At 38.3% G+C, this 144,179-nt stretch overlaps 1 protein-coding gene and 1 pseudogene across 1 annotated transcript; both read left to right on the top strand.

Annotated features, from left to right (window-relative positions):
- Positions 1-43,514: 43,514 nt before the first annotated feature.
- On the top strand, positions 43,515-97,302 carry FZD3 (frizzled class receptor 3). The gene is made up of 6 exons (XM_036752167.1): positions 43,515-44,044; positions 76,302-76,498; positions 77,791-78,808; positions 90,134-90,282; positions 91,675-91,908; positions 96,488-97,302. Exons 1-6 carry the CDS (start codon positions 43,856-43,858, stop codon positions 96,699-96,701), a joined length of 2,001 nt encoding a protein of 666 aa, XP_036608062.1. The 5' UTR covers positions 43,515-43,855; the 3' UTR covers positions 96,702-97,302.
- On the top strand, positions 52,539-53,050 carry LOC118844305 (annotated as a pseudogene).
- Positions 97,303-144,179: the final 46,877 nt, after the last annotated feature.

Genomic DNA, 144,179 nt, shown 5'->3' on the forward strand with positions numbered 1-144,179 from the left:
AAATGTGTGCATATGTATATGCATATATATGCAAATTAATTGTCCTTGACTTTTTCTCTTATGGGGTCATTGTTATTGTGTATTCTATTCTTTTGGTTTTGCTTTTTTTTTTCCTTCCCATTACTTCATAAAACTCTTTCCAGATTTCTTTGTATTCCTCATACTTTTGGGTCTTAATAACATTGTAAGATCCTAGTATCTCAATGTGTCATAATTTGTATATCATAAGGATGAGTTTTTGATAACTCTTTCGGGTACACTTTCACCAGTGGAATGATAGGGACAAATGTAACTTTTATTGTGCCATGCTTGGGCAGCTATGAGGTGCAATGGATAGAGTGCAGGGCCTGGAGTCAAGACTCATCTTCCTGAGTTCAGATCTGGTCTCAGATATTTACTAGCTGTGTGACCTTGGGCAAGTCACTTAACCCTGTTTGCCTCAGTTCCTCATCTGTAAAATGAGCTGGAAAGGAAATGGCCAACCACTCCAGGATCTTTGCCAAGAAAACCCCAAATGGGGTCATAAAGAGTCTGAAACGACGGAACAACAAAATTGTGCCCTCACAGATTACTCTCCAAAAAAGATTCTAAAAATACACAATTCTACCTTTTGCTCTCAAACACCTATCCTGTCAGCCTCAAGTTTAAATGTTTTAATTTTTGCCAGTTTGATGGGTATGAGGCAGTACCTTAAAGTTGTCTTAATTTGTATCTCTTTGATTGTTAGTAAGGTTGAGCATTTTCCCCCAGGTCAAACAATTTTGATTTTTCCTTTTGAACATTACCTATTTAAATATCCTTTCAAGATTCACCCATTGTGAGATAGAATTAATACTATAATTTTTAAAACAGAAAGCTTAATGATGTTTTAAAAGAGAAATTTAAAGCAGCTTTATCATGTGACATCCCATCCTTCCTTCTACCTGCTCTAACCCTCAAGTCCCTCCCCTCCTCCCAACTTGTTTTTAAGTGATCTCCAACAGTCTGGGCATAGAAAGTAGTGACAATTGCTGCTCCCCAGTGACTACTGCAAACGGACAAGGCCTTAGCATGGTTGCTTCAATGTGGTTGGGAGGGTGCCAAGAGTTTGAGACAAGGCCAAGTTATACCAAAGCGATGTCTCCAAGGAAAAGAAGAGGAGTAAGTACGGGAAAACATTACCAGGAAACTGGAGCTGGGGTCAGGTGCAGAGAGATTAACTATACCGGAACTATGTATAATAGTGAACCTGGGGTGGTAGGCTAAATTGACATGCTTTGTTTTCTATGGCTTACAAGAAGACTCTAGCCTTTCCTCACATATTTCCCCTGCTCCCTCCTGTCATCTCCTAATCTTCTCTAGATATGTGCTGGCGATGGGGCTTAAACAAAGGTGACCAAGGTAAGAGCCTGTATCTACCTGCCAAAGACTGGGCTCAGTGAAAGAGCGCCTAGCCCCCATGCTCTGTGAATGAATAAAAATGCATTTATTAAGTGTTTGCTGTGTGCTAGGGATACAAGTAGAAAAGTATGATAATCCCTGCTCCCAAGGAGCTCATATTCTAAAGGGAGAGGTAACACAGGTGTCCACGAAAATAGAAGTAGGACTTAAATTTTTTGTTTCCTTTAAAAAAGTCTAATCTTATATATTTACCAATGAAATACCAGATCTCGAATACAGAGTGGGGTTTTCAAATAGCTTAAAGCCTAGATAAAAATCAAAGAATCCTAGAGTTGGAGGAAATCTTTGTGGCTGTCTGTAACAGCTCTTCCCTGAAGCATAAGTTCATAGTTTGGAAACTGTAAGGAGCCTTAGGGCTAATCTAGCCTCATTTTATAGACAAGATTCAGGGAAATTAAATGACTTGCCCCAGGTTTAACATGATAATCATTTTATATTAAATTTGAAACCCTGATAAGAACCAGAGCCTGAACTAATCAAACAGAAGAAGAGTTTAGACCTAACAGCTTCTTTGTTCTCTGAGTAACTCAGAAAATGCCTCTTCTTATGTCAACAAGCCCAGATGGGGCTGATTTAAGAGCATTCCTTCCTCTGTCCATGGCCATTAAGGGTGAGAACCTTGACCCCAGACACTATCTTGAATTATGTGACTTTTTCTTATCTTAATATTTTATGGGCATATACTATGTTATAGAATGTTAATGGTAAATTAAACACAGAGATCCTGGGTTGTAATTCCAATTAACACTGTCAACTATCCTGACTTATTGTATTTACAACCTATTCCATTAAGGAAAATCCTTTTCTTGTATCATGGTTAAACATACATGGGGATCATAAAAGTGAAGTAATGCAGGCATGCTGAGTCTGCTAAAAATAATATATATAAACTTTCTCATTCCTTTGTTCAGGGAGTCCAACTTTGTCTGGCTCCACACACATATGTAACCGCTGGCTTAAGGGAATAAATGAATAAGTAATTGTGCTGGCAATCAAAATGGGCCTAGTTTACACGGGTTTGAGTGACATGTTTGTGACATCGGAGGAGGCTTTTAGACCATGTGGGTTTAAGTTGCCTCTCTGTGACAATTTTAGGTCACATGGGTGAGTCGCATGTGTGACTTACCCTTGACCCTGAAAAAGATATAAAATCAGGGGTTGGCTTTCTCTTTTTCGGAGCTCTGACCCACAGCAGTGGTGGCACATGTGACTCTGGGCCAGCCCTTGTTATGAGCTCCTGGGCTGGACTTAGATGTTGGTAACTATGAATTGTATTTGGCCTGTCTGTCGATGTTTGTAATTTGTTTATACTTGCTCTGAAGTTCAGGGTGCTGGTTTTTTCCCCTGAACTAAGTGAATGGTATTTGTATGCTGAATTGAAGTAAACTTGTTAACCCCTTAACGTTGCTTTCCTTAGTAAAGCAGATCAAAAGAACCTGGGCTTCTGCAGCATTCTGTGAGCTGGCTGTTGTTGATTTTATACCCCCACAGCAGCTGCTAGCCAGGTTGTTGAAAGAGTAATACAAATTTTTCTATCACTTAGCTTGTTTGTCTTCTTTAACCAAACTTTTAGGTCAACAAACACAATTAGTAAAGAGCAGGATGAAGAGGCAAATGCAAGATTTTGGCCAAGTGGTCAATTATTTAATATAGTGATAAAGAACTCATTCTAGATAAGAGATCAATGTTGTGTTTGAATGCTGGCTAATGTCACGGTGAAATGTCAAGGACACTAGAGTAAGAAGGTTCTCTGCAAGAGAGTTTTGTTTTGTCTGTTGTTGCTACTACCCCATGGTATTAAAGACAGGCTCCAGTTTCAGGTTGGGCATTCGGCTTTGTTCTTAGCATTTCCCCTTGATAAAAAAATTTTCTGAATTATCAAAAACTTACTCCACAATTGAAAAAAAGCATACCACCCTTCCACTTGCTGTTCTGGTATGCCGGAAAGAATATTGGATTTAGACTCATTAGAACTAAGTTCAAGTACCTATTTTGTGAAGTAGTAAGGTGACAGTGGGAGGGAGGGAGTGCTAGAAATGTCAGTAAGACCTGAGCTCAAATCCTGCCTCGGTCACTTACTAGCTTTGTGTTCCTCTAAATCACATAGCTTCCCTCAGCCTCATTTTCCTCATCTTCTAAAGAGGAATAATAATAATAACACCTTTACAGGACTGTTGTCAGGATTAAAAGACATAATATATGCAAACCTTCAAGCATTATATAAATGCTAGCTTTCATCATTATTATGACCTGAATCATCCTGGGCAGATCACAATCTCTTTGACATTGTTCATTCATCTGTAAAACGGGAATGAGAATACTTGCACTATTTATAGTACAGAGCTGTCATGAGGCTCCTATGAGATCATGGGATCACAGATCAAGAGCTGGAAAGGACCTTCCAGTTCATCTGGTCCAATCCCCTCATGTAACAGACCAGGGAACTGAAACCTAGAGATGTTTCGTGACTTGCCTTGGGTCATGTAGCAAGTAGCCAAGCTGGAATTTTAACTCAGTTCTTGTGATTCCAAGTTTAGCACTCTACTAGCTATTATGAATTAATTAGTCAGTGCCAAACTGACAACTATTTTCAGGACAATAAGATTAAACAGAGGGAATTGCTTAATTTTTAACATTAGCAACAGGCTTTAGCCAAGAGAAAAATATAGGAAAATTACTGTCACATGCCTTGGTAGAGTGCGTTTCTTCAATGACAGGTCCAGTCCTTATTCATATTTTTACCCTTATTTCACATACATAGGAGCATATGGCTTAATTTTTTCCATTCCTAATTTTTCTATTTGTGTATCATTAGATAGGAGTAGATACTAGACCTGTGATTTCATTGCTACAGGGATCTCGAGTGAGGAAACTCCCTCTATCAATACATACTGACATTGATGACTTACAGTCTTAGAGAGTTGCCTAGAGCCCTGAGAGACTAAATGACTTACCTGTATCCCACGGCCAACAGCTATAGAGGTAAGACTTGAGTGACCACAGGTCTTTCTGGCTTCAAGGCCAGCTGACTCTCCATTACACCACTCTCCTTCTGTGTGTACATATGGAGAATTAAGAAATGATTCCAGGAATTAAGAACGTTTGGAAATAGCAATATTTTGTAGTTTAAAAAAAGGCTTTATTCAATTCCTCAATACTGATTTCATTAAAGAAGGTAGGAAATGATAAATATGAAAATAGACTGAAAAGGATTTTCAGACCTTTATTTTTTTATTTTTTTTTAAAGAGGAATAACTAGTTACTAATATTTCCCCCCTTATCTCGGGAATCCTTAGTTATCCTTTCTATAACCACGAACAGAGATTATGTATCTGAGGAATTGCCTAATTTAATTGCTAGATCTTCTATGGGTCAATGTTGTTGTTCAATCGTTTCAATTATGTGCAATGCTTTGTGACCCCATTTAAGTTTTGGGGTATTTTTTTGGCAAAGATACTAGAATGGTTTGCCATTTTCTTCTCCAGCTCATTTTACAGATAAGGAAACTGAGGCAAACAAGGTTAAGCGACTTGTCCAGGGTCACATGGCTAGTAAGTATCTGAGGCCAGATTTGAACTGGGGTGTTCCTGACTCATCTATAAAATGAGTTGGAGAAGAAAATGGCAAGCCACTCCAGTGTCTTTGCCAAGAAAACCCCAAATGGGTCACAAAGAGTCAAACACAACAGAAACGACTGAACAACAACTTCCTGACTTCAGGCCCAGTGCTCTATCCACTGTGCCACCTTTATGTGTCAAAGCACAATTTATTTTTTTAAATGGGAGAATTGGGGTGGGGGACAGGGAAGGAATGTTCTCCTTACATATTTTTAAGCTACTTTTTTCTTAATCTTTGAAACAAAACTACAGCTATTCTCAGAGGGCTGTCTAACAAAAAAGCTCTCTGCTTGTCTTGGCAGAAAAAGAGTTAAAAGAAAGATGAAATTAGCACTTTTGCCCCTGGCCAAAGTGGTGGTGGAGGGCGAGCTGGGAAAAGAGAAGAAAGAAATGATTAGTATCTATTGCTCTGCCCAAGTGTGAAGTAATCAGATAAAAAAGTGCCTTTAGAAATTCTCCTCACCAGACTGCAGAGGATGAAGAGTTGCCTCAGCTTATTCTTGAGAGTAAAATACTAGAAGTTATACTTGAGGTCTTGTGGTTCTCCAGATATAGGGGTGTTTTATTTTCCTTCCCTGTGTTTTTTGTTTTGTTTTGAGGATACAAAGACAGAGCTGAATGAATGCAGAGGGAGTGAGGAGAAGGATAAATGGAGGAAAAGTAAGGCTAGTTGAAGTGACTTCTAAAGAAAGATATAGGAAACTGCTAGCTAACAAGAAAGCCAAAGTTAGCAGAAAGATTATGCTTTAAGAAGAAAATTCCAAAGGAATGGGATCAATTTAGAAAAGCTGCTTATAGAAAGAGGAAAAACACCAGCTTTTCTTTAATGCATAGTTTAAAATTATTTTTATTGACATTGTGTTTTTTAATCTCACTTCTATTTCTAAATACACTCCTCCCTCCTTACCCAGAGAGACATGTCTTGTAACAAAGAATAAAACAAAGGAGAAAAAACTGTTTAGTAAAATTTACTAATGTATCAATTGGATCTGACAGTAGGTACAATGTTCAACACCCATAGTTTCCCACTTTTGCAAAAAAAAAAAAAAGAGGAGGAAGAGGCACAATGCATAGATTTTTTTTAAGGAAACTTTTTTTTTTTTGTAGTAGCAAAGAACTGTGAATAAAATAGATGTACATCAAGTGAGGAATAAGTAAAACAAATTGTGTTACATGAATGTACTACTTTTTTTTGTTTTGTTTTGTTTTGGGCAGGGCAATTGGGGTTAAGTGACTTGCCCAAGGTCACACAGCTAGTATAAGTGTCAAGTGTCTGAGGCCGGATTTGAACTCAGGTCCTCCTACTCACTGCGCCACCTAGCTGCCCCTATGAATGTAATACTTTATTACTGCCCTGTAAGAAATGAGGAATATTAAGAATACAAAGAAACATGGGAAGACCTTTATGAATTGATGCAAAGTAACGTAGGCAGAACCAGGAAAACTATGCACACACAGACACAGACACACACACACAGACACACACACACAGACACACACACACACACACACACAGTGACTGTACCAATGTAAAAGGAAAGAACAAAAAAGCAAAATTGAACAACATGTTATTCTAATGATTAAGCTGGTGGAAATATACCTTCTTCTCTTCTTAGCAAAAATGGGGGACTGTGGGTATTTAACACTATATATAATGTCAGATAACAGTTGACATGTTTGGTTACTTCTCTTTCTCTTGTTCTTTGTTGCAAGGCATGGCTCTGTAAAGGGTAAGAGGAGATTTGGAAATGAAGGTGATATAAAAACAAAATATAGCAATAAAACTTTTTAAAAGGTAAAGGGAGAAATAAATAGTTAAGAACTACTACTTCACAAATATACCCAAATGTCTCAGAAACCTCCTGGCTTTATTAAGTTGTTCTTGAATCATAAAATTTATAAGTTTTAAAAGATTAGAGCTGACTTGAAGTCAAACAACCTAAGTTTGAGTCCTAGTTCTGCAAGTTAATTAGCCTACCTGGGGCTCAGTTTTTTCATTTGTAAAATCAATGTGTTGAACTAGATGATATCTAAAGCCCCTTCCATCCCTAACAGTCCATCAGGTTCTTTTATTCCAATATGAATCTTCTTTCCACTATCTCTAACAAGTGGTTTCCCAACTTCTATGATATTCAATAATATCCAAGGCTAGGTGTTTCTATCCTAGTTTGCTTATATTTTACATTTTTATTATAGATGAAAATTTTTAAAGGTTTAAAAATTTAAAATAAAAATATATATATATATTTTAAAAAGGATGTAGTTCTCCTTAGGAAACAAAATTGAGAAGTTTACAGAATATCAGGGTTGGAAGGGACCTCAGCAGCTATCTAGTCCATATGACACAAAAATTCCTTCCTACAATCTACCCAACAAGTGGTCATGCAGCTCATGACTGAAGATTTTCAATTCACTACCTCATGAGGCAGGCCATTCTATTTGGTTTTATTGGTTGTCTAAGGGCAATAAGTAACATCATTTCATGGGACATTTATTTATGTTATATTGCAATGCTCATGGAAAGCACTTATAAGAAGACCATCATAAAACAATTGCAGTTCACTACCAGTATCTGTTGCAGAGGATGAAGAAGTAGAGAAATTCTATGAAGAACTTGATAAGATCTAAATTAAATCAATATCTACTTTAATACTTGGCACCTTCAAAGCATAGGAAAAGATGACCAAAAATGTTAGAAGACATGGTTCAGGAGACAGAAGTCCAAGCTTTCTCATTATATATTATGAATAGTTTCTTTAAGAAGACAGTTAGTGTTGAGTTGTACCAGACATAGAGGGCATCATAAAATTCAAGTTGATTATATGTTAACAGACAGGAAATAACTAGTTACTGAGGTGGTATTCATTTCTGAATCAGCATTCTGTATATAGTCATACTACTAACAACCACAACAGCAAAGACCAAAACCAATATCAAAGTAGAATACAGGAGGGAGAGCCAAGATGGATAAGTAAAGGTATGAACTTACCTGAACTCTACCAAATTCTCCTCCAAACAACTTTAAAATAATGCTTCAAATCAAATTCTGGAGTGGCAGAACCAACAAAAAGTCAGGGAGAAACAATTTTCCCGGCCAAGATAACTGAGGAGCTCAGCAGAAAGATCTGTCTCCCTGGGGTGGTGGTTAGGCCTGGAGTGAAGGCTGAACCTTGGCAAGAAAGCAGAAGCTTTGGGAGCTCTCAACCCATAGACAGTAAGGGGAGTGTACCTGCCAAGACAAACCCAGGAACTATATGAACACAACTATAAAACACATTTTCGACTTATTGGGGGTGGAGCCAAGATGGCGGCTGGAAAGCAGGGACTTGCCTAAAGCTCTCCCCCAGGATCCTCCAAACACCTATAAAAATGGCTCTGAACAAATTCTAGAACTGCAGAACACAAGAAATAGCAGAGGGAAGCAGGGTTCCAGCCCAAGACAGCCTGGATGGTCACTGGGTAAGGTCTATCGCACCATGCTGGGAACGGAGCCCAGCAGAGCCCAGCATAGGCTGCGCCTGGACCAACCAGACCAGGCACCGGGTGGAACAGGCCCTAGCTCCCTGAATCAGTGAGCTGTGGCAGTTACCAGACTTCTCAACCCGCAAACACCATAGACAACAGAGAAGGTTACTGGGAAAAACTGCAGGGACAGAGTGAAAGGAGTTCGTAGTGGAGGTGGTGCAGCTCCGAGGCTACTTACAGAAATACAGCTGCAGTTGCTACGGGCCCCAGGCCCCCCTGGTGGGAGGAATTAAATGGTGGATCAGAGCAGGAGTGCAGAACCTGCTTAGATCTGAGTCTCGGTCCTGGTTGGCAGTTCTTGGGGGAGGAGAAGTGCTAGTGTGGCAGAGCTTGCTGTGTAGAAATAGCTCTGAAAACAACAGTGCAGCCCCTCATGCTTGGGACAAAGTACTCCCTACTCTACAAGCAGTCATACCCCAACAAAAAACTCAAGGGTCAAGTAGTTGGCTGAGAACATGGCCAAGCAGCGAAAATGGACTCAGATTCAGACTCAGACTTTGGAATCTTTTTTTGGTGACAAAGAAGACCAAAACATACAGCCAGAAGAAGTCAACAAAGTCAAAGAGACTACATCAAAAGCTTCTAAAAAGAAAACCATGAACTGGTCTCAGGCCATGGAAGAGCTCAAAAAGGAGTTGGAAAAGCAAGTTAGAGAAGTAGAGGAAAAATTGGAAAGAGAATTGAGAGTAATGTGAGAAAACCATGAAAAACAAGTCAATGACTTGCTAAAGGAGATCCCAAAAAATACTGAAGAAAATAACACCTTAAAAAATAGACTAACTCAAATGGCAAAAGAGCTCCAAAAAGCCAATGAGGAGAAGAATGCCTTGAAAGGCAGAATTAGCCAAATGGAAAAGGAGGTCCAAAAGACCACTGAAGAAAATACTACCTTAAAAATTAGATTGGAGCAAGTGGAAGCTAGTGACTTTATGAGAAATCAAGATATTATAAAACAGAACCAAAGGAATAAAAAACATGGAAGACAAGGTGAAATATCTCATTGGAAAAACCACTGACCTAGAAAATAGATCCAGGAGAGATAATTTAAAAATTATTGGACTACCTGAAAGCCATGATCAAAAAAAAAGAGCCTAGAAATCATCTTTCAAGAAATTATCAAGGAGAACTGCCCTGATATTCTAGACAGAGAGGGTAAAAGAGAAATTGAAAGAATCCACCAATTGCTTCCTCAAAAAGATCCCCAAAACAAAACACCTAGGAATATTGTTGCCAAATTCCAGAGCTCCTAGATCAGGGAGAAAATACTGCAAGCAGCCAGAAAGAAACAATTTTAATATTATGGAAGCACAATCAGGATAACACAAGATCTAGCAGCTGCTACATTAAGGGATTGAAGGGCTTGGAATATGATATTCTGGAAGTCAATGGAGCTAGGATTAAAACCAAGAATCACCTAACCAGCAAAACTGAGTATCATGCTCCATGGCAAAATATGGACTTTCAATAAAATAGAGGACTTTCAAGCTTTCTCAGTGAAAAGCCCAGAGCTGAATAGAAAATGTGACTTTCAAACACAAGAATCAAGAGAAGCATGAAAAGGCAAACAAGAAAGAGAAATCATAAGGGACTTACTAAAGTTGAACTGTTTTGTTTACATTCCTACATGGAAAGATGATGGGTATAATTCATGAGACCTCAGTATTAGGGCAGCTGAAGGGAAAATATATATATATATATACACACACACACACACACACACACATACATACACACACACAAATATATATACATATATATAGACAGAGGGCACAGGGTGAGTTGAATATGAAGGGATGATATCTAAAAAAATCAAATTAAGGGATGAGAGAGGAATATATTGAGAGAGGGAGAAAGGGAGAGATAGAATGGGGTAAATTATCTTGCATAAAAGTGGCAAGAAAAAGCAGTTCTCTAGGAAGGGAAGAGGGGGCAGATAAGGGGAAATGAGTGAATCTTGCTCTCATCGGATTTGACCTGAGGAGGGAATAACATACACACTCAATTGGGTATCTTACCCCACAGGAAAGAAAGGGGAAGGAGGTAAAAAACGGGGAACAACAGAATGGAGGGCAGATGGGGGAGGAGGTAATCCAAAGCAAACACTTTCGAAAAGGGACAGGGTCAAGGGAGAAAACTGAATAAAGGGGGATAGGATAGGAAGGAGCAAAATATAGTTAGTCTTTCACAACATGAATATTGTGGAAGGTTTTTGCATAATGATACACATGTGGCCTATGTTGAATTGCTTGCCTTCTTAGGGTGGGTGGGGAGGGAAGAGGGGAGAGAATTTGGAACTCAAAGTTTTAAAAGCAGATGTTCAAAAAAATTTTTTGCATGCAACTAAGAAACAAGATATACAGGCAATGGGGCATAGAAATCTATCTTGCCCTGGAAGAAAGTAAGGGAAAAGGGGATGAGCAGGAGTGGGGTGACAGAAGGGAGGGCTTCTGTCACCCCACAGTGACAGAAGCCCTCTTGGAGTGGGGGGGTAGAAATGGGGAGAAAATTTGTAATTCAAACTCTTATGGAAATCAATGCTGAAAACTAAAATACAAATATTAAATAAATAAATAATAACTAGAAAAAAACACTTTTTCACACAAATAAAATCAAACATAAACAATTGGAAAAATATTATTTGCTCATGGGTAGGTGTACCCAATATAATAAAAATGACAATTCTACCTAAATTAATCTATTTATTCAGTGCCATACCAACCAAACTATCAAAGATTATTTTATAGAGCTAGAAAAAAATAATAACAAATTTCATCTGGAAGAACAAAAGCTCAAGGATATCAAGAAAAGCAATGAAAAAAATGTGAAAGAAGGTAATTTAGCCATACCAGATCTCAAACTGTATTATAAAGTGGTAATTATCAAAACAATCTGGTACTGATTAAGAAATACAATGGATCAGTGGAACAGATTAGGTACAAATTATACTATAGTAAATGACCATAGTAATCTAGTACATGATAAACCAAAAGATCCAAGGTTTTGGAACAAAAACTCATTATTTGACAAAATCTGCTGGGAAAACTGGAAAATTGTATGGCAGAAACTAGGTTTAGACCAACATCTCGTTCTGTTGTGTAGAAAATAACTTGAGATGAGACTTGGGTTCAAGGTAAATTTAAGGTGTGGATTTACTGGCCAAGCGCGCGACTACCTGGAGTACATATCCAAAGTACACTCAAATCAGGCAGTCCTGAACTGAGGGACTACAATGCTTATTAAGGCAAAAACCAGAATTACTCAATTAGGAAGGGTCGCTAGCAGAAGCAATGACGTACAGAAGCAAAGATCAGCCATTGGTTGAATTCATCAGCTCAGAGCTAGTTTGGAAATATGGTGATATTCAGGGGTACGACCATCCTGTGACACAGGGTGGTCAGCTTCCTAGAATGGGTGGCCCTCTTAGGTCATGATCAGTTTCCTACAACTGGGTGGAGGGTTCAGGGTGGAATTTCCCAGAAAGTAACCCTACTTGATCAGCTATGGTCTGAGTGGAGGGACCTTGGTCAGCAGAATAGCTGTACCATAACCCAGGGTGTGGGGCCACCTGGAAAGCAGGGGGCTCCTCCCCAAAATAAACCCATACCTTACCCTAGCACCTGACACTTGCACATAATGCTGATGTAGAGAGAATATACAGAATGCTGAATCATGAGGAAGGGGTGGTCAGAGGACTAGCCTTGGGCAATCTACCCAGGACTACAAGTTGTTTCAAGCCATTTCAGGGTGTGGACAAAGACAAAGACAAGAATATAAAGGGGTTAATGGTGGGCTTGAAGGGGATTAATGGTGGGCTTCTAATGGTGGGCTTCAATTTAGGTGTAACAGTACCATATACCAAGATATGGTCAAAATGGGTATATGATTTATACCTAAAGGGTGATATCATAAGCAAATTACAAGAGCATGGAATAGTTTATCTGTCAGATTTATGGAAAAGGGAAGAATTTAGTATCAAAGAAGATATAGACAGCATTACAAAATACAAAATAGATAATGTTGATTACTCAAATTAAAATTTTTTTTGCACAAACAAAACCAATGCAACCAAAAGTATAAGTAAAGCAGAAAACTGGGGGGAAATTATAAGAAGAATCTTTGATAAAGGCCTCATTTCTCAAATATGCAGAGAACTGAGTCAAATTTGTAAAAATACAAGTCATTCACCAATTTATAAATGGTCAAAGGATATGAACAGGCAGTTTTCAGACAAAGAAATCAAAGCTATCTATAGTCATATGAAAAAATGCTCTAAATCACTATTTATCGGAGAAATGCAAATTAAAATAACTGAGGTACCACCTCACACCTATCAGAGTGGCTAATATGACAAAAAAGGAAAATGTTGGAAGGGATGTGGGAAAACTGGGGCACTAATGCACTACGGGTGGAGTTGCGAACTGATCTAACCACTCTGGAGAGCAATTTGGAACTATGCCCAAAGGGCTATACAACTGTGCATACCCTTTGATCCAGCAATACACTTCTAGGTCTATATCCCAAAGACAGCCAAAAAAAGGGAAAAGGATCTATTTGTACAAAAATATTTATAACAGCTTTTTTTGTGTGGTGGGTAAGAATTGGAAATTGAAGGGATGCCCATCAATTGAGGAATGGCTAAACAAGCTGTGGCACATGATTGTAATGGAATATTATTGTGCTATAAGAAATGACAAGCAGGATCATCTCAGAAAACTTGGAAAGACATACATGAACTGATGCATAGTGAAATGAATAGAACCAGGAGAATGCTGTACACAGTAGTAGCAATATTGTTCGATGAGCTGTGAATGACTTAGCTATTTTTCAGCAATTCAGTGATTCAAGACAATCCCAAAAGACTAATGATGAAGCACACTATCTGCCTCCAGAGAAAGAACTGATATTGACTGAATACAAACTAAAGCACGCTATTTTTCACTTTCTTTCTTTTTTTTCCTTTTATTCAAGTCTTTTTGTACAAAATGACTAACATAGAAATGTTTTACATAATTTCATATGTATAACTTATATCTGATTGCTTACCATCTCGGGGAGGGGGGCAGGAGAAGGAAGAAAGGAGGGATAGAATTTGGAACTCAAAACTTTAAATAAAAGTGTTAAAAATTTTTTTAAAAAGAAAATACCATAAGAACCTAGAAAGAAACAATTAAAATATTGTGGAGCCATAGTCAGGGTAACACAAGATTTAGTAGCTTCCACATTAAATGACTGGAGGACTTGAAATATGACATTCCAGAAGGCAAAAGAGAAAGATTAAACTGTTTACATTCCCATATGGAAAGATGATACTTGTAAGTCCCAAGAACTTTATCATTATTGGTTCAGGTACAAGAAGTATATATAGACAGAGGGCATAGGTATGAGTTGACTATGATGGGATGATTCCAAAAAAAATAAAATTGAGAAGTGAGAAAGAAGCATCTAGTGGGATAAGGGGGAAGGGAGAGTTAGAACAGGGAAAATTATCTCACATAAAAGAGGTGCAAAAGGAAGAGCTTTTATAGTGGACGGGAAGATGGGAAGTGGCAGGCAATGCTTCTCATTGGAATTGGCTCAAAGAGAGAATAACGTACATACTCAGCTGGGTATAGAAATTTATCTTACCCTACAGAAAAGTAAGAGAGTAAGGAGATAAGAGAAAGGGGAGGGGTTGATAGAAAAGAAGGCAGATTAAGGGAGGCAGTGGTCAGAAGCAAAACAGACTTTGGAGGAGGGATAGGTTAAAAAATTAAAAGATAAACAGAGGAAAATAGGATGGAGAGAAATACACAGTTAGTAATCATAACTGTGAATGTGAATGGGATAAACTCACCCATAAAATGGAAGTTGATAGCAGAACGGATTAAGAACAGAATCCTACAATATGTTTTCAGGAAACACACTTGAAATAGAGAAATGCATAGAGTAAAAGCAAGGGATTAGAGCTGAATATATTATGCTTTAGCTAAAGTAAAAGAAGCAGGGGTAGGAATCATGATCTCAGAAAAAGTAAAAGCAAAACCACATCTAATTAAAAGAGATAAGCAGGCAAACTATAGGGTGTTCCTAAAGTATGGACATATAGGTAAAAATGCATATTTTCAAGAAATGAAGTGAATGAAATTTTCAACCATATTTTAGTTAATTGGAATATTAACAAACAGCATCTTCAATATAATTTCCATCATTTGTGATGCAAAGGTTGATGCGCTTTGCAAGATTCACATGAACTCGATGCAAGACCTCCACATTGCCATCAATTTTCCTATGTGTCCAGACTTTAGGGACACCCCGTACATTATACTAAAAGATACCATAGAAAATGAAGTATTACCAGTACTAAGCATATAAGCACCAAATAGTATAGCATTCAAATTCCTAAAGGAAAAAGAGTTAGAGGAGGAAATAGACAGTAAAATTACATTAGTGGGAGACCTCAACTTTCCCCTCTCAGAACTAAATAAATCTAAGCAAAAAATAAACAAGAAAGAAGTTAAGTAGATGAATAGAATTTTAGAAAAGTTAGATATGACAGAATTCTGGTGAAAATTGTTGTGATTGTTGTTGTTTGTCCTTCATTCTCAAAGAGGATCATGACATCAGGAAGGTAATGCCATGACTTGCAAGCAAATTGGATTTAAATGAGGAAGGGTTGTGCAAAGTCATTAGCCTCACTTTCTCCTCCAGAGCCATCTGGGCCTAGTGGCAAGATATAGATCAGACTGGAGATGGCCCCAGATGTAGTGGGAGATCTTGGCCTTTTTAAACTAAGATCTTTCCCAGGTTTCAGTTTGACTGAGGCAACACCATTCAATAATTAAGGCAAGGTAAGAAATGAGGTAAAGAATGGCCTCTTCTATGTAGTAAAAAAAAAAATCAATCTGTGAGGGGAAGACCCTCAGGGTTTCTGGTCAAAACAGAAACAGCTGCTATTTACCTTCATTCTGAGCCATGGAGCCCAAATAATGACCAAGCAGTACTTGGACTGGGACCTATTATTGGTCAATCAATGAAAGCCAAATTGATTTGGGTTTAAGGCCTGGTCCTTAAGAAAGAAATCTAGGTTGTAAACCCCAAGAAATTGTTTGAGGTTTCAGTCATCAAAATTTACATTCCTTTGGGCAGAGAACCCACAGATAAGGGTATTATACTTTATGTGGACAGAAGGGAGGGGAGGGAAAGGGAGGGGAGAGGAAGGGAGAGAAGGGAAGGGAATTGGATTTAATTGCTCATAAGTAGGCTGACCATTTTACCTAAATTAACTTACTTATTCAGAGTCAGAGTACTCAAACTACTAAAAAATTATTTTATAGACCTAGGAAAAAATAATAAAATTCATCTGGAAGAACAAAAAAAGGTCAAGAATATCAAGGGAATCAATTAAAAAAATGTGATGGAAGATGGCCTAACGTTACCAGAACTCAAACTCAAAATAAAACAGTAATTATCAAAACAATCTGGTACTGGCTAAGAAACAGAATGATGGATCAGTAAAATAGTAATCTAATGTTTGATAAATGGGAAAATCCAAGCTTTTGAGACAAGAACTCACTATTTGACAAAAACTCCTGGGAAAATTGAAAAGCAGTTTGGCAGAAACTAGGTATGGACCAAAATTTCACACCATATACCAAGGTAAGGTCAAAATGGGTACATGATTTAGACATAAAGGATGATATAAACAAATTAGAGAAGCATGGAATATTTTTCCTGCTAGATCTATGGATAAGGGAAGAATTTCTGACCAGAGATAGAAAGCATTACAGATTATAAAATGGATGATTTTAGTTACATTAAATTAAAAAGTTTTTACACAAAAAACCCAATATAGCCAAGATTAGAAGGAAAGTAGGAAACTGAGGGGAAAAAATTTATAGCAAGTTTCTCTGATAAAGGGCTCATTTCTCAAATAAATAGACAACTGAGTCAAATTTATAGGAATGCAAATCATTCCCCAATTGATAAATGGCCAAAGGATATAAATAGTTTTCAGAAGAAATCAAAGTTATCTATAGTCATATAAAAATGCTCTAAATCACTATTAATTAGAGAAACGAAAATTAGGATACCACTTCATACCTATCAGATTGGTTAATGTGACAGAAAAGAAAAAATGAAAAATGTTAGATAGGATGTGGAAAAACTGGGACACAAATGTACTGTTGGTGGAATTGTGAACTGATCCAACCATTCTGGAGAACAATTTATAAAGCTATGAGTATCCTTTGACCCAGCAATACCACTACTAGGTCTGTATCCCAAAGAGATCAAAGAAAAAGGAAAAGGATCTATATGTACAAAAATATTTATAGCAGCTCATTTTCTGGTGGCAAAGAATTGGAAATTGAAGGGATGCCCATCAATTGGGGAACGGCTGAACAAATTGTGGTGTGTGATTGTGATGGAATATTACTGTGCTATAATAAATGTTGAGGGGGATTACTTCAGAAAAACCTGGGAAGACTTACATGAAGTGATGCAAAATGAAATGAGTAGAACCAGGAAAACATTGTACAAGGTAATAGCAATGTGGTAATGATGGCCAACTATGGATGACTTAGTTATTCTTAGCAATACAGTGATCCAATTACAAAGGACTTATGATGAAAAATGCTATCTACCTCCAGAGAAAGAATTGATGGAATCTAAATGTAGATCAAACCATACTTTTTGTTGTTGTTGTTCAGTTGTTTCAGTCGTGTCTGACTCTTTGTGACCACATTTAGGGTTTTCTTGGCAAAGATATTGAAATGGTTTTCCATTTCCTCCTCCAGCTCATTTTACAGATGAGGAAACTGAGGCAAACAGGGTTAAGTGACTTGCCCAGAGTTACATAGTGTCTTAGACTGGGTTTGAACTCAAGTCCTCCTGACTCCAGCGCTGGCACTCTGTCCACTGCATCTTCTAGCTGCCTCATGGCATAATACAGAAAGCCTACACAAAGAACTGGAGACTGGCTTATGGTAAAGAATTCTTTGTGCACACTCACTCTGGTCCTGGAGGAAAGAGCTGGCACCATTAAGCCAACAGCAGAGCAAAAGAGCACTAAAAGAGAACCAGGGAACTGAATGGTGTCTAAAATTGGGGTGGTACAAGCCTCAGAGTCATGAAGTGTCCTCTGCTAGTGTTGTGAGCCATGAGGATAGTGCAGGTCCTAAGATATGGGAAGATTATTCTCAATTGACCACAATCCACAAAATATAGTACTACAAATTTGTGGGAAGAAGGAAGGTAATTTTATTGAATATCTATGAATTTGGACATAATATCCCCCCATTTTTATTAAATAAAACCTTTTCTCTACTTAACACTTTTGTTTGCCTGTATGCTAGTAGAGAAACCTAGAGCCTTTCAAGGAAGGCAAAATAAGCCAAATGATGAAGTTAACTGAATTTCCTTAAGTGGAAGTAAAAATATATGGAGTTTTCAAGATGAACTAACTATTTTGAGGTTCCCAGGGTTCCCCGGAGCAAGGCATAAATTAGAGAGAAAATGTAAGAGGCATCCTTTAAATCAATCCTAGTTCCTTATATCAAGAGAGACCTTTTGACACCAGGGTTACTTGCAAATGAGGGTAATGGATTAGATTATCTCCAAGTCCTTTGTTGACCTAAAATCCTGTGGTCCTACTCTAATCTTCCAGTAAGGAATGGTAGTTATAACCAATGGAGCAAATTTTGGCTTTTTAATACCCCATAACTTTTAGCTTTTTATGGAGGCAAGGTAGAACCACTTACAAAGGGTGGTAAATATGTTGTTGTAATAGTAGTTAAATTCTCAATCCAACCTACATTTTTGCTATGATCTAGGGAGCCACTGGTAGTTGGCCAAAAGAGTAGAAGGGGTGAAGTTTTCTTCAGGTCACCGAACCAGACAAAAGCAAAGCAACTTAAGAGCTGGAAGGGGGGAAAAAAAGAGGAGTTGGAAGAAACCATAAGGGTTATGTAATCCAACCCCTACATGAAGCATGAATACCCTCTTATAGCACATCCAAAAAGTAGCCATTAAAACTCTGGCTTCACACTTCAAAGAAATAACGTAAGATGTGTATAAAGTAAGACAGAGTAAAGAAAGCAGAGCTAAAAGAATAATATATACACAATAATGACATATTATTTAAATGAAAATATCATTAATTGGCAACAAAAATCAAGTCAAATGCAATGTAAATCATTAGTATTAACTTATTAAAGTCAAAGTAATACCCTTCCTTTGCTTCTGTCTTTTTCCATATTAACAAACTGCCCATTGTACATTTCCCATTTGGTATCCTGTGAAGAGTTCAAATTTAACATATGTAAAGCAGAACTCATTTTTTTTTTGGCAGGGCAATTGGGGTTAAGTGATTTGCCCAAGGTCACACAGCTAGTACATGTGTCAAGTGTCTGAGACCGGATTTGAACTCAGGCCCTCCTGACTCCAGGGCTGGTGCTCTACTTACTCACTGTGCCACCTAGCTGCCCCAGAACTCATTTTTTTACAGTTGTTATTTAGTCATTTTTCAGTTGTATCTGACTTTTCATGACCTCTTTTGGGGTTTTCTTGGCAAAGATACTGGAATGGTTTGCCATTCCTTCTCTAACTCATTTTAAGAATGAGGAAGCTGAGGCAAACAGGGTTAAGTGACTTGCCCAGGGTCACACAGCTAGTGTCTGAGACTAGATTTGAACTCAGGAAGAGAAGTCTTCCTGACTCCAAGCCCTGTACTCTATCCATTGCACCACCTAGCTGCCCCAAACTCATTATCTCCCCCCAAATTTAACCACCTTCTCAACTTCCTTATTTTGGCTGAAGATACCACTATCCCTGTAGTGACCCATGTTTGAAATCTCAGAATCATTTTCAACTCTACTTTATCCTTTACTCCTCACATCCAATTACCAAGTCTTGTTGGTTTTATTTCCTCAATATAGCTTGCATCTGTTCCCTTTTCTCCATTCACACATTGAGTTAACTGCTGTCTAGCCTCCAGGCTCCCTCCCTTCCACACAGGTAACACATTCATATACGTAAAGCACAGGAGTGAGCAAATCATGGCACTGCTCAAGAAGCTGCAATGGCTCCCTATTGCCTTAAGGATTAAATACAAACTTCTCAGGCTTTTAAAACCGTTCACAATCTCACTCCAGTCTATCTTTCCAGGCTTACTACTCCTCCTTACACACTCTATCTTCAAGCCAAACCTGACTACTTGTTGTTCTGTATACGTAGCATTCTATTTCCAGCCTCTGTGTATTTACATTGGCTATCCCTCATACTTGGAATGCATTCCTTAATTCATCTTTGTCTCACAGAATCCCTAGCTTCCTTCAAAGTTTAGCTCAAGTTTATAACATTTTATATGAGGCTTCTCTTGACCCTCCTGGTTGCTAGTGTCTCTTCCCTCCAAGTTACTTTGTGTTTTAGTGTGTATATGTACGCATACATACATATTATTTAATTTTCTGTTTACATAGTGTTTCCCCTAGTAGAATATAAGATCCTTGAGGATAGGAACTCTCTTTGTAACCCCAACACTTAGGACAGAGCCTGGCACATAGCAGCCACTTAGTACATGCTTGTTGACTGATTGATTTTTAACAAATGGTGAACTGCAAAAATATAAGATTATGTAAACTTACCAGTTCCAATCACTCATATTATCTTGCTTAACTATTTTGGGAAAAAGTACTTTGAGGGTAGCCTGTGAATGGGAGAGAGGGCTTTTGTCTGCTGTATCAAAATAATATTTATCATAGAAAAAAAATCCCAGGTCCAGCTTTCTTAGAAATGCTTTCTAACACTCCTATAATCACCATCTTAATACTATTCCAATTAGCTCAGGCTGTTTGGACAGTTGCCTGGTGAGCTGGCCCCATGAGATACCTGCTCCATTGTATGGGACTGCAGAGCACGGAACAAGGGCCATAAGCAGGGAAAAGGAAATTGAATAAAAATGAGAGAAGGCAAAGAAGGAGGACAAGGAAAGGAGAGAGAAAAGGGAAAACAGAAATGAAAGAGAAGGTGACATAAGAGACAAAAAGTATGAAAAGACAAAAGTAAACAAAGGGTGAAAGTGACAAGAAAAAAGGCACAGAGACAAAGAATGAGAAGGACAAAGACAAGGAGAGAGATTGTGAGGGGAAAGACTGGAAGGAAGAGACAGAGTCCTGACCTAACTCATTGTTAGCAGTGGGTTATCTCCCTGCTATTAAAGGTTCAGGGAGGTTAAATAGATTAGCAAACTTTAAGCTCTTCCTCCCCAGTCTTTGTTCTAATGCAGGCTGTGAACTTTTCCTATGGCTCTGTAATCATGCACCTTATGAACCCCCAGCTTTAGAGACTGACATTTCCGATATTCCCTCAGAAACTAATCAAGAACACATATATGACAAATTGAAGTGATTATCCAGGGCTCTGTACTTTAGGGGAGCCGTTCATGTAGTGCAATAATCAGAAACTGGGCAGGGAATAGCAGAAAGGGATGTAGCTTTGCTAGTTGGTAATAAAAAAAAGCCCCAAATCTGCATACACACAATAGCCCATAAAGTACACCCACACCCATTCCAAGACAAAGCATGTGAGAACATTGTCCCCTCCCAAACACAGGCATGTCCTTCAGACTTCATGTTGCTCTCTCTCCAGACTTCCTCCCCCTCCCCCCCCCCGTTCATTTTAGCATGGTTTCAAGATAAAAAGTATAAAGTCAGAAAGGGGGGTGAGGAGGAGGAAGACAGGGAGAAAAGGAAAATCAATATACTGTTCCCTGGTCTACACCCATTTAGGAGATATGTCTCCATTTGGTGTACACAAGGATAAGTAGCTTTGTTAAATATAAAATATTAGTGAAAATATTGGAAGATGAGAAGGCAGAATGTTTGAGGTTTGGTATAAAGATTGTACCAAAGATTACCATATTTTTGCTTTGAGAATCAGAGCTATCCTCCAATCAGCATTCTTGATGCTGATAACATATGTGAACCAAATGAGATAACCTGTGAAGTGTTTTGCAAACATATACAAGTGCTAGCTGTTATTCTTATTACCAGGGAAAAGGTAGAACTTCGGCTAACAATGGTCATCCAGAGTGTCTACACTGGCTCAAACAGAAGACCATCATGCATCCCAGCTAAAAAAAAAATAGGACTAGGACTAAAATATGGAGTAATATACAGTGCTAAAAATATAACGTCTGACTAACAAATACATATTCACTGATGATCTAGTCCCAGCTCTCTCTCGAGCCAAACTGATGACCTTAAGTCAATCACATACTCTCTCTGGGCCTCAGTTTCCCAACCCGTAAATGGAAGAAGTTGGACTAGATGACTTTTAAGGTTGTTCCCAGCTCTAAAAAATCTTCGATTCTAATTGAACCTGAAATGAAGAGGGCACAGTGCCCTGCTGCAGAGGATTCATAAGGGTTGTGGGAAATATGGGGAGGGCACAAAGTGTGCAGCCCCTAAAAGACAATCTGCTTTTTTTTATGCACTGATTACTCGATGCTCACCTCATTCAGTAGTAAGAACAGCAGCAGCAGCAGGTCCCCCCTTTAGGCCTCAAACTGGAAAACCTCCAGTTACCATAGCGGCACAAAAGCAGCCTTTTCTTCTCCCAGCTCCCACCAGTCCCAGCTTCCTCTAGTCCAATCGCAGCCCACAAACTCGGTCTCTGGCATCCCACATCTCTTAGGCAACAGTGTGTGGCTTCTTGATTGGCCATGAAATCTAGGAGGGCCGAAACCTTAACTGGTCATGTGGGAATGGAAGGGGGAAGGAAGTGAACCAACAACAAACCATGGGTGGTGAGGGTCTGTGAAGCGGGAGATTGCACTTAGTCTATAGAAAGAATGAAGGGAGGAACTCCTAAAAGCTTTCTCTAGTACACTTGCCACTGAGCATGCCTAATCTAGTCACACAGGAGTTCCCAATGAAAAGTCCACTTCTCCATGCTTTGAGAGTGGCCAAACAGCAGAAGGTGGGTAGAAATAAGAACAAGCTTCTAATTGAACACAAGCACTGCACCTGTAACAGGAAGTGGGTGGGTTCAAGACTTAAGGAAAGATTTGGGGAGAATTGTCACATACAAAAGCTTCTTAGCTCAAGTTTCCTAGGTTTTAGGAGTCAAGCTGACTGACAGATCCCTCAGGAAACCAGCAGATGGCATGCCTTCACAAGAATTGTTTTAAAAGATGGGCTTCTCAAAATCTGGTTCCAAAGTACTGAGGTTCAGAACTACACAAAAGACCTCTCCCAAAGGGATAGGGACTGGACTTAAGATTTCATTGGTATGGGGAACTCTCTAAGGCTATGATGCAGATCTGCCTCGGTAGAAGGAGTTTCCTCCTCTCATTAAAGTGCAAGTGTAAAATGGAGGAAGGGAGGAAGGAAGGAAGGGAGGAGGGAAGGAAGGAAAGCAGGAAGGGAGGGAGGAAAGGAAGAAGGGAGGGAGAAAGGAAGGAAGAGGAATAGTTTTTCTTGTTCCTTTTCCTGTCTGTCCTAAAATAATAACACATTTATACAGTGCTTTAAGGTTTACAGATCATTGAACTCACAACAACCTCAGGTAAATAGTGCAATTGTAGCTCCACTTTATAGAAAGCGAAACTAAGTTTCAGAGAAGTTAAGAATGTACTGTTCTGTAATTTGTACACATGTATGCAAATATGAACAAGGTAATACGGGTGGCATGAAGATGCAGCTCAAAATTATGGTGTATCCTAGTCTTATGCTAAACGCTACAAAATGATTCATTCCGCCACTGCTGATAGATGGTATTTGGTGCTTGCTATTCTAATGATGACTTATTTCCAGTCACTTGATCTCTTAAGAGTTGAAGCTGGGAAAGGCATATGAAAAAGGAGATACGGAAAGAAAATAGATGGGATCTAGTCCACAGTGAAGAGATAACGGAAAGAAGAGGTTTCTAGAGTAGCTGGAGGACCATTAAATAGTTCAGGAGATTGTGTGGTGGGGGGAATAAAGTGAGCAATGGAAGAGAATTAAAGAATTCTACAAAGTCTCTTAGATGGTACCATCATTTAGCTCCACAACAGCCCTCTTCTTATAGATGAGGAAAGTGAAGGCCAAAGGACGACTTAACTTGCCCATGGTCATATATCCAGCAGAGCCAATATTTCCCTCCAGGCCTTTGCACTTCAAATCCAGTGTTTCTTCTACCACATAGAATCACAAAATTGGAACAGATTTTGGATGACATCTAGGCTGTATCTAAGTGGATAATCTCCTCTACAACATCCATCTCACAGTACCTCCAACAATAGAGATGTTTATCTCTGCTTCTAGGAATCTCTGGCTTTCTTTAAACTTCTACAATCTTTTACACCCTTTCCTGTTCCCTCCCATTGCTGGTGTCTCCCAAATTAATTTATATTTACTATGCATTCATTTTGTATTTACTTATATGTGTATAGGTTGTTACCCTGACAGAAGGTATACTCCTTAAGGGCAGGAGCTTTCTTAGTATCCCTAGTACCTACTGAAGTATCCAGATCTTAGTAGGTACTTAATAAATGCTTAATGATCAATATATTGATGGTTGGTGAACTCATTTTTTCACAGAGTGACTCATTCTACTTTTTGGATGTTTTTCTTTACATATGCCTAAATCTGCTGCTCTATAACTTAAACTGATTACTTAGTTTCATCCTCTCCGGCTGATCGCTCTTTTATACAATAGCCCTCCAAACAGGCTTTTTTGGTTGTTTGTTATAGCACACCGTTGACTGGTGTTGAGCTTGCAGCTACTACACTATAATGTTCACCTGGAAAATAAGGTCCCTGCTTTATGAAGAACTAGCCATGTGACCATGGACAAAACTTCACCTAATCTGAGCTTGTTTCCTCCTCTGTAAAAGGAGGAGAATGAATTAGATAATCTTTGAGACTTTTCCAGATCTAAAATTCTATTAGTCCATTAACAGCTTCCAACTTGTAGAGAGCTCACTCTGATGCTCCCCGCCCAGGCTTTTAAAACCACAAATTTCCTTTTATAAGAGGGTATTATGCTGGTGGTGTAATAACAAGAATTTCACTCTGTCTCTGGTGGAACTCAATTGAATTCAACAAACATATATCTGTTTCCTCAAATATGTCACATCTCCTAACCTTTTATCGGATCCTGTTTCCCCTATGCCATTCCCCATTCCCCTTCTAGTCAAGGTTGATATTTAAAACCATCTCTTCTGATTTCCATATCCAGTGTTCAAGTAAAGAACCAACTTCTCTTTGGATCCGAGTTAGAATCTGAGCTCAAATCTGAGCTGTCACTTAATGTCAATCACTTCTCCCCTCTGGGACTCACTTTCCTCCTCTGAAAAATGAGAGGGGAGGGTTGAATTAGTCCCTAAAGTTTCTTCCAGCTAGATTGTAAGCTCTTCCAAGGCAGGGACTATCTTTTGCCTCTGTTTGTATCCCTAGCGCTTAGCAGAGAGCCTGGCACCTAGTAGGCACTTAATCAGTGTTTATTAAATTGAATTGAATCTAAATCTATATAATCTATATAATGCTACCACTATCAGGGTATAAGGGCAGCACATAAGCAGGCCTAAGGTAATAATGATAAAAGGAAATAAAGGTCTCACTTCAGATCTTTACTACTTGTGCGACTTGGGTTGTCACTTAGCCTCCCTAGGCCTCAGTTTCCTCATCTGTAAAAAGACAGGACTGGACTAGATGGGCCTCACGGTCCCTTTCAGTCCTAGATCTGTTGAACCTACAACCCCAACTTTTTAATACGTTAGGGATGAGAAAGTGCAGGATTCCCGACGAGAGCGTCAGGGAGGATGGTTTTTGCAAGGTTATGAAAATGCAAGCCTAAGGGACAGAAGCTGGGCGAAGGGGACACAAGCCCGGGTAACAGCAGCCAGCTCCAAACGAGTCAGCCCAGCTCCCCGGCTCGCGGGAGGGGTGTGCGTGCCCCCCCTCCCCGCCTGCGTGCGCGCCCTCCGCTCGCTCGCGCCCGGCGCTCCCAGGTCCGGGAGCTCGCGCAGGCTCGGGATTGGTTAGGGGCGGTGGGGGAGAGGAGCGCGCGCCGGAGAGCGACGGAGGGGGACGCGCGTGCGGGCGGGCGGGCCGGCGGGCTGGCGGGCGGTCCCTCCGCTGATCCGTTTACCTGAAGGAGGAGCTGCCTTCGCCGCCTCCGCCGCTCGGGCTCCCGGAGACAACAGCGACGAGGACGAGGACGAGGAGGACTACGGAGGGTCTGAGGTGAGCACGGAGGAGGGGATTCCCCCCAGCCCCGCTTGGTGGGAGAGGGAAGGAGAAAGGAGGGGGACCGAGACGGTGCCGAGGCGAGCCCGGCGCGGGGCTGAGGGGGCTGTGGGGCTGCCGCCGCCGCCGCCCCCTCCTCCTCCTGCTCCTCCGGGATCGCGGCTCTCGTCGCGGCCAAAACAAAAGCGCTCCGAGCCTGGGCCGGGAGGCGTGCGGCGGACGGTGCTCCCCGCCCGTGGCGAGCTGGAGATGCGGGACGGGGGCGCAGAGCGGGCTCCGGGGGGGATGCGTGCCCTCGCCCCGGCGCTCGCTCTGCCTTCCTCCTCCGGCCAGGGTGGGGGGTGGGGGGCAACCTGTGCGAGTGTCCCCGCCCTTGTCCTTTCTGAAGGCAGCGGGTGCCCCAGACCACCCCCCTTCTCCACCCTCCCGGGTCTCCGGGGGGGGGCGGGGAGGGGGAGGATCGAGGCGACGAGGACAATAACCTGAGGACCCCGGCTGGCTCCGGGGATTAGGTTTCTCTGGTGGCAGGAGAAACGTTCCCGGGTTTGCCTCCTTCGATATTTGGACTCCGTCTGGGTGAAATCCCCCCATGCCTCCGTGGCCCCCTCCTTGAATGGGTCGTCTCTTTCTGGGGGCGGGCGAGTTGTTTGCGGCCAATAACTTAGCAGGTAGCGCAGGAATAAAAGGTTGCGGTTAATAAATGGCCCGTGGAATAATGGCCAAGCATCCCTAGTGGGCTGTTGAAGATGCTGGCTCTTCTCAGAAAACTCCGGATCCCCCCTCCGGACTTCTTTTCTTTTTAGGCCTCCTCGAGTCTTTTTGTGTTGTACTCGGATGGGGAAGAGCGTTAAGCCGAGGGGAGCACCCTTTGTGGGCATCAGTAAACAGTTGGTCGACACGGTATACCTCAACATAGCAGACCTTTTCAGTTCGCAAATAGCCTTCTCTGAAAGGGGAGTCCAGGTTTGTGAAGAGTGTAAATTTCGAATTCCAGTTACTCAAAGTGAGACAGGTGCATCAGGCAGTGCAGCAGTGTGAGTGAGCTCAAAATGAGTACTCTGTAGTGATAGTCATGTAAAATCTGATTTTATAGGGTCGAGTTTAGATAGAATCTCAGGTATGTGTTTATGGGGCTTGTTAGGTTCCTTTGCAAAGCTAGACCGATTGGGAAATACTCTTGACTTCAGGTAGGTTACACCCCTCTTCTCCCCCTCTTTCGCCGATGGGGTGGTAACTATAGGTTGGAAAAGTTAAGGAGGGGGAGGGGAAGCCCTTAGTTCTACCATTAAATAGCAATTTCCTAATCATCCTTCCAGACCTTAACCATAACTGTTCCCCTGTCCAGAAAACCCAGTCTCTACTCTCAAACCAAAAAATAAAAATATGTAGAGTCTGGGGAAAAGAAGGGAGATGTTAGAGTAAAAGTCACTTAACCCTACCCCAAACCACTTGAAAGAAAGGACTTTGTATCTGATCTCTTCTTTAGCCACTATCTAGTAAATGGATACATTTTTAAGTGCTTTGCATCTACTTGAAAGGACCTGCTATAATTAATTCCACCCTTAACTTCCCTCAAACCCCTTAAAATCTGCAGTTCAAACAGCTCTTCTGATCTTACATGGGATCTAGATGGGTTTATGATCTCTTCAACTGGATACTCCCTCCTATGATGCAAATTGCTAACTCTCCTTTCCTGCCCATAGAAACAATTTGGTGTCCCATTAGTCACTTAGCATTTATTAAGTACCTATATGCCAGGCACTGTGCTCAGAAGGTCTGGGGATACAAAGAGAGGCAAAACCAGGCAAAAATTTGTGTCTGAGAAGTTCACAGTTCAGTGGGGGAGACAATGTGCAAACGAGACATACTGGATAAATTGAAGAGGCAAGGCACTACCTTTAAGGGGAATGGGAACAGGCTTCTTGTAGAAGGTGGGACTTTAGCTGAGACTTGAAGGAAGCCAGGGAAGCCAGGGGCAGAGATGAGGAGGGAAAGAATTTCATCAGTGAAAGGAGTGAAGGTTCTCCCAATATCTATTTGACTTCTCACTAAAATAAAACGACCTACTAACATACAAAGCCCTATTGAATACGTAAGATTTTATTTGAAGTGCAACCATCATTGTGAGCATTGCTCATGATTCACTTATTTATTATGTGCAAGTTGCAGCTAAACCCAAAGTTAATTAAGACATTGTCCCAGCCCTCCATAGAATGAAGCTGGGGGAATTCAACACATACACAAACATGTAATACTATACAATGACTGTAGAGCAGAATAGAATATGAGCATAATTAAGACAAGTGTTATTTGAGGTTAGAAGAAGATAGATGTTATGGTTCCATCAATTTAACTTGCTTTACTTCCAGCAGATTTTTACTTCTTTGTTAACATGCTGATGAGGAGTTGGTCAGAGGTAATGATTTTTGTAGAGAGGGAGAGAAGGAATTTGCATGTAATGTTAAGTATAATAAGCATTCATTTTTGCTTTTAAAAATTGAGGTACCAAATTGAGTTTTACGTTACTGCATTCTATTATAGTTTGCTTTTGGGGAGTGTTACTTTACAAATCATAGACTATCTTCTCATCTCTGGGTTCTAAATTTAGTTCAGTCAAACACAGTTTTATTTTATCTGCCATCTGCAAGGCACTATGCTAGATAATGGGAAAACAAAAAAAAACCTGACCATCTCAGCTTTAAAGGAGGGATACAACAAATAAGTAACCAAGTAAATACCAAGTATATACAAAGTAATTTTAAGGAGAATGCTAAATGGGGAGATTGAGAAAGGTCTTCTTTATTAGGAAGTACCCAAGCTGTGCTTTGAAAGAAACGAGTCTATAAGGTCAAGCGAGGGAGAAATTCATTTTAGATGTAAGGGATCACTTGTGGAAAGGCACAGACATGAGAGATGAAATATGTTAAAGAGTGTGTGGTATTAAGTCATTTTGGTTGGATACAAGAATGTAGGAAGAGAAATAATATGAATTCTGTTCCAAAGGAAGGCAGGTGCCATATTTTAGAGGGCTCTAAGTGCCTGGCTAAGAAGTTTGTATTTTATTTTAGAGATAATAGGGAGCTGCTGAAGATTTTTGAGTAGGGCAATGACATGATCAGGTGTTTAATTGTAGGAATAGCAACTTGTTAGTGGCATGGAGAATGGATCAGAAGAGGGGGAGACTGGAAGAAGGAAATTAGGAGACTGTTACAGTAGTCCTGGGGAGAGTTGGCAAGGGTAAGAATTAATGTGGAGGCTATGTGAATGGAAATAAGGGCACAAACATGACAGATGTTGTAGAGGTAAAAAATCATAAAACTTGGCAAATGATTGGATAAAGGAAGTGAGGAAGAGGAGATAATCAAGGATGACTCCAAAGTTGCAAACTTTGTTGACTGAAGTATGTCCTCAACAGAAATAATGATATTTGGAAGGAAGATGGGAAACAAGTATTGAATTTTGTTTTGGACATGGTAAATTTTAAAAGTCTACGGGGCATTCAGTTTGAGATGTCAAGCAAACATTGGCCAGCAGGCCTTGATTTCTACAGAAAAATTAGCTGGACGTATAAATGTGGGAGTCTGATGATAGTTGTATCTGATGAAGTGAGATGAGATACTATGATACACAATCTGATGCAGTGCTGATGAGATAACTAAGAGAGTGTTGAGGGAAAGAAGAGAGGAGTGCCCAGGACACAACAATAAAATGTAATCCTTCAGCTTAATCTATACTATATACTGCCCCTCACACATATTACATTCCAACTAAACTGCCCTACTTGCTGCTTTTCAGGCTCAGCATTCTGTCTTTTTTCTCCTGGCAAGGCAAAAATCAGGTACCACCTACTCTGGGAAGCCATTCTTGATCCAGTTGTCAGTGCTGGCTCTCTTCAAATTTTCTTCCACTTACTGTATATGTGTGTAAATATTGTATTCTTGCCCTACCCTTCCCCCTTTTCCTTCTCCTCAACTCCCTTTTTACTCCAACACACACACACACACACACACACACGAATATAAATGCCTTGAGGACAGGGACCATTTTTCATTTTGTTATTGTATCCTCAGAATCTAGCAAATTGCTTTGTCTATAGGAGGCATCTAATTAATGCTTGTTGAATAAATAGGTTGTCCCCATCCCCCGTTTTTAAACATACAATTTTGGAATGACTTTTAGTTACAAATAGTTGCTATATAAATTCTGACCAAGCCATAGTACCGTTGCTGTCAGAGATTCCTTCTGATTCTGAAATTGTAGAATTTAAAGAGTTGAATAGTTGGAGATACAGGGAGGGATGTGTGTGGCGCATTCCATTTATAAGAGACATGATAGCCATGTAATAGTTATTGAAAATTTCCTTTCCCCAATGTTTTACAATCTTGAGTTTATTAAACACTAACCTATTGTATATAGTTTTGATTCTAATTCTGGTTTTGTATTCTGTTTCATTACTCTATTTTACTAGTACCTAGTGGTTCTGATAATTCTTGCTTTATAGCGTCTTGTGAGTCCTGGAAGGACAAGTTCACTGTCATTTTTTAAATGGTTTTCCTTAGTATTATTACCTATTTGTTCTATATCAGTTTTGTTGGGTTTTTTCCCCTAATTCTGTGAACTGTTGGTCATATGTCAAATCCACAAATTAATTTGGAAGGTATTGTGTTTTCACTCTGTTGGCTAGACCTAGACCTAGTGGTCATGAGCCTCCATTTATTTATTTCTGTCAAAATTGTTACAGCTGTCTTTATATAAATCTTGCTTGTGTCTCTTAAGTATTAGTTACATATTAGTGATATTAGTGGTATTTCTCTCTTTTTCAGTTTCTCCATGTTTTTTCTTTAGTGATATAAAAATGGGGATAATTTTTATGGCTTTATCTGCTACCCTACCATCTTGTCAGTCATTTATTACCTCAATTTTTGATTGATTCTCTTAGATTTTTTTCCTGCATATGCAGTCATGTTATCCATGATTAAATATTTAATCTACTAATTGCCAATGTTTTCCTTCTATTTTAATTTTTCTTTAATTCAGCCTCTTAATTAGCAACTGTCTTTCAAGTCAAGTCAGCAAATATTTTAAAGTGTCTACTACGTGCCAGGCACTGTGCTAAGTTCTGGTAATAATACCAAAAGGCAAAAACAGACCTTGCTTTGAAGGACCTCACAGTCTAAAGGGGAAGACAACGTGTGAACAATTATGTACAAACAAGACGCATACAGGATAAATTGGAGATAATCTAAGAAGGAAGTCACTAGAATTAAGGGGAATTAGGGAAGACTTCTTGAAGGAGGCTGGATTTTAGCTGAGACTTGAAGAAGTCAAGGAAAGGAAGGAAGAAAGTTGATGAGGGAGAATTCCAGGCATCAGGGGACAACCAATGAAAATGTACTAATTAGGGAGATGAACTGTCTTGGTCTTGGAATAGCCAAAAGGCCAGTGGCTTTGGACTCTAGAGTACATGGAAGGGAGTAAAGTGTAAGAAGACTGGGAAAGTAAGAAGGAGCCAAGTTATAAAGGACTTTAAAAGCCTTGGATTTTAAAAGCCAGGATTTTATATTTGATCCCTATAGCAATAAGGAGCCACTGGAGTTTATTGAAGGAGGGAGAGAAGGACAGTGTAATATGGTCAGACCTGCACTTTATGAAATTAAGTTTGACAGTTGAGAGGAAGATGGTCTGGATTGTGGAGAGACTTGAGGCAAGAGGATAAAGCAGAAAGCTATTTCAGTAGTTGAAGAGTGAGGTGATGAAGATGTGTACATAAGATCTTAAGAAGATAGTAGAAATCGACTGGCCTTGACAACTGATTGAATATGAAGGGGGAAGCAGTGGGAGTGAGTGAGGAGTTGAAGATGACACCTGGTTGCAAGCCTGGGTGACTAGGGTGATAGTGGTACCCTTGACAGTAATAGGGAAATTAGGAAAAGGGTGGGTTTGTAGGGAAAGAGAACAAGTTCATTTGGAAACATGTTGTATTTGTTGTTGCATTTAAGGTGTCTTCTGGACATCCAGTTTGAAATGGCCCATAGGCATTTGGAAATGCAAGACTGGGGGTCCAGAGAAAGGTTACATCTGGTTAATTGAAAATCTTTAGCATAGAGGTGATAATTGAAACCATGGGAGCTGATGAGATCACCAAGTAAAATAATATAGATGATGAAGAGAAGAAGGCCCTGGACAGAGCCTTGGGGCATACCCACTGTTAGTGTATGAAGATGAAGATCCAGGAAAGGAGCTGAGGAGCAGTCGAAAAGGTAGAAAGAACAGGGAGAGAGGAGTGTCACAAAACCTTGGAGAGAAGTATCAAGAAAACAGGGTGATTGACAGTATCAAAGGCTGCAGAGAAGTCAAGAGGATGAAGATTGAAAGCAGGCTATTAAATATAGCAATTAGGAGACCATTAGTGACTTTGGAGAGAGCAGTTTTAGGAGAATGATGGGAATGGAATTCAGACTGGAGAGAGTGAAAGGAAAGGAAGTGGCAGTCTTCTTGAGCATTTTAGCTACAAAAGGAAAGAGAGATGTAAGGTGGTAGCTATCAAAGATAGATGGATCAAGTGAGAGTTTTTTAAAGATGGGTATGTTTTGTAGACAATAGGGAAACAGCCACTAGACAGGGAGGGTTTGAAGATTCATGAGAAAGTAGGGATAATAGATGGGGCCATTTGCTGGAGAAGATAATATGGAATGGGATCACTTGTGCATTTTTTTCTAAATTAATTACCATTACTTTAACTGTCAGTCCTTATACGCCTGACTGCTTCTTGTTATAACTTAACCTTTTATAAGCTATGCCAAATAGCAATGTTGAAGGTGAATAACGCTTTTTTATTTTTTACATGTTTTTAGTGTAAATGCCTGTAATGTTTTCCCGTTGTACATAACGTTAGATCTTGGTTTCAAATAGATATTTCCCTAATTTTTTCTCTCTAACACTCTTCTTTCCCTGTACCCTCTTTAAAATTTTTTTCTCATACCTTTAGTTCTTTGTACACAGGTATTTCTGAATCTAAATACTTCCTCTCCCATTAGATCCTCCATATATAATTATGTATCATTAGTTCTCTAAAACCAAGATTGAACATTGCATGCAATCTAGAATCTAATGTCTTTTACTGTTGTTTTCATTTATGTGTTTCCTTCATTTTGCTTTCTTTGCCTTTCATCATGTAGGACACATCTTCCCATATTTCTAGATTCCTCATAGTCATTAATTTTTATGGTTTAATCATATTCTGTTATATTAAAGTATTCTTGTTTGCTTATCTACTTCCCCAATCGGTGGGCTACTACTTTCTTCTGGTTTATTGGGTTTGGGTTTTTTTAACTACTACAAAAATGCTCCTATTAATGTCTTGTATCCATGTGCGGTTGAGAGAAGTAGAGGAAGGCCCTAAGCATGTTGAGTTGACTCTCCTATGGAAAATTTACTAGAATGGGCATAGACAATAGACCCACAGAATTAGAGGCTATATGTAGGTTACTGTTTGCTCCAGTAGAAGGAAGTATCCACACAATTGATCTCATTAAAATATGGGACCTTTCTTTTAACTGTTGACCTCCTTGGGATATATGTCCAGTAGTTCTCCCAACCCCTTTAATTTGGAATTTTCTTTCACAGGTCCCTCAAGTACATATATGGCCCTACTTTATCTCCATCCCTCTGAAAGAGTAGGGAGAGTACAAGGATTAAAACTTAGGGTCTGAGATCCAGGTCTTTCAAGTAAAGGCACCAGATTATCCAAATCTATTTCTTTGGATCCTACTGCAAGAGAAACTTGAACTACTAGGTACACATAACAATAGCAAGTATATACGGATCTCTGATGGAGACTTGTGAGCTTCAGCTCAGCCATAACTGCCTCAGATTATGAATTCCTAGAAACCAAGCCAAGCCAAAAAAAAAAAAAGCTAATACAATCTTTGCTCGTTTTAATAGAAGAATGAGCAATTATAGTTTTGTGGTACTGTGCCCTAATCATAGTTGTGTTCAGTTTTGGGGAACACATTTTAGGGAGGACATTAACAAGTTGTACTTGAAGAAACTCAAGTGATCTATCTTATATGATTTTGAAAGCGTATGGCAAGGAAAGGTAGTGAGAGAGACTTGAAACATTACCATATGAGGATCCAGTAAAGGAAATGGGTGTCTTTAACTTGAAGAAGCTCTAGGAAAACTTGAGGAGCATGATAAATATCTTTAGATACATGAAGGACTCCCTTGGGTGGCAAGGGTAATTCTGCTTGTTTTACTTGACCTCAAAGAACAAATGGGTAGAAGTAAAGAAGAGGTAGATTTTTGCCTTGATATAATGAAATTCTTACTAACAATCAGAACTATTTAAAAGTCAAACAGACTGTGTAAAGAAGTAGCCAGTTTCTGATCACTGGATATTTCCCCCCAGATACTAAGTTACCATTTGTCAAGATTTTACAGAGAAGAGATAAAGTGATTTATTCTAGGTTCTACTATTGGAAAGTGAATATGATTTTAAACCCCAGATACCTTTAGGCTGACAACTTCCTTGGATGTCAGTCAGTAAGTAAATGTTTATTAAATGCTAAATGCTTATTATGTGCCAGGCACTATATTAAGGGCTGAGAATATAAAGAATGGCAAAAGACAGCCCCTGCCCTCGAGAAGCTCACAATTCAATGGGGGAGACAACATGCAAACAACTATGTGCAAAAAAGTTATATATAGGTGTCACACTAATCATGGTAGCACATCTGAGGACTGCTGCTGTGAATAATTTGAAGAGTCTAATGACATAGTATAATGAACTCTCTGTTTTTTCATCAATAAAACAAAGCATAACATTCATAGCAACATCCTTAAGGGCAACATATCATCTAATATATGTGTGTGTGTGTGTGTGTGTGTGTACACACACATATACATATATACATACACACACATACATATATATATACACACACATATATATATATATATATATATATATATATATATATATATCTCCTATCACTCAGTATGTCATATGGCACATAACATATGATTGCATTCAATAGCATTCTCCAGAATACATGTTTACACAGCAGGGGGTCCCAGGCTAAGGTCTTTCTTAGCATAACACATCCTTAAGGGGTAGCAGAAAATACCATACCATCCACCCCTAGGTCATGGTAAGAACAATCTCCTTAATCATTACTAAGTGTGTGAGTAAAGTCCTCTTTCATCTTGACTCCAGGTTGACTTCCAAGTCCCATGGCTCTTCCTCTATAGGCTGACCACTCCCAGCTCTCACCTGGATTCACACGTAGGTAGCTCTCTGCTCCTGCACTAGGTCTCAGCTCATGTGGACTGCTCTACTCCAAGGTCCTGCCTGACAACAGGCTCCAGGGGTTCCCGTCCACAGCATCTGTTTCTGGGAAAATGAAGCTTCACAGGGCAGCAACACACACCACTGACACTACCATTTCAATTCACCTCCAAAGTCCAGAGGCTCTGTGTGAACAGCTCAGTTCATTAACAGCTCTCAAAAGGGTCTTTCCCATGGGCAGGTCTCTGCCCTACAGCTCCACTGACCTTCAAAGTTTGGAGGCTCCTTCAGCAAGTCTCTGCTATCAAAGGTTTCCTCTTCGCTCTTGGAGATCTCTCTGTTCTCAGAGGTCTCCTCCCAGCCCTTTTAGGTCCCTTGCCAGCTTTTAGGTTTCCTCTCAGCTCAGTGCTCACACACAGCTCATTCTTCTTCATCTCTTCATTCTTCTTTTCTCAACGCTGGCAACTCTCTTGATGTCTTCTTTTCAATGCCCTCTCGATGTCTGCTTCTCTCACACTCTGGGCTGTCCTTATATACAGTTCTAGCCTGCATCTGATTGGCTAGAACTATATGCACATACAAGTCTCTGATTTGCTAAAATTCATGCACATCTGATTGGCTAGAACTCAATACACATTCAGCCCAGGAAAAATCCTACTTGGCTTGCTGTTACATTCCACCCCTCCAGGATCCTTGGCCTTACAATCTAAATGGCAATGGATCCTAGAACAAATAGAGGCACCATACTTTGAGTTCCCATCCTCATCACCAAATCTATTAGCAAGGCAATAATCACAATATAGATGAAAATTGTAAATATGCATATGTAGTTCTGTATCACAAACTATAAGAGACTTTACATATAGAAGGTAGAAGTAGTAAACCATTTATTCAGACGCAAGAGAACCAGATCCCAAAACCATAAGTCCAATCCATCATAGCAGCAAAGAAATTAATACATGTTATCATAGCAGAGAATGACTCTATCTTAAAACCATTCCCACACCCCTACTGACACCTTCCCACAACACACTTACAGCAGAGCTAGCACACACCTGCCCTCTCCCTCAGCTCTAACTGCTCAGAGCATTTCCTGCTCTATACTTTCCTGTTCCTCTCGTTCAGTAGGCTCCTCCTACCACATGTGACTTAGGCTTCCTGTGACATAAGCAGATCACATGGGCCTATTAATGGTTGGGAAAGATCTTCAAATTTAAATTACCATTACAATAGGATAAATAGGAAATTAATGGGGGAAGGCACTAGAATTAAGAGGGGTTGGGAAAGGCTTCCTGTAGAAGTGGGATTTTAGCTGAGATTTGAAGGAAGTCTAGGTGGTAGAGACGGGGGAGAGCATTCTGTGCATGAAGAAACAGCCAATGAAAATGCTAGGAGTTAGGAAATGGAGTGTTTTGTCTTGTTCATAGGAATAGCAAGAGACCACAGTCTCAGGATCCAATAATACATGGGGGTATGGGGTATATGAAGGGAGACGGGGCTAGGTTATATATGGCTTTAGAAGCCAAACAGAAGATTTTATATTTGATCCTGGAGGTGATAGGGAGTAACTGGAGTTTGTTGGGGAGGAGGGACATGGCTGAACCAGTGCTTTAGGAATATCACTTTGACAGTTGAGTGGAGTTTGGACTGGAGTGGGGAAAAAGCTATGGTAAGATGACTAACCAGCACACTATTGCAATAGTCCAGACTTGGGGAAATGAGGACCTGTACCAGGATAGTGATAGTATCAGAAGAGAGAAAGGAACTTGTGCAAGACAGATTACAGAGGCAAAATTGACTGACCTTAGCAAGAAATTGGATATGGGGGATGAGAGAGAATGAGGAGTTGAAGATGGCACCAAGGTTCCAAGCCTGGATGACTAGAAAGATGGTGCTACCCTCGACAGTAATAGGAAAGTTTGGAAGGGGGGTATGGGGGAGCAGTGTTTAGGGGAAAAGAGAATAGGTTTGGTTTTGGACATGTTAAGTTTAAGCTGTCTATAGAACATCCAGTTCAAGATGTTCAATAGACAGTTGGAGATGCAAAACTGGAGATCAGGAGAGATGATGATTTGAGAATCATCAACATAGAGCTGATCATTGAAACCATGGGAGCTGATGAAATCACAAAGTGAAATAGTATAGAAGAAGAAGAGATCCCAGGACCAAGCCCTGTAGAGCACCCATGCTTAGCCAATGTGACCTGGATGAGAATTTAGCAAAGGATCTGAGAAGAAACAGTCAAATAGGTAGGGAGAAAACCAGGAAAGAGTAGTGTTCCAAAAACCTAAAGAGAAGAGAGTTTCAAGGAGAAGATGATCAGCAGTGTCAAAGGCTGTAGAAAAGTCAAGAAGAATGAGGATTGAGAAAAGGCCTTAAATTTGTCAATTAAGAAATCATTGGCAAATTTGGAGAGAGCAGTTTCAGTAGAATAGTTGAGAGTGGAAGCCAAATTGTAGAGAACTAAGAAGAGAGTGAGAGGAGAGGAAGTGGAGACAGTGTAGATGGCTTTATCTGAGAATGTCCTTCCCCAGTATTTCAGGTATGTTTTTAAGTATAAGAGTAAAAAATCTACTCTCCTCCCCTTTTCCAGCTACACAGTTGCTTTTCTGCTACCTCATGGGGAAAAAAAACCAAACCAAACTTCAGCATCTTTAGGGAAGATTTTAGAAATAAGAATACTGTAGCAGTCAAATCAACTTGGAATGTCACACCTATTCAGATAGCCTCTAGGGAATTTTTTAATGCTGTCTCCCTTAGAAAACAAAAGCTCTCTCCCCACCTTTTTCCAGCTCCTTGCCAAAAAATATACAAAGAAGCAAAAATCTAAGGTTCCTGACCTCAGGAAGTTTACTGTTTAGTTGGCAAGATTAAGATCTAAACACTGGAAAAAACTCACAGAATGCCAAAAGAAATGCTAAAAGAAAGATGTCTATCATAGAAGATTCTGCCTTGGATGCTTATCCAAGAATATTTGCCTGAGAAGCAAAGATCTTACTCATTTTCTAGTATTTACTGCTTTTTAAAACAAAATAGAAAATGAGCATGCCATAATGGAAGGACTATTGAATTTGGAGGCAGAAGAGTTGGGTTCAAAGCCCAGCTGTGCCACAAATTTATTATCTGACCTTTGGAAATCACTTAATCTCTCTTGGCCTCATTTTCCCTGTCTGTAAAATGTGAGACATTATATACAGAATGCTGGATTTTGAGTTAAATTACCTGGCTTCAAGTCTCAGTTTTGTTATTTAATGTGTGACTTTGGACAAGTTACTTAATTTCTCTGGGCCTCAGTTTACTCAAGTGTAAAATGAAGGAGTTGGACCAGAATTTCTAAGGTCCCTTCCTTTGATTTCATGAATCTTAGAAATATAGATTTGTGCTAGGGGCCAAAAAGAAAATTAGCAAAGGGTAATTATTCCTTTTTTCAGATTGATTTTTCACTTTACAAAAGAATTCATCATAGGAATTCCTTATGTACTGTTGTAGTGTTTAAAAAGTATCATTTCATTTTAAAAAAATTTTATATGCTACTTTAGAATTATATACTAATTGTATAAAATGAAGTACACCAATATCATTCTTACTCATATTTGAATAAAGAATTAAAATTCTTTGTCTTTGATCCGTGTTGCTGTTATTTTATTTCATCTTCTTTAATATGAGAATAGAATATACCTGACAGTATTGACTGACAAGAGACTTTTTTTGTCCTGTAATTGAATAGATTTTATAGCTATGACGACATTCTTTTGCAGGGAACCAACATTTAAAGAAGGTGGGCAGCTACCTTATTTGGATATGAGAAAAGGGGAGTAGTTAGAAGTAAAACTAGGAGGAAATTGATGGAGTCAATTAAATTCAACAGGCAGTTATTAAATGTCTGCTGTATGCCTGACACCCTGTTAAGTACCATGGATGCCAAGAGAAAAATGTCTCTGTTCTCACAGAGCTTACCATTTATTGGGATAAGTAGAATTATAAGTAGGTAACATTACATTTTCAAAAATCCCATCTGGTTTTGCGTAGTTTCTTCCTAGAATATTATATAGCTGTTTTTCCTTTGATACATGGATTGTTTATAACATTTAGTTTCTTGAGAGGTAGACTACCTTAATGCAAGTTTTTATTACGTTAAATATGTATTCAATGGTATTGCTTCTAATTTTATTGATATATTTTGGTGCAACCCAACAGATTCTTTACAGTAGGTTACCTAAATATTCCCTTCAAAAAAGCCCCCCCTCAACATTTCTGATCAATTAATCAAAACCATTTCAGAGTGATTATGACTGATAATAGATATCACTTTCCACTTTGTAGTTTACTGATTCTCAGCCTTTATAGATTAGTACCAATATTGTTTGATGTATTTGACCTATGTTGTTGATAATGTTTTAAAAGTTTTGAATGGATTAAGCTGTATGGGCAAGGACCTACCATACATATGTGAACAGTTTAATGTTATCAAAACCTAGATTTATTTTTGTACATTTAATGATATACGTAGTTATTGTGATGTATGGTAATTAGGCATAAATGGTAAGTTGTTCATATAGATGGATATTTAATGTTACTTTTCCTGTAGCCAAAAGAGCATTTGGAATAAACTGGGCATCATAGAAGAGTATAGCAGAAGCTGCTCTTTTAGATGTATAATTCAGGGAGATACAAGTAATTGACCCTTTCTACTTCTCCAGAAGGGGGTGCTAAAGTCCAGGTGTACAGGGACCTGAGCACCACAAACTCCTTTTCCATTCCTTTCCCCAAAACTACTCTTAAGCCCCTTCCCTTGCTGGAGGGAGGAATCTGCTGCTTTTTGTCTGGAAACAGAGTTCTCAGCTCCTCAGCTTAATCTCTGGCGGGTAACAAAGGGGTATGACACCTATAACTGGGAGGGAGAATGCTGTCTTCCTTAAGCCAAACCAGTACAGGAAATTTCTGTGTCTGGCTGGATTTCAATATTAGAGGTGGCTGCACCTGTCATGATATTGCTTCTGGAAGATAGCCATGGGTGTCAGAGAAACAAGGAAGACCTGGCAACCTGAGTCCCTTTGGAGGTAAGCAGGAAATACAAGGGAGTATTTTCTCTCTTGGTTTTGGGTTAGTTCAGGAGAGAATTTTTCCTAGCTTCACATTTTCACATTGATTTTAACTAAATTTTAAAGGATAAAACCTTTTATGTAGATGCCAGAGGTACAAGCAATCCTTAGCTTATGAATTAATTTTTAAACATAGTTATGTAAGTTGATTATTTCAACATTAGAACAACTTTCCCATAGGCCAATATTATAAGTGCTAGTTAAATTCATAGGCTAGTACACAAAAGCCTGTAATTCATGCATTTGAAATATATTGCTAATTGACTAGCTGTTGTTTGACCTTGGGCAAGTCACTTAATATTTCCATCTCATTTTCTTGTTCTATAAAAAAGAGGGGGTAGACTAGATAATCTTTAAGTTCTGTCTAAAATCTTTGATTCTGCTCATAGAATTAGTTGATTACTTGAAGGAACTAAGCTTCTTTTAGCATGGAAAAGAGATTAAGAAAGGATATGAGAGCTGTCTTTAAGTATCTGAAGCACTGTCATATGGTAGAAGGATTAGATTTGTTCTCTTTGGCTCCAGAGGATAAAACTAGGGGGCCGTGGGTGAAAGTTATAGAGAAGCCAATTTAAGCTTGTTGTCAGGAAAAACTTCCTAATGATTGGAGCTATCCAACAGTGGAGTAGGCTACCTTAAAAAGGGGATAAATTCCTCCTCCTTAGAGGTTTTAAGGAAGACATTGAATGACATTTGTCAGGCATGTTATAGTGGAGATTCCTTTGTATAGGTTAAACTAGATGATCACTGGTATTCCTTCCAACCCTCAGATTCTGTCATAATACTTTTTTTCTGCAATGACTACCTAACCAACGTTAGAATTTGAGGGGAAAATGCATTCCGAGTTTCAGATCATAAAATCACGATATAGAGTTGGAAATCTTCTAATTTTTCCTCTTCTAGATAACGTAGCTAGTTTCCTTTGGATAGTTACTTGCCTAAGGTTGTACAGGTGATAAGTAGAAGAACTGGAATTTAAAATAGGCTCTCTGGCTCCAAATATGGCGTTCTTTAGTCAGGACTGTGGACCATAATTTCATCTTTGGCAATAGAAGCTCCTCTGTCAAGGGCAAGGGCAGAGTAAGTGGTGATGATATTGCTGGACACAATATATACTGTGAAATATATGTCTATTTATACATATGCATATATGTACATGCATCTATATACACACACACGTACACATTTTATGAAAATACTTTCTAGGTTAACAACTGACTTGTTTTATACTGGGAAACAAAGGGCAGAACTAACACTGGTGATCCAGGTTTTGTGTCAGATGCTGGCATCTTGGGAATGTAAGTCCTGAAGGGGAAAAGTTGTAATTTCTTCTACCAGGGCATATTTTTCCCACCTTGCACCAGACCTACTGGTTTACTCCTTTACCCTGCCTAGGGCTACTGTTCCCTTAAGATCCTGTGAATCTTATATTATCCCTCTCCCCGGGCACCTTCCCACAAAGGTGAGGCAGATGGCATTTTTCTTAACCCCATCCTCCATGCAGCAGACTGGAAAAACAATCATCTGAGGGGGAATTAATAGTGAATTCATTGGCAGGATACTGCTGCCCCTATTCCCTTATAGTTTAGACCAGGGGTGGGGAACCTGTGGCCTCAGGGCCTCATGTGGCCCTCTAGGTCCTCAAGTACAGCCCCTTGACTAAATCTAAATTTCACAGAACAAATCCCTTTAATAAAAGGATTTGTTCTGTAAAACTTGGGACTCAGTCAAAAGACTACACACCCGAGGACCTAGAAGGCCACATGTGGCCTCAAGACTGCAGGTTCCCCACCCCTGGTTTAGACTGTGAATTCAGCCTTTGCTCTCTCCTAGGTACTATAATTTTCTTTTCTCCATTTCCCCTGCACTCCTGGAGAACCTTCCTCTGTTGTAGTGAAGTAAAAAGTGATTTGTACTGGATTTAGGCTTGGAGAACCTGAGTTCAAATCATAGCTCCTATACTTAGTACCTGTTTTATCTTGGGCAAGTCATTTCACTTCTCTGGGGCTCACTTTCCTCATCTGTGAAAGAGAGATTGTGATTAGGTGACTTCCAAGGTCCCTTCCAGTTCTAGATCTGTTTCTCTCAAATTCCTTTCATCTTCGTGTGGTCACTGAAAACTAGCTTTTTTCTGAAGATACCTAACTATTTAGCACCCTCTCCAAGACCAGCATTCCTTCTTTCACACTTCTCTTGAAGCGCAGAGTCAAGAAGGAGGAGTCGGTATACTCTTTACTCCCCACTGCCACTCTTCAGACCTTCTTTCTGCCACCAAGTTTACTTGGGAGCTGTGCCTTTTAAAATTCCATCTAGTCTGTCTAGATCATTGTTGCTGTCCTTTATGGACCTTCAGGTCTCTCTCCCTCTTTCCCATTAAATTCAGTATTTAGCTCAGTGCATTGCACATAGGAAGCACTCAATAAATGCTTGTTGCCTTTTCTACTCTTAACATATGCCCTACTTATAATACCCTTGCACTCTTAGTTCCTCAGCCTCCTCAATACCCATTTCCTTAGTTTCTCCCCTCTCCAGTCTTACTCTCTGCTTCATCTAAGTTGGTCCCAGGTGCTGGAATTTCTAGTTATAGTTCTAGTTGCTCCATGATGAAGAGGGGCCCTGGATTGGGAGTCCCCCACTATTTGTATATATAGGGTATTTGTAAATTGAGTAAATGATCTTTTAATTCTCACACATGACATCATAAACTGCTTAATGTATGGTGCTGGCTTTTGCAATATAACCATCTAATAGGATGCTCTGTTCTGGGTGAAGCCATGTGATTGCCACTAGTTTAAATCTATCTTTTAGAAGATGACTTTTATGTTTCTACCCAGAATTTACTGATAAAGCAGTTTCAAACTTGAGTATAATTCAGTATTTCCATATGTTGAAATACAAGATTTTTTTCACAAAATCTGTGTACTTTTAAATTTTCATAATTTATTTTATAGTAATTATATACAACATTTAAAAGGGAATATGTTAAACTTAGGACAATTATATGGTCCCTCAGAAGGTACTCATTTTAGATTCTGTGACAAATGAAAAAAAGCCTACCATACAAAGAACTATGATTATTAGAATCACATAATTGGAGTCCGTATCACCTCTGATAAAAACATTTAACTTGTCTTTAAATGTAGCTTATAGATCATTTCTATTGTGACTCCAACCTAAGTAACATTTAAAAACTATACAGGGATATTTTATGAGGATGCTATGTATATTTTATAATATGTATAATTACTGTCTCTCACCAAAGAATTTAAACATACAAATATACAGGATTCTTAGAGGAAGTACCTAATTTTTTCTCTTTTATGTTTTTCAGATCTGTCAGTTAAAGGAAGAAATAGCTGGTGTACCAAGATGGGATCTATTGTTTGGGAATGTGGTTAATCAACTTGACATGTTAGTCAAATGCAATCTATATAATAAAATGAAAAGAAAAGACAAGATGATGTCATTTACCCATATTGTGAAACCAAAAACAAATACCTTCTGTCAGATGAGGTTAACAAAGCTCTGTCAATGCATAGAATATTTAACTTTTTGCAAAGCTTAACAACAAGAAGTAAAGAAGTATTTTCAAGCAGAGACCTGCAGGTGCATGATATCTAAAATTATATTTAATAGGCCTGTTTATCTGAACATTATTCAGATCCAAGAAGGATGGCTATAAGTTGGATATTCTCCTGTCTTTGGTCCGTGACTATGTTTGTGGGGTACATAAGTGGGCACAGTTTATTTTCTTGTGAGCCTATCACCTTGAGGATGTGCCAAGACCTGCCTTATAATACTACCTTCATGCCTAATCTTCTGAATCATTATGATCAACAGACAGCAGCTTTAGCAATGGAGGTAAGAATTGTTTTAAAATAATGATATATTGCTCTGTTATTTGTATATAGTCACACACATATATACAATGACTATAACATAATACATATAAAATACATGTATATATACATACATATAGTATCTAAGAAAAATATACATCACTTTTGACTTTTAGTATTCTGCATGATTATTTCATTATCTTTTAAAAAATTCATATTTAACTTAAATTATATGATAGATTGAAGAGTATATATCGGAAATATTTGTTGATTCCTTATGTTGTGATTTTAAATGGTGATTTAAAATCCTTGAATAGAGCAGAGATTTTGTAACCATTCAGAAGTCAAAATAAAGTTACAAAAGTACTGCTATACCTTTATATTAAATTATCTTATTTTTATATTTCAAGCTGTGTGTTTTATTAGACGATGGAGATGAAAAAGGTCATCTGTGTACATGTGTCAGTCATGATATGGATTGTCAGTAAGTTTGTTGATTCTGAAAAGTGAACATCTTGTTTTAGTTACCAAATAGTTCATTAGTTTCTGGTTCATAGCCATTTCCACAAAAACTCAAAGGACTACCTTTAAACATCTGAACTAGTTGATGCCATTACTGTTGTCAATTGAATTAAAATTACAGTGTCATTTAAAAAATAACTATCAGGATTCGTACAGAATTTTAAAATAATTCTTTAGGTAATTCCCATAGTAGTTTTTATCTTTTTACATCTTTTTCAACTGAGGGAACTAAATGAGTATTTTTCATATTTAGTAATATTTGAGCAACTAGCAAGACATTTAGCATATCTGAACATGTAAACCTTTTTACGTATTTTATATTATGGACAAGGATACATTTTCTTTTTTACTAGTAGTGTAAGAGCTAGACCTATATAAATTTTTATATGAAAGTAAACAGATTGGTGAAAATCTGTTTATCATGAGGATATGTTTTATACTTTGACTTTTATTCACTTCATGTAATGATTTTAGAAGTTTGAGTCCTATTGTTTTAACTTTTACCTATTTTGGAAAATTAGTGTTCTCTTAGAAGCTGAAGGACACATTACCTTATTAAGTGAAAATTGTGCATAAGAGTTGGGTTTGACAAAAAGAAATGAAAAGAATTATTAGCAGTCATTCTAAAACAGATCGCAATCATAGCATCCTATGATTGCCATGAGAACTATTCACTTTCTCCAATTTACTCAATACCCTTCTCCACCAAAAAACCCCACAACCATCTGAAGAAGAATAGTTAGTGTTGGTTTAGACTAGAAGCAATCTCTGACCCAGTGAAATATTGTTCTTCAACCAGTGGGGAACATTTTAATGTTAGATGGACATACTACTATATTGTTTAAAAAATACAACAGAATATAGGTAGAGTAAGGATGGTGAGAACTGAATAAATCACTAATTGGTAATTTTCAGTTTAAATATAGTATTTCCCTGATGAAAAGAAGTTGTTGATAACTCATTTTACCCTTCTGCCTACCTATTGAGATGAGATCCATGATTTATGGCTGCCAGAAGCTAAAGGTACATGGAAAGAATCAACATAATTTACTAAATGCTTCTCTGAAGAAAAACACTAAAGGCTGAGGATGCAGCCTTTATATCAGATAATAGCCTATCTAATTTGATGTGAAAGCTACATTGTCTCATTGAGAAATTTTCATTGAGGTGTTAAGTGCTTACATTTCTGCAAAATTTATTTTTGCTCCGTGGGCCTTAAGGTTTAATATTTCTGCAAATTACCCTAGATGCTAGTGCTTGAGTAGAGATCAATCATCCCTTGGAGCTTGGAGTCTGAATCCTAGAGCACTAATTGCAAAGGTAAATTCAGCAGAGGTATTATTTCCTAAAAGCAGTGTACCTAATCATTCCCTGGGTGAGTGAACTCTTCATAATGGAATCATGCCCTCATTCTCCTTGCTGAGGAGTCATCCTGTGTTCCTAGAGCTTAGTACAGTGCCTTGGCTCACTGTAGCAGTTTTATGATGCTCATTTATTGATATATTTTTCTGGGCCATGGCATGTTTTGATACTGTTGAAATTTTTAACTAGTGTTTTTTTTTCCCCAACAACGTATGTGCAGTTAACTACAAACTAGTTGCAATGTGTGGCTAGGACTATGTCCTTATTCCTGTCCTCTGTTAGCTTCATGTGTATTTGTGCTTACTATGGTATTCTAATCTACAGATCAAAGATTATATGACTGGCTATGGAAAGCCAGAGTGGTCTACATGTTATTTAGTGCAGCCTGGCTGAAGGACACCCTCTTTATGGATTCTCAATCTTGGTCCAAGTAATAAAAGTACCCTTTAACTCTAGCTTCTCCCAAAATTTCCTTTTGTAACCCTGTATTTTCATAGAACCATGCAACTAGAGGACTCCATTGGAACTGGGATCTTCCTACTATGTATCATGTTGCCTAGAAGGTTGGACCTGTAGTTCCTGGCCTTTTGTTATAGGGAAGAGAAAAGTAATGAACATTTTTAGATGCCTGTGAGAAATGCTCAAATTATGATAAGTATTATTGCTTATTTTGGTCTACTCAAATTGTGTGTACACTGTATATGAAACTGTATAGGAATGTTTGTGAATATGTGTATATGCCTTGTGAATCTCTGGATATGGTATATTTCTGTGTGTTTTTGTGGAAGTGTGGTTATGACAAGAAACATTGGCATTGTAGTGATTTGCGTAAATATATGATGGTTTGTTCCAGGTGATGGTGGGTATGTGTATATAATTTCTTCTGTGATATGTGTGTGTGTGTGTGTGTATGTGTTTTGTCTAACAAGGTTTAAAATGCTGCCTTAACTTTGTGGCCTTTTCTTCCAGAGCTATTTTTTTTTAAAGTTCTCTAGCAGTCTTCCTTGGTTTTTTTTTTTTCCCTTGGTATATAGGTGGGTTTTTTTATTTTAAATTTTATGTTACTTTCACTTCCGAATTCTTTACTTCTCTCTGCCCCTCTTCCACTCAATGAAAAGACAAGAATAGGTTCAACATGAATGTATATATAGAACCTATATCAAATTATGTGCTGTCTTGGGGTGGGGGGAGGGGAGAGATGGGGAAAAAATTTAAAACTCAAAATCTTATGGAAGTGAATGTTGAAAACTGAAAATAAATTTTTAAAAAAGAAAAGACAAGAAAAATAAAAACTAATACAATTATGTAAAGTCATGCAAAACAAATTCTGGTATTTGTTGAGATGGGAAGGAAGGAAGGAAAGAAAGAAAATGTGCTTCTCTCTCTGGAGGTGAATAGCATATTTCATCATGAAATTCCTTTGGAATTGTGGTTAGTCATTGTGTTGATCCATGTTACTAAGTCTTTGAAATTTATCTTTATAATATTACTCTTTCCATATAAATGGTTCTCCTGGTTCTGCTTACTTCACTTTGCATTGCCTCTTACAAGTCTTCCCAGGTGTTTCATCATTTCTTACAGTAGTATTCCATCCTATTCATATACGTTGTATATATTCATATATATACCATATATTCTATATTCTGTATAGTTTATATACCATAATATTCATATACCTTCTTCAGTCATTTCCCAATTTATGAGCATTCTTTGCATTTCCAATTCTTCACCACCACAAAAAGAGCTGCTGTACATATTTTTATACATATGGGTCCTTTTCCTTTATCTCTTTGGAGTATAGGTGTGGTAGTGACATCACTGGGTTAAAAGATATTCAAGTTTAATAGCTTTGGAGGCATAGTTCCAAATTGCTTTCCAGAATGGCTGGAACAGTTCACAGCTGGAACAAAAGTGCATTAAAATACTTGTTTTCCCACAGCCTCACTAACATTTGTCATTTTCTGTTTTTGTCAACTTAGCCAATCTAATGGGTGTGGGGTGGTAACTTAAGGGTTGTTTAAGTTTTCATTTCTCTAATTAGTAGTGATTTAGAGTAGTTTTTCATATGGCTATTGATAGTTTTGATTTCTTTCTCTGAAAACTTCCTCGTCATATCCTTTGACATTTTATCAATCAGGGAATGGCTCTTATTCTTATAAATTTTACTCAGCTCCTTATATGTTCTAGAAATGAGTCCTTTATCAGAGGAACTTACTGAAGTTTTTTTTTCTATTTCCCTGCTTCTCCTCTAATCTTAGCTGCATTAGTTTTGTTTATGAAAAAAGTGTCCATTTTACCCACTGTGAACCTTGTTACCTGTTATTTGGTCATGAACACTTTCCCCATCCATAGATTAGATGGTAATTTCTTCCATGGACCACTGATTTGCTTATGTTATTATCCTTTACAGCTAAAGTGGATTAAGACAAACAGATAAATCATTTAAGTTCTCATAGCCCACACTAACAACCTACCTTACAAAATTGTTGTGAGGAAAGCACTTTGTAAATCTTACAACTCTATCAAATCACATAGTTGGAAGGAAGTAATGGGAAAAGAACTGGATTTGGAGCCAGAGCACCCAGTCTCAAATCCTGGGCTTCCTGTTTACTAACTGACCTTCAGCAAGTCATTTAACCTTTATGGTTCTCAGTTTCCTCATATGTAAAATGAGGGGGTTGGACTAAATGGTATCTAATGTATTTTCTTCTTATGCTGAGTCTGTGATCCTATTACCTTAGAAGTCATCTGCCCTGAATGACACCTAAAATAGACTCCTGTATGTCACACCTCATCCATCTTTGCTTGAAGACCTCCAGGGAAGGGAAACAGAAACCCTTTGCATGCACAGTGGTCACACCCTGGGAAACCATCTCAACAGTTGAACTAAATCAGGTTGAGGGTAATAGACAGGCCTTAAAACCATCAGTGAGTTAGGATTATGTCTACCCCAAGCATGGAAGACTTTCTCTGGAGGAATGGGCAGATGAGAACAATATGGCCATGAATTTGGCCGAAACGGTCACTGTGAAATGTTTAGAACTTGGTCAGACATTAGAGATGCCAAGGTCATCCACTATATCCTGGGCCGTTGCCAGTCATCTTGACTTTTGTCTGGCCACTAGACTTTGATGACTCTGGAAAAGAGAGTGAGGCTGTTGACTTTGTGCAATTCTGCCTCACTTAAATCTAATTCACACACAAGTCAAGATGCCACCTCATATCATTGATTCTCTTTGAAAACAAAGGACAAATGACAAAGCAAACAATTTAAATGACTTGTCCAGGGTCATTTAGCTAGTAAGTGCCTGAGGCCAGATTTGAACTTAGGTTTTCCTGACTTCAGGCCCAGTGCTCTATCCACTGAGCCATCTAGCTGTCCCCAGTGACTCCATGAGACATCACTTAATAATATAGTCAAAAGACTGAAAAATAGAAGAAATAGAAGAAAATGAGAAATATCTCATAGGAAGAACAACTAACCTAGAAGACAGAAAACCTTGAATCAACGGACCACCTGAAAGCTGTGATCAAAAAGAGTTTAGACACAATATTTAAAGAAATCATCAAAGAAAATTGCCCAGGTATCATAGAACAAGAAAATAAAGTAGACATTGAGAGAATTCACTGATGATTTACTGAAAGTCCCAAAATGAAAATTCCCAGAAATATGATAGCCAAAATGCAGGGCTCCCAGTTAGACAGTTGAGAAGAAAGAACCAGGACATCATGGGTTCTGGATAGGGTGATACAGATAGATGAAGAGAACCTTAAAGGAGAGTTTCTTAATAATAGTAGCAGAATTAAGAAATGAGGAGCAGACAGACTTCATAATAACCTGGAAAGACTTACATGATCTGATGCTGAGTGAGGGGAGGCAGAACCAGGAGAACATTCTCCACGATTACAGACACATGGTATCTCTGATGACTAATGTTGATAGACTTGAACAACTCCACAAGACTGATGATGGAAAAAGCGATTCACATCCAGAGAAAGGATTGCAGTTTGAATGCAGATTGAAGCAGACTATTTGCTCTTTTGTTGTTGTTTTTGCTTCTGCTTTGTTTCTTTTTTCTTGTGGTTCTTCTTTAGAACTTGACTATTGTGAAAATATGTTTAGTGTGAACCTATATGTAGAACTTATATCGGATTGCATGCCATCTTGGGTGGGGAGGGGGGAAGAGAGGGAGGGGGAGAAAATTTGAAACTCATTGAGGAACTGAATGTTGTAAACTAAAACTAAAACTAAAAATTAATTTTTAAAAATAGTAGCAGAAGGCGGGTCTGGAAGTGACAGTGATAAGCAAAATATATGCGTAGTCATCATTGCGTAGTATGTAGGTAGCCCTGAGATGAGGTGCCTCAGTACTTAGAGGGGTTAGACTTGAGGTGAGGCACATTCACTGCTGTAGAAGGTGGCCGGGGCTTCGCTGTCTTCTTGAGAGAGGAAAGTTTCTGTGAGTGGAAGAAGTCTAACAGGATTCTCCTATCTTTCTTTCACAGTAATAAATCAGGCCTGAAATCATGTAGGTTCAATTATATTAGTGCCATGCTAACTTTGCCAGTTAACCATGTTTTATTTTGCGGGGCTTACAATGTGTGGTTTGGCTATCAGGAATTGAAATTGAGAAATGAACAGAGCCAAATCTGGGCATTTAGTCATTTCATGGCCTTGAACTGCTCCAGATTTGGATCACTGAACCACCCATGAAATATTGTGCACCCTGTAGGAAGTACTGTGATTTCTGTGTCACTTTAATAGTTGTCTATTCTCTGTCTCATATATCATAACTACATTCTTTATGGAATTTAACCTTCAGAAATAGAAGGCATAATTATTGACATACTGATAACACATATTCTCTGTCTTGGAATGAGGCATCCTGTTTTCATTAAAAGAGACTAAAACAAGGAGAGTGAAGGCAATTAAGGTGATTGCCTATTATGTCAAGTGTCATTTGAACTTTTGTCATGGTTTTTTCCCCCTTATAACAACAAAGGGGTAAACTGCCAAAATAAAATTTCTAATCTTCTAAAATGCTGTACCTCTAAGGATTTTGGAGGGAGTCTTTGATAATGGCCATTTTATTTAGGTCCTTTAAATGAAAATAATATAGTGAAGAAACTCAACCTGCTTTTGAGAGGGCATGTATTTTTCTACTGTGGCATAGAGGTGATACTCCCAGAGGTGCTAGAGAACAGCACAAATTTGTTAAGTAGTGATGTTAAATTTGATTAAAAATCAGAATATTGTTGTATTAGGTTTTCATGAATCTGTTCAGGAAACGTTCAAGGATGTCATTTACAAAATGTTGGAATGTAATCGAGGTGATTTTATTATCAGGTGTTTGAAGTAGGTATTCCAGATGTTAAAAGTGATTTTTCACTTGTCTTCTACCTCATCTTGACCAAGTGACATGTTTCCTGAAGTTCTAGTTTGGGATTGAACCTAGCCTCTTGTAGCCTCTCAAATAGTTTGGAGATAAAAGTAAATATGAATTTTTACAGATAATTGGTTGACAGGGTCCAGAAGGCCATGCTAAGTAAGGTGTTAAGTATCTTTTTACAATTAAACTTTACTTTAAAAAAATTAAGAACCATTTTTTCCTCCTTCCCATTTTTCTTTCTTCCTTAATGAGAAGGAAAAAAACCACATACACGTAGTTGAGCATAACAAATTCACACATTAGTCATATTTAAAAATGTTATGTTCCATTCAGCATATTGAGTTTATCACCTCTTGCAGCATGTGGGAAGCATCCCTCATTCCCAGTCCTCTGGAATCATGATTGGTCATTACATTGATCAGAGTTCTTAAGTCTTTCAGAATTACTCACTTTTACAATGTTGTTGTTTAAGTTAACCTCCTGGTTCTGCTCATTTTGTTCTCTACAAGATTATACAAGTTTCCCCAGGTTTTTCTAGAACTGTCTGCTTTATAATTTCTTATAGCACAGTAATATTCTATCACATTCATATACCATAATTTATTCAATCATTTCCTCTTGATGAGCACCTCCCTCCTCCTGGCTTCCAATCTTTTGCTACCACAAAAAGAACTGCTATAAATATTTTTGCATTTGTGAGTACTTTTCCTCCTCCTTTGATCTTTTAGGGATATAAGCCTAGTAGTGGTAGCACTAGGTCAGCGAGAAAGCATAGTTTAGGAACTTTTGGGTCAGAGTTCCATATTCGTTTCCAGAGTAATATGAGCAACTCACAGCTCCACCAACAGTGCATTCATTTACCTCCTTTCTTGAAGCCCCACCAACATTTATCACTGCCCTTTTTTTTTGGTCAGTTTTGCCATTCTGATGGGTATGAGCTAGAACCTCAAAATGGTTTAATTTGCATTTCTCTCATTTTTAATGATTTGGAGCATGTTTTCATATGGCTATTGATTGCTTCTATTTCTTTAGAAGGCTGCCTAATTATATCCTTTATTATTTATCAATTTAGGAGTGGCTCAAATTCTTACAAATTTGAATCAGTTCCATATGTGTATCTTAGAAATGAGTCCTTTGGACTGCTGTAGAAGTTCTAGTTGGATCCTGACTGAGTAAGGAGAGCACCTGGTGTAGTCGGTGCAGGTGCCACATCCTGCCCACAGGACCTGTACGTTGGAGACAATGTCTGGAAGCTTCTATTTTGTAGTTGTAGGCCATCATAATCAATTTTTAAAATGGAATTTTTACCAGCTGGCAAAGTGGAATCCAAGGATGACCATGGTCATTTGAACCACTATAGCTCATGTAGCCCTTGACGTAGGAGATGAAAATATGTGACTGTCTAACAATATATGTCTGAAAACTGTAGACAAATTCAGTGAGTGGTTTGTTTCTGCTTTAGTTACTGCAGGCCAAATGAGATTTATTATGCTTTGTGATCTAAGACAAAAAGATGGAATAAAGAACTTATTTAGTGATGTCTACTTCTATGTCAATAATTATGGCTTCTATTTCTGAAGGTTAAATTCCATAAAGAATGTAGTTATGATATATGAGACAGAGAATAGACTACCTTCAACAAGAATCTCATCACCCTTTTCCTGAATCCGTTTTATGAACCAAATTCACCTGTTCAGTCAAGTGCATTTGACAGAAAAGTTCAGTTTCTTGGGAAGAAACACCTTCTGAGCTGAATACGGCAAACTTAAATATGTGATGTCATAATTTGCATTTTAAGTTACTAAAAGGCAAGCAAGTCTGCTGTGTCTAGTCTTGGCTTTCTAACCCTCTGTAAATTAACCTCCTTTCTACTTAGAAAGACTGTAGGGCATCTTTTGTTTGTCATTGTTGCAGATGTTGCAACCAAAATAACTTATACTTTGGAAAAATAGGATATTTATGAAGAATGCTAGATGAAGTGCCCTGACAATTATTTTTGCTTTAAAAATTGTTTAGAAGATTCTACTTTAACTAGTCTGATAAAGTCTTCTTAATTAAACGGTAAGTTAGGCAAATGTCATACTGTTGATTTGGTTGACATCTTAAACTGAAATATAAAAGTTGGCTCACAATAGGAAACAAAGTTTTCAGCATATACATGGATTTTTCAAATTTATAAATATAGGCTATATTCACAGTGCTGAAGAAAAGATTTTTTTGGGTCAAATTTTGTACTACTTATCTGAGAGTATCAAGTATCAAGTCTGGCAATAGTACCAAAAGGCCAGAAAACTTAGAGCATGATTATGACTATCTATAAATGAAATGAAATAGCTGCCAAGACCAGAAGTTAAGTATGTAAACAGTACACTTTGCATGATCTTTTATCATTGTTAGATATTTGGAGTCTTGAGAATGTTTTCTTTCTTCAGCAAGAGTAACAAGAGTGATAACTACATTTCTTCTTGATAAATTAGTTTCATACTTTTGTAAAGGTATTTGAGTTATTTGCATATTTTAGCTTTCAAGAATAACCTGAATTAAATTAGAATTTGGCAGTTTGATAGTAAGCATATAGATTGTAACCAGAAAAGTTGCCTGGGGGGTTTTGCATTCTAGAAAGTTTGGTATCTTATTCTATAAGTTACGTGTTATAATTGTGAACAGATGACATGAATAAAAGGGAACTTTTAAGTAAAAAAAAAGAAATGAGTCATTTGTCAGAGAAATTTGTTGCCTGTTATCCTTTTAATTTTAACTGCAAATAGTTTTGTTTGTATAAAAACTATTTAATATTCTGTAATCAACATGGTCTTTTTTTATCTTCTCTGATTCTCTCTAGCCTTTGCTTGATCATGAACTCTTATTCTTTCCATAGATCTAAAAAGTAATTTCTTTTATGCTCCTCTAATCTGTTTATAATGTGACTTATATTTATATCTAAGTCATCTATGTATTTGGAGCTTTTCTTGGTATATGGTGTGAAGTGTTGGTCTAAACTTAACTATTCTCAGAATGTTTTCTAGTTTTACAGATTTATTACAGATACTTGGTTCAGGGTCCAGGAAACCATGCTTCTTCTGTGACTATTATAATATTTCGATTTATATATAGGAGAAAAAATTTAAAGTGTTGACTCAGCATTTAAGGTTGCATTTTGGTCTATCAAGAAAAATACTTTTTTATAGTCAGCAAACAAGCGCAGTGGGATCTTGTCTTTCAGTCCTTTCAGTCAGTTGCTAAATCATGCCACTGTTAATTCTCACAACCTTGCTCACATCCTTCCCTTCTCACTGCTCCCACGGCTGCTACCTTCAACAAGAATCTCATCACCCTTTTCCTGAAATATGACAGTAGCCTGCTTATTGGTGCTCCTGCCTCAAGGCTCTCCTACTCCAGCCCATTTACTGCATGGCTGCCAAATTGATTTTTCTCAGCAAAGGCCTGGCCACGTCACTCCCCTGCATAATAAACTCTAAGTTAAAATGAGGGTCCATCTGTTTAGCTTTTAAAGCTCTTTACAACCTAGCCTCACACTACTTCTCTAGCCTTATTATGCATTATTCCCCTTCCCTTATGCTACAAGCCAGCCAAACAAGCCTTTTTGCTGTTCTTTACACGCAATACTCCATCTCCCATTCCAATGCCTTTGTATTGGCCATTCCATATGCCTGCAATGCCCTCCTCCTTTACCTCTGCTTCTTTTCAAGATTCAATTCAAGCCCTGTCTTTTACATGAAGCCTTTCCTGATCATTAGTCCCTAAACAACCTTGCATTTATTTTGTATATATTCTGTGTGCACTTATAATATACATTTATATAGGTAAACATCTCTCCTGATTGACTGAAAGCTTCTTGAGGGCAGCTACTGTTTCATTTTTCTCTTAGTATCCCTAGTGCTGTCATAGTTCCTGAAAAGTAGTAGGTATTTAATAAATTCTTTTTGATTGATTTTTGTGACTGTAAAGGTATTTAGTCAGCTATATCCTTTTTTTTGCAGCTAGGTGGTACAGAGGGTAGAGCACTGGACCTGGACTCAGGAAGTCCTGAATTCAAATCTAACCTCAGATACTAACTAGCTATGTACCTTGAACAAGTCAGTTATCCATTTACCTCAGTGTCCTCAACTTTAAAATGGAGACAATAATAGTACCTACCTCCTAGGGTTGTTGTGAGGAAAGATTGGATTAGTAATTCTAAAGTGCTTAGCACAGTGTCTGCCACATAGTGGGCACTATATAAATGCTAGCTACAATTATTATTATATTATTATTATTATTACTATTATTATTTAGACCAGGGGTGGGGAACCTACGGGCCTCTAGGCTACATGTGACCTTCTAGGTCCTTGGCCTTTTGACTAAGTCCAAGGTTTACAGAACAGATTCTTTTATTAAGGGGATTTGTTCTATGAAGTTCAGATTCAGTCAGAGGGCCACACTTGAGGACCTAGAGGGCCCCATGTGGCCTTGAGGCCGCAGGTTCTCCATCCCTGATTTATACAGTTCTCCCTTCCACATCCTGAGGGTTAGAGGCATGGTGCCCCCATGATCTGGAAAATCCATGTAAAATTTTTTTGGCCTTCCCTTCATACCAGAGAAGTCGTCTGGATTTTTTTTCTCTTTCTTTTGTAGGATGTTTACAGTACCTCGTTGTAAAATTTGGGTTAAGTATTTGGTCATAGGCTATATTATACAATACTATACGTATATTTTATGCTTTTCTTTAAAAAAATTACCAATAACAGAATTTATGTGGAAGAACAAAAGGTTAAGAATATCAAGGGAATCAATGAAAAAATGTGAGGGTAGGGAGCCAAGATGGCGGCTGGAAAGCAGGGAATTGCATGAGCTCCCCACCATGTCCCTCCAAAAACCTATAAAAACGGCTCTGAACAAATTGTAGAACTGCAAAACCCACAAAATAGCAGAGGGAAGCAGGGATCCAGCCCAGGACACCTGGATGGTCGCTGGATGAGGTCTATCGCGCACGGAGTGGAGGGGAGCGGAGCTCAGTGTGGGAGGCAGCAGGACCAGCCAGACCAGGAGCTGGGCAGAACAGGCCCTAGCACCCTGAATCAGTGAGCTGTGGCAGTTACCAGATTTCTCAACCCACAAACACCAAAGACAACAGAGAAGGTTAGTGAGGAAAAGCTGCGGGGGACAGAGTTCGAGGTTCGGCCACTGCCCCAGGGGCAGTGGGGGAGGTGCAGCTACAGAACTACAGTTACTTCAGGCCCCAAGCCCACATGGTGGGAGGAATTAAGTGGCGGATCAGAGCAGGAGTGAAGAGCTTGCTTAAGATTTGCATCAGGTTTGGGTTGGTGGTTCTTGAGGAAGGAGGAGTGCTGGTGTGGCAGAGCTGGCTATATAGAAATAGCTCTGAAATCAACGGCGCATCCCCTCAAGCTTGGAACAAAGTACTCTTTGCTCTACAAGCAGTCATACCCCGACGAAAAACTCAAGGGTCAAGTAAGTTGACTGGGAACATGGCCAGGCAGTGAAAACACACCCAGATTCAGTCTCAGACTTTGGAATCTTTTTTTGGTGACATAGAAGACCAAAACATACAGCCTGAAGAAGTCAACAAAGTGCAAGAGCCTACACCAAAAGCCTCCAAGAAAACCATGAACTGGCCTCAGGCCATGGAAGAGCTCAAAAAGGATTTGGAAAAGCAAGTTAGAGAAGTAGAGGAAAAATTGGGAAGAGAAATGAGAATGATGCAAGAAAACCATGAAAAACAAGTCAATGACTTACTAAAGGAGACCCCAAAAAATACTGAAAAAAATATTGAAGAAAACAAGACTTTAAAGATAGACTAACTCAAATGGCAAAAGAGGTCCAAAAAGCCAATGAGGAAAAGAATGCCTTGAAAGGCAGAGTTAGCCAAATGGAAAAGGAGGTCCAAAAGACCACTGAAGAAAATACTACCTTAAAAATTAGATTGGAGCAAGTGGAAGCCAGTGACTTGATGAGAAATCAAGATATTATAAAACAGAACCAAAGGAATGAAAAAATGGAAGACAATGTCAGATATCTCATTGGAAAAACCACTGACCTGGAAAATAGATCCAGAAGAGATAATTTAAAAATTTTTGGACTACCTGAAAGCCATGATTAAAAAAAGAGCCTAGATCTCATCTTTCAAGAAATTATCAAGGAGAACTGCCCTGATATTCTAGAGCCAGAGGGTAAAATAGAAATTGAAAGAATCCACAGATCGCCTCCTCAAATAGATCCCAAAAAGAAAACTCCTAGGAACATTGTCCCCAAATTCCAGAGCTCCCAGGTCAAGGAGAAAATACTGCAAGCAACCAGAAAGAAACAATTTGAATATTGTGGAAAAATAATCAGGATAACACAGGATCTGGCAGCTTCCACATTAAGGGACCAAAGGACTTGGAATACAATATTCCGTTAGGTCAGTGGAGCTAGGATTAAAACCAAGAATCACCTACCCAGCAAAACTGAGTATCATGCTCCAAGGCAAAATATGCATTTTCAATAAAATAGAGGACTTTCAAGCTTTCTCAGTGAAAACACCAGAGCTGAATAGAAAATGTGACTTTCAAACACAAGAATCAAGAGAAGCATGAAAAGGTAAACAAGAAAGAAATCATAAGGGACTTACTAAAGTTGAACTGTTTTGTTTACATTCCTACATAGAAAGATGATGTGTATGATTCATGAGACCTCAATATCATAGCTGAAAGGAATATGCATATATATATATATGTGTGTGTGTGTATACATATATATACATATGTGTGTGTCTATGTAGGTATATATATATATATACATATATATATGCACACACACACACACACACACACACACACACACACCTCCAAAGGGCACAGGGTGAGTTGAATATGAAGGGATGATATCTAAGAAAATAAAATCAATTTAAGGGATAAGAGAGGAATAGATTGAGAGAGGGAGAAAGGGAGAGATAGAATGGGATAAATTATCTCACATAAAAGTGGCAAGAAAAAGTGGTTCTGTTGGAAGGGAAGAGGGGGCAGGTGAGGCGGAATGAGTAAATCTTGCTCTCATTGGATTTGACCTGAGGGAATACCATACACACTCAATTGGGTATCTTACCCCACAGGAAACAAGGAGGAAGAAGATAAATAAGGGGGGATGATAGAAGGGAGGGCAGACGAGGGGAGGAGGTAATCAAAAACAAACACTTTCAAAAAGGGACAGGGTCAAGGGAGAAGATTCAATAAAGGGGGATAGGTTAGGAAGGAGAAAACATAGTTAACCTTTCACAACATGAGTATTGTGGAAGGGTTTTACATAATGACACACATGTGGCCTATGTTGAATTTCTTGCCTTCTTAGGGAGGGTGGGTGGGGAGGGAAGAGGGTAGAGAATTTGGAACTCAAAGTTTTAAAAACAGACATTCAAAAACAACAACAACAAAAAAAGGTTTTGCGTGCAGCTAGGAAATAAGATACACAGGCAATGGGGCATAGAAATTTATCTTGCCCTACAAGAGTTGAAGGGAAAGGGGGATGGGAGGGCTGACTAGGGAACAGGGCAACCAGAATATACGCCATCTTGGAGTGGGGGGAGGGTAGAAATGGGGAAAAATTTGTAATTCAAACTTTTGTGAAAATGCTGAAAACGAAATATATTAAATAAATTTAAAAGAAAAGCCAAAAAAAAAAAAAGAAAAAATGTGAAGGTAGGTGGCCTGGCAGTATCAGATTTTAAACTGTATTACAAAGCAATAATCATTAAAACAGTCTGGTATTGACTAAGAAACAGAGCGGTAGATTAGTGGAATAGATTAGATATAGTAATTAGTACGTCATTTATAATAGTAAATGACCATAGTAATCTAGTGTTTGGTAAACCCAGCTAAGCTTTTAGAACAGGAACTAATTTGACAGAAATTATGGGAAAACTGGATACCAGTTTGACAGAAACTAGGTATAGACCAACATCTCACACCATATACCAAAATGAGGTCAAGATGAGTACATGGTTTTGATAAACATAAAGGATGATATAAGCAAATTAGCATGGAAGATTTTATCTATCAGACCTATGGATAAGGGAAGAAACTATGCCTAAACAAGAGATAGAGAGCATTATGAGATATAAAATGGAAACTTTTTATTACATTCAATTTGAAAAGATTTTGCACAAACAAACCAATGCAGCTAGGATTAGAAGGAAAGCAGAAAATTGGGGAAAATTTTTTTACTGCAAGTTCTGTGATAAAGGCCTTATTTCTCAAATATCTAAAGAATTGAGTCAAATTTATAAGAATACAAGTCATTCTCCAGTTAACAAATGGTCAAAACGCTATTAACAGGCAGTTTTCAGAAGAAGAAATCAAGTCTATAGCATATTTGAAAAATACTCTAAATCACTATTAACTAGAAAAATGTAAATTAAAACAACTCTGAGGTACCACCTTGCACTTATCAGATTGGCTAATTCAGCAGAAAAGAAAAGTTACAAATGTTGGAGAGGATGTGGAAAATTTGGGACACCAATGTACTGTTAGTGGAGTTTTGAACTGATCCAACCATTATGGAGAACAATTTGGAACTATGCCCAAAGATCTATAAAACTGCACATAACCTTTGGCCCAGCAATCACTACTAGGTCTATATCCCAAAGAGATCAAAGAAAAAGGAAAAAAGATCTATATATACAAAATTATTTATAGTAGCTCTTTTTGTGGTGGCAAGGAATTGTAAATTGAGGAGATGTCCATCAATTGGGTAATGGCTGAACAAGTTGTGGTATATGATTGTGATGGAATTCTATTGTGCATGAAGAGTATGATGCTTTCAGGAAAAACCTAGAAAGATTTACATGAACTGATGCAAAATGAAGTGAGCAGAACCAGGAGAACATTGTACAAGGTAATAGCAATATTGTATGATGATCAACTGTGAATGACTTAGCTATTCCCAGCAATACAGTGATCCAAGATGATTCCAAAGGACTTATGATGAAAAATTCTGTGCACCTCTAGAAAAAGAACTGATGGAGTCTGAATACAGATCGAAGCATGCATCTTAAACCTTTCTTTTTCTTTTTTTTTGGTTTGGGTTTTCTTCTGCAACATGGCTAATATGGAAATATGTTTTACATGACTTCAGTATGTACAATCTGTATCAAATTGCTTGCCTTCCCATAGTAGGGGAGGGGATAGAGGAAGGGAGAGAATTTCTAACTCAGACTTTAAAAAATTTTTATTTAATCTTTAAAAATTTTGCATGTAATTGAGAAAAATAAAATAAAAAGTTTTAAACTATATTACCACAATTAATTTTTAATTGGTTGTAACTCTTTTTCCCCGTTGTATGTCAGTGACCTTTGATATCCCTTCAGTAGAACTTCTCAGGTCATTTTGAGCAGGCTTATAAATTGAAATATTAGGAACTATCCAGCATGGAACAATTTCTTGAGCTTGTACATAATGACGTAGTCATAATTAGGTGCATTAAAGAACTTGAAAACTTTCCCCCCATACTATCTGTTTTAGCATGAGGTTAAAGGGGGGAGAAGCATTGTGTAATGAAAGAACACTGGGGCAAGATTCAAGAAACCTATGTTCTAATTAATCCTGATTATGCTAGTAACTTTCTCTGTGACCTTAAGCAAATCACTTAATTTCTTTGTTCCCTAGTTTCTCCTATGTGTTTGTATCTGCCTTAACTATTTCATAGACCTATTCAGTTGAATTATCATGAGAATTGAGATAACAATAAAAATAGCTGACATTTAAATGATTCTTTAAGGTTTCAGAGTTCATTTGAAATCTTTACATGTATTAGCTCATTTAATACAACCATCAAAGTACGGTGCTGCTCTTAATTCCACTTTAACAGATGAGGAAACTAAAAAGCTCTGAAGTTGAATGACCTTGTCTAGGTTACATAGCTAGTAATGTAAATATATGTGTGTGAATCTCTGAGAAAATTATAAAGTGCTATGCAAATGCAAAGCAGCATTATTTTTTGTTGCCTCTCACACTCCGTTTAATGAAGCCATGTTTAAACTGGTGATGGGAAATATATCTGAAGCTTGAATAGTACAGCATACACTACTTCTCTTGACTAGTATCAGGGGAGTTAAGATCTTATCGGGTGGAAGGAGTTGTTCATCCCTTATCATTTTTGGAGGGAGTAGATAATGGTATGACCACTTTGCTTGGTAAAGTAACTGGAATAATGGGCTCCCCAGGGGTATGATCCTAGCCCCTCACAGTTCTAGCCCATTCTAGGGATAGGATCATTGAGGAGGCTCAGCCACTAATACTTCCACTGTAGTTTAACCTTTGAGTTGATAGAGAAGCAAGCTTTTAAAGAATAAGAAAGATAAGGAAAGCATGAAAAGAGAAATAAAAGAAGAGGAAGAAAGGGAAAAAAGAAAGGAGAAATAAAAAGAGAATTTAATTCGGGGATGTGTAATTTTGTTATATATTTTGTTATAATCTTAAACATTGCAAATTTCAACCTCTCTATAATTTAACAGCAGTCTTTGAGGGTTTTCATAGTTGGAAAATGTATCACCCTGCAATCAATCTGGTGAAGAGCCTCTCTCAATTTAGGTAATCTGGTCCTTAAATAACATACCCATAACATACGGGTCCATTGGTAGACCAGTACTTGAAGATTTTCCAGCATGAGAAGAACCTGATAGATTTTGCAGTATGAGAACATCATCTTTGATATGAGCTAAACTCTAATGCTTCTTAGTGGCACCAGAGTTGGACTCCCTCAGTTTAATTCTACTACTTTCTGGCCTGAGAAAACACCTAGAGAGCCTTTTGAAAGCAGCTGTTTTATTTAGCGCATAGTAAGACATCATAGGTAACCAGAGCTATAAATAGCACCACCCTTATAGAGATTCTTATAGTAATCTAAAAACCAGGGACCTGGCCCCTCTATCTTGCTTGAGTGTTATTTTTTGGTAAATAGAAATTATGTTGAAAACTTAATTAAAGTGAGAAATTTCATGCTTTAAACGTATAATTTGATTTTTCAGGTTATTTGTAGAAATTAGGGTACTCTAGGCTCTGCTATATAGCTTAGTTAAGATAGAAAAGAGATGACTATTAACTTTATTTGCTTTGTAAATTTGTAAGATGAGGTTCAGTATAATTAAACAAGCATTTGTTAAATGCCTCCTGTGTAAGGCACTACTAGGTGTTGGAAATATAGAGATAAAGTAGAAAGTGGTCCCTGCTTTCCAGGTGCTTCTATACTACATTCCTGGGATTCATGAGGCATCTAGGTGGCTCAGTGGATAGAGCTCTGGGCCTAGAGTCAGGAAACCCAAGTTCAAATCCATCCTCAGACATTACTAGCTGTGTGGCCCTAGGTAAATCACTTAACATCTTTGCCTTAATCCACTGAAGAAGGAAATGGTGAACCACTAGTATCTTTGCCAAGAAAACTCCATGGACAGTATTGGTGTGATAGGGTCTTACAGAGCCTTGAAAAATTGGACACAACTGTCAGCAATCGAAGAACGACAACCAGAATTCATAGAATCATAGGATTTAAAACTGGGAGGCATCATAAGGATTCTCTAGTCCAACCCCTTTGTTTTATAGATAAGAAACCCTAAGTGAGGCCTAGAGAAATCAAGTGATTTGGTCACACAAGGGAGTGAGTGGCAGAGTCAAGATTCAGACTCAGGTTCTCTAACTCCAAATCTTATATAGCATTTACCCAGATAAGTAAAAACAAGCTAATTGGAAGACAAAGAGAGCACTAACAACTAAAGGGATTAGGAAAGGTTTTCCATAGGATGTAGTGTATTTAAATTGAACCACAAACGAATGAAGCTAAGTCCTCCAAGAGACAGAAGTGAGGAAGAAGTACATTCCAGACACCAGAGACAAGCAGTGTAAAGATGTTCTGAAGTCAGGAAACAACACAAAAAGCTATTTTGGCTGGAATGTAGCGTCTGAAAGGAAGTAATATGAAATGAGTCTGGAAACATAGGCTGGAACAAGAGTGTAAAGAGCTTTAAGTGCCCAACTGAGGAATTTGTATTTTATCTCAGAGGCAAAAGGAATCACTGAGGATGTTTGAACAGTGGAGTGACATGGTCAGATCTGTATTTTAGGAAGATTATTTTTGGCATTTTCCTAGAGAATAGATTAAAGAGTGAAGAGATGGGAATCAGGGAGACCAATTAGAAGGTTGTTCAAATAGCCCAGGTGAGAATTGATGAGAGCCTAGGGTAATGAGGGAACTAGGGTGGTAGCCACAGGAGTAGGAAAGAATGGGATGGGGATATGCTGTGGAGTTAGAATTGCTAGGACTTTGCGATGAATTGGATATGGGGATTAGGAGAGAATGAAGAGTCATTCCAAGATTGTAACCCTGATTGAAAAGAGAGATGGTTTTCTCCTCAACATTTTGGAGCAACAAGTTTTGGGAGAATTCAGTGAACAAGCATTAAGAATCTTCCATATAGGTAGTTAGGTGACTTGGTGAAGAGTGTTGGAGTTAAGAAGACCTAAGTTCAAATCCTGCCTCAGACACTTAATAGTTTTGTGGTCCTGAGGAAATCACTTAACTTTCCTTGGCTTTGGTTTTCTCATCTGTTAAATTGGACTAATAAGGGTACCTATCTCACAGTTGTGATGATCAAGTAAAACAACATGTACTTTGCCAACAATCTTAAAGCACTAAATAAATGCTAACTATTATTGTCATTATTACTCATCCATTATGTATTCCAGGCACTGTGCTGGGAGTCCAAATGCAAACATGAGATAGTCCCTGCTCCCAAGGAGTTTATGTCTGGAGGAGACAGTATGTCTATATAATAAATACAAGATATATACAAAAATAAGTAAGCCATCTGGAGCAAGGGGAATTAATAACTTGGGAAATCAGGAAGGGCCTCTTGAAGGAGGCACTTGAATTGAGTCTTGAAAGAACCTACAGGTGAGAAAGGAGAGCATTGAAGGCAATAGGGAAAGATAACAAGTTCTGTTTTGATTATGTTGAGTTTGAGATACCTACTATGGATCCAGGTGGAAATAACCAGTTGGCAGTACAGAATTAAAACTTGAGAGAGATAAGAGGGCTAAATATATAGATTTGGGAGTACAAAGAAATGTGGATTATAAAAATTGAAATTGATCAGCTATAGGTCAGGGCATTTAAAGTGACATCAGTTTTTATATTGAGATGCCCAAACATAAGGGCAAGGGTTGGGAATGAGAGAAAGATGGTGAACTAAATACTAAACTCCTTATAAAAGGAAGGGAAGAGTGGGGAAGAGGCCAAGTAGATGACTGCAGCAAGGTTGGGTTAGATAATATAGACAGATGGAGTAAACCTCAAAGGAAAAGAGATTGTTAAGTAGTAAAGGCAGAGGGAGGATCTGGAAGTGACAGTACCTTTGGTAATTTTAGCTTTACTTACTTGCTTTCATCTTTATTCTTACTCAAAAATGTTTTCAAGGAAGGGTCATTATATCAACTCTTTACAGGCAAGGCAGTGCAATGGGCATCCTGAAACATGGTTGACCTGGATCTGGGTCCATCCCCAAAGTGGTGGCTCAAGAAGGAACTCTCTGATGGGAGAAAGGGCCTGACATAATAGAGGAAAATTCCAGGATGAGAAAGCCAAATGTGTTGAGGGAAGTTCTTGGGTGGGAAGGTCTCTGAGTCATGGCAGTGAAGTCCAAAGAAACACAGTTGAAAGGGGAATGACAGACAGAATTACCCATTGCCTTACAGTTGCACAATGGAGGCATATGTTATCAGATACTTTCTGAATATTGTTGAAAGTCTGTACCTTGTATTGGTATCATAATAATAGTGTAGTACTAAAGGCATTAAAAACATAAAGTGTTACACTTAAGTTTGAAGAGTCAGCTCCACATATACAAGACAAAGTTTGACTAGATGACATTTTGTCTTAAAAAGGTCTCTGAGGACTTTAAAATGTATTATAAACTGAATGAATGAACAGTGTGATATGGCAGCCAATAATTAAGACAAGTCTTGGGCTGCATTAAGAGCTTAGTGTGCAGGATTAATTTGGTATTAGGTCCACTATAATCAGTCCTGGCCTCTCCATACTTGGAGTATTATTCAACTCTGGGTAAAATTGAGGGAAGATATTGATAAGCTAAAGAATAATTAGAAAAGGGAAACCAGAATGGTGAAGTGCCTTGAGTATAAACCCTAGGAAGATTAGTTGAATGAATTTGATGAATAGTATGGAGAAGACTTGGATGGGGGGCTTGGGAGGGGAGGACATAATTAGTTTTATTTGAAGGATTGTTATGTGGAAGGGGGATTAGAGTTGTTATATTTGGCCTAAGAAGGCAGAATAAGTAGCAGTGGGTAGAAGTTGCAAAGAGGTAAATTTAGACAATGTAAGGAAAAGCTTCCTTGCAATCAGAGCTGTCCAAAAGTAGAATGAACTATCTCAGGAATTAGCAGTTTCCATTTTACTTGAACAAAGGCTAGATGACTACATGTCCCATATGTTATAGAGTTAAATCTTGTTCAAGCATGAATTAGACCAGATGGCCTCTGTAGTCCAACTCTGTCATTCTGTGATTTTTAGCAATTCCTGGAGGGATTGAAGAATCAATTCAAAATAATCTACAAAAAAGATATTCTAAAACAACTGATAATCCAAAATCAAATGATTTATACAAATGTATATCTATATATTTTTGTACAGATTTCTTTTTATTATTTCATTTTTCTTAGGGTTATAATGAGTTTATTTCTCTAAATACTGTGAGACAGAGGAGTAAAGTGACTCCAGAACCACTCAAGAGGAACCCAGCCAGGGATTTGGAAATTTCCAGAGTGAAAAATCTTAGTACTTGGAAATTGACCATATTTATTTCTGACTTTTAAACAAAGTAATCTGTTTAAAATGTATAGCTGTTGTCTTTGAAAAATTACATATTACTTAAGAAGACTATCTTTTGAAAAACTTGTAAAATGGGTATAAAAAAATGTAATCTCTTCAAATATTTTAATATTTTATTGTTATTACAAGAAATACATTTACATCTGACACCAGTGAACCAATGTGTATTTCCAACCAAAACACTGAAATTTGAACCACTTACCTCTTGATCGTAAATATATATGTGTATGTGTGTATATATATGTGTATACACACACACACACACACACACACACACATAATTAAGCTAAGAAAACAACAGTAACAAATTACTACTTTTGCTTTCTTCTGTGTTACCTTCCAAATCTGTGTACTTGTAAAGCTCCTTCCATTTGGTTTGGTTTTAAAAAAAAATAGTGATGAATATATACAATTATTTTGCCAAACTAATTTAGCACTATTTTCATTAACTTAAAACAATAATTGTTTACATTTGCATAGTACTTTGAGGTTCACAAAATGTTTTACGCATATAATTTGTATTTTTCACATTTATCTTTCTTCGTCTAACTTTAAAAATAGTCTTTTAAAAACTAGATAATTTCTCCAAGTATTTTTTAACAGTTTGTATGGATTTTATCTTCCAAGATATTTATAATTCAGAAGTAGCTCATGTGATCAGCATCTTGGAAAAGCTTCCTAAAGAAGCATCAAATATATAAACAGCCAAAGGAGGAACTCCTTTAACTTTCAGAAACATGTTGTAACTACCAGTAAGTTGGCCATTATGATAGCTGAACATTTCATAAGCTGGAAAGAAATTTTTTAAAACTGATAAGACAAGGCAGAAAAGGAAGTTTCAGGGATCATATTTGTTAGGCAAACTAGAAATTATTTAATGAAAGGATAAGTAAAGTTGGGAACCTTAAAGTTAGGTCCTTCTTTTCAGTGAAAGATATAAATAAAAGAGATGTTTTTAAAAATAATTTTAATTAACTATGACTTATCCTAACTAGATCCCCAGGGAAGCTGGTTAGTGTTTGTGTATTTTTAAGCACATTTCACATTTGATTTCACATTTTGTGGATGTAGAGATATTTCAAACCCTTTCAGTCTTGTACAGCCTATAGTTTCTATGGTTACCAGGCCCTTTGTGGAATGACAAAGGTTGGCATTCTGATTCTTATTGAGTCAAATTCTGGCCTTTGACTCCTTCCCCTTTTCACACCCCTAGCTAAGCTTGGCCTGTTGCTATGCTTGAAGAGCTGTCAGCAAGGGAGTTCCTATGGCAACAGGAATGGAAATTTGAAAGGAGAAGGAGCACAAAAGCTTGCTTGATTTGAATTTAAACAAAGAATGAGAGGTTGCTTGCCCTACCTTCTAGTTGATTACAAAAAAACCAAAAATTTAATTTTAGCAAGTTATTTTTCTTTTTGTAAACCTGTTTTATCCTTATTAATTTATTTGAGCAGAAGTCAGCATGTTTTCAGAGAGATGTTCACATTTGTTCAACATGAAACTTTCATAATCAAAATATACAATGTAAGCTGCACTTAACAGAGGCAAAACAAAGGTTTCAAAAATCTTTAATATTATAACTTTTGTATTGAAACTATCCAGTCTTATTTTTACTTTACTATGGTTTTAAAAAGCTTAAGTGATTTAGATGATCATTGGTTCATGAAAATTTAGGGCTGAAAGAGACTTTAGAGATCTCCTGTACCAACCTCCTTATTTTGTAGATAAAGAAACAAAGATGGAGAAAAATGAAACAACTTGCCCAATGTGACTCAGATCTCCTGACCTCTACCCCTATGGAGTTTTCCCCCCCACCATATTTAAATGATTGCTTATTTATAGAAATACTGACATTATTTAGATTTTTTTCTAGTTGCCTTTTCAGTTAGAAAAATTAAGGTAGTTCCCTAAGGCAGTAAAGACCATAGAAAAATACCATGTTCTGAGCAATATTTACATGGGCTTTCATAAACCAACTGTGCCCCTCTAGATAGAAAACTCCTTACACCATTAAATGGCCTCAGTTCAGATGGGGGTCCTTAAAATTCCCTGCTTGAAGACAATATTTTATAACTAATAAGTGCTCTGTTGACATGAAAGTATATTTTTTCCACATATGTAATTGTATCAGTAAGGCAATATCTGTGATATCAGTGGTAACCATGAATATGCCTGTATAGTTCAGAATCGCAAAGTATAAGATTCTCTATGTAGAAGGCAGAAGAAGTAGAACGTTTATTCAGACACTAGAGAATCAAATCCCAAAACCAATAATTCCAATTCGACATAGCAACAATTGTATTCCAAAACCAGTAAGTCAACCTCAGTGTAACAGGAAGGAAATTAAAACATAGAATCACATCAGAGAGCCAAGCCATCCTGTAACCTTCCCTTTTGCTAGGGTCTTCCCATAAACATTCACTCATGAATCCTGTCTGCTTGCCTGGTCCTCTCCTCACACAGTTCTGAAAGCCCTTGCAGTTCTCAGAGCCCTTCCACTTCTCTCTCTCTTAGTTGTCTTCTCAGCAGCTCTCTTGTCTCCACTCTCCACAGTTCTCTAGTCTGCACTCTCTGCAGCTCTCCATTCTCTGCAGCTCTCTAGTCTCCGCAACTCCCCAGTCTGTCTGAGTTCTCTCTCCTTCTCCTTGGGTGGAATTCTCACCTTAATGGCTACCCTCAGGGTATATATACCTTGTATAGGTATAGTAGCAAATGGGTGTAGGCCTGGGGCTTAGCACCTAATAGCAAAAGGGTGTGGGCCTGCCTACTAGCCAGCCTCTTCTAATCAAGTTCCCTTAACTAGCTCCACCTGGGGCCTATTGAATGGGCAGGGAAGATCTTTGATCACATTAGCACCACAATAATGTATTCCTAAAAAGTTTTGTCATTTTAAAGAAGTTCCTTTTCCTTCCCTATTCAAAATCTCAAATTTTTTCTTTATTTTACTAGCCTCCACCATTACTCCGATCTAGAACAGGGTAGCTCTTCTTCTTATTAAGATTAATTCTCTGTTTATACCCTTGATCCATAGTCTCCCATCTTCTTCCAAAGTTTGCCTCACTAAATTTCCCCCTCTTTTCATTTTTCTTACTTAGTCTTTGTCTTATCTATCTACTCTTTTCTCACTCTTCTAAAACACACCCAGGTCTCTTTTTTAAAACTAGATTTTTATTGACATTCTCTTATTTTTAAATTGCCTAGGTTTTCCCTTATATCTCTCCCCTTCCCCATCCCAGAGATCCATTGCTTATAATGAAGGTTTTTTTAAAAGGAAGAAGAAATGAAGAAAATTCTGCAAAACTGATTAACATATCCAAAAACCTGACATCTTGTGCAACATTACATGCCCACCTCTACCAAGGAATAGGAAGATGTGTGTCTTTTCAAATCTCTTCTTTGGGGCAAAGCTTTTACTCTATAATTTTGCAATTCATTTTGTACTGTTTGTGTTTCTTGTTCTTTCCATTTACTTTATCATAATCATTACATTATATGTTTCTCTTTCATGGTCTTAATTTCTTACACTGGCTATTTCCAACTTTTGTCATCTTTGCTAATTTAATGGATATGAGATGAAACCTCACAGTTGTTTTGATTTACATTTTTCTTATTAGTGAGTTGAACATTATTTCATATGGTTGTTAATACTTGTAATTCTTTTGAAAATGTACATCTTTCAATGACTTATCTGGTAGGGAGTGGCCTTTGGCCTTATCATTTATATAGGTTTTAAGGTTTGCAAAAAGCATTACATATTCACTGATTTGATCCTCATTACAACCCTGTAAAATAGAACCTTTTATTATCACCATTTTACAGCTAAGGAAACAAGCTGAGAGAGGTTTTATGACTTGCCCAGGGTCACACAATTAAGTGTCTGAGGCAGGATTTGAACTTAGTTCTTACCTGATTCGAAGTCTAACACCCTATACTACTCTAGATACCTCTTAGCTGTCATATGTGTGTATGTGCATATGTGTGTATATATGTGTGTGTGTATGTGTGTGTATATAGATGTATATGTATATACAAACATACAGATATATACATGTGCTGCATATGTTATATATGTATATATGTAAGATGTATATGCCTATGTTATATATAATATATGTGCATATATAAGATATATGTGTGTGTGTATCTTGAATATCAAGCCCTTATCAGAGATGTCTTATGCAAAGGTTTCAACTGCATCCCTTCTTATCTAGATGGATTCATTTTGTTTGCACAAAAACTTCTCAGTTGATTAGAATAAAAATAATTTACTTTATCTTTTGTAATTGCTTCTATCCTTCATTTTGTTAAGATTTCATCTCTCCATAACTGAAAATTATGTGATCTTTCTCTTCTGATTTTCTTGTGCTATAATCTTTAATATTCATGTCACATATGTGACTTGAAAAGAATATGATTCATTTCCCTTGTAATTTTTATATGTTATGATCTTTAATATCCAGGTCACCCACTTTGAATTTATTATGAAATATGGTATGAGATATTAGTCTAAACCTAATTTCCTCCAGAGTACTTCCAGTTTTCCCAGCAGTTCTTATCAGATAGGAAATTTGGGGGATTATTAAACACTGGGTCATTGAGTTCTCATTACAATTTTCCCTTCCATACTCTGTTCTGATAGAATTTTCTATTTTTGACCACTATAAAATGGTTTTGATGATTGGTTATTTTATGATATAGTTTGAGATCTGGAAGTACTCTTCCTCCATTCCTACCATTTTCATGTTTCCCTTCAGATATTCTGTATCTTTGATTTCTCCTGATTAATTTGATATTATTTTATTTAGCTCTGTAAAGTATCCATTTGATAGTTTGATATAGCATTAAATCTATAAGTTGACTTTGGTGAAATTGTAATCTTTATTATATTTGTACAGCCCAACCATGGACACTAAATATTCTTTCAACTATTTAAGGTTCTTATTTTTGAAAGGAGTATTTTACAGTTGAATCTATACAAATATATTTTGTGCTCTGTTAAATGAACTCCCAAATATTTTATGCATTTTGTGGTTATTTTGAATGAGAATTTCACTTTCTGTTATTCTCTTGGATTTTGCTATCATTATATAAAAATGCTATTGATTTTTGTGGGCTTATACGTAGCCTGCAACTTTTTTGAAAGTATTATTTCGATTAATTTCTTTTAACATTCTCTAGGATTTTCTAAGTAAGCCACTAAGTCATCAGCAAATAGGGATAGTTTTGTCTTCTGTTTGCCCATTTTTTTATACATGTAATTTCTCTCTTGTCTTATTACTATTCCTCACATTTCTAGAACTATATCAAATAATAGCAGGACTATGCAGCATTCTCCTTCTACTCCTATGCTTATTGGGAAAGCTTCTGGTGTCCCCCCATTGCATGTGGGGTTTACTTTTGGTTTTAGATACCTTTTATGGTATTTTAAAAGTTCCCTCTGTGGCTATACTTTGTAGAATTTTTAGCATAAATGAATGTTGTACTTTGTCAGAGGATTTTTCTGCATTTGTTGAGATAATCATATGGTTTATTTTTGTTTTTAAATATAATTTATGTCGATTGTTTTCCTAATGGTAAACTAGCCTTTCATCTCTTAAATAAATCCATTGCTTTAGTTGTTTGGAAGAATTTAAAATTTTTAATCAATATTCATTAATGTTAATGATCTGTAGTTTTTCTTTGCTTTTATCATTTACCTGAGTCCTAAAAGCAGTTTAGTAAAGCGCTTTCTTTTTCAGCTTTTAAGAATAATTTGTGTCCTGGGCAGAGCCTCTGTAACCATGGGGTTCCCTAAGTTAAGGGTTAACTAGGTCAACTAGAAACCTAATTACAACCTCCCCTGACTGGGGAAAATTGATGCCTAAGGCTTATCGAAACAGGACCATGGTGAATGGACAAGGGTATGGTACACCAAGAAAGAGGGCAACAGGCAAAAAATACTTTTTCTTTAACTTTAGTTCCATACCTCCAACTGTCTGCTAGATAGTTCCATTTGCATTTCCTGTTTTTGCTTCAAATTCATTATGTCCCAAACTGAACTAATTTTCTTCCTCCACCCTTTAATCAACCCCTCTTCTAAACTTTCCCATTTCTGTTGAAGTCATCACCATACTTCCAATCGCCCAGATTTATAACTTCAAGATCATGCTAAACTTTTCTTTCTCCCTCAATCTCTATTCCCTGCCCCCCATTCAATCATTTTTCAAGTTTGGTTGATTTTATCCTTACATCTCTATAGTCATATGACCCAGTTTAGACCCACATTACTTCTTGTTTAGACTATTGTAATAGCCTCCTTGGTTGCATTCTTACCCTTTACCAATCTGTCCTTCACACAGCTGCCAAAATAATATTTTTTGAGGGGGGAAGGCAGGGCAATTGGGGTTAAGTGACTTGCCCAATGTCACACAGCTAGTAAGTGTGTCAAGTGTTTGAGGCCTGACTGAGGCCGAATTTGAACTCAGGTCCTCCTGACTCCAGGGTCAGTGTTCTACTCACAGCACCACCTAGCTGCCCCGTAGTTATTTTAAATGGAATTTCTCTTTCTATCTCTTCCTGCTGGATTTTGTCAGTAATATACAGAAAAGCTGATGATTTATGTGGGTCTATTTCATATCCTGCAATTTTGCTGACATTTTAATTGTTTCATTTAGTTTTTTGGTTAACTCTAGGGTTTTCTAAATAAACCATTCTATCATTTGCAAAAGTGATCATTTTGTTTCTTCCCTGCGTATGCTTTTTCATTTAATTTTTTTATTGCTATAGTTAGGATTTTTAGCACAGGCATTGAATAGTAATGGTAGTAGTGAACATCCTTGCTTTATCTTTGATCTTTTTGGAAAGGCCCCCTAGCTTATCCCTATTACAGATAATTCTGGCTCTTGGTTTTAGATCCTACTTAGCATTTTAAGGAAAGCTCCATTTATTCCTGTACTTTATAGTGTTGACAGGAAAGGGTATTGTATATTGTCAGAAACTTTTCTTATATCTATTGAACTCACCATATGATTTTTGTTTTATATTTGTAGTTTTCCTAATAATACCTGAATTCCTGGTACAAATCCAGTGTCACTATAGTGTATGATGTTAAAGTTTCTTTGCTAGTTTTTTACTTAAAATTTTTATGTCAGCATTCATTAAGGAAATTGATCTATAATTTTCTTTCTCAGTTTTTGACTTTCCCTGCTTTAGGTATCAAGATTATATTTCTGTCATAGAAGGAATTTGGTAGGACCCCTTCTTTCCCTATTAGTTTTTCACATAGTTATATAGTATAGGAATTAATTGTTCTTTAAACGTTTGGTAGAATTTGCTTGTAAATCCTTATGGTCCTGTTTTATTTTTCCTTTGGGAATTTACTTATGGCTTATTTCATTTCTTTTCCTATGGTAAGGTTAGTTAAGTATTCTTTTTCCTATTCTTTACATTTTATTTACATACGTTTTCTTATATTTTATTTTTCTGCTTATTTCCCTCTTCATGAATTCAGGAGTTCCATGCTCTTTTAGCAATCTTCAGCATCCTCTGCCCCATCAGGTGTTGGCTCATTTTCCTTTTTCTTGCGCCATTTATTCAGAAATGTTTAGATTCACTCAGATCTCTTGGAGGATGCATTCCCTTCTGTTTGGTATCTGAGATATATAGATAACTATCAGGATGAACATATATATGACCAAAAGCTATTCCCTAATAGATTAGGCATGTAGAAGTGTATATGAACAAACAGTTCTCAAAAGAAGAAATGCAAACTTTTAATAGCAATGTGAAAAAAAATGCTTCACATCACTAATAATAAGAGAAACTAATCAAAACCTGTAGAGTTTCACCTCATACCCAGCAAATTGGCAAAAATGATAGAAAATAAGAATTTTAATATTATAGAAGCTATAGGAAGATAGACACATTAGTGCATTGTTGGTGGAACTATCACTTGGTTTGGGAAAAATACTTTGGGTTTATGCCAATGACTAAAATGCATATTGGTGCTTTGTTCGTGGAGCTATGAATTGGTACAACCATTCTGGAAGGCAATTTATTAAGTTGCTAACATGTCCATATCCTTTGAAAGAGTTTCCACTACCAGGCTTGTTGTTTGTCCTTCGTTTTTGAAGAGGACCAGTGACATCATGGGATGATGTCTTGACTTGCATTTAATTGGATTTAAGTGAGGCAAAATTGAACAAAGTTGTCAGCCCCACTCTCTCTTCCAGAGTCATTGGAAGTCCAGTGGCAAGACAAAAAGTGAGGGCAACTAGGCTTGCAGTCCCATAGTAGTCATTGATAAGAAGGAAGTCCCCATTATACCAAAATATTTATAGCAGCACTTTTTGTGATAGCAGAGAATTGGGGGTGGAAGGGAGTAGATGCCTATGGATTGCTGAATGGTTAAACAGTTGTGGCACATGTATGTAATGGAATACTACTGTGAACATTAATGATGAATACAAAGAAGCATGGAAAGATTTATACAGTCTGATGCAGAGTGAAGTAAGCAGAGCCAATAAAACAATACATACAGTGACCTCAACAATGTAAATAGGAACACAACCACCCAAAAATCAGTAGTAAATGTTGCAGAACTGCAAAGAACAAGCATGGCCCCAAAGAAGAAAAATGAGAAGACACCTGCACACCAATCCTTTGCAGAGGTGAGAGGTTCATGAGTGTGGAACATTGTATATAACATAGAAGCTCTGCTTTGTCCCCATGTCACACAATTTTACAAAAGGCCTTCTTTTTAAATAAAATGATTACTCTTATAACAACTTAAAATACTGTATGTAGCTTCTCATTTTTTGATACAAGTGATTGTGAAGCGTGTGATGTGGCCATATTGCATGAGGATCCTCATCTTTAATGAAGTATTTTCATTTGAGCATAGATTTAGAGCTGGATTAGACCTTGAGGTTCATCCATCATATCCAACTCCTTCGTTTTACAGATGGCAAAACGGAGGCTAAAGTGACTTGACTATAGTAACACCGTTATTAAATTTCTAAAACAGGATTCACATTCGTGTCTTCCTGACTCCAAGTCCAATGTTCTATCCATGTTGCCACCTTTTTTCCTGATATCAATGAAGTTCTGTCATTAGAAGGTCCAATATAAATCTTCCATATAAGATCCATCAATTACCCTGAAATTTTCTTTGGATTTGTCATTGCCATCTGTAAGTTTGCAAAATAATAACAAATTTTGTCTGGCATTAGTTTCAACAACATGTCTTACATATGTAATCAAATGAACATCTTTAACTTCATCTGCTGTATCATCTACTTGCAGTATAAAAGAGGAAGATTTTAGTGTGTTAATCACAAAGCTTTTCAGACATATGAGCATTTCTCTTCCAACCATATTTTCTACAAGTGGAACTATCCAAAGTTTACAATCCAGTTGGAGAAACAATTTTGCGTATAAGACAATTAGAAAATAAGATAGAAGCAATAAATGTTGAATAGTGTGATGCTTTAATGATTTACTTGACAGACCACCTATGAGTAGAAGAGTGGGAATAATTATTACCAATTTAAAATCAGTCAGTAGTTGACATAGAGCACCTTCCATATTGTAATGTGAGACAGGAAGAAAAATTGGATTTGATTTATAATCAGCTTTTAAAGTCCTGATTTCTTGTGTAATATGAGCCTGTACTGGTGGTTGTAATGATTGTTCTGGTGTGGTTTTAACTTTTTCAGCCATTGTATTTTTCTCCCCTTGAGTTTCCTGAGTATCAAGTTAAAATGCTAGCTTTGTTTACTTCATGTGAATTTTAGAGCCTGAGAACCAGACTCATAGTTTTTGGGAATAAAATTAAAAACAAAAGACAAGGGAATGTGGTGTAGTACAGAGAATACCAGATGTGGAATTGGAGGACCTGGGTGCATATGCTAACTCTACCACTTAGTAGCTGACAGTTTGACAAGTGTCCTTCTGGACCTCAGTTTTCCCAATCTATAAAATGAGGGGATTGGATCAGGTTATCTCCAAGGTCCCTACAAGCTCTAAACAAATGATTCTGTTAAATTTGCCTACAAAGGGTGGAAGTTTTTTTAATAATATAAAACAGGCATGTGGTACTTTCATCTAATTATTCGATATCTAACTTCTCTCTAGCCATTCCACCCTATGGTGAATCTGGATTGTTCCCGAGATTTCCGTCCTTTTCTCTGTGCACTGTATGCACCTATATGTATGGAATACGGACGTGTTACACTACCCTGTCGTCGGCTATGTCAGCGGGCATACAGTGAATGTTCCAAACTCATGGAAATGTTTGGTGTTCCTTGGCCAGAAGATATGGAATGTAGTAGGTGAGAAAATCACTTAAATTTGCATTGGTTGTTTTTTATCATGTGAATGGAAAAAAATAGTGTTTGTTAATTTAGAGCAATAATTCTACTTCTAAAGACCCAAATAGTTTCTTAGGGTTTTAAAAACACTAAATGGATTCTAGCTTGGAAGTGCAACTTTCTTTGTATTAAGAACCCACTGAAAGCAAATACCTAAGCAAAATCACATTTTAAAAAACCCCGCAAAAGCATATACAAAAGTAAAACCCAATTTAAACATATATAAAGAGACAGACATAGGAAATATTCTACTCATCTGTTTCTGCTGTTAAGAATAGAGACTATGGGGTGCTATGCAATAAATATAATGAATAATAAAATATGCAGTAATTAATACTATGTCTAATTAAAGGAGAGAGTTGGGTGAAGAGAGAGGATGGCATAATCAAAAAGGGGGCATAGAGCAAAAAGCAGGACAAAGCCAGGGAGAAACATAGGCAGATAATTTGGGAAAGACACACTGACAGAAAATCTGTAGACTGGAGGGAAAAGTCAGTTGTTGGATCACCTAAATCATACTAGCATATACATTTTTTTCTTTCTACTTTGCCATGAGATAAGGAAAGATATAAAGAAGTCAAGGGAATTAGAGGGACCTTCTTGCTGATCAGGAAGGCTGGAGAAGACTTTCCTTTTCATTAGTCAACAAATTAAATTGAATAAGGCTGATCAAAAGCTGTAGGGAAGCCACTGGAAAGGGCTTTTGGTGCAAAGCTTTCTTGAAGCATGAGTGCATGTATTGTGAAGGTTTTGAAAAAGAATGACTTAGTCTGGAGAATGAGTTATTCCTCAAGGAAAAATCAGAGATTAAATTAAGTAGTTACTCTGAATAGTTAATAAATGATGCACTTAATTGTATATGGGTACTTGTATTTCTTTAAGTCTTACTCTAAATAATAGTAATACCTTAATTTGTATGTATAGGTCTTGACGATTTTCAAAGTGTTTTTACATTACTTTCCTTGCTCCTTTATTTTGTCTTTTCTAAGTGGTTTTATGCCAATTAATGCTTTTATCTTAGCCATTTTAATAATGAAATTTGCTTTTATAGGAAAAACAAATTGACTGAAAAAGCATATTATTCTCCTTGATTTGGTTACTCACACCTATGGGAAGTGTGGCTATTTTGGGAAAAGTTATATTTGATTTAATTGTAAACAAGGTACATAATGAAGAAATGAACAGTCTTATGCAAACCTAGACCTACAGCATGACCTAAGATAGTAAAGGTACTTTTTTTTTAAACTTCTTAGGTTCCCAGATTGTGATGAACCATACCCTCGCCTGGTAGATCTGCATTTAGCTGGAGAGCCAACTGAAGGAGCTCCAGTGGCAGTTCAAAGAGACTACGGTTTCTGGTGTCCCCGAGAGTTAAAAATTGATCCTGATCTGGGCTATTCTTTTCTTCATGTGCGTGATTGTTCACCTCCTTGTCCAAATATGTACTTTAGACGAGAAGAACTTTCATTTGCTCGATATTTTATAGGATTGATTTCCATCATTTGCCTCTCTGCCACGTTGTTTACTTTTTTAACTTTTTTAATTGATGTTACAAGATTCCGCTATCCTGAAAGGCCTATTATATTTTATGCTGTCTGCTACATGATGGTGTCATTAATTTTCTTCATTGGGTTTTTGCTTGAGGACCGAGTAGCCTGCAATGCATCTAGCCCTGCCCAGTACAAGGCTTCCACAGTGACACAAGGGTCTCATAATAAAGCCTGCACTATGCTTTTCATGGTGCTCTATTTCTTTACCATGGCTGGCAGTGTCTGGTGGGTCATACTTACCATCACGTGGTTTTTGGCAGCTGTGCCAAAGTGGGGGAGTGAAGCTATTGAGAAGAAAGCATTACTTTTTCATGCCAGTGCATGGGGCATTCCTGGAACTCTTACTATCATCCTTTTAGCTATGAATAAAATTGAAGGTGACAATATCAGTGGCGTATGTTTTGTTGGCCTATATGATGTTGATGCATTGAGATATTTTGTTCTGGCTCCCCTCTGCCTATATGTGGTAGTTGGAGTTTCTCTTCTATTAGCTGGTATCATATCCTTAAACAGGGTTCGCATTGAGATTCCATTAGAAAAGGAAAATCAAGACAAGTTGGTGAAGTTCATGATCCGGATTGGTGTGTTCAGTATTCTGTATCTTGTACCACTCTTGGTAGTAATTGGATGCTATTTTTATGAGCAAGCCTACCGTGGCATATGGGAAACAACATGGATACAAGAACGCTGCAGAGAATATCATATTCCATGTCCCTATCAGGTAAGCAAACACATTATATATTTCAGTATTTGTAGCACTGAGAGCAGAAGGATTACCACAATGATTTAAAACTGTTAAACCATTTTAAACATATGATCGAGAGTGTTATGCCTTTAAGCATTCATGAACTTAGAATTTTATAATCACCTAACTTTAAAAGGACAACTTTGGATGGAAGTCAGGTTACATCAGATTATTAGTGTTTTAGAGCATTTTTTATTTATATGGTTGTTGATAGTTTAGATTTCTTCCTAGTCTGTGACCAAATATCTACTAGGCAATGCCTTTTTCTTATAAATTTGAGTCTGTGCCTTATATATCTTGGAAATGGGAACTTTATCAAAGAAACTTGATGCAAAGAATTTTTTCCCCAGTTACCAGTTTCTCTTCTAATTTTAATGGAACTAGTTTTGTTTTTGCAAAAACTTTTTAAATTTTATAAATGCAAATTGTCCATTTTACCTTCGGTAATCCTCTCTATCCCTTGTTTGGTCACGAACTATTCCCTATCCATAGATCTGAAAGGTGATTTCTTCCTTGCTTTACTAATTGGTTTGTGATGTCATCTTTTGTGTTTAAGTCATATCTATTTGGAACTTATTTTGGCATATTATTTGAGGTGTTGGTCTACACTTAATCTCTGCTGGACTTCTTTCCAGCTGTTCTTGATGAATAGAGAGTTGGCACGCCCATATAGTAGCTAGGATCTTTGGGTTTATCAAACAGTAAGCTTCTTGATTTGTTTGCTTTTATAATGTTGTATACCTAATCTGTTCCACTGATAAACCTCTCTATTTTTTAACTAATACCAAAAAACTGTTGATGATTACTTCTTTGTAGTATAGTTTGAGATCTGGAACAGCTAGACCTACTTCTTTCTCACTTTTTTTTTTCATTATTTCTTTGAGATTCTTGACCTTTTGTTTCTCTTAGTATTTTTCCTAGCCCCATAAAGCTAGAACTCTGGTAGTTCGAAAAGAGTATTCTGCTGTATTAATATAATTCTAACATATGTCTTGGTAGATAGAATTGCAAGGGTTTTATATATTCTGTAGTTATTTCGAGTGGAATTTCTTTCCTCTTGGGTTTTGTTGTTAATATACAGAAACACTAATGATTCGTGTCAGTTTTTTTTTCTGTTGTGCAATTTAGCTAAACTTATTGTTTCATTTAATTTTTAGTTGACTTATCTTTGGCCTGTTCACCATAACCTTTAGAAACACAGCAAAAATTATGATGCTGCCGAAGTTCATCTATTGATTTAATTCTGTGTCAAATTACTTTATAGAGGATAGCTTTTAGACAAAATAATGCAAAATTTATAAAAAGGGAACAAAAAGGCAAGATATTAAGGGAAATAATAAGGGGAAAGTGGATAATGAAGGTTTGATGCTACAGATCTCAAAATTATAATACAGGCACTGGGCCCTGTGTAAGTGGGGGCAGCAAGGTAGGGGTGTGTGTGCGCGTGCGTGTGCGTGTGCGTGTGTGTGTGTGTGTGTGTGTGTGTGTGTGTGTGTGTAAAAGAGAGAGAAAGAGAGGGAGAGAGAATCTGAGCAAACTCCACCAGCCTCTCTTTATTCTAGCCAAAACCATAAACCATATTAGACAGGTTGGTTTGAGCAGAAATCAGGAGCCAGGCCAAAGATATCAAGAAAATGCACAAAAGGGAAAGAAGAAGTGGGTGACCATAGGAGAAATGTTCCTACAAGTATATGTGTGTCTCCATTAAAGAATTGAAGAAAAACAAGAACAAGAAAAAGGGCAAAGATGAGAAGTACCCTAAAAGAATAAAACCCCAGGGTTAATGGACATGCATGAGGAAAACAGCAACCAGAGCTCATAGATCATCAAACAAGCAGACAGATTACAACAGCTCAAGTCCTATGCCGTGCCCAAGCAAAAATGATGTTCAGTGAGGTCCAAGCAGATCCAAAGAAGCAACCTGGGTCAGAAGATATCTTTGATGAGCAGAATTTACAGTCTTCTATGGAAAACTCATTGAATAGTTCATGAAAGCAATAGAAATGCAGCCCTCTAGAAACAACAACATAACCATTGAAGTGTGAAATAGTTTTAAGGATTCAGAAGGAATGCCACCCTCTGTAAAGATGATAGTAGAGGCTTCCGAACAAAACATGATTTAGACAGTAAATTAGATTTTCCGACATAATTTTTACCTAAGATACAAGTCAAGTAAACAAGCATTTGCTAGCTGGCTTAATTTTAGAACAACCAGACTAGTGAATTTTCTCTTTTATTAAGAACAAAATTCCTAACTTTTTCAATTTTACTGAGGGAAAAAATCAAGGAGACCCAGAAGGGTGTAACTTCTTAGACACTGGGAAAACAAACACTTTTTTCCTGTACAAGCAAACGTTCAGAACTTTTAAGTCACTCCCTATGGAAATATTGGTGTCTGGATTTCAGAAAGGTCTAATGTACTGTTCCTAATGATAATAATAATAGTAATAATAATATTCCTCAGGGCTCTGTCTTTGGACTTTTCCTCTTCATCTATTCTCTTTCACTTGGTGAACTTAGCACTTCCCATGGAGTCAATTATGATCTCTATGGAACATTTTGAACTGGATGTCCTGTAGACATTTTAAACTGAACATGTCTAAAATTTAGCTCATTATCTCTCCCTTCTCCCAAGTCCTCTCTTCCTAACCTCCTTATTATTATTAAGGGTGCCACTGTCCTTTCAGACACCCAAGTTCACAACCTAGATGTCACTCCACACCCTCTTGGAGCCCCCATATACACTCAGTTGTCAAGTCATGTCTATTCTGCCTTCATGACATCTCCTCTATATGCTTCCTTTTCTCCTCTGATATTCCCAGCACCCTGGTGCAGACAGCTCATGCCTGGACTATAGCAACAGCCTTATCATTAGTGTCTTTGCCTCAGGTATCTCCCCATTCCATTCCATCCTTCACTTAGCTTTCAAATTGTCCTTACGAAAGCACATGTCTGACCATGTCATCTATCCTATTCAGTCAATTCCAGTGGGTACTTATTAACTACAGGATAAAAGGTAAAATTCTGTGTGTGGCATTCAAAGCCCTCTATAACCTACTCCACCCCCAACTTCTTGCACCTTACCTAGCCCGGCCTATTCTTCTGTACAGTGACAGTGGCCTCTTTGCTGTTCCTTACACAAGACATCGTATCTCTCAGCTCCAGGCATCTTCCCTGGCTACCTTCCATGCCTGGAATTGTCTCCCTCCTCCTCTCCATCCCTTAGCTTCCATGGCTTCCATTAAGTCCCAGCTAAAATACCATCTTCTACAAGAAGCCTTTCCTAACCCCACTTAATGCTAATGCATTTCCTCTAAAAGTCTATTGCTAGGAAGATCACCAATAGGAGATGTAACTAGAAGTGGATAAAAAGGAACAGACTTTCTCATCTGTTGATTTTCTCCAGCTTATCCTGATGTAGCTTATTTGTACATAGTTGTTTGTACATCGTATTTATCATTAGACTGTGAGTTCCTTATGGGCAAAAACTGTCTTTTGCCTTTTTTTGTATCCACAGCATGTAGCACAGTGCCTGGCACATAGTAAGTTCCTAATAAGTCTTTACTGATTGATTAACCAACTAGTTATAATAAAAAAATTATTGCTTCTCTTGCACATATTGCTCACTTCTTGTCCTGACTTGCTTGCCAAGTGTGGGAGGTGTAGCTCAGTGAGCAAAGATAGAGGTGTCTTAAGAGCATGGGAGGTAATCTGGGCCAGGATAGCTAAGTGGGCTGCAAATAGGCTGTTTTCAAGCTCTTCACAAAGAGAGATTTGTGGGTCCGTTTTCCCCCTTCTCCCTATAATTAGGGGATGGCAGAAGTGATGTAGAAGTAGAGATGACTGAGTGTCAAAATTTCGTTTTTCATAACCTTGGCAGGGACCTGGGTCATTTGCACCATCTTCAGTCTAGATGCTAGGATTCATCAAAAGAGGGAAGAGTAGTATTGAAGAAAGGCAAGCACTATTCTGAGACAGAGGAGAGCCCAGTGTGAAGAGTATAACTAGGAGAGTGAGCCACAGTCCCTGCTTCAGTTCAAACAACTCAAATTATTGGAGACCCTTTCTGCATGGAGATTTCTTGTCCTAGCTAGTCTCTCACCTGATCTTCAGTGCTCTCTGTGCTCAGGAGAGCTGTTAATGCCATCTGTTTCCAGGATATTGCCTAGCATTTGAAATGTCAGGGAGGAAGCCTCAACTGTTTCTAAATATCATAAAGACCATCACTGACATGCTTTTCAACTTACTGCTACAACTCCTTTTCCTGATCCAGGGAATTTTTGTGAGTTTCTTCCCAATCTCTATCTTGTTGGCCAGTTGTTCAGTCCCTTGCACGTGTTGCTTCTCTACTCATTCTTGTTCTGAGTACCACTGGTTCAACAAAAAAATTGAAATGCATGATTGATTACACAACATTGAAAGGAATTGTTCCTATTACTTTGAACTTGATCTGCAGTCTTATTACACTATTATCAGCTACCTTTTCTCTATCCTCTTTCCTTCATTCATCATCAGTATAAGTGAAAGGAAAAGCCCTTGGAAAGTGTACAGATTCTAGTTGCATTTCTTCATGGTGATCTTCCTAGCAACAGACTTTCACAAGATGATTTACCTGCAGTCTTCCCTGGGTACCTCAGCTGCTATGGAGAAACTCTCTTCAACACACTCATCTATTGACATACTGAAAGCTCCTACCAAACTACCACCAAAGAGTTTGAGTTTGGGGGCAGGCATTGGTGGTTGGTTTCACCTAAGGAAAGCAGGACTCACTCTGCTAAGGGCCTTCTGCACATTTCCAATGTTATGTATGAGACTTTGGTATTTTATTTTCTTAGTCAAAGTGTAGGGCAGAATCTTTTTGACATTCACAGCTGGGTTTTTAATACTATTGCAAATCTAAAATGACAGTTTATTGTGTAACTATTTTCTAGCTTTTGCCAGTGCTGTCTGATTTGTTTTACTATGCCATTCTTTCCTCTCCCCCTTCTACCAACCGTCAGGTGAATGGATTTTGTAAATCCAGTTGTTTCTTTGTTTTTTTGTGAAATCCATATACTGGGTGTGGAGAGAAGAGCCTTTCAGGTATTTCTGGTTACTTCCTTCTTCAGCCTTCTTTGTCTTTGGTTTTTTTTTTCCCTTTAACTCAGATTAGGTTTTCATCCTTCCTGCTCCACTGTGAAAATAAAAGAGCCTGAAGAAGTAGCAGAAAATCACTTGTACATTTAAGGTTCCCTTACCTTTAGGGGAAGTACCAACTCTGGACAAATGTCACCAAGGTTCTTGGGTCCATCCTTTCCTCTGATTGGAGAGGGTAAGGAGTAGACATCACAAAGCTCCTCCCAAATCCTCCACCATTTAAGGAGTATGCCCAGGACATTCAGCTCATCATTTCCCACCCAGCTGCTGTCCTGGATTGTGTGATGTCCAGAAATTCATCATTCTGTAAGATGAAATCAATTCTGTAACTCATCTGTCCTCAGATAATTTCCCATCCCAGTTGCAGAACATCATCATGCTCCATGCTAGGTACCCTCCTTCCTCTGTGCCCAGCCCCCATCCTTTTCAGCTTCTTTTTTAGTGTAGTCTTCGCCCATGTGTGCTCTTTGAGGGCAGGGACTGGCTTATTTCTTTCTTTGTATCTCCAATGCTTAGCAGAGGGTCTGGCACATGGTACATAGTATTAATAAATAAGCACATAGTGTTAATAAATGTTTATTGACTATTGACTAAGATGCCTTAAAAAAGTCAGTTTTCCTAAAGTACCAGGGACAGCTCCATCCACTAGAGAGCCAAAGGTCTGAAATTTACTTTGTCAGATCACTGCCATATGTAGCGCTTCAGAGCAATGTTGAGTGCCGCACATTATCAGGAGCTACATTAGAAAGTGAAGTGGCAAATATTAAAATGTAGTTAGATAAGTTTTTTGACACCAGAAGGTTGGCAGGGCACAGGGACAGTAAGGGCACATCACAGAAATTGTACAACTTAAAATTTAAGAATTAAACAAATAGGTGCTTGAGGTTAAGTTTCTAATGATATTCAGGAAATACTAAGTCTTGTTTGGGTTCAGAAGAAGGGAATTTAGAGTAAATGGGCAGATGTGACCAACAAGATGGAGGACTAGACACTTTCTGTAATTCTCATGACCTCTCAGACTTCTCCAAGATAGTAATTATGCACAAGGGATAAAGCAATTTCAGCTCTCTTCACAGTCTAGGACAACCAGAACCCCTAGCAAGGTAAAAATTTTACGATCAGCAGAGAAGGTTGATACCTAACTCCTAACTTGCTCACATACCCCTCTCCTTTTCAGGGAGGGGTGTACAAGTTGACTCACACGCTTGCAACAGAACTCAGCTCTCCTGCCTTACCCTTCTCCCAGGGCTGTGGAAAATCAAAATGCAGAAACTTTTTGGTTGAGACCAAATTGGCTTGAAACGACAGTGTGGCTACACTCTGCTACAACAAAAGCTCTGCCATAAAACTGAGGAACAGAGAACTCTTGAGACAGGACCATGTGGGTGGCTAAGTGGTCACTTCACTAAGCCTGAGGGAAAAATGCCAACATCCGGCTGAGGCCAATTCTGTCCCACCACCCCAGGAGTCACTTGGGGTGAAAACTTAGACCTGTGAAATGTGAATTGCACAGATGGGAGGAGGTTGACATAGCTTTGAGCTCCATCTCCCAAGGAAACTTATAAAGGGAAAGGGGTCAGAGAAAGCAGTAGGGAAATATAAGAAATATACTGGAATTATCAGAGATCTTAGGTGGAAGAAAAAAAACTGAGCACAAGCAGATAGAGCAACAGGGAAGATATTAATAACAGCGGGGAATATGGCCTCCAGATCAACTAACATAGTTCAGACATCTATGAACAAATATTGAAAGACAAAGGAAAATCATACCTGATGAGGCAAAGGATTCTGTGAATTTCTAAGAGAGAATGGAACCAGAGGAAGATGTTCTTGATTGGTTTAAAATAGAAATAAGAATTTGGAAATTTATGGCCTGCACAGCTGGAATAACTGATGGAATAGAAAAAGTTGAAGTCATATCCTCACGTCTCACCAGTGAAACAAAAGGAAATAACAGATTGGGAACACAAGTACATATAAGTGAAGGACAATCTGAAAGAAGACAAACAAAAGCAAGAGCATTAAAAAAACATTTCTTACAAGCAAAACGTACTGATCTCAAAGATAGGATGCATAAAGAAAACTTAAGGATCATAGGTTTCCCAAAAGAACATACCAAGTCAATTGAAGTGAAGCTGAGTGAAGTGTACAGAGCCAGGAGAACATTGTACGCAGTAACAGCAACATCGCATGATGATCAGTTTTGATAGACTTAGCTCTTCTCAGCAGTACAGTGATCTAAGACAATTCCAATACATTCATGATGGAAAATGCTATCCACATCCAGAGAAAGAACTATGGAGTTGGAACGCAGACCAAAGCGTACTGTTTTCTTTTTTTTGTTTTTTCTTTCTCGTGGTTATTCTCTTTTGTTCTGATTCTTCTTTCACAATAGGAGTAATGTGGAAATGTTTTTAATATGATTGTACAATATATCCTATATCAGATTGCTTAATTGGAACTCAGAATCTTATAAAAGTGAATGTTGAAAACTGTCTTTACAGGTAATTGGAAAAAAATTAGATACTATTGGCGGGGGGGTGGGGAGAGAATGTACCAAGTCAAAAAAAACCATCAACACAATTATGAAAGGAATGGTACAAGAAAACTACCCAGAAGTTCTCAACACAGAAAACAAAGTACCAATCAAAAGAATCCATAGATCTCCAGGGAGAAAAACCTTACAATGCAAACTCCAAGACATATAATAGGCAAATTTAACAGTTCCATTTATAAACAATACATTCCACAAGTGACCAAGAGAGAACTTCAGATATAATGGGAAGGAAATTAAAATAATCCAGTGCTATTCTGCACCTACCAGAAACTGTAGGAGGGAATAGAATAATGTTACCTTATAGAGCAAAAGAGCTTAAGATACTATTCAAGGTGACATGCCCTACAAACTTGATCTTATCCATAAATGAAAAAAAAAGGTGGATTGCAATAAAAATGAAGTTTTGAAACATTTCTAGAAAGAAAACCAGATCTAAACAAATGATTTGCTTCTCAAACACCCCAAACAACAGAAACACAAGAAAAGTAAACAGCAACCAAGGAAAACAATAACAAAATAACAACAGAGCAACCATTAAGACATTTCTTTCTAAAGATGCACAAGGAGATAAAAGTGATAGCAGAAGGCAAGTAGAAGTAATGGTAACGAAACAAGACTTGCACATCATGGACTAAACCTCACAAAGACCCCACCTATAGGTAAACAAGTGGTTTTTTTTGTGAGATTAAATTACAGAATGCATAGTGCATTTTGTAGTGCAAGTGTAGTGCAAGAGTGCATAAAAGTGGAGAGGAGAAGGGGAGAAAGGGGGGGATATTGATGTACTTTAATCAAGTTAAAGGTTAACAGTGAAGAAAAAGTCCTTTGTTCTCTCAGGAAGAAAACCTTTAGGAGAATGGACAGAGAGGCAGAGGGAGGAAGTAGAACAAGGAAAGAAAGGGAAAATCTTGTTTTATTAGTTAGAGGGGGTTCCACTGATAAATGCTCCCATGGGGGAAGAGAGATAGTCTATGAAGAAAGATGGAAGACCTAACAATGGGTTTAATCTGCAAGGATTTGGTGAAACCACTCATCTTGTCCCAGAAGAATGAAAATCAGAGCTCTAGGTATTGTATAACACCCAGAAGAGTGAGAGGACAAGGAAGTAGGGGAGATATTTCATGGCAAATGAGGGGAAAGTGACCATGGGAAGGACAAGCTATTAATGAGCTGCACAATAGGAAAATTCCCACCATGGAGCAGTATCTTTTCTGTTACCTGCAGGAACTGCAGTGACTAAGGACAATATCTGTAAAGCTAGAACACGGAAAATATTTAGAAGAGGGAACCCAAAATAGGTACCTTAGAAGCTCTAGGAGAAATAGAAAGACTAATGAAGCTAAAAATAAGTACAAGGGCCATGAATAAAAGAATAAAAGTCTGGGGTAGAAAGAGAAGGTAAATAATAAAAGAGAATGAATAAAAGAAATTCTTTTTAGGAAAAGATTCAGAAAATTAAATTTTAAAAATTATTAAAACGTGTTGAAGGGGAAGAGAAGAAAGCAGATTTCACTTGACCACTTACCTGAAAGGGGGAAGAATTAAATAAGTAGATAAAAGGAAGAAAGAAAAAGGAACTAAAAAGTTAAGCAAAATTCCAAAATTAGGAAAAGAAATAACAAAAAGAGCCACTGGAAATAAGGTTACCGTAAAATAGATTAGACTAAGATAACCAAAAAGACAAAGTACTCTGTTTGCAGAAGAAAAGAGATAATAATTCTAATTTGGGGGTTAAAAAGCAAACTGATATTAGAGGAAAATGGAAGAAAATATAAACCTAATTTTCGTAACTTTAAATGTGAATAGATTACAGAAGAACAAAAAAGTATGATCTTGGATAAAATAAAATTCTACAATCTATTGCTTACAAGAAGCATATGTCAAAAACAGACATACACAAAATAAAAAATGAGAACTGAAGGAAAATTACAATGATAAAGTAAATGAGCAGTTTATTGCATTAAATATAATTGGATGGGAGCTGGTTCTGCAAAGTGTTGTCCTGAAACTCTGGTTTTCTCTTTTGTGTGATTTAGAAATGGAGATTCTCAAAAACCTACTTTGTAAGCTTGGAATTGGTGAATTCACATTTGTGTATGTAAAGTGTCAATGTATATATCCCTGCTGTGTGTGTTTCATTAAGGGAGAAAGATCAATCTAGATTCCATATAGTATTCATTATATATTAAAAATTTGCATCAGACAAGGGAAAAATACATGCAGATTACTTGAAGCATTAAGAAAGCCTTTGGGGGAGAGTTCTGTATCCACTACTGGTTAACAGAAAATCCTTTATTTCGTATTTTTCCAAGAAAATGTTGAAGAAAATGCAACAGTTGCCCACAGTTGCAGATGAGTGATTGCAAATTTGTTTCATAGGGGAAGTATCATTGAAAGCTGTACAGAATTAGTAGAATTTGTACGCAAAATATATTTATAAAATGTATGGTTAAAAGACATTTGGAGCTGTTTAAATACCTTTGGTATTTTACAATAAGATCCAATAAGATCCTTTATAGTTTTGATAAAACATTATGTTTAAGGGGCAGGTAGGTGGTGTAGTGAGTAGAGCACTGGCCCTGGAGTCAGGAGGACCTGAGGTCAAATCCGGCCTCAGACACTTGACCTTGGGCAAGTCACTTAACCCCAATTGCCCTGCCTTCCCCCCTCAAAAAAAAAAAGATTGCAAAAAAAACCCATTATGTTTAAGACTGCATTAAAAAAAAAAAACCCCACAAACGTTTCTAGGACTTTCCTTGATGTGGTTTGGGAAAGATAGTTTAAGCTGGCAAGCATTTTGGTAATTTAAAAAGTCATAATTGGAATTTTTGAGATAAAATAACAAATAGAAAATAGGTCACTGGAACAGATTATATAAGCAAAATCCTAGAAGAAAATGCAGAACTATGCTCAGATCCTACATCCACCAAGAAGACTTTACAAGTACTATAGACCACATGACATCTGTGAAATTAGGGTGTTGAACTAGAAGGTCTCTGAGGTCCTTCCTAGCTCTAGATCTAAGATCCTATGGTCTCTCCCTTCCCTGGACATTGATTATATTTATAGTCAAGGCTGTGTAATTCAGCACTGGAATTGTTTTATGTGCATTATAATGCTTAACAATACACTTCATAAGCCTGTCTTAGACTTCTTTTGTGTCTCTCACAGTACATAGCTATATAAGTCGTAGAAGCTGAATAAATATTTATCAGTTAATTATATATTTAAGGGTACTTTTTTAAAAAAATCTTGGGTCTAAAACTACTTCTATAGGAATGTAACTCATTTTATATAAAAATCAAACAGTGGAATTTTGAGATATAAAATTTCATTTTAAAATTAAGTTTACAGAAACTTACCTGTTCCATCTCAAGAAATATTTACAGAGGTATATTTCATTTTAAGGAAAGCCATAAAAAAGATTATCATTTTACAAAAGACCTAAATGATTACTATAAAAACAAATTCTCTTTATTCTCTCAAAGTGTTGTTTGATTTACACAGTTTACTATTGCATAAAGTAAGGTACACCTAGAACATACTAGTTAGTTTAAGCCAAATGAGTGAACTTTGATGTGTAAATTACATTTTTTCTTTACCTGTAGGTAACTCAAATGAGTCGACCAGACCTAATTCTCTTTCTGATGAAGTATTTAATGGCTCTCATAGTTGGTATTCCCTCCATTTTTTGGGTTGGAAGCAAAAAGACATGCTTTGAATGGGCCAGCTTTTTTCATGGACGCAGGAAAAAGGAGTAAGTTTTAAAAACTAGCACTTTTTTAAAAAGAAAATAATGTTTTCAGTAATTCTGCTTTGTTACTTATATTGATGCATTTTGATTTTGAAGAAGCAGGCAAACAAGATATAGCTTTGCCAGGAACCACTAATTATGATTGACACAGCAATATGTTTTCTTTTTTTAAGAAAAAACTATGAAACGAATTGAATTCTTACAGTCTGCAGATAACAGAAGTCCCAGCAGTCTGACAAAATTCTTTACCTTGCCTCCTGTTCAGCATGTCAGAGGTAGGGAGGCATAGTGGAGAGAGGGACAGATAGCCTTGGGGTCAGGAAGACCTGGGTTTGGGTACAGCCTCTGATGACCATGGACAAAAATCACTCGACTTCTCATTGCCCTATGCAACTCTGTTACAGATGAGTTGCCAGTCAGCATTGGTAGAAGGAGTCTCCACTATGGGAAATCCCTCCTCAGATAAAATCATAGGTCTGAACTCTTCCCCAAAGAAATTCTCATAAAAGGAACTAGATGACAAGGATAGAAAATCATGTTCTAAAACATGGGGTTAAAAATTTTAATTGAATTTAAATATTTAAGCTTATAAAAAACTTTAAACTGCAATAAGACATTTGGGACAACCTTTATCATGAAATTCACTCAGAATATTGAAGGGAAGACCCATGATACTGAAAAATCTGAGTTAATTTACATAGCCCTTTATGCTTTTCATATGAGAATAAAATCTCTTATTTGAGCTTGACTACTTTCTAAGTCATGTAAGGACATGTTTTTTTTATTCTAATTTTGCAGATAAAGAAATTAAGGTCAAAAATGTTTTTTCCAAAGTAACAATGTCAGAGGTAGGAGAGGCCTTAGACGTCATTTCTGGAGTCTAACACATTTGTTTTACATATGAAGTGACTTTGCTTTAAAGAAATTGATTTCCTTAAGATCACACAGCTAGTTAGTGAGAAAACTAGAACCAGAACCATTGTTTCCCGATTCCCAAACCATTTGTCTTTCCAATATACCTTTTGGGTGAAACTAGGTTGACTTGGATCTTGGTTATCTTATTCTGAAATGTCTCTTTCTCTTTTAAATTCATCCTTTAGAGCTAATAATTAACCTCATGATATACATAAACCTGGCTTGTTCATCTGTTTGGCGTGTATTCATAATGGCAGCGAAGTAATGCAGTGGATGGAGCGTTGAGCCTGGCGTCAGGAAGACTTAAATTCAGATCCATCTGTAGACGCACAGCTGCATGGCTCTGGGCACATCACCTGTCTGTCTCAGTTTCCCTAGCTATAAAATTGGAGATCATAAGGGTTGTTGTGAGCAGTGATTAGCCCAGTACCTGGCTCATAGTAGGTACATAGTAAGTACTTGTTCCCTTTTCCCCTCCAGGATGGTAAATGAGAGTCGCCAGGTCCTCCAGGAACCTGATTTTGCCCAGTCCCTTTTGAGGGATCCCAATACTCCTATTATTCGAAAATCAAGAGGAACCTCTACCCAGGGAACATCCACACATGCCTCTTCTACCCAGCTGGCTATGGTAGATGATCAGAGGAGCAAAGCAGGGAGTGTCCACAGCAAAGTGAGCAGCTACCATGGCAGTCTCCACAGATCTCGTGATGGCAGGTAAGTGATTTAAATGGTTCCATATATTTCATTAATTTAAAGCACAGAAAAAAAAGACTACCTCCTAGCCAGATTCTCTAATGAGGCCTTGGCCATTACTTAGGCAAGTTCAAGGCATTGACTTTATATACTTGTCCACAGCTAAGAATAATAAGTATGTGCATTGACACAGAGAGATAGATGAAGAAAGACAATGTGCATACATAGTCAGATGTGCATCTGTAACGTACAAAAATGAATACCCTGAAATACAAATGCAGATTACTTTTGTGCCTCATGTCTCATTGTTGTGTGTCAGTCATTTTCAGTCATATCCCACTCTTTGTGACCCCACTTGGGGTTTGCTTGGCAAAGATACTGGAGTGCTTTGCCATTTCCTTCTCCCGCTCATTTTACAGATGAAGAAACTGAGGCAAACAGGGTTAAATGACTTGCCCAGGGTCGCACAGCTAGTAAGTATCTGAGGCCAGATTCGAACTCAGGAAAATGAGTCTTCCTGACTTCAGGCCCGGCACTCTCTCCAATGTGCCACTGTACTGCCTCTCATGTCTAGCACTTTGTTAAACACTGGGAGATAGATAAGAAAAATTTTCAAGGAGTTTATAATCTAATTGGAAAGACAAGGCTAATACTTTAAGATCATTACAAAACAATTCACTGTTGAATTGTTTGTTGCTTACCATGTGTTCAAAGAAGGGAGACATGATTGTAAGCTAGAATAGTTGGCAAAGGCCTTTGGCTAGGCAGAGAGAAATGAGGAAGGCATTATGGGTAGGGAGAGCAGAACCGAGGAAAAGCAATACTGAATGGGCCATATAAGGATAACAGTGAGGAAATAGACTTGTTGGTTAATAGGGAAAAAATCTGTGTAGATCGGTAGGAAGGAGCCTAAAGTTGACTGGATTTAATGCAATAAGGAGTAGGATCTTGAACAGGGAAAATCAGTCTGACAGGACTGAGTAGAGGAAGGAGAGATTAGAGACAGAGAAATCAGCTGGAAGTCTGAATATGAAGTGGTAAGGGCCTGGACTACAATAGTAGCAATGGTGATGGACAATAAGTAGGTGAGCAGAAAGTCATTTTTAAGGAAGCTAAGACTAGATTTGGTGATAGGTTGGAGATAGGGGCTGAAAAAGAGGGAAGAGTCAAAAATTATTTCAAGGTTTCTAAGTCTTTGAGGCTGAAACAATGTTGCTATCATTGACTGTAACAAAGAACTTTCTGCTCTCCAATGAGAGCACCTTCATCTTTAAAATATTGATACGTTCACTTCTCCCTACTATCTCTTTTTGCCAGTCTCAGAAGTGGTATCCTTCCTCCTATTCGTAGCTACCTACTCCAGCTGTTTTCTTTATGTCATCCTATCCCTTTTCCTGAGGGATTTGGCCCCCATACTAACCTCATCTTATCTAGTATCTTTTACTCTCAGTAGGCAGATTTTTTTTCCTGCCTTTCAGGCATGCTCAATTCTCCCATATGGATTCCAAATAAGTAAGATTTCAGTTGATCACTTTTAACTACGATCATATTCCTTTCTTCCCTCTCAGTGGCATATTTCAAAAATAATAATAGCTGATTTTTAAAAATTCCTCTTTTAACTACTTTACGTAGATGATCTTATATAAAATTTAATGATCTCCTCCATTACCTCATTACCTATTCACTCCTTAATCTCACCTATAATCTCTCCTAATCTGGTTTCTGTTCCTTCTGCTCTGATTAACTGTACTAAAATCACCAGTAACTTCTTTCATACCAGATCTCAATCCTGATCTTCCTTGACCTTTCCACAGCATTAACGTGGTTGAACACCACCACCACCACTTTCATTCATTACTTCATTCACAAGTAATTGTGGAGAACCTACTAAACTAATACTAATATGATCCTCCAAAAACTTCCATTCTGGTTAGGAATATAATATATTAATTTCCTGATTCACATATAGATTATTAAGTTTGTATTATAATTAGATTGATTTTTCTATACAGTTAATTCCTGGATATTTTCAGGTGGAGTAGCTGCATTGTAAATTTTGCATGGTTTGGAAGGATTTGTGTGATTTCAGCCATTCTTTGATTCGTGTACATTATTAATAAGAAAAAAAGTAATAATTTTTATACAAATGCCCATAAACATTTCTATACGTATATTTCTAGAAATAGTGTATATATACACATGTATACATATATACATGTATATGTATATATACACACATCTGTATGTATATATACACATACATATAGTTTTAGATAACCTGATTTGTGACTCAGAGCTAGCCAAAGTTTCATTTTCAGAAAATGCACACCACATATTTTAAAGTAGCGATTTACTTTCATTTTTTAAAGATGATTTTCCAATTGTATGAGGAAACCAAATAATTTGGTTTCTTGGAAAGGCTTTGGAAGTGAAACATCTTCAGTTCAACAGGTAAATCATGAATATGTGGGAGACTATTTTTCCATTTTCTACTAATGAGTACAATTGTCAGGTTAACAAACAAATATTTAAAATTTGTTTTATTTAACTACAGCAGCTTATGTGTTCTAGAATTTTTCCCCAATAACAAATGCTATAATTTTCTTAAAACAGGCATATTTTAAAATGAACGAATATTTATCTTTAAATTTGCTAATACACGTGAACTATAGTTTTTTAAAATAAAAACTAAATTGTCTTTCATCTGGATCAAAATAAAAAACTTAAAACGTGGTCTATTATTTAACTTAGCGTTTCCCAAACCAATTTATCAACAGAACACTTTAGGAATTGAAATATATTGAAATGACCCAGAAATACTGATCCGGGGTGGGGGGGGGGTATGAAACCCTAATCTAGTATCTAATAAAGTACCTACTATTACTTGGCACATAATAAGTTATTTTATAAGTGTTTGTTAAGTAAATCTACGTACTTAATGATGGTTGTCAGTTCATTGTTATAGCTCAGTAAGCATTTCTTTAACGACTCACCTTTAGCAATGAAATCTATGTATACATATATATGTATGTATGTATGTATATGTAGTATTAGTTTTATAGATAATGATTGCTGGACATCTATAACTTAGCCACAATTTAAATATAGCCAAAATTTAAACCTTCAGTAATGGAGGATTAAACTTTATGTCAAGTACTGAGAAGATTTCTAAGAAATTGAGTTGGAATTTAATGCATGGCCTTCTTTGACTTCTTTATAAAATACTACATAATTTATGGTTATAATCCCTAGCCTATGAAGTTCTTTTAAGGTTATAGTTACACTTAGTTAAATACCTTTATATAGGTTTTTTTACTTTTGTTTTGTCTTTAAAAAATCTTCATCTGTTCCAGAACTTCAAAATCTGTTTTAAGTCCAGTTGGTTTTGTTTTTGGAACTGATTTTTATTAACCTTGTCTATAGTTTTTAGAAGCTGAGTCAGCTGTTGTATTTCCCAACTGGTTTGGAACTAGTTTTAATTGGTGTTAGGTTTGTTTGTTTGTTTTGTTCCTCTCCCCCTCTCACCCCACCCCCCACCCCATGGCAAAGAAACATGGAAACATAGAAGTATCCTTAGCCCAGTTCTTCATCTGACTTGCAGAGTCTGGGACTATAACAGAGGGGAAAATATAGCCACAGTAAGAGGAGAAAGAGGGAGAAGTATGTTGACTCTCATTGTAGAACGGCACAGGTGCCATATACTTAGAAAGTTGGGCCTTGGGCAGGAGAAAGGATTATGAGTTTTTGCATGTGGATTAAGAGATAATGGAACCTGGAGAAATAGGTTCAAGCTGGCAGAAACTGCAAGTTACAGAAAGGCTGATTTTTGTATTTTATGTGACTAAGTATAGAAGCTTATTTTGTGGAAAGAGCATTTTCATTCCTTCAAGTCCTACCAAAAGATAATTAGAACTATACATTATTTTCTTTTAAGTGGCATGTAAGTCAGTCCAACTATTAACTAGGGCACCTGGAGAAAAGATGCTGTTTACACAAAAGCTTCCTCATTCTCTTGCAAAAACAAAAATTTTCCCCACAGCAGGCCTCCTTTTCCAGCACTTTCTATTTACGTATGGTCATGAAAGCGTATATCTGTCATTCAGCTAGCATTTATTGAGTACCTACTATGTACCAGACACTGTGAAAGAAAGGTAATAACCAGACCCTATTCTCAAGGAGCTCATAGTCTACATTGGAGTGGAGGGAAAAACCAGACATTATGTGTTTATGCAGCATACATTTGGGGTCATCTCAGAGAGAAGGCACTAAAGAAGGTATTAAAGAGGACTATGAAAGACTTCTTGTAAAAGGTGGGACTTTGGCTGAGACTTGAAGGAAGCAGGGAAACCAAGAGTTGGAGGGGAGGAGGAAGCGTTCCCTGGCTGAATGCCCTGCTGCATCACTAGTGGCAGAACAAGGTCTTTTGTCATCAAGCGGGTAGAGCAAAGGTAGAGCTCAGGGAATTATCTTTTTAAAAAATTGTTATTTCTGCCATTAGTTAATCATCAAGAGTTGACATCTTTGTCATTTCTATATACAGTCATAGTTATTTTCCACTGGTGTTCTGTTGCCTTCCTCAAATTGCACTTTCCTGCGTTAGGTACACTCCTTGCAGTTACAGAGGGATGGAGGAGAGACTCCCTCATGGCAGCATGTCACGACTAACAGATCACTCCAGACACAGCAGTTCTCACCGGCTCAACGAGCAGTCACGGCATAGCAGCGTCAGAGATCTCACTAATAACCCCATGACTCACATCACCCATGGGACCAGCATGAATCGGGTTATTGAAGAGGATGGAACCAGTGCTTGATTTGGTTTGTTAAGCAGGGCGAACCTGGGCTGTTGTGAAACCTGGATTCCATTTCTTTGCCATTGCATGACTGATTACAGTAACTCAGTATTATCATGCTTTCAATCAGGTGCTGATTGTGTATGTTGGGAAAGCAAAAGTGTCTCTTGTTTTTACATTGCATCAGAATTTAAATATTAGGTGGTCCAACAAACTAGAAATTAAGAAATTTTTCAAGGTTATCAATTACTAATTATTTGGTCTTTTCCCCCCAATTATGGAACTTCTTATTTTATATTTGTGTAATAATTGCCACTTAGTCATCCTTTATATAAGAAGGAACCAGTGTTGAGATAATATTAAGGTATCCAAGGAAAAGAGAACAGATTCTGTATGTTGAAGGAATTTTGTGTCGGATAAATAACTTTCCACTAAGTAAAGAAGGCCTTCATTTTAAGAACTATACCTAGAATTTCAGAAACCATCAATTGTGTTTTAACAAATCCTGAGGAAATACAGTAGAAAAATCTGACTACACTATTAGAGACCATTTACAAATTCTATTTTAAAAAATAGTAACTCTAGAAATTGCACACCAGGATTAGCTTTAGAGGAGAAGAAGGCAAGGAATTTCTCTTCTCCTGCTCCGCCCCCCCCCCCCCACATAAGTTGGTCATCCTCACTGTTATCAAGTCTACCTTGTGCTCATTTTGTAGTTCTAGCTTGTTTACTTGCATGGCAGAGAAACTCCAATTTGTATACAGCTAATCACTTACAATATTATGGATTTCTAAAGAAAATCCATATTCAAATCTATGTATCAGGATAATGAGAATGAGTTTATGGTGGCCATAATCTCAGAATACCCCGTTTTTCAATGATGAAGCATTCTCACATGATGAAGCTTTGCCTCTGCCCTGTTTTCTGGTCAGTAAAGCAGCTAAAGTGTTGAAGAAGATATAGGATGCTCACAAAGTACCAGACCTGACTTTGGCATCTAGCCCCCTCTGCTTGTCTTCTGGCGACTGTCTGCACTTACTTGACTTGCCTGAAGAGACTCCAAAACCTTCACTGACACCCTTCTTTTCAGTTACTGGTAATTCCATTTAATTCAACAAACATTTGTGAAGTGCCTGCTATTTTCATTCCAGGCGGTGTGTTTAGGCACTGGACATGTGGAGACAAAAATGAAACTACCCATCTCCTCAAGGAATTTCCATTCCATTAGTAATTCTCATTTCCATCTAAAATATTTCAGAAATTGCTGGAGTCCAAAGGAATAGTTAGTTTTAGGTGTGTGGAATATAAATAGAAGCTAAATGAAATATAGCTGTGCTTGTAACAAAGTACCTCTTCCTCCTCAAAATATTAATTCAAAAATGTTAGTGATTCTTTGTCTTGTAAATCACTTTCAATATTAGACTGTGATCTTTTTTTAGGCATGAAAATTGGTCTGGAATTAATGAATTATTGGAAAATACTAAATTGTATCTGCATAGTAGGAACATTCAAGTTTTCTTGTCCCTAATGTTGATCTGATGGCACCTAGTACAACCAAAAACAAGAGCAAAATTTTAACGGCATATTTATGTATGCTTTGTAGTCCAAATGTATTGTTTGCCTCTTTAAAACGTATACCATTAAGAACTTTAAGGCATGCAGAAGTGCCATGATAGCCTACTGATAAGTGTTTATTTTACTGCTTCTTGCTGCCTCCTTTTCAAAACAAAATTATAAGCCACTATGCTTAATACCATATATAGTGTGCTGCAAAATAACAACTCCATTTTTCTGTTGTTTTTATCTGACAAGTGAACAATTAAATATTTCTTTTTAAAGTACATATGTAAACTAATGCTTTAAAATAATCTATGAATGGTTTTAGTGGAAATGCCCTAATGCAGTTTTTTCAGTAAGATATTCAAAAATTAATGCAAGAGACTTGAGACTTATTGTAAATCTAAAAATCATTTTGAAATATTATGTTCAAGATATAATGATGAGATTCCTTGTGGTATTAATGAACACTTACCAACTCAAGCCATTCAAACTTTCATCCCAACTATCCAGGGTCTTATTTAAAAGAATTTTGAAGGATCTAAAATTTTAAAGTATATGAAGTCACTTTTTTATTAGAATTACATCTACAAAATAATGAAAAACATGTAAATTGACTTGAATGAAGTCTCTTTCTCCTGGACCACTTAAATTCAGCAGACTTATTAAGTACCTACTATATGCAAGGCATTCTGCTATTCTACCAATTTTAATAATGTGTCCCAAATTCTCATAATGAATTCAGAAAACAAATCAGAATAATTCTTTAAAGTGAATAATTTGTTTTCTATTTGGTCTCTTGAGTGACATAAGGTCTTATAGATCATTTTGGTGAATACTGTCAAACTTTTGGTGGTGGTAATTTTTTTTCCTCAAGAAACTAGAATCATTTTATAAACGTTTCAGTTGTCACTCAGCAATAGAAAAGCTAATTATATTTGTACCTACCTCATTATTTGCTTTGTGGCATAGCTGGAAAGCAAACAGTTTGAGTCATCAATCATTTTAATACAGGTCAAATCCCATTATACTGTAATCCAAGGAACTATCTCAATTAAAAAAAATACACCACTGGTTGAAACTTTAGAACTATTTGGGGGATAAGAGGGAGGTACAGAGATATTTATAGTGGGATTTGACCTATACAATGCAGTGACAGAGTTCTGCTTACACACAGTCATGTTAAGATGACAAAATCTAAGGAATCTGGGAGGTAGCTTTAGAAGCTTCCCCCCGACCTCAACACTTTTTTTAAAAAGCAAAAACTGAGTGATTTGACCAGTATTCCTGTAGTATAACCTACAAACCAATAATCCACATTAACTTTTCAAATTAAAAATTTCTTCAGGAACCATTGTACTCTTAAAATTGATTTGGTCTTTAGGTTATGTTTATGTGCCAAGCTAGATTCTACTCTCCAGAAAAAGCAATTCAATGAAGTAAGTTTGAACATTAATTTTGGGATCTTTACTACATTATTCATTCACTATGTCATTATGTAATCACAATATAAGTGAATTTATGATATAAAGGAGAGTGGACTCTATAATTTCTGTGGACTCTCATGTGTTCAAAAATTAGTCTCTTCCTAATTTCTGGAAAAGTATTTACTAAAAGCTTTGTGGCTTTCATTGTGGCAGACTTGCATTTCAGGTCATCACTCTGTGGGAAATATGTGTGTATGTATATATATATATATGTACATTTTTTAAAAATCTATGTAAAGTAACGATTTTATTCCCCATTCCCCTTCATCCCACAAAACAAAGGATGGCATTTTGTACAATATAGATTTACAAAAAGGAATCACGAGTTCTCTAATGCGTTTTTACAGCTGATTGAAATAAGGAAGTGTTTACATTTAACTCAGCTACATTTATTGGTAGCTTTAAGGTTTTTATACATAATTTATGCATTATGTTTTAATCTATTTTATGACAAAACCTAATTTAATATTTTCCCCCCATCTTTCCTTGTATCAGTCAGGTGAACTTTAGATCTGGGAAAGAAGTATGAAAAATAAACACAGGGTTTTTCTATTCATCTGGCTGTGATTCACATATCACAACTTGGTCTGTCATCATCTTTCTAATTTTAATTCTAATCCTCATAACTTTAACAACTAAAGAAACATTATTATGATTTTTCTTTCAAGAATGAAAATACACTGTCCTCTAGGAAGGAAATTCTTGAACACCTATTTAAAACCAACTATCTGCATAAAACTCCCATTCAGTAATTCTTAAAAATACCTAAGTGAAATAAATAATTATATTTAATTAAACAGTTTGTTATAAGCATGTTGATTTTCTTATAGGTGAGATGGAATGCAGTGAAAAGTAACTTCACTGTCTTACAGAGGTTACAGATAGAAAAGTTTTCTTTAGTCTATACCTTTCGCAATAGATGATTATTCCCTATAACACATCTGGTCAAGATTCTATTTAAATGTGTAACATCTCCTTATTCCCTTAGAGAATTATTTTGTAATAATAGCCAAATGTAGTAAATGGTATTATGTCTTCCTTGAGACATATTCATTTTCCACAATACACATGTCTAGCATGATAACCTTTTTTCACATATTAATCTCACCACTTTTTAAATTTATTTCATCATTGATGCTGGTCAAATTTGCTTTCTATTGTGAAACATCAGTTTTCTATTTTTTTTCTAATTACAATTAGTAAAAATACTTATAAAACTGTATTCATTCTTTTCATTTTATAGTTCACCATTTTATTTTTAGAGTTAAGCAGATCACCATTTCTTAACCTATCCTCATTTGTACCCACAGGGTGCCTGTCTTATAATCCAGTTGATTCGTATATATTCATTTTCCAAATATTTACTTCACTGATATTTTCCTGTGTTTGCAAACTGTGTTACTTCATAATTGCTCCTACTTAATAAATTGAGACATTTTTATTTTAACCTTCCTGCTAAGACTATGTCTATAGTAGAAAGGGCAATGGACAGCAAGTCAGGAGAAGTGAGTTTTAGTTCTACTTTTTTGATAGCTCGTCAGGCTTTTTTTTTAGGCTGTGCACTTAACAAATGTAAGCCTTAGACCAGATGATCTCTGAGCTCCCTTCCAGTTCCAAAATTCTGTAATTCTGTCTTGGCCATTTTACATTTGTTATTCTGAAATCTCATCTTTTTCTCCTCTTGAATTATAGTGTCAGCTGCTTTCTTCAGGATTCTACTATGTTATAAACTTTGTCTCATTCTTCAAAATAGTTTTTTTTAAGGATTTGAAAAAGATGAAAATAATAGAAAAGGTAAAAAATCTTTAGATTGTCTTGTGGAGTAAAAGACTGCTTCCTCTTACTGTAATAATACTACTTTTGTCTTTGCAGCCAAATCGATTTTTCTTAAGGATACATTTTTCTTAAGACTTGCTTTTTTTGTTTGAAATGTTCTTTACTCAGCTTTGGTTCTTTTAGGTACAGATGCAAACATTTTATAAATTTTATAAATCATATAAAATAATAAAAAGTGAATTGGACAAATCTAGAAAATAGAAATTAATTAACCTTTCCTAAATATTTGCAGCCATTTTATTGAAAATGGAAAGTTGTCAAGATTGCCAAAATAACTTATGCAAAAGTAAACAGTTAACCTAACCCCTATTCTGTTTCACAGAATTAAAATAATCAGTCTCAAGAGTCAGAATTGGCATGCTTATTATGATTGACTTGAATTAAGCTACATACTCTAGGCAACAGTGATGCCAAATTGTCCGTATGGCTAATTAAGAAACTTTCATCAACATTGAAACAATGGGAGGGATAACAAGTTCGATTCTGTCTAGTTGTTCTCTGCTAACCATGAAATAGAATATCAATTAAAAATGTAATATGCACTTAGCAAAAACCACTATTGTCATATTGCCAGTAAAAATGGAAATTACATGAGGTTCACTGTTTTCTGATTTGTTCTTACAATGTGACAGATTTCCCTTCCTCCTCCCATGCATGCCAATTTTAAAAAGATAGGTAGATGTTTTTCCCTTCATGTTTTTCTTTCTATTAGACCATAATTATATCGGTACTAGCAGATAATTTAGTTGAGGTAACTTCTATTTTGAGACCAGACCATAATATTAGCACATTTTAGTATGCTTATGTGCTGAAATGAATACTTGAAAATAACATGTTTTTCCTTTTTTTATAGAAATTAAAATAATTATTAAAAAATTCTGTAAGAATTGATTTGAGCATATTAGTGTGAAATTTCTCTTTTTGCTAGGTGTTATTCACCTGAGCTGAAAGATATAAGAACAAATATTTTTACTCTTTCACTGCCATTTTGTTCTTTTTAACTAATAACTTATTTCTGTATAAAATCATTTTCAGGCAGTTTCAATTTCAATTCTGGGAAACAACATATATTTGCTTTTGTCTTCCAACTTTAAAGTTTATTGCTTAAATAACTTTGCCTGTAAGATCCTGAAAGTTTTTCATAAGTAAAAGAATGTCTTAGGTTTTAGAAATTTATTTTGGAACTTTAGAGATAGCTGTTGATTTTCGTTGCAGTTGCCCTTCAAAGAAAATGACCCCATGGCATTCAAAAGCTGTCAAATTGCCTTACCCTTGGACTTTGGAGATAAGGGTTGTAGTCAGTGGAATTGGGGGAATTTTTATATTAATATGTGTGTATGTAATTAATAATGGCTACTAGTAACTCAGCATTCCTAATACCCAAAAATTCCATTTGTTCCATTGTACTGAGCCTTTTTCTTTTTCAAATAATATATAATTTTTTAGACCAGGTTTTATACATGTAGTGGGAAAGAAACCAACAGTAGAAAAAACCTGTAATTTAAAACACACACACACACATACACAACTTTACAGAAACAGATGGATCAAGAGGCATCTTGGTGTAGCACTAAAAGCACTCTAGATTTATAATCTAGGTATCTGCTACATACCATGTGTATGGTCTTGGTGAAGGCCCTTAAGTTGCCTTGACCTTAGTTTCCTCAATCCTAAATTGTATTAACATCTATTTATGCCTGCCCCACCTCACAGTTCTTCAAATCAGACCTTCTAGAGGTTGTGTCCTGGAAGACAAATGCAGCTGTGGATTACCACAGTACCATACCAGGAGGGCAAAGATGCTCCCCTAATTTATTGCTAACTTAGTTTTAAACATTCATAAGTTGTCCACGATCACAGTACTTCTAACAGTGACAGTAGATAAGAAGAACAACACAAGACAGGGGAAGGAAACACTAGGAGTCAGTAGATGTTTTACTCTGGTATTACTGGTGTGACTTTGGTCAAGTGATTTCACCTCTCTGAGGCTCCAATTCCTTGTTAGTGAAACAGGGGGACCTGGGAGAAGTTTGAGTAGATGACCTCTAAGAGCTCTTCAACCTCCTAAATTCTGTAATCATAAGTTCTTCAGAAAGTCCATGTATAGTGTGTAAATTTTCAGTTTTAAAAACTCAAATAACTGAGGTAATAGGTATAATAGAAAATATTCCATAAAAGGCAAAAACATTACTTTCCTTCTTAGATCTGATATGGACTCGAATTCATCCAGCCCTAGGATATGCTTCTGTCTAAACTAGCTACTTTTTAAATCATGGAATCTGAAATAAGAATATATTGTTTACATTTGTGTGATGTTAATGTTTTAAACTTTAACAAACTTGCCTTTAATTCCTATTTACAGATTGCCTCTATCATACTGCAAACCTAAATTGTTGGTTTTCACAGTGCATAAGGACTTTATGAAGGACCCAGTTTTGTATTTTGGGTGTGTGGTATTTTTTGTCCTCAGTCCAGGACTTGAATGTTAACCTCCAAACCTTTCTACCCAGAGCATTCTAAATTTTGTGCAGTCCCTGTCCCTCTCCTTCAGTCTTCTGTATGTGCTCTATGGCTCAGGCCATCCTCCATATCTGTTCATTTCTCTGACATCTATAGGACCAGCACTGCTGCTGCTACTCAAGTTACTAAACTGATTTCCCCCTTTTCACTAGCACTACAAGGAGCATTACCAGCTCTTTCCATTCAGGAATGTGGTATAAGGATGGAGCTAAAAGTTCTTTGTTGGTATTCTATAAAATAAGCAATTTTACAGAGAATTTTATACAATTTTTCAAATCGTACATTGAATTGTTGCTGCAAATATTCTAGAATGGTCAAAATACAGTGTTTTCAACCACTTTTAAAAGATAAACTTGTAGTTAGAAACATGTTTTTATGTAAAGATTCTTCATTTGATGGCATTACTCCTATGTGTTTCCTTTTATATGTTCATTAAAATTATACTTTTAGGTTTGATCATCCATTTCTAAATGAGAGGAAAAGTTAGTGTTCATAAGATCTGTATGAAGCAAGTGCACATGGTTAGAGCATGGCATTGTGTTTAACATTAGCTGATTGTATTTGCACTCTGCTCTTGTAGATTCACTCTGTTTACAGTAGACCAGTGTCAGTTTTTGTAAGTGTTTTGTTTTTAGCACTTTAACTGTGAGTGTACAAACTGATTTTAAAATGTAGTGGTTGTATATTTTGATTATAGATGATTTGAAATTTTTAATAAAATTAAACTGTATAACTTGTTCTTCATTCTGGTACTAAGAGGCATGATTATTCACGTCACGTTTTCTCCTTTTACCTTATGATCTATAGGGTGTGCTGTTTCTGACTGATAGTTAATAGAAACTATAAAGGATTTTTCTATTATAATTAATTAGTCCATCCATGACAAACATGTTTGCCATTTATCTGGAAACAGAAATGCTAAATACATGCCCCTTTTATGCCCCATATACACCCCAACTCTTATAGATACAAACTCATGTGCATTTTCTTACATTCAAACACACCCATATAGGCAGAAATGACAGCACTACATACATTGCTGTCTTGTAAGGTTGTCTGGCCCGCACTTTGCTTTGGGGAATAGTGGTCTCATCATCTCTAATGAGCTATCAATTTGTTTGTGAGTTTTACCAAGGTTGATCAGCCTTCAGCTAACAAATTAATACTGCCCTACGTGTAGACATACAGTGAAAACACTAGAAAAGTAGCAAATCAAAGACCCCAACTGAACATAAAAATAGAAATTCTGAAAATCAAATAAGAGATTAAAAATTGAAAATAAAGTCATAGTTTAAAACATAATTTATTCCTTTTAAATGGAAGATATACCTGGTTAGTAAATTGCCCCTATCATCCCTTATATAATGCGGCAGTTCTTTACCTATAGAAAGGCCTATCCAAGCAGTCAAATCATTTGTCATATAGTTTAGTAGGCGTGGGATCACATTTAAGCTGATAGTAAAGAGATATTTAACAGAATCATAGGATCTTAGAGTTGAAAGGAACCTTAGAATTCATCTAATTAAACCTCCCATCCTTTTCAGGAATCCTCCCTATAGTATCCTTCACAAATTGTTATCTGGCCTTTGCTTGAACATTACCTGAGCGGTCCATTTCATTTTTAAACATTTTTATTCAAAATGCTTTTCTCGTATTGAGGTATGCTGTAACTTTTACCCATTGCTTCCAGTTTTGACAGGTTTTGTACTAGAAAGTGTACAATATATATGGTGGCTAGGTAGAGTAGTAGATAGAGCACTGGACTTTGGCTCAGAAAGGCCTGCCTTGGGTACTTACTAGCTGTGTAACCCTGGGCAAGTTGTTCAGCCTCTGTCAGCCTGCATTTCTTCGTCTGTAAAATGACAATAATCGCACCGACCTTACAGGGTTCTTGTGCAGATCAAATGAGAAAACATATGTAAAGTGTTTTGCAAACCGTGAAGTTATATGAGTGCTAGTTATGACTAGTAAATTTAAGAGGTATTATTAAATTTAATCTCCCAAAATAACTTAAAATATTGGAACACAGAATGACAATGGATAGAAAGCTAGCTTCAGATCCAGAAAGACCTGGGTTCAATTGCCTCCTCTGACACACACTGGCTAAGTGACCCTGAACAAATCACTTAACCTTTGATGTGGCTTTAGGCCTTTGTAGAGAAAGTTTCCTCCTTGGAGAGTTACCTAGATCACTGAAATGACAGTTATAAATCTCTGTCTCCCATTTTATATAAATAAACCCACTTCAACCCCATCTTTTTTCTGGGCTAAAATATTCTTTCAGCTATTCTGCATATGCTATGACTTCCAAGCCCCTCATCATCTTGGTCATCCTCCCTTTTTTCTCTCATGGACCCCTTTGTCAGTCTGATGAAGCTTATGGACCCCTTCTCAGAATAATGTTTTTAAATGCATAAAATGCAAAGGAAATCAATTATGTTGAAATACTGGTATCAAAATATTTTTTGATAGTTCGTGAATTCCAAGTTAAGATCCCCTACTCCAGCATGTTAATACTTTACCTCAAACATGATTCTTAGAACTAAAGTACTAAAGAAATGGTCTGACCAGTACATACTACAGAGGGATCATTCTTTTCTTTTTATTACCATAACATAGAATTGCATCAATGTTTTTGGCAACCACATCACACTGTTGGCTCATCAAGCTTGTGGTTAACTTTCTATTAAGGTCCTGTTAGAACCTGATAAATCACCCTGTCCCACTTCAGGGAGTACATATTTCCGGTAAACTAGACCTGTTCCCAGTTTTTTCAGTGTTTCCCAAGTTTTTCAGTCTTTAATAGCACAAGAGAAATTGGTACAGCATTCTTTTGCCCCACCCCCCAGCCACCAGTTGGGCTAACTAGTCATATAATTATTATGTACATATCTTAAATATTATTCATCAGTAGTCTAGAGTTAGCTCATTACTGTTGAATATTAGCCTGAGGACCTGGCTAATACTCAATGTAAATGAAACTCCACCACCACTTGAGATGTGACTTTATCCTAAGTTTTATGATTATATCTTTAATTTTCATGATTGTTATGCTTTAATGGATCTGTGATTTCATCAATAACATATAGCACTTTAAGGTTTATAAGCACTTTCCTAACAATTCTGTTGTTGATAGGCTAAAGTCCTCAAAACTGAATCTTTGAAAGGGAAGGATTTTTAAATGCCTTGATTTATGATGATTATTAGCTAACACATCATGGAATGTTGGGCATTAGCCCATGGTTGAATATTAATCATAACACAACATACAAAATATAGTAATTACCACCTTCACTCTCTACCGTACACTCAAAAATTGATTGATAAAGGAGAATGAGGAAATTCTGGATGTTAAAATATACCAACCACAGCTTTACTATGCACCCAAGTTTTTTGTTGCATCAAGCATAGAGCCATTGAGAAAAATATTGAGTAGCTCAGGGCAAAGGACAGATTGCTGAGACATTTTGCCAGAGACCTCCCTCCAAGTCAGCAGCCGTGAATGCCTACCCTTTGGGCACAGTATTTCAACCCTTTCCAAATCCACCAAAAGTCTATAAGAGGTGCCTCCACTTTCTTTCCTCTCACTGTCTTAACCGCTATAAGCCCCATTCTGACCTCATTCCATCAAAACTGCTCTCTCCAGTTACCAGTGATCTCTTAATTGTCAAATCCAACAGCCTTTTCTCAATCCTTGTTCTTCTCAACATCTCTACAGCCTTTGACACTGTTGACCACTCTCTTGTTATTGTTTGTCTTTCATTCTTGAAGTGGACCATGACATCAGGAAGGAGTTGTCATGACTTGCAAGTGAATTGGATTTAAGTGAGGGGGAGCTGTGCAAAGTCACCAGCCTCCCTCTCTTCCAGAGCCATCTGGGTCCAGAGGCAAGGTAAAGATCAGGATGACTAGAGATTGCCCCAGATGCAGTGGAGGCCTTTTTGAGCTGAGGTCTTTCCCCGGTCCCAGTTTGTCTGAAGCGACACCCGTTCATTGATTAAGGCTAGGTAAAAATGAGGCAAAGAATGGTCTCTTTTACCTAGTCAAAAAATACCATCTGGGAGGGGAAGACCCTTAGGGTTTCTGGCCAGAACAGAAACAATTGCTATTTATACTCACTCTAAGATATCAGAATCCAAACACTGACTAAGTGAGGCTTGGGACCCATTGTTTGCCAATCAATGACAGCCAGAGTGATTTGGGTTTAAGCCATGGTCTATAAAAAAGAAATCTAGCCCCCAAACCCGAAGATATATTGCCAAGTTTCAGTGGTCAAAATTTATATCCCTTTGGGCAGGGCACCTGCAGGTAAGGGTATGATTCCCTATGTGGACAGAGGGAGAGGAGTGAGCAGAGGGAGAGAAGGAAGGAAGGAGCTGTGTTGAAGCAGCCACTACTGTTCACAAGTTGTTGTTTGTCATTCATTCTTGAAGAGTTCCATGACATCAGGAAGAAGATGTCATGACTTGGAAGTGAACTGAAGTGAGGGAAAGCTGTGCAAAGTCATCTGCCTCACTTAGACCTTAGACTATCCCCTAAGTACCAACTGAAATCCCATCTTTCTTAGGAAGACTTTCTCTCTTAATTTTAGTGCTTTCCCTCTGTTGATTATCCCCACTTTATCCTGTATACAGCTTGTTTGTACAATATATACGTATGTGTACGTATGTATATATCCTATGTAGAGTTATTTGTATGTTTTCTCCTCCATTTGTCTATGACCTCCTTAGAAATAAGGACTTTTTGTCTTTCTATCCCCAGCGCTAAGCATAGTGCCAGGAACACAGTAGGTACTTAATAAATGTCTATTCACTATTAATACTTGATCTACGAATATAGCAAGAGTTTTTCCAATGTCCTGCTGAAGTCTCTCCTGCTCTTGATGAAACCAAACTCTCTGTGATCACCACATCTTTATCATTAGCTAAATATCCCTTTTATAAAACAGAGAATTTTGTCAAAATCAAAGTCAAACTCTCCGAACTATAGTCTGCAGACCCTATTCTTCTACCTTTTTAAAAAAATCAGGACATATGTCCTTCTCCAGTCTTTCATCCTTACCTTTTATTCATGACCTCCTGAGGATTACTGATAAGTCATAGAAGTGATAAGTGTATTAGCAAGTACATGTAATAATACTCATTTTAGTTCCCTAGGATGTAGTTGAACTGGCCCAGTTGCATTCCCCCACCTTCTACCCTCCTGATATACCAGAATGTCCTTCTGTCTCTTCAGATCCTATTTATTCTTCAATAATTCAGTAAATGTTTATTAAATGCCTAGTATGTGCCAGGCACTGTGCTAAGCACTGGGGATACAAAAAGAAGCAAAAGATAAGCCTCGCCTTCAAGGAGCTTACAGTCTGCCTAATGGGGGAGACAACATACAAGCAAATATATACAAAGCAAGCTATAGAAAGGTTAAATAGGAAATAATTAAGAGGGGAACAGTACTGGAATTAAGAGGTGTTAGGGACAGCTTAAAGGTGGAGTTTTAGATGAGATTAAAGGAAGCCAAGGAGTTCAGTAGTCATAGCAGAGGAGGGAGAGTGTTCCAGGGATGGGGGGCAGAAATGCTTGGAACAGAGAGATGGAATGCTTTGTTTGTGGAACAGGCAGGAGGTCAGTGTCACTGGATTGAAGAGTATACATCAAGCAGTAAAGTGCAAGAAGAATGGAAAGGTAGGAGGAGGCTACGTTATGAAGGGCTCTGAATGCCAAACAGAGTATTTTCTATTTGCTCCTGGAGGAAGTAGGAAGCCACTGGAATTTATTGAGTAGGGAGGTAATGTTACCAGACCTGCATTTTAGAAAAATCACTCTAATGACTGAATGGAGAATGGATTGGAGTGGGGAGAGAGAGTGAAGTGATGAGGGCCTGCACCGATGTGGTAGCAGTGTCAGAGGACAGAAGGGGACAAATTCAAGAGATGTTGAAAAGGTGAAATTGGCAGGCTGTGGCAACAGCTTGGATTTTCTCTTTCTTTTGTAACTTGAAGGCCCTCCCTTTTTTTTTCAAGGAGTACTTTACATTGATCCTCTGAAGAGGAGAGAGGCATTCTCCCAACCCTCTTAGCTTTTCTCATAAAAGATCATACTACATTCTGAGCAGTTACTTGGCCATGGCAGAAATACAAACTTTATGCAAATTTTCTGTTCTCCACACTTGCTGGATGTTAGCTTCCCAGGCTTCTGTCATTCCTGTTATTAACTCTTGTGGCAAACTCCTATGGATGACTCTTTCCTCTGTCCTCTTCCCAGTAAAGTTTTAGAAGCCTCACTCCCATCTTCTTGTTTTCTCTTTTCCCATCTTCCCATTTCTCTGCCTCTTCCTTCCCATTCTATATATTTCAAGACTTTGTTGACTTTTGGAGAATCTCTCTGTTGCGTTATAAAATCATTTATAGCACTACTATAAGGATTTCTGACCTACTTTGAACCCTGGGGCAGGAGAGGATCTGTGACTATACTTCAGACTAAATCAGGGCTATTTCAGATTACCTACAACCACTAAAACAGAATCATTTTGTTCCTCAGATTGTATTCTTCAGGTACTCTGAGAAATTTGTAGTCATTAGTTTGTGTACCTTCACTATTCTATAGTCTTTGACCAGATGTTACCTGGTATAACCTAATTTAACCTCTTGGCCATAAAGATTCTTAAGCAATACAAATACATAGATGTATACATTCAAAACCACAGGTCGGCATTACAAGTAAGAAGGCAGAATTGTTTATTCTAAATAGGTGACTGGGAGAAGGTAGAAGTTGGTTGATAGAGCCATGAAGTGCTATAAAAGAGGGTGTAGTATAGTGAAGAATAGGTGAAATGAAATGTTAGGCGAGTTTGAAAATCATTTTACCTCTATTCTGCCCAAACCTGCCAGCTATTACACATACACCCTCTCCTTCCCTCAGTCATAGAGGACACTATTTAAATGGGGTTTTTTTGGTCCTCCTGTGGCAAGTATTTATATCCAGGAGCTGGAGAAGCCATTTTTCTGGTGAAGGTCTCTGGACATGAATTAAAAATATAAATCAAGAGCCTCATACAAGGGAAGCACTACTTCTTTCAGGAATAAAAAATACAAAAGGTTAAATCAACTAATAGAGAACATGCTTTTTAAATATAATTAACAAAAAAGTATATCTCTGCTTCATATCCTTTCTAGAGAAAGAGATATCCAGTGCCAAGAAGTAGAGAGGGAGGAAGAGATGCCCAGGGTAAAGAAGTGGGATAGATAGCAAGAGAAGGTAAGAGGGGAAAAAAGAAAAATAAACTGCAAAAGTCTAGAAAGCCAGCATCATCCCATCCTCCCTTTCCCAAGATCCTTGCTTCAAAAAAGAAATCTCTTCTTCCACCCCACCACCATTTACACACTCATCCCCCTGCCTAGGCAGCTAGATGATAGAGTGGAGAAAGGCCTGGACCTGGAGTTAGGAAGACCTGTGCTCCAATCCAGCCTCAGACACTAAGTATGCAAGTCACTTAATTCATTTGCCTCAGTTTCTTCAACTGCAAAACAGGGATAATAATGGTGTCTTTATGTCCCAGGGCTGTTGTGAGGATCAAGTAAGATATTTAATAAGTGTTTATCACAGTGCCTGCCACCTAATAGTTCCTTAACAAATGCTTATTTCTTTCCTTCCAGGACATGCTATCTTCTTTTCCTCCTTATCAATGATGTGGGAAAAGCTCTCTTCTGGGAATTGAGATCCCTGAACTCTCTCTAGTCTCTGATCTGTCCTTAATAAGCTGGTTAAGTCATTTAACTTCTTTGGACACCAATTTCCTCATCTGTAAAATAAAAGGGTTTAAATGGTTCCTTTTAAAGGTTCCTTTCAGCCTGAATAGTCTGATTCTAGTTTCACAAATGTTCTAGCTACTTTTTCCCCTTTTGATGAATTGTTAAAGTTTTTATTGTTTTTGAAGTCCCATACTACACACTCTCCAAATTATTTTTGACTTACCTAATTTCTGGTTGGCAGGTACAACCTAAAGCAATCTTAAATCTAGCTCCATATGCCAATTCATTCAACACACATCTGTAGCAAAGGAATTAGAGGAAACCCTAGATTTGCTGGACTGAGAGGCCTCCTCTGGGGCCAAATGTGCTCTTTGGTTCTTAGCCAAAGGACTTGCACTTTTCTGGGATGACACAGCAACTGGTTCCTTTGGGGTGGGAAGTTGTGTCAGAGATACTGTGGCAGGTAAAAGATGAACGACTGAGGAAACAAAGGTTTAATCTTCCAAGCACAGCAGTTTATTTAAGCAATGCCTGCTAATTGCCTAAGAAAGCAGGACCAGACCTCCCCAGCCTAGGCCTGGACCCTGAGTGGGGTGGGGTGGGGGGACAGACTTATACATTTAAAACAACCAAATAAGGCCAATTAATTAAAAGGAAACAATACAAAATTAGGAAATCTGATTTCTAATTGGAGGAAAGATTAGGGACTTTCCAAATTGGAAGGGGGAGAGTGAACAGGTACAATTCCTTGAAATCAGAAAAGGAGATGTCCCACTCCCCCCAAGGGTCTATGAACAATCCAAGGAACATAGGAACAATGATTGATCAGCCAGTTTTCAGTTAAGACACGTGGGTTGCCTGAGATGTACAATTATGAGAACTCCTAGCATCAGTCTTTGGATCTGACGGGGTTTCTGGTTAGCATAACCTAGGTCCTTAGATTCTTAGCCTTGAAGGGCCAGGTTCAAACAACGTAACAAGGTTTTTCCCCCAGTTCCCACAATTGAATAAAGTTTGCTCAAAGGACAGAAATTGGACGAAACCCATAACTGAATGGAAACTAAGCTAGTTCCGGAATTGAGTTAGAAGATGGAGTCAATGTTTTTCCCCCAGTTCCCACCATTACCCACTTGCTGTCCCAATCCCCTCAGTTCCCTCAATACGAAGTGACTGAGTCCAGAGGAATTGCTAGCTCTGCAGTCTATAAGGCTATAAGAGAAGAAATGTCTCCATCTCTAAATGAAGAACCCCAAAGAAATGGAGATATTTCTCCTCACACACCATGGTTTGGGAAACTTCCAGTCACCAAATCATCTTCAACACAACCCCACAGTGTCTGGAGGCCAATCAGGATTTGCTGTATCTACCCAGCAAAGCCTGCCTACCCTTTAGCAGATGGCAGGATCTATGGGAGGCTTCCAAATCTGACGAATCCAGTTTCCTGGGTCACCCTGCTAACCATTCGTTAAGTACCTGCTGTGGACAGAGCACTGTTAAGTGTAGGAAATGTCAAGTGTCATTAAGACCTGGGCTCCTGTCCTCATGGAATCTATGAATTCCTGTCAGACTTGTGTTCTCCCATCTAGGTTGATGTCTCCAGCACTCCAGGCTGCCCTGATCCCCGCCCCGCATCCATGTCTTTCTGCAAAGCTTTTGCTCCACAAGTGTTAGTCAAAGAAAGCAATGGTGCTGTCCACACCACCATGATGTCTTCCCAGTAATTCTTTGATCCTATCCAGAGCTAGAGAGGAGGGATCAGAGATGACCCAGAGCTGCCAGGCACTCCTCAAGAAAGGAGCCAGAATGCCTGCTGTGCATGAAGGTTAGTGGGCGGATCCATAAGGAAGGTTTGAGCCTGACAGGCTTGGAGGCAGGTTGGGTGGAAAGTAGTACATGTATCAACAGGAGAGAGAAATGCAGCCCCTGGTGCCCCTCCCTCATTCTCCAGCCCTCCTACCTCTTTCCTTTTTGTCCTGTCTTTTCTTCAGCCTCATCTCTCTTTTTATCCTCTTTTCTGGTGTGCTGTCTACTTCTCTTTTCCTCTATCTCCTTGTTTTCTCTCCCCCTTTTCCCCAATAAGCTCATCAAACGTGTGCTTTTCAAAGACTTAACCTCCCTTACCCACACCTCTCACAAGCAAGTTGTTAGGGAAAAGGGGATATTTAGCCTCACCCCACAGAAGATGAATAGATTTCCAAGTATAAACATAAAAGGCTAGGAAACACTGCTCTCTTGCAGACAGAATGCCTTGGGTGAGCAAGAAGCAGGAGGAAGGAGGCAGAGTCTGGTGTTCATGGGTGCTAGGAACTAGGAGAGATGGGCAATAGTACATAAAGAAACTGCATGGAAAAAAAAGACAGCAGACATTCAAAACAACACTCTGGAAACATAACAAAAGGTGTTTTTGCTAGTTGCTATTTAGGCACTACTTTGGTGGCTGGAGAATTCTGATGAGCCCTTCCTATTACCTCTCTTCAGGGGAATTAAAACAGCTCTAGAGCAAAGGCTCTGAGGGCTCTGGAAAGAATTTCACCTTTAACCATCAGGTCATCATCATCCTCAATTAGTAGTTATAGAAGTATTATACAAAAGAATAGGTATAGACACCTCTAAATCATGTTCAGCAAGACAGTCAGCAAAGCTTAGCTCAATGGTATTGTTTTTTAATTACATTTATTTGGCATGCCAGGTTTCTAGAAAAAGCCTTAGCTGGACAAATGGAATTATTCATCTACCCATTAACCCTTGTAGGCAAGGATTATCCACATGCCTAGTGGAAAGTCTGGCTGGATGGTATGTGGGGAGAAGAGGTGCCCTGCCCTTATAGAGAATGAGCAAGCACAAGAGGCAGCTGCGATGTAGTGGTAAGAGCCCCAGATTTGGATTCAGAGGACCTAGGTTCAAATCTCAACTCTGCTTCTTGCTCCCCATGTCAAGGGCCCCACCTATGATCCCATGACCTTGGGCAAATCATTCCCCTCTCTGGGTTCCAGGTTCCTCATCTATAAACCAAAAAGATTGGACTAGACAATCTCTGGGAACCCTCACTGCTCTAAAGCCTATGATCAAATTGCCAGTTTGAGAAAGATGAAGAGAACAACATATTTCTCTTCATCTTATCCCCCCCGCCTTGCTGGATTTACTCTAAGAGGTGTGACACCCGATAAATAATTTTCTTTTTCAAGATAATCATCAGTGCTTCTATGGCTTCTGGGGACCAACTGGGCTGCATAGTGATGGGGGGAGAGGGGCAAGCAGGAGAGGAAAATTGTTTCCTTTGCTTCCATGGACCAGCTACTGAAGTCCCCAAAATGTTTAGTTATTCCAAAGGTGGTCAGATGAGTTAAGGAACTGCTTACTGTGAGTATTTGGAGACCATTGACTTAAATATACTTACCTGTCTTTACATTGCTCACCTCTTCTTAATTGCAGAAACTCTGGAGTGGACAGATTTTTGGCCCTGTTTCACTGTAAACCTGTCTAGCCCATCATGGCCTCATCATTTTTCCAGTTGCCAAAGTGAAATTCTCATAGGGTTTCTTTCCTTCATATCTGCTAGCACAGTGCTGAGTCATGTATGACCTACCAATTGTCTGGATGCACTTCGTCAGAACCCAGAAAACGAGATGGTTATAAGCAATAATCCAATAATAAATTCCCAATGAGCCAGTAAAATAACCTCTTGGATATGTTTCAGAAAATGACATGGGCATAGTACAGGAATAACTCATATCCTAAATAGCCTCTATAGAGCAAGATCCCTGCCCTCTCCTCTCCTGGGTTTTCAGATGCAGCCTTTCTGGGAATAATAGCCCAAAATGGGACCCTTGTGGCAAATATTGTTGAAGGACTTGGAATTTTAGCTTATGCCACTGATCTCATCTTCAATCTCTGTTGGTTATAGTATCCTCCCTGAACAGAAGCCTGTTACAGTGAAAGATAGAAAATAATTTACCAGTAATCTTTGAGTGGAAAGAATCATAAAGTCAAAGCATTTTGGAGCTGGAAGGTGAATTGGTAATTAAGGTGGGACTTTTTTTTTTACTGTTTTCTCTTTTAGAATGCTAAAGTAATCAAGTGCTTTTGATTAAGTCTTACTAGGTGTACAGGCCCAGGCCCACACCCTTTTGCTGATTAGGTATAAAGCCTTTGGGCCCTAAGAAGAGTATATAAACTCAGAGGTTAGCATTTTGCTTGGGGCTCTCACTCATTGGAAGAATGTTGGTGTGGAGACTCTGGATAGCCGTTAAGGAGCCTCTGCCTCCCCCTGCTTTGAAGAAACCCAAATGCTGATGCATCTCTGGTAACTACGTATTGCTATAGATAGACTGGTCTATGTTATTTGCTCTGTTTATGTAATGTATGTTTGTATTCTCTCTGAAGTTCAGGGCGCTGGCTTTTCCCCCTGAACTAAGTGAATGATATATGTATGTTTAATTAAAGTGAGATTGTTAACCCCTCAAAGTTTGCTTTCCTTAGAAAAGTAGATCAAAGAACCTGTGCTAGCAGCCCTTCTGTGTGTTCTTGTTGCTGGTCTTGTTTGCGTCTTACACAGCCACAGTAGCTGCTAGCAACATTGTTGTTACAAAAGAGAACTTCGGTATCACACAATTATCAGAAGCAGAGCTAGAGGAAGAGTCTAGGACTTGTAGCTCCAGGGTAGATGTACTTTCCTACCACACCACGTTGCTTCATTGCATGTAAGCAGAAACATGGCATTGTCTGCAGGGTGACAACTGGCCCTGAGCTGAGATAGAAGCACTGACTTTGGGAGTCAAGAACCCTGAGTTCTAGTCCTGGCTCCACAACTAACTAGCTATGTGACCTTGGGCAAGTCATTTGACCTCTGCAGTCAGTTTCCTCACATAAAATGAGGGGGTAAACTCGATGGTCTCTAAAGTCTCCTCTACCTCTTAAATTGTAATCAGAATATCTTTTATCAGACAGTCAAGTCTTTCAAGGAAAATTTGTTGAGCCCAAAGCATTTGTCTAGGTACCAGTTTCGCCCTTCTGGAGTTTGCAGTCTAGTTAAGAAGATACTTCACTCAACCCATCCATGGATTGTGGAAGTCTGGGGAAGGGAAGATTGACTCCCCAGCAATTCTGAGTTTTCCTATTGGTGCTAGTGGGGAGGAGAAGTCCCGTAGGTCTTTCGAGAGGAGATCACTAAAGTGTGAAGGAGACTTATTTTGGCTATTTATGAGCTCAGGCATGAGTGCTTTGTGAGTTTTTTGTCAGATTAAATAATGTCCTTCCTATTCAGTGACCTGTTAGCCTAAATTCTTGTAAGGCGGGTTGAGAGCCCTAGACATCAGCCAAATTCTCGTGTACCCAGGGGAAACTAGTATAAGCATGAGCCAAAAAGAGATTTGTGTGAGAGGTCTTCAGGATTTAACCGCATCTGTGAGGATGATCCATAGGTACCACCAATATCAAAGACTTACCAGATATAGAGATGGAAGGCACATTGTAGTGATTAGCAGCTCCCTGCTCTGGGTTACTAGAGGCTACCTGATCCATACATATGTAGAGCTGGCATGAGAAATTGAGAGAGGTGCTATGCTCCTGAGGCATGTTTCAGGGATGTAACTGCCTCCTGAGAGAACCAAATTTATCTTTTATGAGACCAGACTAACTATGTCATTCCTCTACTTAGCCTCCAATGGATCCCCTTCCCTTCAGTGTAAATTTATAAAACCTAATAACTCTTACCCACTTGTAGCGATTCACATGGAATGAATGGCACCACCAAAAGAAAACATCTCAAGGGACTGGGATGCCCTGGGTGGGAAATAAGGATCTAATCACACAGGTGGCCATCTTTCAGCACTGCTAATTGGAAGGAGGGAAAGAAAGATAAAGGAAATTAATATTTATCTAAAAAGGTCACAATCAAGAACAGGATTTGGTCACCAGTGGAATACATCTAATATTTTTGCCTGGGAGATTTACTAATATGATCTAGAGGAATTAGAATTGAAAAAAGAAAGGAAGAGAGAAACCTGCCCAGATGCTTCAATCAAATAGCATTTATTAAGTGCCTACTATGTGCTACAACTTGTGCTAAGTAGGGATACAAAGAAAGGCAAAAGCCAACCCTACTCCAGGAGCTTATACAACTGCCAGAGAAGATATGAAAAGGAATGAAAGGTTTAATGTGAGAAAAAGAGTAGTAGTGGTGGGATCCAATAATTTGGTGGAGAATATATATTGGAAGAGTGATGGAAATGGTCAACCCGATTTTGGATCTACATACACAGCAATATGGAGGATATGGGTAGTATGCAGAGGAAAGTGGATTTTAACTTAAGGAAGTAAACACAGCCTTCACAGCTGTAACTCAGAACTGCTGGAATGAGACTCATGGCAAGAACATTCAATGAGAACATGGCCAGACACAGACACACTTTGTTCAAAAGAATAGATCAGATGGAAGGGACACCAGAGTGGCATTAGATGGTATAAAAATTTGCGCTTACATGTAAATCCACAAGGGAAAAACAGAAGTGACACTTAAGAGTATGTGGATAATGAGTTCCTGATATAGAGCATAAAACCAGCAACGAGGCAGGATACATTAGTGATGAGAATGTCAATCATCCAGACATCTAATGGATGTCTCTTACTCCTAAAAGCGGGGCATTTTATTAATTCTTTCTTTGCCTTGTCCATAATATAATCTTTCAAAAAGTAGAGGGGGAGCTAAGGAAGTGACTATTCTACAACTAATTCAGATCAATTCAAACATTTATTAAGCACCTACTATGTGTCAGTCGCTGACCAACAAGGAGTAACTAGTCAGTCAAGTGTAAACAAAGAGACCCTTAGGAGAAATTGGTCATCTCATCTTACTATTAATGATAAATAAACTCTAGTTCCAGAAATAGCCTAACACGCATATTAGACTTCAGGGAAACAGATTTGAAAAAAAAAATCAGAGAAAATATGGATGTGACTATATGGCTTGAAACTCTAAAGGGAAGGTTGACTCAAAATGGAAAAAAAAAAAACCTCCCTCCCCCCCCACCAGATTGTAGGATATAATTGCAAATTATTTTGATGAAGCAGAAAAGGGGGAGCTATGTAAGTCGACTGATGAGGAAACTCTTAAATTTTTTAAAGAACATTTCCAAAATACAGAAGAGATATATCACCAAATATTAATACAAAAATGGCACAATCCTGAAACACATTTATATAATTTGACTAATAAGTAGAATTTTCAGAGGTGCTGATTTTACGTCAATATGGAAGGTGTTATAAAACCTACGTGGCATATAATCAATGAGGAACTTCAAAGAACAGGAATAAAAGATGTCATCAGGGAAATATGATAGGAGAAGATGGTGAGGATGAAGGATGACATGTGAACAACCTGAGCTCTCCACTGATATCCTTGTGAAAGGAGAAAGTGAAGACTTCCAGGTGTTTGGGTGGCTACCATATAGTGAATTTATAGAAAGGCATGGATAAGCTTTGTCAGGATGGGAAAGCATCAATGGTTAATCATCTGTGTCATTGGAGGGACCATGCAAATATGAGATAAGTGATAGGGGAATATCAGCAAGAGTTAAGAATTTACTGCTCTTAGACTATCTACACAGAGACTGTTCACAACATTTAAATGCTCGTATTTTCCATGTGAGATCTTTGTCCAGCATCAGGCAAGCTGATATACCACTGGTGAAATATGCCCATATTGATATTCGTATAATGAATGAGATCAGATAATACAAAGAAGTTGCAGCCAAATGAAAAGACAGTTATGAGTGCCTCAAAAATGTGAATAAAAAAATGTTGGAGAACTTGCTTCATTGAGCCAGAAAAGGTAATGAGAAAGACAGAACAATTACAGATAAAGAAAATGGAGGTCGAGAGTGGTGAACTGAGTAGTCACTAGCAGGTTAAGATGATAACTTTGTATAATGGCTCTGGATTTCTGGACTACAACTTAAAAATACAGCAATGACAAGCTCCTGGCCAAGGAGAGAATATACCTTACACTAAGAGGTGGTAAGAATGTATTTATTTGAAGTATCGCAAATCAAAAGGGCTTTATATTAAAAAGGAAAAGAGAAAAAGAAAATTGACTATGTACATACCAAAGACAATGCAGGAAGCATAGGAAGAAAAATACCAATTGAGATGCCCAGAAATTCACAGGACACAATATCCAAGAAGGAAGCCAGTAATAAACCCTATAGCACCAGACATCCATTTATGTATGCGCAGTTTAATAATAACTGACATATAACACATTTAAGTTTAAGCACGTTACACATGTTACTCCTTTTGAGCCTAACAACCTTAAGAAGTAGATAATCCAGATATTATAATCCCCATTTTACAGATGAAAAAACTGAAGCTCATAGTCCATGGTCACAAAACCAGTAAGTATCAAAAATGGGATCTGAACCTAGGTCTTCCTGACTGGAAGTCCAACAATCCACTACACCACGGATGGGTGCTGCCTCTCCAAGTACAGGTAACAAACAAGATGAATGAGAGATTCTAATGGAAGGAGGCAAATTTGGCCTTAGGTGAGATCAAAGTAGACTGCAACATAAAACCAATGAGGAACTACCAAGAAGAATAGGAGTAAAGAATGTTATCAAGGAATTGTATGATAGGAAGAGAAAATGGGCTGGTCACATGGCAAGAATGAACAAAAGAACTCAGCAAGAGAACTAAAGAACAAATGTGAGTAGCTGTGTGTCACTCCACCAGGCCTGAAGGGAAGAGCCCAGTATCCATCTGTGGCTAGTTCTGTTCTCCTAGAAGTTACTTGGGCCAAATACCAAAGCTAGTGATATGTGAATTGCCCAGCATGGGAAGAGCCTTAAATGGCTTTGAAGTCCAGCCACCAGGTAAACAACCATCAAAGGAGAAGGGGTCAGAAAGTAAGTGGTAGGGAAATGTAAGAGAAAAAAAGACCAAAATTACCAGTGTTCTCAGAAAGAAAACTCAAAGACCTTGAATATGTGCAGAGAGGTCAATAAGAAAAAAAATAATAAAGGAAATTGTCTTCAGACAATTTGGTATGTACACCCAAGATAGCATAGATATCTATGAATAAATATTGTAAGACAAAGGAAAATAAATCTACACACCTGATAAGGCAGAAGACCCTCTGGATTCCCAAGTGAACATGAAGCTAGAACAGGATGTTCTTGAGCGGTTGAAAAGACAAATAAGAATTGTGAAAGCAGAATTTATGGCCTGCATTGCAGAAATAATTGATGGAATAGAAAAACTTGAATTTGTGGTAGCAAGTCTCACCAATGAAACAAAAGAGAATGGCTGATTAGGAATGCAAGTACATATAAAAAAAGAACAAAAAGCAGTAACATTAAAAGAAAACATGATCTCCTTATGAGAAAACATATCAATCTTGAAGACGGTACACATAGAGACAACTTAAGAATTAAAGGTCTCCCAGAAGAGCATGTCAAGTCCAAAAACCTGAACATTATGAAAGAAATAATACAAGAAAGCTGGTCAGAACGTCCGAACACAGAAAACAAAGTGCCAATCAAAAGAATCCACATATCACATCTAGGAGAAAAAAAAGACAATTCTATCTTACAAACTCCCAGACACACAGTAGATAAATTCAACAATTCTGTTGACAAACAAATTCTTAAGCAACTAGGAGAAAGATATTCAAATAAAAAGTAAAGAACATTTGAACAATATGACACTAGTCTGCACCCACCAGAAACTGCAGGAGGGGTGTAACAGCAACTACGCCGGCACACCCAGGATGGCTGCCAGTGCAGGTTCTTTTTATCTGCTTTATTAGGAAAGACTGCTCAAAAAGGTGTCAATAATCTTCTCATAATTACATAAAAGACAAACAGAGAAAATACAGAGAAGAGAAATAAAGACCAACAGATAGGGCTCTACTGCCTGAATCAAAACTTTACACCCACCACTGGATCAAGGGAGCCTTTACCTCTGAGGAATTGGGGAACTCTGAAGATAGGGCCACTCAGTGTCTTGGCCAGGGAATTACATCTTTCTCATAAACAAGCCCCCAAAGCAAAAGCTCACCTTTCACAATATATACTCTTTCAGCTAATAGGCTCAGAGCCAGAAGGCATCACAACCCAACTCATTGCCTAATTAGCTTATTAACAAAAGGTGTGCAAGCCTTCCTGTAAGCAAACTTCCCTTAATGGGCTCCACATGAGGTCTATTAATGGGCGGGGAAGATCTTACACCCTCCCCCAGCCCCCCCCCCCCCCCTTAACATTACAAGGAGATGGAATAATGTGTTCAGAAGAGCAGAGGAGCTCAAGATGCAACTGAAGGTGATATATCCCACGTATGTGAGAGATATTTTGAAGATAAAATTGACAGGACTTTGCAGCTGGACACTTATGTGGGGTTATAGAGAGGAGGAGTTGAGGATGATCCGTAGGTTGTGAGCCCCGGTAACTAGAAAGATGGTGGCAAACTCAACGTTAATTGGGAAGTTAGGAAGAGAGGAAGACTGGGGAGGGGGAGGGGTGATGAGTTCAGCTTTTGAACATGCAGAGTTTGAGGTATCAATAAAACATTCATTTGGAGATGTCCAAAAGGCAACTGGAGATGTGAGACAAGAGGTCAGCAGAGAGGTTAAGGCTGGATATATTTGAGAATCATTAGCATAAAGATGATAATTAAATCTATGGGAGCTGATGAGATCACCCAGTGATTCATATGCAGCTGAATTACTCATAGCCTCAGAATCACTTGTAAGGTGTGTAATACTTCAGTTATATCTGAAAAGACTTTACCTTTACATTTAGTTGTCTCTGTCTTTGCCGCTTCACCCTTTAATTTTGCTAGTTTAAATGGGACCCAAGCTTTATAACTGGATTAAGACACTTATAAGGAGGAGTATACATTATTCAAAAGAAACATGATAGGTAAAAGGGGTGAGTAAGTATGCAGTATTGTATACTAAAAATATATACTTCTGTGACAAGATGCAGGAACCAGAGGGAAAAAGCCCAAAAGAGTATTTTAGTGAATAAACAGAAGTAAGGCTTTCATCATAGTATATACTACAGATCCCCTGGTCAGGAAGAGGAGAAATAGGAGACAAGTTTGGCCCAGAAATAGTATAGTAGTCATGTGAGACTTCAATTATTTGAACACCTGCTGGAGAATAGTCTCCTTTTTCTTCTCCCTCCCTCTCCCCCCCACCTCCTCTTTTCTCCCCCTCTCCTCTCTTTCTGTCTCTGTCTCTCTCTCTGTCTCTCTCCCTCCCCCTTTAACTCCTCTATCTTCCCCTTCCTCTCTCTATTTCTGTCTCTCTGTCCCTTTTTCTTTTCTTCTCTTCCTCTCCTGAAATCAAAGCAACCAATAGTTTGTTGACTTACCTTAATAATCATTTCAGCCTTCAAAATGTTGAAGACTGTAACAAAGCTATGCCAAAGTAGAATGCCTTGGAAGGTAGTTCAAAGTTCATTCAAAGTCTGGATGACCACTTGTTGGGTCTATAATGGAAAGGATTCTTCAAATATTTGCTAGGCCAGGTGGCCCATGAGATGCCCTCCAACACCAAATTGGGCAAATTTATGAATTTTTCACTTCTCCTTGCAGCACACATTGTGAGCAAACAGACCACCACAAATAGAACAGCAGTATCAACACCTGTGACAGAGAAGGAAGAAAGGGAAGGAACAAATATTTATCAAGTACCTACTCTGTGCCAGGCATTGTACGAAGTGCTTTACTAATATCTCATTTGATCCTTACAACAACCCTGGGAGGTAGCTGCTATTTTCTTCTCCAGCTCAGTGTATTTGAACTCAGCTCTTCCCAACCATAGGGGCAGCTAGGTGGCACAGTGGGTAGAGTACTGGGCCTAGAGTCAAGAAGATCTGAGTTCAAATGCAGCTTTAGACACTGGCTGTGTGACTCTGGGCAAGTCACTTAACCCTATTTGTCTCAGTTTTTTAACCTGTAAAATGAGCTGGAGAAGGAAATGGCAAATCACTCTAGTATCTTTGCCAAAAAATACTACAAATGGGGTCACAAAGAGTCTGAAATGACTGAACAACAACTTCCTGTGTCCAGCTACACTGGACACAGTTAACTGCTGAACTAGTGAGAATAAAGAAAGAGGAATTCTAGAAAGTACTTCATAAAATTCTTTCCAACCAAGTAAATATAAACCTTAATACTCTAATGATGGCAGAAAGTGAAGAGGAATTAAAAAGCTTCTTGATAAAGGTGAAAGAGGAGAGTATAAAAACTGGCTTGAAGCTTAACATCAAAAAATTAAGATCTTGGCAACTGGTCCCATCATTTTCTGGCAAATAGAGGGAGAAAAAATGGGAGCAGTGTCCAGTTTTATATTCTTGGGCTCAAAGATCACTGCAGACAGCAACTTCTTCAATGAAATTAAAAGACACTTGTTCGTTGGAAGTAAAGCTATGGCAAATCTGGACAGCATCCTGAAAAGTAGACATCATCTTGCTGACAAAGTTCCATGTAGTCAAAGCTATGGTTTTTCCAATAGTATTGTATGCCTGTGAGAGTCCAAGTCTCAGCTAAAAATGCACTTTCAACAAGAAGCCTTTCCCAATCCCTCTTATTTCTAGTACCTTCCCTCTTTTGATTGTTTGTCCTGCATCTAGCTTATTTGTACAGTTGTTGCATGTTGTCTTCCCCCATGAGACTGTGACTTCTTTGAAGGTAGAGACTGTCTTTTGCCTTTCTTTGTATCCCCATTATTTAGTACAGTGCCTGGCCCATAGTTGGTCCTTTTAAAATGTTTGTTGATTGACTTACAGAAAGCTCACTAAATATCAAGGCAGTACATTCTATTATTGGAGTATTCCAATTAGTTTTTTAATTGATTTCTTTTATTTATACATCATATTAGTTTCCAAACACATCCTTCTCTTTCCATCCAGTAAGCCTTCCCTTGTAACAAAAATGAAAAAAGAAAAAAAAAAACTTCAAAAAACCCCAACCAACGCACCAGCTGTTTCTTCTAATGTTATATATACTCTTCTACATCCTCAGTCTTTCCACCTCTGCAATGACGGTGTAGCAGCTGCCCTTGCAGGTGCCTCCCTCACCCCCATCCTAGCATTCCCATCTGCCATTCAAATTGACTGCCAAGGAATTGTGGGGAACTAGCTTCCAACCTCCTGTGACCAACTTATTGCTTAAGTTTCCTGACTGACTACTGAACCTGAACTCTATGGATATGCTAAAGGAGTGACCCTCCCCTTGCCTGCAGTTTCTAAGCAAGTAAGGATGACAGTATCCATCTGGAGGATTAGGGAGAGGGATACCCTTTCATGGTTAGAGTATGTATTCTTTGATGGGGGAATCTACCTTTCTACAGTGTCGAGGGGTCTCTTCTCTTGCTTCCTCACTGTCTGTGAACATGCCTTGTTTTCATCCCTTCTACCCAACATCTGGGGCAGCTAGGTGGCACAGTGGATAGAGTATGTGGCATGGAGTCAGGAAGACCTTCTTCCTGAGTTCTAATCTGTCCTTTGATTCTTACTAGCTGTATAATCCTGGGGAACTCACTTAACCCTGTCTGCCTCAGTTTCTTCATCTGTAAAATGGGCTGGAGAAGAAAATGGCAGACCATTCCAGTGTCTTTGCCAAAAAAAAATCCATACAGGGTCACAAAAAAGTGAGACATTACTAGATGACAACAACATCAGATTCTCATACTTGTATGGATTTTCCAAAAGTATTTGATGGATGGATAAACTCGCTAGTTCTCCACACTCACAAGACACATCTTTCCAACTCTAAAATTCTACTCTTCTTTACCTAATTAAATATAAAGTACCTATTGCTCCAGTGTGTGGAGTAGAAGTAATGCTGGACTTGGAGGCAGGAGACTTTGGGAAGTTAAAATTTAAGCTACTTCGATCAACAAATATTTGTTTAGTACTTGCCACGTACAAGGCCCTGTCTTAGGTGCCAGGAATGCAAAAACTGAACATTAAATAGCCCCTGCCCTCAGTTCAATTCAGCAAGCATTTAGGAAGCAGGTCTTACAAGCAAACTAATGACTGTGTTTATGAAACTTACATTCAACTGAGGGGCTACAACACTTACGTGAAAGATAAATCTAGGACTCGACTTTGAGAGAGGTTAATCTGAACATTATATGTACGTTTGAAAGTCATCTACATAGAGATAAAAATTGAATCTGTAGGAGCAGATAAAATCAGCAAGGGAAAGAGTAGAGAAAGAAGAGGTAAGGACTTGGGATAGAGCCCAAATAGAATAGTCTAACATATTGGAAGAGCACCAGGAGATAGCAGCGTCAGAAAAGCTGAGGCAGGAGCCAAAAGTGTCAAAAGCTACAGAAAGGTGTCAAAGAAGATGGGATCCGAGAAAAAGCCACTAGATTTAATAGTTAAAAGATCACTAGTAATCTTGCAGAGGGCAATTTCAGTCATGTAATAAGGTTGAAAACCAGATTAGAATAGGGGTAAGGAGTGAGTATTAAGAAAGTATAGACAGTTGAGTGTAGACAGTTCTTTTTAAGAGTTTGGTAATGAAAGGGGGGGCAGTGATAGAAGATGATAGTTTGAAGGGATAGCAGAGTCAAATGAAAGTTTTCTAAGAATGAGGCAGATCTGACTCAGCAATGGTGCAGTGGATAGAGTGCCAGGTCTGGATTCAGGAAGACTCATCTTCCTGAGTTCAGATTTGACCTCAAACACTTATTAACTGTGTGACCTTGGGCAAGTCCTTTAACCCTGTTTGCCTCAGTTTCCTAATCTGTAAAATGGGCTGGAGAAGTAAATAGCAAACCACTCCAGTATTTTTGCCAAGAAAATCTCAAATGGGGTCACAGAGCTGGACAGGACTGAAACCACTGAACAACAACAAAAGGCAGTGATAAGGGAGTCAGTAGATAGGGAGAAAATCAAGATGAGAGAGATAGGATAAGCTCCTGAAATATGTGGGCATTGGGAAGGATTAAGTGTACAAGTAGAGGAATTTGCCTTGGTAAGGAGAACCTAGTAGTAGGCTATAAAATGTTTAACAACTGGCTCTCCTGAGAAAAAACATACGCTCATGATACATTTTTCATTTTAATCCTCATTATTAACATCTTGTCCATTACTTAAGTCTAGAGTCAACAAACAATAAATCAAGCCCTTATTTGTTATTTTTGTCCATTTTTATGGTCCAAATACACTGAAAATTTGACAATCGGTTCTTGAGAGTATGTTTGAGTTGGTTCCGCACACCCCCTGGAAGAATTGATTCCTCCTCAGAGACTGAAGTAAAAGAAGAGATCATGGTTTCATATGTAAGGACATGGAGTAGGGGAGATGAAGAAACCTTCCTGTTCTCACTTAAGTAGGAGGCAAAAACATCTGCTAAGAGAAGGTGTTAATGGCTGATACTGGCGCTTGAGAAGAGAAAAGCTTTTGGCTTTCCTCCATTGACATTGAATGGGTTAGAGAATCAACCAAAAAGGAGTGAAAGTCTGGGCATGCAGTAGCGATGGTACAATTGAGGTTAGAAAACATGAATCTGTGGTGAACCCCATTTGGCCTAGTTGCATACCTATCTCTAGTGGTGTTCAGCCACACCAAAGGAGGAGCGGAGAAGATGGATGGTGGAGGGGTGACCCAGGCTTGAGGTTTGGTAGAATGACTGGCAGTAGCATGAGGGGACTAGGAGACTCAAAGGTGAAAGACAATTGATTAATGATAAGTCAAAACTATTAAGGAAAAAAAAAGTGTGGCCAGAACAACTGTGAGAGTAGGCTAGGAAAACAGAGGGATAGAGGTTGTGTTAAAGCTGAAGAATAGGTTTAAAAGGAGTGAACAAGGAAGAGATGGAAGGAGGGGAGACTATGATGAGAGACAAGAATTTCAGAGTTCAAAATCATGAAAGTGGTATACTTATAAATGATAGTTAAAGCTAAGGTATGGCCATCTCTGTGGGCAACTGAGATGGAGTGAAGATATAAATCAAGGAAGTTAAAGAGGCTGACCATCTGAGAGGTCAGGGTGTTTGAGGGGATATTAACATGTATGTTGAAGTCCCCAAATATGAAGACAGGTGTAGACAAAAAGACTTTTAGCCAGATACTAAGCTCCTTGAGAAAAGAGGAATAAAGATCCTGATGGATAATAGCAATAAATGTCTAGGATAGTTTATATAGTTGAGTGGCATAACCCTCAAAGAAGGTGAAGTTGCTGAGTGATGGTGGCAGAGGGGGGATCTGGAAGTGAATGTGAGTCCTCCTTTAGGCCCAGTGACATGAGAGAAGGAGCAATTAACACTAAAAAGGGTAGCCAGAGATCCAGGGTCTTTTGGAGAGAAGCAAGTGTCCATGAATACAAGATGATGGAAAGGAAGAGATCCTAGACTTAGTAACTATGTCATTTTTTTAGTCATGTCTGACTCTTCCTGGCACCATTTGGGGTTTTCTTGGCAAAGTTACTGCAGTGGCTTGCCATTTCTTTCTCCAGCTCATTTTTTTTACAGATGGGGAAGCTGAGGTAAACAGGTCTAGGTGACTTGCCCAGGGTCACACAGTTAGTAAGTATCTGAAGCCAGATTTGAATTCAGGAAGATTCTTCCTGACTCTAGGCCCAGTAATCTATCCATTGTGCCACCTAGTTGCCCCGTAGGAACTATGCGGTCCTAGGCAAATCACGTCATTTCTCTAAGTCTGAATTTCCACAGCTGTAAAATGGAGGAAATATTACACCCACAGAATTGTGGGGAAGGTACTTTGTCAGTTCTTAAGTGCTATATAAATGTGAATCCTCCTCCTCCTCCTCCTCCTCCTCCTCCTCCTCTTCCTCCTTCTCTTCTCCTCCATCTTTTAAGAACAGATTGCCCATCTAGTAGAAGCAGGGCAGGGCAGGGCTCAGGCCAATCTGGGAAGGCTGTGTCTGTGATTCGAGGGTCTCCCTTCTCAGGACCCAGACTCCACATCCTGTATTGTTTCCTAATCTGGGAAGGCTGTGTCTGTGATTCGAGGGTCTCCCTTCTCAGGACCCAGCCTCCACATCCTGTATTGTTTCCTAATCTGGGAAGGCTGTGTCTGTGATTCGAGGGTCTCCCTTCTCAGGACCCAGCCTCCGTATCCTGTATTGTTTTTTGGGAGCAACAGTTCCCTAGGCCTCAGCCCCGCTGAGGTTCACCTCCAAGCCTTGCTGGCTTCTCCCCAGCAACGTTAAAAGGGAGGAGAATTATTGCTTTGTTGCTTGGGAAACAATATCTGAGCCAACAATACGTATGTCAGAGATCATTATATGGGCAAGTCCCTTCACCTCTTGAGCCTCAGTTTCTTCATCTCAAAATGAGGGGGTTGGGCTCAATGATGCCCAGCTCTGGTATACTACGATTTTGTGCCACTGATGGAAGTCCTGTGTATTACTAATAGAGAAGGTAATATATCAAAGAAATCCTGTATTACACATGATGACCAGGGCTTAATGCTGATAATATGCAGAAATAGTTTGCTTTGCCACAGGCCGCCTGTCCCATTATGAATGCAGGTGTGCCAGGCTGCCACCTGCCAGGGTGCCTAGGGGGCAGGGTACCAGCCCACGGGAAGGTAATAAAGCAGCCTTGAGTCAGTTCTGCTAATGAGCATCTCTTGCTGGCTGACTCAGCCCAGGAGGAGAGGAGTTCTTTATTCTTTTCTGGCTTCGTGCCCCCTCTTGCTCTATCACAGGGCAGCTGTTGCCAGATGGTTTTCGTGTCCGTATCGGCAGAAAGAAATGAAAAGAAGGTGATCGGAGGGACCAAGCCAGTGGTCCATGGGACGTAGTACGTCACAGTGGACAGTAAAGGATCTGGTTGGAGCTCTGTGCTGTGAATTTTTCCCACCTGTATTCCCTTCTTCCTGACTCCATCACTCAATTCCCACCCTCCTACCTTGAGCTTTGGAATAGCAAGCCCATTGTCTACTTACTGAACTCATCCCAAAGGAAGCCTTTGATCTCTTTCAAAAGTCCATGGAGATGCCATGGAAAGCAATACAGTGGAAAGAGTGTGGGACCGGGAGTTTGAGTCCCTGCTCTGTCGCTGATTAGTCATAAGACTTTAGACAATTTACTTAACCTCTCTGCCCCTCAGTCTCCTTATCTATAAAGTGGGAATAATTATGCCTACCCAGTTTACAGGAGGATCCTAGTAGGTGAAAGTGCTTTAGAAGGTATGCAATGTTATACAAATGTAAGGTATTAATAGTTAATGAGCCCCTAAATAAACACTGAGATGTTAAAAGAGATTTTTTAATTAAAAGCTCGCATCAGTTATAAGGGTGTTGGCAAGTATATTACCATGGATTAGGCCCCGTTCAATTAATGTTTCTTAGTTGCTCTGCTTTCAGGTCCCAACAGGGCCACATGGCCTTTTTCTTGTCATTCCTTATCACTTTGGTGACACCTCTGAAAGTGTATCATACCAGAAGTGTGGAAGGTGAAAGCCAAGAGAGAGCCAAACCAGATACATCTGGGACTTAGGCTTGCAGATGATGTGGGCTGGGTGGGAGTGTGCCCAGCCTGTGATTTATACTAGGCTCTCATCTGGGGTTTGAAGTAGGTTGAAGAATGAGGCTCAGAGTCCCTGAAAAATGGAAACCCAAAGCTTTCCAGGGTCCTCTCCAGATGGTACCCAAGAGAAGTGAGCTAGCTCAGGGCCAAGGACCTGAAACTAGAGATTTTCTGGGTGAAGCTGCATTCTTTAGTGGTAAATGCAGATGGAACCACAAGGGCCTTTGCTTTGGGTGGCACAGTCATAGAGGGTCTTTATTCCTACTCTGCATCACGGTTTCTTTGTGTAGCAGGTGTTTCTGTGGGCACCATTTCATCTCTGTGGGATGTTTCCTGTCTAGGGAAACAGAATTTGTGAGACACTGGGAAGAAGCCGTATGGCCCTAAGCACTTCCACAACTGGCAAAAAGCCACAAGATAGGATAGAAGGGGGCATGGGATCTGTACGCTGGCATACATGTCTGGAGTGCTTTTTCTTATTTGCCCTTGAGTTGAATGCTCTCTGGTTGCTATTCAGGGCAAAGTGCAGTGAGCTCCTATTGCCATCAAATTAAGACTTTGGGATTGGGACTGCCAGACAGCGGGGAGACCCAAGACTCTGTCTGCCAATGATGGCACCAGAAGAGGAAGCATAATTTAAATCTGTAGCACCTGAACATTGAGACAATGGAGACCAGGGCACAGTGCTTCTTCCTTTAACCCTTTCTACTATATGCAAGTACAGGTAGTTTGGGATTTTTCCTTTGGCACCCTGAATATGGGAAGACAAGCAGGAGGAAGATTGGAAAGATGGTGGGAGGCAGATGATTCTATCTAGGTTCTAGGAGCATTTATTTTCCTTTGATTTTTAGCACATTCAATAAACCGTGTGATTACACTATATTACATACCTATATCTTGTGAATGTGGCAGGGGAGAGGGGGAGGGATGTCATTGATTAAGAGAGAAAACTCCAAAAGTGTGGTGGGACCTCTAGAGTCATAGATCCCAAGTGTTTGATATTCTGAACAGCATTCCATCTCATCCCTTAGCTGAATTCTAAACCTGGCCAGGGTGTATTTAACTGCTCAGCACCAGAGATTGGGTGTTAGCACTAAGGCAAGGAGTGGAGCAGCGTAAGCATTTGCTAGGTGTCACAGTGGATAGAATGCAAGGCCTGACATTAAGAAGACCTATCTTCCTGAGTTCAAATCCGGCCTCAGACCGTTGCTATCTGTGTGACCCTGGGCAAGTTACTTAACTCTGTTTGCCTCAGTTTCCTCATTTGTAAAATGAGCTGGATAAAGAAATGTCAAATCACTCCAGTATCTTTGCCAAGAAAACCCCAAATGGGGTCGCAAAGAGTGGGATATGACTGAAGAACAAGGTGTTTGCGACCTGAGCTCCCTCTGATAAGTCAGAGGTGATATTGCAACCTTTTGGGAGACTCCCACACATGCACCTGAGAGACTCTGATGAGACCAGTTAGCAAGTAGCTTGAGTATCTCTCCATCTGGTGGAACACTTATATATTACATTCTCTCACTGGATAATTAACTTATTAATTTGACTTTGCTGTTCTGGAAGGTATAAAATAGTCACTAATAATAGCTAGCATGTATACAATACTTTGAGGTTTGCAAAGTGCTTTACAAATATTTTCTCACTTTATCCTCCCGACAATCCTGGCAGGCAGATGCTCTTATGATCCCTTTTTTTTACAGCTGAAGAAACTGAGTCTGAGACAAGTTTTGACTTGCCCAGGGTCACACAGCTAGTAAGTGTCTGAGGCAGAATTTGAACTCTGGTCTTGCTGACTCCAGGTCCAGCTGTCTCTCCATTATACCAGCAGGCTGCACATTAGCTAATTTGGATGCACGGCAATGCTACTGTTACAGTATCCCAAGTATCATATGCCCCAATTATACACATACAAAGTATCACCTATACATTCTGAAAGGGAAAGAAGTCCTGAATCGCCTTCCTGGCAGCCTTTGCTGCCACTATTATTTTAATAGCTCTCAAATATCATGTCTAACATGTTGTTGTTCAGTCATTTCAGTCATGTGATTCTTCATGACCCCTTTTGGGGTTTTCTTGGCAAAAAATGCTGAAGTGGTTTGCCATTTCTTCTCTAGTTCATGAGGAAACTGAGGCAAACAGGGTTAAGTGACTTGCCCAGGGTCACACAGCTAGTAAGTGTCTGAGGCCAGATTTGAACTCAGGAAGATGAGTCTTCCTGCACTGTATCTACTGTACCACCTCGCTGTGGAAGGTTCTGGGAAAGACCGGGATCAGAATGAGAGAGTTACCCGTTAGAGCTCAAGACAATAGGGCACCAGGCAGCTACAGCAGCACTGTGATATCCTTTGGCTTGGTATCCCATTGCCACCAATGGCCAGAACGCTGCTTCCCAGGTTATCATGACACATAAGAATTCCATTGGCTCTGAAGAAGTCTCTAAAATCTTGGAAAGTCCCAGCTGGAAAAGACCTTTAAAGACCATTTTGTTTGACTCACAGTTTTTAGGTGAAGGAGCCAAGAGAAGGAACACAATTTTCCTGGGGTTGCACAGCGAATTCGGTGGCAGAAATGGAGCTAGTGCCCCAGATTCCTAAAGTTCAGTCTTGGGCTCTTTCCATTATATTATGATCCCTCTCAGAAAGAATCAGCAAACAAAGGATGGTCCTCAGGATAGGCCCAGCAGGAGCAGGTGCCTTGGAGAGTCCTTCCACTCTCCTCCCCTTGAATTCTGGTCCCATCTCGGTCACTAAAGCTGATAGACTTTGAACAAGTGGCTTTACCCCCCGGGCCTCATTTTCCTCAATCAGTAAATTATGCTGAAGATATGTTGAAGAATTCTAACATTCTTTGATGCTGAGATAAAGGAGATGAATATATAGATTCTATAATCTTGAAGTCAATTTTCTGCTGCTGACGGGAGAAGAGAATGGAATCTTTAGAGGTGGCATGGGGGAGGAGAGGGGTATTTTGTTTAGAAGGGAGGCAAGTAGGTAGCACAGTGGAGAGAGTGCTAGACTAGGAGACAGGAATACCTGAGTTCAAGTCTTGCTTCAGACACTTAGCAGCTGTATGATCCTGGGCAAACCACTTAACCTCTCTCAGCCTCAGTTTCCTCATCTGTAAAATGGGATCATCAGATTACCTACCCCCCAGGATTGCTGTGAGGATCAAATGAGTCAGCACATGCTATATAAATGCTAGCTATTGTTATTATCGTTATTTTACCTAATTCCATCTTGCTCTCTGAATTTTTTTAATTTAAATTTATTTATTTTTAATTTACAACATTCAATTCCACAAGTTTCTGAATTCTGAATTTTCTCCCGCTTCTTCTCCTCCCCCCTCCCCACCCAAGACGGCATTGAAAATTTTTTAATTATCCAAAATTAAAGGCCTGTTTGTCTCTCCTGTCCCACAGCTCTGACTAAGAAGTTCCACAAACTGATGTGGCTGAATAAGAGTTCCCATGATATGGGGATCCCTAGCCTTCTCTCTGTGAGTCACTGAAATGGCTTTCTGAGAAGAACAGGTACTGAGTAAATAGTCCGGTCACTGGAATGCAAGGAAGAAAAACTGGCACAGTGACAGCGATGTGTTGCGCAGATAACCAGGGCATGCAGTAAATGAAGAGGCTGAGCAAAAGTGGGAACGGTGGGGACTCTAAGCCCAGACACATGGGGCATCAGGATCAGTCCTAGCCAGCTGGAAGTTGGTGATGGTAGATGAAGTGATGAGGGGAGCAGAATAGTCTTGGTGGGAAGAGAAGGTTGCAGAGATTAGAGACCAGAGGAGATGTGAGCATAGATGAAGTAGAAACTACTGTGCTATGTTATCAAGAGTACTAGGAGGGGGCAGCAGGTCCAGGATGGTAGAGTACAGGCAACAACCCAGCTGAACTCTCCCAATGTTCCCCTCCAAACAACTTTAAAATAATTCCTCAAATCAAATTTTGGAGCAGTAGATCCAACAAAAGGTCATAGGGAGATATTTTTCTAACGTAAGACAACTTAGGATATTGGCAGGAGAGGTCTGTGACACCTAGGTTGGGGCCTGCCCAGAGTACAGCAGAAACTTCAGGAGCTCTCAGCCCAGAGATGGTAAAGGGGAGTGGAGTGGGGGGAATGTCTCATAACTGGTCAGAAAGAGATCGAAGGGACCCATTGCTACCAGCTGGGTACAGCTGGTGCTGATTGGCAACTTTATTGCCCATAGCAGTTTGGATCACAGTTCCAAGCAGAGAGGAAGACATATGGTTGGTCATAAGGGAACAGAGGTCCTTCATAGGTAAAATATTAAAACACAAAAAGGAGAACAATGACCATACCACTCCCAGGATCACATGACCTTGGAAGCACCAAAAACTTGCAGACCTTCAGAACTAGCTCTAAAAACAGCAGTATGAAAAAGACTAAAGCTTGGGACAGTGCCTTCCCATAACCAGGTTATCAGAGACCAACTTTAACATTAAGTTCAAAGTCAAGAAATAGGCTGGAAAAACGAGGAAAAAAAAGAACTTGCCCATAAAAAGCTACCACAGTAGAAGGGAAGACCAAGCCATAAAATCAGAAGAAAACAACAATGTGGAAAATATACTAGCAAAGCCTCAAAGAAAAATACTAATTTAACCCAAGCCCAACAAGAATTCCTAGAAGAGTTAAAGAGATAAGAATGGTAGAGGGAAAATTGGGAAAAGAAATGAGAGTGCTGCAATAAAATTATGAAAAGAGAAGTAATAGCTTGGTAAAAGAGGTATAAAAATTCACTGAAGAAAAGAACTTCTTAAAAAGAAGAATTTGCCAAATGAAAAAAGAGGTACAAAAGCTCACTGAAGAAAATAATTCCTTAAAAATTAGAATTGGGCAAATGGAAGGAAGCTAATGACTCCATGAAACATCAAGAAATAATAAAAACAAGGTCAAAAGAATAAAAAACAGAAGGAAATGTGAAATATGTCATCAGAAAAATAACTGATCCAAAAAAATAGGTTGAGAAGAGATCATTTAAGAATTATTGGAGTACCTGAAAGCCATAATCACAAAAAGAGCCTAGAAATTATCAAGATAAATTGCCCTAACACCTTAAATTCAGAGGGTCAAATTTAAATGGAAAGAATCTACGAATCACCTCCTGAAGGAGATCTCAAAATGAAAACTCCCAGAAATATTCCAAGAATAAATTACCCAGCAAAACAGTATAATCCTTTGGAGATGAGGGTGGGAGGGAGGGAATGGAAATTCAATGAAATAGAAGACTTTCAAATATTCCTGATGAAAAGACCAGAGCTGAATAGAAAATTCGACATGCACACACAAGACTCAGGAGAAACATAAAAAGGTAAACATGAAAGAATAATCATAAGAGATTCAATAAAGTTAAACTGTTTACATTCCCATATGGAAAGAGGATATACATAACTCTTATGAATTTTATCATTATTTGGGGAGTTAGAAGGCGTTATATAGACAGAGGGCATGGGGTATAAGTTGATTATGTTGGGAGGATGTTCCCCCCCCCGAAAAAAATTGAAGGGGTGAGAAAAATGGATGTACTGGGAGAAGGGGGAAGGGAGAGGTAGAATGGGGAAAATATTCTCACATAAAAGGCACATAAGGAAGCTTTTATACTGGAGGAGTAAATGGGAGGGGTGGTAGCACAATGCTTGAACCTCACTCTCATCAGAATTGATTCAAAGAGGGAAGAATGTGTGTATGTATATGTATGTATACGTACACAGATGTATACATATACACATATTCTTATATGCATACATATACATACATACACTTAGTTGTGTATAGAAATCTATCTTACCCAATAGGGAAATGGATGGGGAAAGGAATAAGAGAGGGGGGGAGAGACGATAAAAGGGAGGGAGGACTGAGGAAGGCAGCAGTCAAAAATAAATCAGACTTTTGAGGAGGAATAGAATAAAAAGAGAAGAAAAAACAGAAGAAAATAGGATGGAGGGAAATGCACAGTTAGCGATCATAACTGTGAATGGGATGAGCTCACCCATAAAATGGAAACAGATAACAGAACGAATTAGAAGCCAGAATCCAACAATATGTTGTTTATAAGAGACACACTTGAAACAGAAAGACACACAGAATTAAAATAAAAGGCTGGAGCAGAATCTATTATACTTCAGCTGAAGTAAAAAAAGGTACGGGTAGCAATCATGATCTCACTCAGACAAGGCAAAAATAAAAACATACCTAATTTTAGAAGATAATTAGGGCAATTACATTTTGCTCAAAAAAAAACAAACAAAAACAAAATACCATAGACAATGAAATGGTATCCAAAAAAATGTACAGCAAGTTTCTCTGATAAAGGCCTCATATCTCAAATATATAAGGAATTGAATAGAATTTACAAAAATAAGAGCCATTCTCCAATTGTTATATGGTCAAAGAATATGAACAGGCAGTTTTCAAAAGAAGAAATCAAAGCTATCTATAGTCCTATGAAAAACAGCTTGAAATCACTATTGATTAGAGGAAGGCAAATTAAAATAACTCTGAGGTACAACCTCACACCTATTGAAAATGGCAAATGCTGGAGGAGATGAGGGAAAATAGGTACACTAATAAACTGTTTGTAGAGTTGTGAATGGTCCAATCATTCTGGAGAGCAATTTGGAACTATGCCTAATGGGCTATAAAATTCTGCATACTCTATGAGCCAGCTACTTGGTCTACTAGACCACTACTAAGTTTGTATCCAAAAGAGATCAAAGGAAAAGAACCTATATGTACAAAATATTTATATTTATAGCAGCTGCTTTTGTGTTGGCAAGGAATTGGAAATTGATGGGATGCCTATCAACTGGGGCATAGCTGAACAAGTTGTGACATATAAGTGTGATGGAGTACCATTGTGCTATAAGAGATGATGGGGGTGGGGTTAAAAAAAAACATGGCAAGGCCCAGATGAACTGAGACAAAGTGAAGTAAGAACTGGGAGATCATTGTAACAATAAAAAGACTTGGCTACTCTGCTCAATACAATGATCCAAGACAATTCCAAAGGACTCATGATGAAAAATGTTCTCCACCTCCAGAAAGAGAGCTAATGAACTCTTACTGCAATCTGAAGTACAATTTTCTCTCCTTGTTTTTTCTTGCTTTGTTTGGTGACATGGCTAATATGGAAATATGTTTTGCATGATTTCACATGTATAACTGATACCATATTGCTTGCCTTTTCTGTGGGCTGGGGAGGGATAAGAGGGAGAGAATTTGTAATTCAAAATTTAAAGAGGAAAGAATGTTTAAAATAAATAATACATTTTTTAAAAAGAGTACTAGGAAATCCTCAATATAATATTCTCCCATTCACTCTTACCAACTGAGTGATGCCTAAAATGACAGCATTAGGGCTTATTCCTTTACCTTAAGTTTTTGATCCCTGTTAAAATACAAATACCTCTGGGAATGACTACTAGATGTACATGTCCACCCCAGACTGTCTACTGAACTTTGGTCCTGCATTACTAGTTGTTTATTGGATATTTTGAACCAGATGTAACATAGGCACCTCAAACTCGGCATGTCCAAAACAGAACTCATGATCTTTCCATCACCATCCCCCAAATCACCCCTCTTATAAAACTCCCTCCTTAAATAGATGTCATCACCATCCTGCAAGGAGCCCAGGTTTAAAACCTCAGAGTTATCCTTGACTCTTCACCTTTACTCATCCCATGTATACAGTCTGCTACCAAATCTTGTCAAATCCAACTCCACACCATCTCCCACATCAGTCCCCTTCCATCTACCTGGCCAGAATGGCCACCACAGCCACCACCTCAGTCCACGATCTTTTGCCTGGACTGTTAAGATAGCCTCCTGTTTGGTCTCCATGCCTCAAGTTTCTCCCCTCTCCAAGCTACTCTCTCTGCTCAGATGCAAAAGTGATATTCCTAAAGAACAGATCTAACCATTTCACTCCTATGCACAATTAACTTCAATGATTCCTAATCATTTGTAGAACCAAATGCCAACTATTCTGTTTAGCATTTAAAGCTCTTCACAGCCTGGCTCCAACCTGCTTTCTTGGCTTATATATTACTCACCTTCACACTCTTCTGTTGAGCCAAAATGGCCGTCTTCTTATCTTCCACTCAAGACTTTTCATTTTCCACCCCTGTACCTCTGCACAAGCTCTCCTCCATCACTAGAATGCACTCTGTACCTCTGCCTCTTACAAATTGGTGTTTCCTTCAAACGCAGCTCAGCCTCCTACATGGGGGCTTTCATGATCTCCCCAGCTGCTAGTGCCTGTCTCCCAAAATCACATGGCATTGATTTTATACAAATGGGTATATTGTGTAGGTTGTTTCTTCTATAAAATATAAGCTGCCTGAGGGCAGGGACATTTTTTTTCTTTAGTCTTTGTATCCCTAGTGTCTAACACAATGGTTGCCACGTAGAAGGCAGGCACTTAATAAATGCTTGCTGATTGATTAGGAAGGATGACATTAAGCTGCTGTCATTTTCAGTTTAGTGTAAGCAGGTTCTTAATGAGTGAGAAAGTGAGAAAGAAAATGAGAAGGCTTGGGGTACCTGTAGCCCCCTAGTGAGAGAGTACAAGGGTACAGAATGGCCAGGAGGTGACACCAAACGCAGGGAGCCAGACCTAGAAGAGGACACAAGGCAGATGGTTTAGGCCATCATCTTTGCTTCCTTTTGCTGTTTATCCCTCCCTTTTCTTGTCTCTCTCCCTCTTTTACTTCTCCCCTCCTCTGCTACCCTCTCATTCCCACTACTTCTTTCTTTTTCTTCTCTCTGCTGCTCTCTCCCTCCATATCTTTCCTTTTCTCTCTTCCTGCACTTCTTTTCCCCCCAAACCTCCCTCTTTCTATCTCTTTGTCTTCTCCTCTGTCTCTTAACTTATCATAATATGGGATGGAATAATTTTATTTTATTATTTCTTGGATAAAGTTTTATGTTCCAATTCTTCAAATGCCAGCAAACATTTACAAAACACCTACTATATGAAAGGCATTGCATTAGACCAAGGTGAAACAAACATGGAAAAATGACCCAGACTCTGCCCTCAAAGAGCTTATTTTATAGTCTTCTAAAGGATATAGCATACAGTATACCCAAATAAGCATATATAGTATAAGCTAGAATATACAAAGTATAGGGGTAAAGGAGTTCTGCACAAAGTACTCTTAGTTTAGTAACAAAGTACTTCTTAATTTCAAAAAAATGAGTGAATGCCTTATATTTTTCTTAAAAATTAAAGAAACCCAAGGTTTAAACCTCAAATATCCTGATTTTTAAGGCTCACTAAGTTTTTTTGCTTGTGTGTCACTTGTAATTGGTTTTATATCTGTGGTCGTTGGCCATTGATGGAGAAAAGGTTTCCCATCCTTGATCATCTCAGGAATTTAGATTATTGCTCCCTCTAGTGTCACATGGATAGGTTGCATCCTACATCATTACAAGGAAACACATTTGCAATTAAACACACTGGCAAGGTACCTAAGCTAACAGTGAGTCTAGGAACAAAAGCAGCCATTTAAGTGCTGCCCTGGCAAAGGGCTATCCTGATGAACCACACATTGCTCTCCCCAGGGTTCATAGGGTGTGTGATTTCAGGCGCCCAAATAAGAGGCAATCATAGCAAAATGTTGGAGTTTCTCTAATCTGGACACTTGGGTTCTAATCCTGCCTCTCATTTACTAGCTGTGTAAACTTGATCTGACCATAAATTTCACTCACATCTTGAGTCTCATCAACCCCAAAATACAGAGACTTGGTGCTATTGGGAGCTGAGTGCCTCTACCACTAATCAGGGTATCTTTTGAGTGTGTCCTTGTCCCTGTCATCTTGAGATGAGACTCTGGAATGGATGTGGAGTGTGAGTTCAACTGGGATTTCATGGCTATAAGAAGTCCTGGCCTCTTGGAGTCAGAAGCCATGAGGGTATACACTGAAGGTGCTCCATCATTGTAGGAGCCTGAAGAGGGGGGCGGGGCCATCTCTAAACTATAATTCCCCATATTCCCTCCTCTTGCTTTCCTGTCCCTCTGATTCAGTCAAGACTCAAGAGATAAAAATAATTTTCCTTTCTCTCCCCATAATCTCATCATCCAGTGGTGTCCTAGAGGCATCTTAGATGAGTCTGGGAAAACCAATGGTTAAATTTTCGATGTGAGCATTTATCCTTTAGAGACTGGGAAATTCTACAAATCAAGGCTTGATTCATTGTTTTGTTGATTGTCTGGGCTTAAGAATATTAAGGAGAAAATGTTACTAATGCCAATTAAACTTAAAAGTGTGTCCTTTCTACTTTTTTTTTTCTGGAGAGCCTGCACAACTCTATTATCTTCTCAATCTCAGCCTTGTCTTCTCACAGTCCATATTGTCCTTTGTCCTTCTGTACCCTTTAGAACTCCCTAGCTATCATTAACAGACTCCCATTATCCTAGATCTCTTCAATTCATACTCTTTCCACTTTCTTATGCTAATGGAAACCCAACTCTGCCACCATCTCTAATACAGGGTGCTTCTTCCCTTGTGAGTTCCTTGAAGCCTGGAGCAAAGTGGATGAATAGGCATACTCCTTCCTCTTTACTTCCATTTTCAAGCTGCGCTTTTGCCACCATCACTCAGTAACCTGTGCTTCTTTGAGGTTCACGTCATTTTTGTCACCTGACTCAATTCCCTGTTGCAGTTTTCTCCCCACTTCCATGTCATTCTCCCCTCCTTTCTCAGGAAATTCGGTACCTGGCTCAACATCTTCCTCTTGACGCCAAGTAGTGCTCTGATACTAACAGACTTTAACATACATGTCAATATTGTGGTTCAGTCCTTTCAGTCGTGTCTGACTCTTTGTAACCCTATTCGGGGTTTTCTTTGGAAAGATACTGGTATGATTTGCCATTTCTTTCTCCAGCTCATTATTACAGGGGAGGAAACTGAGGCAAGCAGGGTGAAGTGACTTATGCAGGGTCACGCAGCTAGTAAGTGTCTGAGGCCAGATTTGAACTCAGGAAGATGGGTCTTCATGACTTCAGGCTCAGCACTCTCTTTACTGTGACAGCTATCTGCTCATACATGTGGGCAGATTTCCAGTTCATCAACCCTCCAGACTTCCCTGGTATCCATCTCCATTCTGCCTCCGCCCCACACAGGGTTTGAACTGACCCTTGATCATACCCCTGACCTGACCATAAATGTTCCACTGCCAAGATCGAGAAATCTGAAATTCTTCTCTTCAATCTATCTCTCTGCCTTACTCTCCTTAAACTTATTCTTCATCCTCACCCTAACTTTCAGTCCTTCCGTCCCTCCCTGTTTGCCCAGGCTGTCATCCCTCCTTTGGCCTCACTTCTCGACCTTTATGGTCTCCACCCTATGGATGACCCATTCCACCAAACACTACCTGTTCCCCTTGAATCCCTTGGCTCCTTGTCCATTTGTCAGCCACACTTTGCCAGCCGCTAAATCGGATTACCTCCACCATCTGCCCACACCCTTCCTATTTGTAGCTTCTGAATGATTCTGACTGGGTTCATTACAAATCTATGTTATACAATCTCACTGGACCTTCACTGCTCCATGACAATTTTTTTTATTCTTCTGTGATGGATTCCTTATCACATTTTCCAGAGAGGTTACTCTAGATCTTCTCTTCTCTCTTCCACCCCCATCCTCTGCTGTCCCTTCTCAACAATACTTTGCTTCTTATTTTACTGAGAAATAGAACCCAGACATCATGAGTTTCCTCTTCTCTCCATTCCAGTCTCAAACCCCCTCTTTGTCTTCCCCCATTCTTTGCTCTTTTGCTTGAAGTTGAAGAGGTACCTCTTCTTCTTTCCAAAGCTAACACCTCTACCTGTGCTCTTTATTTCATCCCCACGCATCTCTTCTAGTAGCTTAGCCCCTTGAAAGTTCCCTCACTTTATCTCTTCTCCAGTCTCTCCTTATATATTGGCTCCTTCTCCATCACCTAGAGCCTCAGCTCTTAAAATCCTTTCACTTGATCCTGCTATTCCCTCTAACTGCTATCTTATGTCTCCTCTTCCTTTCACATCCAAACTCCTACAAAGGGTTTTCTATATTTGGTGCCTCCATTTCTTTACACCTTATTCATTTCTCAATCTTTTGTTTTAACTTTACCTCTCAACTGAAACTGCACTCTCCAAGGTCGTCAATGATCTCTTAAATGCTAAATCCATTGATCTTTTCTCAGTCCTCATTCTCCTGGACCTTTCAAAAGCTTTTAACACTGTCAACCACTTCCCACTCCTAGATATTTTCTCCTCTTTGACTTCTATGACACTGTTTGATCATTTAAACCTGCCTGTTCAGCTGTTCCTTCTCAGTTTATTTTGCTAGGTCCACCTTCTTTCACCTACTGGGTAATAATGTTGCTCATCCTTCATTTTCAAAGAGGATCAATGACATTCATGGGGTGATGTCTTAACTTGTGGATGAATTGGATTTAAGTGAGGCAGAGTTGCACAGTCATCAGCCTTACTCTCTCTTCCAGAGTCATCCGAGTCTAGTGGCAAGACAAAAAGTCAGGACAACCGGCTATGGCCCAAGAGGTGCTGGCTGACCTTGGGGTCTTAGATGTCTGACCAAGCTCTGAGGACTCAACAGAGCCGGCTTCAGCTACCTTCATGGCGGCTGGAACAAATTGGTCTCATCTACCCATTCCACTGGGCAAGTCTTCACACGCTTGGAGTAGATATCCCCCTAACTCACTGATGGGCCCTCAAACTATGTAATAATAATAATAATAGCTAGCATTTACAACATATTGTAGCATTTGTGGCTCACATTAATCCATTAGTGTGCTCTTATTATCCTCTCTCAGCATCAGAGAGAAACTCAATGACCTGCCCTGGGTCACACAGCTAGAAAGTCTCAGGAAGGATCTGAACTCGGACCTTCCTAATTCAAGGTCCAGCCCTTTATCCACAACAACACCTAGCTGTTAGCTGTGGGCATACTCCAAGGCACAGACTTATATTTTCTTCTCTTCTTTTCTCAAGATTTCATCAACTCCCATGTATTTCATTGTCTTTTTAAAGCAGGTGATGTCCAAATCTATTAATTACCCCTAATCTTTTTCCTGAACTCTAGTCCACAATCACCAGCTGCCGTGGCATCACCACCTGGATGTCCAGGGAGCTCGAGTTCCCGTTGTCATGGTTATTTATTGTTGTTCCTTCGTTTCCCAAGAGGACCCGTGACATCACAGGATGACCACACCCAGAGCAGACTCATTATCTTCTCCCTACCCTCTCAAAATTTGTTCCTTCTCCAGATTGCTCCATTTCTGTTGAGGACCTCACCGTCCTTCCCATCACTCAGCTTCATAACCCTGGAAGCCATCCTCAACTCTTCACTCTCCCTCCCATCCAGTCAATTGACAAATTTTGTTGATTTTATCTCCACATCTCTCACTTCTGTACTCTTCCCTCTGCTCACATAACCTCTGCCCTGGTTCAGGCCTTCACCAGCTCTCACCTAGAATATTACAATAATCTCTTAATTCCTTCCCCACCCCACCCCCTAATATCCCTGCCATTTCCAGTGTCTTCCCTTCTTGATCTCCCTTGTAAAATAGACCTGTGACGGCTTCTTTTTGGATACTCCCCCTATTGATGGAGATCAAAATCCATCCATTCTTGCCCGTTCATTCTGTCGAACTCAGGTCCATGTTCTTCCCTGAGTTTGCCGCAGGGGGAATTGGAAGTGTCTCTTGATATTTTCCTGACCTTGTGAGGGTTCCAATAGATCGCTTTTGGCTGGCTGTCCCCATGTGACCCCTGACCCTCCACATGAAGCATCACCTTCCACATAGCTGCCAA

This window comes from Trichosurus vulpecula, chromosome 3, assembly GCF_011100635.1.
Source record: "Trichosurus vulpecula isolate mTriVul1 chromosome 3, mTriVul1.pri, whole genome shotgun sequence".
NCBI classification, from domain to species: Eukaryota; Metazoa; Chordata; class Mammalia; order Diprotodontia; family Phalangeridae; genus Trichosurus; species Trichosurus vulpecula.

Excerpts from the sequence above, each read along its gene's own strand:
- FZD3 (XM_036752167.1), top strand. The coding sequence starts at position 43,856 with ATGGCTATAAGTTGGATATTCTCCTGTCTTTGGTCCGTGACTATGTTT. Across the intron at positions 44,045-76,301 it reads CAGCAGCTTTAGCAATGGAG|CCATTCCACCCTATGGTGAA; the intron begins GTAAGAATTGTT and ends ACTTCTCTCTAG. Across the intron at positions 91,909-96,487 it reads CACAGATCTCGTGATGGCAG|GTACACTCCTTGCAGTTACA; the intron begins GTAAGTGATTTA and ends TTCCTGCGTTAG.